Source organism: Ammodytes marinus, assembly GCF_949987685.1.
Source record: "Ammodytes marinus genome assembly, chromosome: 7".
NCBI classification, from domain to species: Eukaryota; Metazoa; Chordata; class Actinopteri; order Uranoscopiformes; family Ammodytidae; genus Ammodytes; species Ammodytes marinus.
This window is the reverse complement of record NC_137211.1, coordinates 11528666-11672844: the sequence shown is the minus strand read 5'-3', so window position 1 is coordinate 11672844 and position 144179 is coordinate 11528666. Positions and strand designations below refer to the sequence as shown.

General features: G+C 41.3%; 9 protein-coding genes across 11 annotated transcripts in view; 4 read left to right on the top strand and 5 right to left on the bottom strand.

The window, feature by feature from the left end:
• The window catches only part of galnt6 (UDP-N-acetyl-alpha-D-galactosamine:polypeptide N-acetylgalactosaminyltransferase 6 (GalNAc-T6)), an 8524-nt gene extending 3573 nt beyond the window's left edge, over positions 1–4951 (bottom strand). The window contains exons 1-4 of the mRNA XM_080031819.1: positions 4834–4951; positions 2984–3492; positions 2224–2396; positions 534–683 (exon numbers count right to left, since the gene is read on the bottom strand). Of these exons, the coding sequence (XP_079887945.1) occupies positions 534–683; positions 2224–2396; positions 2984–3465 (805 nt within the window). The 5' untranslated portion in view covers positions 3466–3492; positions 4834–4951. The remainder of the gene's footprint in view (positions 1–533; positions 684–2223; positions 2397–2983; positions 3493–4833) is intronic.
• Positions 4952–6264: 1313 nt separating this feature from the next.
• LOC307252644 (adenylate cyclase type 6-like) lies at positions 6265–42951 on the bottom strand. 2 transcript variants are annotated; one of them, XM_080030371.1, is made up of 24 exons: positions 42825–42951; positions 40319–40518; positions 39307–40201; positions 22848–22997; positions 22336–22457; positions 20620–20731; positions 20169–20296; positions 19792–19950; positions 19570–19711; positions 19265–19393; positions 14616–14644; positions 14210–14357; positions 14032–14129; positions 13797–13884; positions 13533–13649; positions 12231–12380; positions 11880–12055; positions 11642–11674; positions 11525–11554; positions 11276–11408; positions 10635–10898; positions 9953–10157; positions 9661–9785; positions 6265–8183 (listed from the first exon to the last, which is right to left on the bottom strand). In XM_080030371.1, exons 3-24 carry the CDS (start codon positions 40198–40200, stop codon positions 8055–8057), a joined length of 3561 nt encoding a protein of 1186 aa, XP_079886497.1. In that variant the 5' UTR covers position 40201; positions 40319–40518; positions 42825–42951; the 3' UTR covers positions 6265–8054. The 2 variants fall into 2 exon arrangements, with proteins under 2 accessions (XP_079886497.1, XP_079886498.1); XM_080030372.1 differs by lacking the exon at positions 13533–13649.
• A 14005-nt stretch (positions 42952–56956) lies between these two features.
• cacnb3b (calcium channel, voltage-dependent, beta 3b) lies at positions 56957–66204 on the top strand (the record flags this gene model as incomplete). Its single annotated transcript, XM_080030285.1, has 14 exons — positions 56957–57001; positions 59833–59952; positions 60132–60254; positions 60368–60489; positions 60741–60810; positions 61104–61115; positions 61404–61484; positions 64304–64362; positions 64573–64673; positions 64832–64983; positions 65327–65422; positions 65581–65751; positions 65839–65886; positions 65995–66204. 13 exons carry the CDS (start codon positions 56957–56959, stop codon positions 65866–65868), a joined length of 1182 nt encoding a protein of 393 aa, XP_079886411.1. The 3' UTR covers positions 65869–65886; positions 65995–66204.
• Positions 66205–73817: 7613 nt separating this feature from the next.
• Positions 73818–81378, top strand: rnd1b (Rho family GTPase 1b; the record flags this gene model as incomplete). The annotated part of the gene is given in 7 exon segments (XM_080030307.1): positions 73818–73893; positions 73896–73999; positions 74048–74182; positions 74687–74774; positions 80191–80300; positions 80502–80636; positions 81133–81378. Coding segments are annotated over 7 exon segments (894 nt in total).
• A 13515-nt stretch (positions 81379–94893) lies between these two features.
• Positions 94894–97990, bottom strand: LOC307252723 (putative E3 ubiquitin-protein ligase DTX3). Its single transcript, XM_080030478.1, has 3 exons — positions 97643–97990; positions 96652–96869; positions 94894–96479 (listed from the first exon to the last, which is right to left on the bottom strand). The coding sequence occupies exons 1-3, from the start codon at positions 97940–97942 to the stop codon at positions 96401–96403; spliced, it is 597 nt and encodes a 198-aa protein (XP_079886604.1). The 5' UTR covers positions 97943–97990; the 3' UTR covers positions 94894–96400.
• Positions 97991–98863: 873 nt separating this feature from the next.
• dtx3 (deltex E3 ubiquitin ligase 3) lies at positions 98864–104503 on the bottom strand. The gene is made up of 4 exons (XM_080030848.1): positions 103743–104503; positions 102462–103264; positions 101083–101300; positions 98864–100846 (listed from the first exon to the last, which is right to left on the bottom strand). The coding sequence occupies exons 1-4, from the start codon at positions 103753–103755 to the stop codon at positions 100771–100773; spliced, it is 1110 nt and encodes a 369-aa protein (XP_079886974.1). The 5' UTR covers positions 103756–104503; the 3' UTR covers positions 98864–100770.
• A 3794-nt stretch (positions 104504–108297) lies between these two features.
• Positions 108298–112022, top strand: ptges3a (prostaglandin E synthase 3a (cytosolic)). Its single transcript, XM_080031560.1, has 8 exons — positions 108298–108426; positions 109273–109386; positions 109575–109644; positions 109746–109844; positions 110313–110402; positions 110492–110548; positions 110685–110712; positions 111076–112022. Coding segments are annotated over exons 1-8 (480 nt in total). The 5' UTR covers positions 108298–108424; the 3' UTR covers positions 111096–112022.
• A 2703-nt stretch (positions 112023–114725) lies between these two features.
• On the top strand, positions 114726–116128 carry mipa (major intrinsic protein of lens fiber a; the record flags this gene model as incomplete). Its single annotated transcript, XM_080030664.1, has 4 exons — positions 114726–115265; positions 115463–115627; positions 115745–115825; positions 115946–116128. The coding sequence occupies exons 1-4, from the start codon at positions 114906–114908 to the stop codon at positions 116126–116128; spliced, it is 789 nt and encodes a 262-aa protein (XP_079886790.1). The 5' UTR covers positions 114726–114905.
• A 2717-nt stretch (positions 116129–118845) lies between these two features.
• stat6 (signal transducer and activator of transcription 6, interleukin-4 induced) lies at positions 118846–142113 on the bottom strand. Of its 2 annotated transcripts, none has more exons than XM_080031934.1 (20): positions 141813–142113; positions 130169–130314; positions 129823–129967; positions 129278–129358; positions 128837–128984; positions 126714–126823; positions 126283–126431; positions 125502–125618; positions 125171–125338; positions 124824–124911; positions 124622–124744; positions 124259–124351; positions 123261–123464; positions 123081–123175; positions 122834–122967; positions 121494–121643; positions 121338–121398; positions 121207–121254; positions 120339–120476; positions 118846–120223 (listed from the first exon to the last, which is right to left on the bottom strand). In XM_080031934.1, the coding sequence occupies exons 2-20, from the start codon at positions 130300–130302 to the stop codon at positions 120142–120144; spliced, it is 2268 nt and encodes a 755-aa protein (XP_079888060.1). In that variant the 5' UTR covers positions 130303–130314; positions 141813–142113; the 3' UTR covers positions 118846–120141. The 2 variants fall into 2 exon arrangements, with proteins under 2 accessions (XP_079888060.1, XP_079888059.1); XM_080031933.1 differs by having other exon boundaries at positions 128837–129020; positions 141813–142112.
• Positions 142114–144179: the final 2066 nt, after the last annotated feature.

The window sequence follows — 144179 nt, the reverse complement described above, 5'->3', positions numbered from 1 at the left end:
GTGGACAGAACGGTTGAAGCGGATATAACTTGATCTGATTATCTAAACTAACAGATAAAGAAAGGTTAAAAAGTAACTACGCAAAAAGCCTAATTGGACATAATCATCGACAGTTTCTGATGCTGATGGCAGGCGGCTGAAGACTGAGTGAACAACAATGTATTTAAAATAGATGTGGTTCTGCACAATTAACCATGTTCCAATCACATTTACAACTTGAACATTTTGTTTCCTCAAATAAATGTATTAGGTGCAAAGTTAATGGTTCTTGCCGCAAAATAGGAAATGTCTAATTAGAGGTACATTTTCTAACAAAACACTGATGTTTGTTTCAAGGATGCTGTGTTTAAGAGCTCTGTGCTGACAACACATAGTAACCGTTAGATGTCAAGTAATTGATACATATTATCACAAAAACAACTAATTCATCTGGAACCCGATAGTGGTATTTTCCCAATGAGCTACAGACAGCTACTTTACATTGTGTCTTGTGTATGGCTGTAGTCGTTGTGGTCGAGTGTGTGTTTTCTCACAGTGTGCATCTAGAAAGGTTAGCACTTCGCCTTGAGCGATACTGGCACCCAGCAGCCTGGCAGTGATGAGGCCCTTTCTCTCCAGCTGCCTTACTACACGGACAATCTTCAGCTCACTCACAAATTCCTCCAGTTGGCTCTTGAGGTGCTCTGAAATGATACAGACAACATTATAGTGATTTGACTGGTCTTGATTGAAAACAAAATATTTCCAGCTGAAAATGTTGTTGAAGGGCTTACTTTACTGCAGTTACTGTATGCATAATTGATGTTGGGTGTGGTAACAGACTCCACAGAGCACACTTTGAGCCACACCCATTGCTGTATTTGGTCGGTGTTGTGACAAACTTTTAAACAACCAGAGGTGGTCAGTGACACAATTATTTACAGCCTGTTATTTACATAACCAGCACGCCACGCCAAACGAAGTAAGACATTGAACACATTTACATCTGTGAGATAACTGCCAGCTGAAATAGCAATGAAGTGGAAACGTTGCTGGTAAAACTAGGTCACACCTCACTTCTAAGAGCATGTATGACCACAATGCACGCCTCACAACTGTTTCGGTCTTAGTGAACCGATCAACTGTATCTTAACATCAGGAGAGAAAACTGCTGCCCTCGTACAACAAAGGAAGTTTGGGTATACTGGGAAACATGTGAGAACAGTAGAACGCAACGGCACATTAGATAAGAACAGAGATAACTGACAGACTTCAAGTTAAGTTTGACAATAAATGTATTTATGTTCTTATTATCACTCAAAGATATTAGGAGGCAAATCATTTGTCTGTTTCAGAAGTGTCAAACTCAATTCATCATTTTTAATGACTCTTTCCCCTCGTTCCTTTGGTGACAACTAAAAATGATGCGTCACCTACATTATTAGATGGCAGCAGATTTGGTGCTAAATGAAAGATTGCATTACATAGTGAAAGTTTAAAAAAAATAAAAAATAATACACAACAAATATTTAACCATTGGGTATGGATTTTGTGTATTCATTTAGGTTGAAAAAAAGTATTATTTTACCTAGCCTTTGGACATTCCCATTGTAAAAATACACAGGGTCATTTATGATACTGTTCCGCTATTTGTAAAACCCCACCTGTCTTTTATTGTGTGTGCAAGCTGCTAGAAATCCCAAGCTTACATTTATTCTAGGTCACCTTATCACAGTTAAGGGCTTTCAGTGACTGGACCGCTGCCCTGAAAACTGTTAAGGTTATTTTTTTAAATCAATAAATCACTTATAAGTTAGGACATAAATGATTTTCTGAAACATTTCCCCTTGTTGTGCTCCACAGCTGTTCCCTGTCTTACAAATAACCCACCAGGGCTTCCAGGTGATTTTCTATCCTTTGCTCTGCTCACTGTCTATTTTTTTTGTTAAACACCCAGTTAACAACATTTTCAAAAAAAGAAGCAGAAGGAATGTTTCATTTACGTACATGTATTTACTGAAACATGATTTTATTGAATATTCCCAGCACTCATTGGCTTGTGGCAATGTGTTCCATATTTCCTGCCTGATTGAGAGCCTACTGTACATAACTGTGTTCTTAATGTAAAACAACCTAAAACACCTTTAGCGTCTCCCAGCTCTTAAACCATGGCTCTTTTACATTTTGCTGTCAGCATGTCTTGAAGTATGTTTTGTCATAAGTCTGTGGGTGTATTCTTCATACCTGCAACACTGGCGTCATCTACCAGGATGATCTCTTTGAGCATAACAGCAGGAGCCGTGTGCAAGACGCTGTAGACCGTCCTGAGGAGGGTGGACCAAGCCTCATTGTGGAAGACAATAATAACACTGGTGGTAGGCAGAGGCGGACAGCGACGAAACTTCCTCTCCACGCACCTGAGTGAGGTGTGTCCGTGTCAAAGCACAAAAGACAAAGAGGTGTGCATGAGTGAGAGGCATATAGGATGAAAGGAAAGTCACAGTCAGTCTATTGTGTTATGTAATAACTATAACGGACTATTGTTTGCAGATATTCAAAGTCCGCTCACTAACACTTTGGATAGCACAATATGCAATAAACAATTGGCTCATTCAAAAAGCTACATAAACAATTCACCCTAACCCTTTGCAAAAGGAAATAATTCCATGGCCTGCAAAGCCTGTAGCATGTTCAGCAACATCTACATGTTCAATATTTACTCTGGGTGGAGGTTTTTAATACAAAAGAAATAATAGCCCAGTCTGAATGATCAAGGATACTGACATGTGTATGCAATGATCCAAAATCAGTTTCATGTTTTTACATTCAGATAAGCCATTTGTCCAGGAACGCACAATACAATTTGGAAATAATTTACAGATCTGAGAATGAGCCTATGGAGACCAAGGGTATTATCAGGCTTGTTGTGTGCATTTCAGCACGCTTGTTGGTAAAATGCTATGAAACAAAACTATCTTGTTCCATTATGAGAACTTGTTCTTACTCGGGAGGCCTCGTGTCATCACCGAGACTGCGGCTGAGCGAGATGCGGTCGCTGGCAAACTGGTTGAAACAGTGGCGTGTCATACCCTCCTCCTTCTCCTTCTCCTCCTCTGCAGTCATGTGGTCCTTCTGAAACGCCTTCCCGTCAGCCCCAGAGCTATTGGGATCCTGATGTGGTCTCTCCAAGTGAGGTTTTAGTTCGGCCTTAGTGTAAAATCCATCTGGGCACTTGACGTCCTGGGTGGGTTGCGGCTGTATCGGCTGCTGATCTGGCGCTCCGATCTGAAAGCCGATGTTGTTGACAGCGTCTCGGACAATGACCATCACCTTGTCCCTCTTGTCCACCAGGTCCTTAAACCAGGGGTCATCATCAGGCGAAGAGCCAACGTTACTCTGGAGAAGCACTAAGACCACCAGGAAGAAGGTCCCGCCAAGAAGCGCCAGTTTCAGGGGGGACATACGCCTGCGTAGGAACAGCCGCATGTCTCAGGATGGGTGATGTTCTCAAAGCTGTTCAAAAAACAGAATAAGCTAAATTAAATCTCCAAAATCAACATGAGGGTTTTAGCTCAGCTCAGGATCATTCAAAATCCTCTCCTCATAGTCGATAAACATTCAGTGAGTTGTTCCTGTAGTAACACAATAAAAGGGAATACAACCAACCAAACCCTTAAACTTGTTTGTGCGTCTCTGCCAAGTGTCATAGCAGCAGGTATTCTAGCCAACCTGGCTCCTCCCCTCACCGTCTCTTTAGGAAACAATCCCACAGGGTGAGTGGAAGGGAACCGGGAGGTGGAGAGAGAGAGAGTGAACAAACACACCACACCTCTTAGTAAACACCTTAACCTGCCCTGGCCACAGTCCTCCAGGACCCCACGTGGCAGCAGGTGGGCTGCTGCTACAAGGCTGGCTCAACTGAAACCTCCCAACCCGGTTAATAAGTGACGCAAGGCGCCGTACTAAGACACCTGCTCTAAAGAGACACCTCACCAGTAACGATCAGCTGTCATCTGCAACAGGAAGCAGGGCTTGCTACGTGGAGCATGACAGGAACAAAACCTTACCAAGCTTGGGCACAATAATAAGAGGCTGTTTCCTGCTATGAGAAACAGGATATCATCGCTATGCGAGACATCTGTGTCTCCTCCTTAGGTGATCACTGTTCAGTTAAGAGACTCACACTCACTTGATCATAATTAATTTAGTCAACTCTCAGGCCAACCTACTTCATAATTGATTGATTTACAAGGACACTCTTTCTGCGTTCCAGAAATAGTGAAACAAACAGTCAACTTTTAAATTGTCTGTGATGATGGCGAGCCAGTTAGTCCTGTTTGTCCAGTTTTGTGTCACCACCAAAGTAATGACAAAGGAACAGGAAGAAAGTCCAAAAAACCTTAAATTAAGTAAATATTATGTGAGCTTATGAATATAGAGTGACTGCCAACACACCATTATGTCCCACCATGATCATGCCAAACTTGTACTACTTTCGAGTGTGCTGTTGTCAGAAACATAATTTTACAAATTCAACAGATAGGCGATATTTGCAATTGCTCGACAGCAGTCTAAAAAGTAGAAAAACTGCGGCCAATAAAAGATGTTAGACCAGTGACTGGCAGAAGTCATTCTGCTGAACGATGGACGCTGAAGCAAAATGAAAGAGGAAGCGTTTCTCTTATTCAAAGCTCTTTAGACACACTCAAGAAGTCGCTCTCTTCTCTTTCATGCGGCTCTAGAAAGCACACATTTGACAAATGAATGAAGCCTATCAGTCCATCTCACAAATGACACCAAGACGTTTCTGAAAGGTGATTAAAGGATTTCCTTCTACTCCGAAATGCCACTTACCCAAAAGTGAGGAGCCGTGGTCGCCTACACCTGTTCCAGTTGATTAGTTGCGTGTTTATAAGTGTGGACCTTAGCCAAATGAACACGTTGCGGTGTGTCCGCCTCCTTGGAGTTGACACACAGGAGTTTGAAGGGAACCAGGATACTGTAGTTCCGTGGCTCCCCGGTGTTTTCCTCTGAACCGGACAGGTGCCATTTGTTGAAATGATTAGCGCGAGCGAGTCCCCTGCTGGCCGCGCGCGTCCTTAACGCGAAGCACACCACTGTTTTAATTAAGCTATATTGTACTTTCACCCATTTCATTTTAATTACTGCCACTCTTCACCACTGTGTAAATGTTTCAATTGTTTTACTCTTCACCTGTTGTTGTGTATTTGATGTATTTGCATTGAACATTGTTTATGTATTGTTGTTTTTCCTTTGAATTTGTTTGAACTCGACGTCATTGTAAATGAGGGTCACCCCTCAATTGGTCTCTCGAGGATAAATAAAAGTTAAATGAAAAGGAAAATGAATTGAAATATCACTAGTAGGCCTACATGAAACTAAAACAATTAAAATATATTTTGGTAAAAAGTACATTATTTAATAAATGCATGCAGGTAGGCTACACAAGGTAAAACTATTTAGGAGATACAAAAAAAAAGTTTTAAAAATAAATAGTAGAAGCCTGCTTGTGCGTATTAAAGATATAGTCCAACACATTGCAACACGGTCCTATTATAGTAAAATGAGTGTTCTTTCATCAGGGATTAGCAGGAATTTATGTCGTTTAATTAATGTTCAGCATAGAGTACTGCGAACATTGCCATTACCTCAACGAGAATTAATTATTCAATGGCAAGCAATTAAATAGTCACTCGTGTATCACCTTTTTGAAACAGTAGACTGATGTATTCAGAAAAGGAGAAGGAGGGCTCTCTTAGGTTACTGTAGGGAGAAATCTTGATTGCAGGCTGCTGATTGACATGGGAGCTAAGTTAAACAGCCAAAATAGAGAGCACTTCTAAGCAGGCTAAAGCTGTGTTGTGAAAATAAAATGTTGATGACTTTGTTTTGTGTGGAAGAAAGAACAAATGTGGGACTAGGCCTACTCTTGATCTGTATTCCATCTTTGGGGACTGAATATTTTGATGTCTGTAATGTTCACTGAAATTTTCTAAAACAATAGCAATGTTCTAATTTTCCTATTTATAACACTCAACACAGTGTAATGCGAATAATAAGTCCCCTGTTCACTTTTGCAAAACTAATTTGAAAGAGTATCAACATTTTATACACCAATCACCCAAGTAAACACAATCAATGCAAAAAAACAGCCATTTATTAATTTGTTATCCAAGGGGGAATTAACCAAATCAATCATTGCACAATGTCTTAAACTCTGCCACATTTTAAAGGAAAATGCAACAGTGTTTCATTTCATTTTAAGGACAAAAGGAGATAAGTGTGTATCTTTTTTTAAGCCTATAAAGGCTACATTTTTAGGCTCATACACAAAGTGAGCATATCATCACAAGGTGTAAAGATCATGAAAATATAAAATCACCTTCACTGTTCCTCAGCAAACAGGTCCCAATCAATTGGGCCTTTAGTGCGATGTTCAAGCTCCTTCCTCAGTACCAAAGGCAACATAGAGAGTGGTTTTCTTCAGTAGTTTCATTGTGAACAAAAATATGCAATATTACATACATTCAATATGATTATTTAGACTAATTATTGGGGGGGGGGGGGGGATTCAAGCCTCCGTATGCCAAATACATCCAGCTAGGGTCAAATACTGTTGTGTAAAGTTGTGAATATTGTTCCATAGTATGTGGACCTTGGAACTGAGCAGACGGACAATTCCTGCTAAATTAATCCTGAAGCTGCAAGGAAACCAGTTTCTGTTTGAGCGTTGTGACACAATCCAATACGTTTTGGTGGCTTTTTGCTCATATAGGTTGGAATGAAATCAGTCAAAATCACAGGTGAAGTAGACATAATTATCTTCAAACGATAATTTTGACACAAGAAATCAGGAATGGGCACACAACTCTGAAGATTAATATAAAACATGCCTTGCAGCAACCAGTTTGGCAAGAAAGCATTGTCATATAGTATCATAAAAACCTCACAGTGAAAAGAGGCAGGTTGCCCCTTTATAGATAAAGATCAGCATTCGGCTACATGTGCTCACACCCCTACACACACACCCATACATACTGTACTACTCACACACACTTATATAAAACGTTTTCATAACAGTTAAACAATCTCTCTTCAGTACTGTGATACTTATGCAACTACTCTTCCTTCTTTTTTTCTACTTCTTGTTTTTGGCTTGAACCAAAAAATACATTGCAGGGAGCCAGTTAAAGTCATATGTCTAGGCTGTGGCTAATAACAGGCTAGACAAAACAAACAAAAAGCCCTGATAAGAAACACAAAAGTCTGAAGCAAGGTTATGGTATGTATGTATGTGTGTGTGTGTGTGTGTGTGTGTGTGTGTGTGTGTGTGTGTGTGTGTGTGTGTGTGTGTGTGTGTGTGTGTGTGTGTGTGTGTGTGTGTGTGTGTGTGTGTTCTCCTTCATAGATAAAATCACATACAAAAAGAGTGTTCATCTCTATCAACGACAGAGACGTTACCGTGGCCTTTGCTGACAAAAGATGAATAAATTACTTAAATTGCTATACTTTTGAACAGAATCAATAGTCTGAGCTTCATATCAAACATTTGTTCTTTGGTCATTGTCATCCTTCATGTTATCCTTGCATATTTTCTTGTAAGAAACATTCATTTGTTATATATATATATATATATATATATATATATAAAAATCACTTTTTTTTTATTTATTTTTATTTTTTACTACAACTTCATCCCAAAAATCAAAATCCGCACAAAAATAAATAACGACTCCAGATGAAATACTTGTACTATTGCTCATAAACACAAGCATAGCCACTTCCGTTCTAAGGCAACTGGACTTCTTGATCTCTCTAGCAGCTTGATGAAAAAAGCCTTCAGACATGAACAACGTCCTACATGTGTGTGCATCTGAGTACGTGACAACCCACAGACAGGCCACAGAGTTCGTCTCTGGCAGCCGTCTCCTGTCCCCAGTGTGTTGGCACCACTGGGCTCCGGTCGCTCATCGCCCGAGCTGACCACTCAGTCTCTTTGCAGTCTCTGTCCTGCCGTCGCAGTGGGAGTCACGCTGCGGTCAGCCTCCCTGGTGTTAACTGCCCAGGGGACCGCTGGTGAGGAAGTAAGTGGTCATCTCCCCCTTCCCCTTCACCTTGACAACACCTCGACAGTCCAGCTGGTATCCTTTGTTTACCAGCACGTGGTACAAGTCTGTGGTCACCTAAGAGAGGACATTGACATTTGACACCCAGGATGTGAAACACTAACTTAATCCTTCCCAACAGTAATGCTTTCACTCCCACTTTCATATTGAGAAAAATTGCCCCCAAGTGACTGCTATGAAGGCAGAACAGAATATGAGATATAGATAAGAACATTGTTTTTCAATTGATCCACAATATTTAAGTTTGAGTTATTTATAAATCATTTAGGGAATTCATTAGGTCCTGCTTGTCAAAGGTGGGGTTTTCTACTTTTTTCTATTTTATATCAATGCGAACCGAATATCTTTTTTGACTTTCTACTATCTCAGAAATGGAGATTTGCTGTTTCTTTGGGTTTCACATTATCCTTGATTGGATATATTTGGGTTTGGACTGTTGGTCCCCCTAAGAACTATTTTCTTTTTCATAATGTTTGGTTTTGCCTTACCTTTTGCACTATTTAGAATAAATGTATCGTATATATTACTCTTCACGTAATTCTTATTTTATCCTTTTGTACTTATTGCACCGTGGATGGGAGAGAAACGTCATTTTTGATTCCTATGTATGTCTGGCACTTATTGCAGAAATTGACAATAAAGTTGACTTGACTTGACTTGGTAAGAAAAAAAAAGACATCGGATTGGCTTTTCTCTGTTTTTATGTCATAGGCTAAAATTAATAAATTAATTTAATTCAAAAAACATTTATTTATAATGGAAATAATCATTTGTTGCAGCCACACTATTTATATATTATGTACTGTGTATAGTAGAGAGCATTTTGATTCGCAGTAATGCATACTGTGCAGCAGATGGCGGCATTGTTTTTATTAAACATTTTCTAGAAGCTAATTTCTGGATTTGATCTGTGGCAAACAAACCTCCTCTACACTCTCAGATAGGTTAGTGTTTTTCCCAAATTTCATGATAAGTTTTACCTTTAACCTTTAAGACTGTAGGAATATTGTCCTTCATCTTGTCCTTCACTGAGTAACATGCAATGGCTTTTCACTGTGATTTTCCTCTTGATGAATTCAAATGTAGCTTCCTGCCCTCCTCAAGAGGGCCATATAAGCACATATCTGTTTCAGGACAGAATGTCCGGTGCTGGCAATGATTTTTGGCCAGGGACTAGTCTTGGAGTTTGAGAAAAGACAACTGAATTGTGGACATTACATTTTTTTTTATATAATGCAGGAGCTAGCTAATAAAAGTGCAACTCACTGGCTGCTCTCCACTTCATCCCCTTCAAGATAAAAGCTGTTCTATCCTGAAGTTGTTAAGGTGCTTTTGCACTGTATTCATACAAAAAACTAGGGTGTGAATAAACATGACATATGTTGTTGTATGACTAAGGACACAGCATAACGATTCATTTCTAATAACTGGATTTGTATTCTGCGTTAAACAGAAACTAAAACTCGCAAAATTCTTTGGGAACACAGAGTCACAAACTGCTGAGGAATTGCTGATAAAGAGTTGTGCGCAGTACCTGGATGCAGTCTGGTACTCCTGTGCTGTCCATCCGGCTAGCAACATTGACTGTGTTCCCCCAGATATCATACTGTGGTTTCCTCGCTCCAATCACCCCGGCTACGACCGGTCCCATGTTCAACCCTGAGAGCAAATCACAGGGATGTGTTACATCAAACTAGTTTACACCCCACTCAATTAACAAAATATATATTATTTTTATATACTGTTATTAATATAAAGAAATGTCAATTTGAAAAGTTTTCTAGGAAAAGGATTCAATAGCAATCTCCACTGCCTTCCCGACTCACCTATCTTCATCTGGAAGTTGTTGAAGGAGTGCTCATTGATGTATTTCATCTGCTCCCTGAGCCTCATGGCATAGTCGGCCAGGGCTAGGATATGTGAGCGGCCCTCTCTGTCGTAGGTAGAGTCGTTTAGGCCAGAGGCTGCCATGTAGGTGGAGCCAATGGTCTTGATTTTCTCCAGCTGACGGAACCTGTCCTCACTGATGATCTAGAGACGGGTAGTCAACGGCGTACAAGAAGAGGAAATGATGAGACAAACAAGACCAGCACTTCAGCTATAGGTCAACAGCTTGCTAGGTAGTTCGTCAGCAGCGTAAAACAAACATCTTATTTGCCTCATTTTAACAGACCTTATCCAATACATGTCTTTCACACAAGTTTAATTTGCATTCATCGACTAATAATTATAATTTATAATTTATTTTATATGTATGCTTTTATATTTTAGAAGCATACTGTATCTGGATAGGCAACTGAATATGGTCTGTACCTGAGCAGTATGCATGCATTATGTATGGAGCAGTGTGTATGTGATTTTTTTTAAATCAGGTTTTTTTTTTATTGTCCACGTTATTTTTGCTTTATGTTGGTCAATGTTTTGCATTGTCCATGCAGCCATTTGCCCTTATCCAAGACACATTTCTCCCAGACAAATGAAGAAACCTCAAACCTTGAACCTTCTCACCTCATCAAAATCAGCGATGATCTCGTTGAGCAGCCTGAGACACTCGACTCCCTCGTTGTTAGCCTCCAGCTCCACGTAGAATTCAGAAAAGTTGCTGATGGAGGCAAACATGACAGCGACGCACTCGCACGACTGGTAGTACAGCTCGTCATTCCGACGCTCCCGTGCGAGGAAGTGGGCGGCAACGTCCTTGGGAAGGATGTTGTGGAGCAGGCGGCGGTTGTACGCCTGCAGGTCCTCCATATCCTCCTTCTCCCCAGTGGCCTGAGGAGGGACGGGGACAGGTGCAATTGCTTAGTCTCATTGTTATGTGAGTGGATGCCCGGTGTACTCAGTGGGGTTGCTATAGGCCTTTCAAATGAAAGACGTTTTGACATGTCATGGTAGAAAAAGCACACATTGACAAAATCTAAAATGAATGCTGGCCGAATTCCATTTGGCTGCGTCAGCTTCATGATCCTGTTATGGTGCAAGCTGGCTCACTGTCACACTGTCATCTGTTACTTGAACAAGACGCCATTGTTTTTTTAGAATTATCATTACTAACCTTGTGCTTTTTCTTGCTATGATAAGTCAAAATTCATGCTGAAATAGCCAGTTGAAATAATAGTAGCTTCACTTAAGAAACACATTTAAATTACCTGCAGCTTCCATAGAAAGTCAAGGCGAGCCGTGGACTCCATCTGCTGGCCGTGCAGGTAGAGAGCCAAAACAAACACGGTCAGGATTATAGGGGTCATGACCCTTAGGGATACCTTGGTCACTCTTGCTAGGCTGAGGAAGGACAGAGGAGTTGACAAGAGTCATGAATGAGTTCTATGCATGGGAGTAAAATGTATGCAGCTTGACGCATACTTAAAAACATACGACTAGTTGTAACAGCTACTCACCACTGTTCTGCAGTTCCATTGAAAGCAGGCCTGCAAAATAGACAGGAGAAAATGATGCCTACAAACCATGTGGTTCACTGAATTTAGGGAGTAAAAAAAACAAATAATAAAACTCACTGTTGTAGGGAATCATTAACCGGGGGTAAACGCCTGAGGAAAAAAAATCAAAAATATTAAAAACATAGGATTAGAGCACAACTGCACCATGAGAGGGTACACTCTAAAAAAAGGAGGTCTTGTCTGACCAAAACACAGTATTGTGACACGGGAGATGAACTGCTCATGTTGGAAATTGGGAAAGAGTGAGTGGATGTGTTTGAGATATGTGTTGGTGTGTTCCTCGTAGTGGACTCACAGGCTGTTGGCTTCGAACAGCAGGTCAGCGTTGCTAAACAGGACCACCTGAGGCCACTCCACCAGCAGGAGGAAAGTGAACTGGATGAGCAGCATCAGAGCCAGCTTGCCTATGCTGCTGATGTGGAGGAACACGGAGCAGGCCAGCAGGGTCAGCAATACGCTGTAGCTGAAATACTGCAGCAGAGAGGTGACAGCGGAGGGGGAGGGAGGTGAGGTGAATATTCAAAACATACTGTTCATGCACACAGATAAAAAGACAAACATGTACACTTGCAAATAGGTGCACGCCGGCACAGTTGTGCGAACACACAGACAATATTCACAAATGCTAAAATGTCGTGGGACTGACCTCTGGGAAATGGCAGGGCAAGACCTGGCTGGAACACAGAGTCAAACCGTCCTCAGCTGTCTTGGTCAGGTTGTGCAGCAAGCAGATAGACACTGATGTGTTTAGCTCGCTGGCCACACATTCGTCCAGTTTCTCTCTGCTGCAGGTAAACTGGCAAAAAAGAAGGACGCAATCACTGTCATTTAACACTTTCAGCCAATAAAGTTGAAACAGCAAGAGCCACACATAAATGTAATTCTGAAAACAGAAAGCAGCATTATAAAACATGCAAGTACTTTATTGTGTACCCCTCTAACGACTGTAACGCTGATACTGGGTTTACGAGGCCGATAGCAATATCAGTGTTTGAGAATAAAGACCAAGATATGTACTCAGTGGGACATTGTTTGTTGGAAAAAAGAGGTATCAGTGCACTCTGGTGAAAAAACTACGTAAATTATTGTGTTTTTACATTACAGCAACTATCTTATAAGTGTCGATACAATTTAATTTCAAAATGCAATAATAGTCAAACAGAGAGCCCAAATCATACACAGAATGATTAATGCTCAACAGTGCAGAAATGGAGAAAACAGCTGTCAAACTGAGCAAGCAAGCTACTGAACAAGTCTTTGTGAAATCTAAGTTGTCTCGCTTGATGTTGGAGAGAGGCACCTGTCATGCAATGGCCACAATCAAAACTAATATCTTAAAGATTTAAAGTGGCCAACAGGTACAGTAAATACAGTCCCATTTATTTCAGATAAAACCTTAAAACGCAAGATAGAGCGTTATCTTTTATTATGGACATTTTATGTACCATCATTTAAAACGCCTTGCGTGAGGATTCCGTATTGATAAACTCCCTGGATTTGCATCTTTCAGTGACCTATGACACAATTTCTTGGCCGTGATAATAGCATATAAAGTGGTACTGGCTTTAACCATGTTTTACTCCACACATACACAAACGCTATGCTACATATTGCTTGTTATCTTTTTATTATTTTTTTATGTGATGGTCGAAAATAGACTGATTTCTACAACAACTCCATTCGTCACAGTGAATGCTCAACCCCTTAATACAGTGCCCCCTTGGGAAAATTGGTCTTTTAAAAAAAAATGACGGTATGGTGCAGAATTCCTTTAAATCTCTTTAAATATCTTAAAATTTCAGCAGCAACATCTGAGATGATGGGTATGATAGATTAATGAAATGAAACTGAGGCAGAATCCCATTCCTTTACTGCTTTACTTTGAGGGCCAAACTTGAACTAACACTTTAAAACAAAAAAAGGCAAAATGAAGAGCGGTAGTCCCTACCATGTTAGCAAAGGAGGAAATGAAGAGGAGGAGGATGGTCAAGACGCCCACCAGTGTGCTGTTTGCACGAGACTGGACTATTTTCTTGGTTACAGTCTGCAAGGCAGCTGGGAAGAGCTTGAATACAGCCAGCAAGGAGAAGATCAGATAAAAGAGAGAGTTAATACCATTAGTTATGCTGGCTGAAGACAACAAGATAATGACTCTTATCTGAAGATATCTGCAAGAGAAATAACATGAGTGGTGAAGGCCTTCGCTTCTCACTTTGATGCAGGAGTAGATGGCGCAGATGAAGAGGATGTTGGCGAGGATGATGAAGATGCTGATGTAAAGACCGAGCATAAGTGTTGTGCTGCGGAAGAGAAGAAAACAGGCTCATTAGGATGTTTAACTCTCATCTACCCCTAATAAAGTAATAAAGACCACATTTCCTGTACGCAGTTCTATATGACTGGAAAACTGGGAGAGGCAACATATTGAAAAAGGAACTCTTTCTTACTTTGGGAAAATGATCATCTGAATGAAACAGATGCAACAGAAAACGAGCAGTGCGCAGGCCACATATCCCCCAAAACGATCGTCCACCTTTTTGGAGTACTGAAAAATAGAAAAATCAATGAGAAATAAGTAGTGATTTCAGTTCATACGACAGGGAATTATTCAATGAAAATACCAACCTTTTTCTCGGTCTCTGGGGTCTGAAAGGTGAGCGTGAACTTCTTGACGTAGTCCTTCCTCAGCTGGTCAATGCTGCGTGCATCGATGGCCCGTCCAAGAAACTCATCCACCTCGTCTTCAGGGTTCAGGGCCTCCTGAGCACAGCGGCTATGGGGCAGATGGAACAATAGGTCAGTGTGTGGTGTGTGTGTGTGTGGGTCTCTGTGTGACTGCGTATGAGCGAGTCGGCCTATGCTGTGACATGCAGGATGACTCAGAGCTAATGCGGTGTAAGTGCTGGGTCCGATCCGACTGTACAAAACAAACAGTGGGCTCTAAAGTTAGCCCGCTGCAGTTACAGTCTGTCAGTCAACTGCTAATAACAAAAGCTACCCTAACAACAGAAAGTGGGGCCATAATACTCACTGGTCTTTGCTGGATGCTTCATCGATGCCCTGAGAAAAACAAGAACAGAGAGTGAAAATGAGAAGAAAAAAAAATTTACACAGCGAAGGAGAAAGAGAAAAAAAGGGAGATATTCAGACTCAGACATCTGTACAGCTAATCCACAGAGAGCCAGACTGATGTTTTAATTAATGCTAGGAGGCTTCAAATTACACCCTTGTTACCCCTAGGGTTCAAACCCTCTGAGATGGAGAGGACAAAAGGAGGAGGAGAAGAGGGGTAGAATAATGTAGGAAAGGCAAATTAATGAGGCTTGTGGCATGAAGAGAAATAGGAGTGGTGAGGGAGAAAGAGAAAATATCTGTAGCTGCAGCCTCATAAGATTAGCTTCAGCGGTAAATGATGCACTGGGAATCCCCGGGAGACCTGTTGTAACTCCTGTTTGTTTGACAGGAACGGATCAATACTTCTTCTCACATTCCCATCGTCTCCTTTAGGCTTTACCATATATACAGTTCTGTGCACATCTGTTACCTTTGGCCACTCATGTTGATATACACAGAGCATCTTGTTCAGTTGAGGTAAAGTTATTTTAAAAAGAGACTTGGCTACAGCCATGCCAGTGGCGTTATGAGACAGCATTAAGGCACAGCTGATTACGATTTAATATGCTGATGTTAGGCTGTTGTAATGTTTAGCATGTTAACCATCTTGGTTTAGCGTGTTAGCATGCTAACGTTTGCATAGATATATCGATATACACTCACCGGCCACCAGGGGCGGTTCTACAGGGGGGCAAGGGGGGGCAGTGGCCCCCCCACTGAAGAGCCTTGCCCCCCCAGCTGCCCCCCTAACTTTTGCATTCTCAAAAATGTACTTGTAAGAACAAACCTCCACTATGTCAACAAGCCACACAAATAATTTAAACAAACAATAAATTGAACAAAAGTAAATAATTTTGAATCTAATCTTATGCCCTGCGCCCCTGCCCCTCAAATACTTAGCCACGGCCCTGCATCATATGCGCATATCGGCGATCACACAGTTTGTCACACACAGCGAGTCAGCGCGCTGCTGTGCCATGCAGCCCTGCGAAGAGTTACTGACCTGCTCCGAGCATCTGAAGGTGAAGTCAGTTTACCCTTGTGAATTTTAAACACACCAATTTAACTTAAAGTTATATTTGTAATTAATGTAATGCAATGCAAAAGTAGCTAATTCATCAATAAGAGCACAACCATTAATCGTTGGCCAAAAGGGAAATCACTCGCTTGTGACGTGTAGAAGCATATTGTCCTTTTATTAATTTGTAGGCCTGTTGTAGTACAGGCAAGAGCTTGATAAAAATATTTAAAAAAAAAACCTGGATGTTCGGATCCATACAATTTAACACTGGGTCGCCGTTTCGAGAGAGAGAGAGAAAGAGAGAGAGTTGCCGTTTCTGAGGCATTAAGTTACTACAGTGACACTGACAGTGCTAGCTAGGAGATCGATACTTTTTGTATGAACAGCCAAACATAGCCTACTAAAAACTCTCACATATCACAGCAAACGAGCTGCACAAATTAAACCAGGTTACATAATCATATGTTAAAGACATGAATAAATAAGTGAAGGAATAGACTCTATTCCTTCAATAGAGGGAAAAGAAGAAATAAATGTGAGGGATGAAGAGGAGGTTTTATATTCAGACAGAGGGACAGACGACAGAGGCAGGTAGTGATCAGCAGGCAACATGGGAGATAGAGAGAGAGAGAGACATAGGGTTAACATGGCTGAAAGGTAAGCAGAGGGTCTGACTGCAGTCCCAGCCTAAACTACTGTAGCCTATTGTTATTCTCCTTCCATATAAATTCCACTAGACTAGAGTGATATGTCATGTCACTCAAAATAACATGTTTCAATTATTGCCTGTTTTCTGTTGTTGCAATGTGTTGTATAGGGTAAGCTATGTAGGCTTAAGATATAGGCTACACATGTCTTATTTTATCAGAAATGATGATCAATATAATATATATGGGGATTCCCGCTACCGTCCTCCCATGCCCCCCTGCCAAGACCTCTTGCCCCCCCTTCGCCACCCCATGTAAAATGTTCTAGATCCTCCCCTGCCGGCCACTTTATTAGGTACAGCTGTTCAATTGCTTGTAAAAACAAATAGCTAATCAGCCAATCGCATGGCAGCAACTCAATGCATTTAGGCATGTAGGCGTGGTAAGACAAAGTGCTGAAGTTCAAACCACGCATCAGAATGGGGAAGAAAGGGGGTTTAAGTGACTTTGCACGAGGCATGGTTGATGGTGCATGGCAAGATGGATCCATGCTTTCATGTTGTTTACGTCAAATTCTGACCCTACCGTCTGAACTTCGCAACTGAAATCAAGACCTTGCAAGATTTTTCCAATCTTCTATTGTTCAATTTTGGTGAGCCTGTGCGAATTGTAGCCTCAGTTTCCTGTTCTTAGCTGACAGGAGTGGGACACGGTGGGGTCTTCTGCTGCTGTAGCCCATCTGCTTCAAGGTTGGTCATGTTTTGCGTTCAGAGATGGTATTCTGTATATCTGGTTTTAACGAGAGGTTATTTGAGTAACTGTTGCCTTTCTATCATCTCGAACCAGTATGCCCATCCTCCTCTGACATCAAAAAGGCATTTTCGTCCACACAAATTACTGGATATTTCTTCTTTTTCGGGCCATTCTCTGTAAACCCTAGAGATGGTTGTGAGCGAAAATCCCAGTGGATCAGCAGTTTCCGAAATAGTCAGACCAGCTCGTCTGGCACCATCAACATTGCCATGTTAGAAAGTCACTTAAAACCCATTTTCTTCCCCCATTCTGTTGCTCGGTCTTAACTTCAATAAGTTGTCCTGTCCAGGTCTACTTGCCTAAATGCATTGAGTTGGTGAGTCTGGTGTCGAATATAACGAATGTGACAACCAACCCGTGTGACATATATAACCCCTTTCTTCCCTAGTGGATAAGCAATGTCTCTCCCACTTTTGAAGAAGCACAAAGAAACGGGCAACATTGAGGATCGTAAAGGATCAAAACAGGTCAAGCTTATTTCCCTTCGAAAATCAGAAAAAGTCCAAGCTTAGAACTGGCAGAAAACAGTGGGGTCAAGGTACACCAATCTACTGTAGTGTCCGGACAAGTCTGGCCGGAAGTGGTCTTCATGGAAGAGTTACAGCCAAAAAAGCCATACCTTCGACATGGTAACAATGTCAAGCAACTCAATTATGAACGAAAACATAGGAAATAGGGCTCAGAAAAATGGAAGCAGGTGCTCTGGACTGAGAGTCAAAATTTTAAATATTTGGCTGAAGCAGAAGGCAGTACAATAATGAGTGTCTGCAGGCAAGCATGGTGGAGGTTCCTTGCAAGTTTCTGCAAATGGAGTTGAATATTTGGTCAGGATTAATGGTGTCCTGAATGCTGAGTTTCTGCCAGTTCTGAGCTGATGGCACTGCTGGATTTATCACACCTACCTAAAACGTTTACACAGTACTGTATATATACATACATATTTATATTAGGGCTGTCAAGCGATTAAAAAAAATAATCTAATTAATTACAGGCTCTGTGATTAATTAATCTAAATTAATCGCATACTATTATGACACTTTTATACCTGTTTATAAACAGCTGTATAGCCTGCTACAGTTTGTTTCTCTCTCTCTCTCTCTCCCTCTCTCTCCGTCTCTCGTAACTTCTGTCTTCACAACAGACAGCGCTGCACTGCCACAGATTAATTCACCATTGTCGTACTCATAGGCAAAAATATTGACACACACACACACACACACACACACACACACACACACACACACACACACACACACACACACACACACGGGGCGGGTGTCTGTTTACGCGGGAGGCGAGACAGCTAGCAAACAAAATTGAGACACACACGGAGGAAGATTGAGAGATACTGTTTTGAACCTACATTGTTGCACCTACTAAATCAATAATGCACAGACACTGCGGAGAATAAAGTAAGATGTCTTCCTACCTTCATGCTTATTTGCCCGAAGCATCCCATAAACAGTCCATAGAGCCCTCGGGCCGGCCCCTTTCCCCGGCTTCTCTCTTTACTTTTCTCCCTTTCACCCGTGCGGGCCGTGTATGCAAGCTACAGGTGCAGCTCGGTGCAGTTGCGCACCACTTTTGCACCGGGTCAAAGTGCGATTAATCTGTGTTAATTCTTTTAATCGCGTTAATTTTTCTGTGATTAATTAATCGAAATTAACGCGTTAATTTGACAGCCCTAATTTATATCATAAATAGAGCCATGCTACTAGAATGGCTATAAAAGGATCAGTCAACATTTTTCATAGATTCTTTGGAAAAAGGAGGTTTGTAGTAAGTTCATTGATAGGAAGTAGTAATGCATTTTCCCAGAAGGAGCTCTGACCCTTGGATGATTGAAAGTGAAATATCTTATAGTAACAGCTACTATGAGGACATGATCTCTACACATTTTTTCTACATATGTTTCTATTCTAAATTGGACTAACTGTAGCCAAATTATTTCCCCCCCAGGGATCAATAAAGTATTTAAGATTATTTTTTCCGTTACTGAGAAAGCACATTTGTAATTTGACTCAGACATTGACAAGAAGAACAGGTGCCATGTGCTTGGCTCGTTGCTCACTGCACGTAACTCACCATCTGCCTGAAGACCTTAGACTCCTTGGTCCTGGAGTAGGATCTGTCAGGCACCCAGCGTGGCATCAGTCCCTCAGCAGAATTTGCACGTGCTCGCTGCATCTTGGCCATCAGGGCTTTCTCCTCTTTCTGGAAGTGAAGAAACCCCACCAGGGTAAAGACAAATTAGGTCTCCTCTATGCAGCTAGGTGACTAACCATTATATTGCTTGTGTGAAATATGGCACTAGTGTGAAGTTCTGAGGAGGTCATGCAGGTAGTCGTGTGTGTGTGTGTGTGTGTGTGTGTGTGTGTGTGTTCACTGACCCTCTTCTGGCTGCAGCCCATCACCAAGAAGGTTTCAATGTTGTTCTCCTTCAAGTAGGCATTCCTCTCTTCTCCAGTTCCCGGCTCCACCTCGTAGTCTCCGTTCAGATACTGCAGTGTGGCATTGGTGATGTGGATACGCCTACGCACATGCACAGTGTCAGAATGGATGCTAAGCAAGCCTACGTCAGTACAGTAACTGGTTGAGTAGAATGGTCTTACCCAGCCTTCCCCCCAGCCTCCATTTGGTTGGCAAGCGTCACGTCGTTGGACCAGACATCAAACTGCCACTTGCGCAGTCCCAGCACCCCGCAGTGAACACGCCCACTGTGGATGCCCACCCGCATGTTCACATTTACGCCCGTCACCTCTCTCACAAGCCTGCAGTTGCACACACATTGTCAAAAACAAAACAATAAAAAAATTTGTCAACCTCAGCTTCACAGCGTTTCTTAATACCCTGTGTGGCCTAAACAAAGCAAGAGGTCGTAACTTAACCTTCACTAGGGTGTTACTGTATGACTGTAAGGGTGTGTGTGTCCTTGTTTCGAGTGTGTGGGTCTTTGTTTTTTCCGCACATCAGTGTGTGTTTCACTCACGAGATGGCCTCAATCATGTCTACTCCCATCTCCACACAGCAGTGGGCGTGGTCAGCCCGGGGCTCAGGCAGTCCTGACACACAGTAGTAACAGTCCCCTAGGATTTTAATACGCAGGCAGTGGTTCTCCTGTACAGCAAGGACACACACACACAGACACACACACACACACACACACACACACACACACGGTAAGTATGCAGCATTAAATTCAAGCTAATTCACAGCATGTTGATGAATAGAAAGTCTCAGTAAGTGTAACTGATATATGTTACTGTACATAATGTTATTATTATTATTTATTACACAAAGCTCAAGTAACACCCCCGACAAGAAGGCTGCATCCTGCTGGCTTTGTCATACTAACAGGCAACAGACTGTGAGGTTACGTAACGAAAAGTTGTTCATAGTTTTGCTGTGGAAATGTCGAGGGGCAGCTTGTCAGCGCTCACCGAGGCCAGCTTGTCGAAGCGCGCAAACAGCTCGTTGAGCGTCATGACCAGCTCCTGGGCCGTGCACTGGGACGCCAGGCTGGTGAAACCCTCGATGTCCGCAAACAGTATGCTGCAGGAGAGATGATGGAGGCGGCGGTGGAGGGAGATGGTGAAGGCAACAGAAACAGACGAGAGGAAAAGAAAGACAAAGGAGACAGAGAATGAGTTCAATCAATCAAGTATAGAGTTAGTTAGTGTTGGTCTAGCACCTCCTTCTTCACTGTCCACTGTCACTGTGGCTGGGTGTCTGAATGGCATTTAACAATAGTCAATGATTTGGGCAGTGCTAACATTGGAGAGGGGGGCCCCTTATCAAAGTCTGCTTAGGACCCCATGAAGGCTTGGGCCGGCTCTGAGGGGAAATGTGTCTGTTTAATTTGCAAGGAAAGTGTTGCCGTGAAGAAGGATTACAATTTACGAAGACACTATGAAACTAAACATCAGAGCAGCTACATGTCCTGATAAATGTGTTATTTTTGCAAAGTGGCCCGGCCCTTCGTAGATTTTTCTGTATGTGGCCCTCAGTGAAAAAAGTTTGGACACCCCTGATCTAGGCAAATGTAGGTCATCTCCCCCTGCCTGTCCCCCATTGTCTGCATGCCTCTCATTTCTAACTTTTGATATTATTGAAAGACTAGGATAAACAACACCACGGACATTGTGAGTTTCCTTTGAAGGCAACAGATGGCGCTGTTGGTCCCATGAGGTCATCTACTGGTGGGGAATTTGCCCCTTAATTACAGCAGTCCAGAGCCTGTCTGCAATGCTCTGCATCTCCCACCCTGACCAAGGGTGCAATGATGCAATAGATTATCTTAAAACGGTCCCTTCCCACAATTTGGAAACAAACACTAAAGTAGCCCTCGTGATATCTGGCTTGTTTTTCAGATATAGATGATCTAGATTACTGCTCTCAGTTGGAACAGTTTTAATTTCGAACTTCTACTGCAAATAATAGTCCTAAAGATTGATAGCTCTGTAGATTATCTAGAGTGAGTGGTATATTGGTAGAAATTGTGGGAGAAATACACAACTGTACGATTTTGAAATATAATTTTATCAAAACACCTAAAACAAACCATCAATTCAGACACTGACAAAACAAAATGACTTGTGCATCAAATTGGGAGAGAAACAGTGGCTTTTAATGTTGCCTTGCATTTGGATAACGGGTATTTCCTGTAGGTTTACACCCTGTTAGAGCAACTCTGTCTCAAAAGTTGACCACGTAGCACATCACCTGCACCTATGTGGGTCACCTCTGACAGGAGGTCTCTGCTCCAACCTCGTTTTATGTCCCCTGCCACCGTCGCCACCAGTGGGAGTTTCAATCACCTGTGAGTACTGAGTTATTCCCACTCACCAGCTGAAATCCAGTTGTGAGGGCCGAGACAGGGCCAACCACTTGCTATCATTTGACACAGAAAGCGCAGCAGTTTGCCTAAATCAATATTGTTATTGCAGCTGGTGCAGTCAGTGCCAATAAACAACAACATGCATAATAAATGCCGTCTGGGAAATAGCCGTTGGAGTGACTCGGTAACTGACACATCAGTCAGCCGGGTGAGGTCAACGCCACTGGTGCTAGCAAAGTAGACAAGCTATCCACCATCTTCCTGAGCCTGTGTTATTGCAGTTGTGTTGAACAGTGCATGTCTATATATCTGTGTTTACCTAACATTGTCGTGTTTTTGGATGTAGATCTTGTGAAACATCATATCTTCCTTCTTGGCATTGATATCTTCCTTCATCTCCATGGCAACGTGCCTTGGCAGCACCGACAGAAGTAGGCGCTCCTGATAGAGAGAGAATGAGAAATTAAAAGGAAAGAAAGACAGAGAGAGAGAGAGAGAGAGAGAGAGAGAGAGCCCATTCATTCGATGAGTTTCTACTATTAAGAATACTCAATGAGTCACCCTGCCTCGTTGGCATCTGCGTGGGAACTTATTAGTCAAATAGAGAGGAGTGGAGATATGCGTTATAATTCAGAACATATTGTGGCCCTTTAAAAACTCAGACAAAAAAAATTAGGCAGGATAATTGAGGCAGCCATTTGTTGCTCTTTTGCATTTCCGAGTGAGTTCAGTTTTCATGCCCCCTTTGCCTATATGCTTGAGCATGCATATTTGTGTGTGTGTGTGTGTGTGTGTGTGTGTGTGTGTGTGTGTGTGTGTGTGTGTGTGTACCTGCTGCTGGTTTTCCCTCTGCAGGTGCAGTCTGGCCTGGATATATCCTCTGGTCTCCTGGAAGGCTTGTCTCTGGGAGACCTCAGCAGGGTAATGGGTACAGATCCCAATCATGTTAGTGCACAGGAAGATCAGCACGTTGGCACTGATCTGAGAACATGCATACACACGCACACAAACATGACAGAGAGGGCGACAAGGGGGAAGAAAATCATTATGTAAGTCCAACCAAACATGCACATGTCACACCACAAGAATACAGTGAACTCTGCCTGACCTGGGAGAGGTTAAATAAATTAAATTGATAACATTATGTGTCATAGGATTTACCGCAAGCAGAAAAAAATCCTAAAACGTCTGAGGGGCCATTAGATATGATCTGGTTAGAGACAATGAGCATGGCCTCACGGAGAACATTATCCTCATGTCGCGCTCTGAACGGCAGATAGTAAGCCCAGAGGGCATGGCTGGGATCACGTGAAGACACTAGATTGAGATTGTTATTTAGATTGTCTTTGTACTGTTTAAGAAATCCTTTTGAAAGAGGAAAAAGGTAGATTTATCCAGCATGTAAAAATATGACTATTTTTAGTAGTCCAAAACAGATGACAGTGAGACAAGCCTGCAGAACATCTTTTTCTTGTCAAAAACTGAGCACTTTACAACAGCATAAAGCAGTACAACAGAGAAGTTTTCATGCAGCTGGTGGCGTGTTTGAAGAACATTACCAATGTAATTACTTTTTGTGTTTACCCAGTGCAGTGAGCTATGTTCGTTAAACAATGAGGCCGTAAGAATGTAGAGTCTCAAACTGTAAAAACAGCATTATCTGTGGCTTGAGTAAATGAAGTTTAGATACAGTGTACAGTTAGCTCTGTGGGGTCATCGACCTTAAAAGCATTCCACTGCTCCGCTCCAGACGCATTCTGTGTGTGCCTTTGTATTTTTTAGTTTTTTTATGCATATGGTAAGCCAGTGTGGAAGTCTGTTAGTGATTTTAATTCTCACTAGTCCACAGCCAAGACTGAACATCACAAATGGAGCATTGAGCTCTGGACTTCCCCTCTGCTCAGAAACACACAGGCATGCCTGCACACAGACACAGACACAGACACAGACACAGACACACACACACACACACACACACACACACACACACACACACACACACACACACACACACACACACACACACACACACACACACACACACACACACACACACACACACACACACACACACACACACACACACACACACACACACACACACACACACACACACACACACACACACACACACACACACACACACACAAACGCACAGACACATCCTCTACATGCTCAGAAACACACTCCAGCCTGGGAAAGTCACTTGACCCATGACCAGAGCACAGAGTGCTTCCTCTGAAGATGATATCATCAATAATGGGAAAAAGACATGCAAGCCATACACACATAAAGGCTAAATTTTAAAAAGTCTTAATGACAACATTATGACTGAACTGGAGGACACAACACATCTCAAGTACCAGTATGGTACCATGGCTGGTATGTTGCCAAACCAGTGTGTTGGTGTGCCTGTTTGCAATTTGTTTTTATGAGAGACGGCAGAAGAGAGATGGCAACTGGAGATAGACGACGAGTATCTGTGTACAGGCATACACTGCATATTTCCATTCATGTGTCTTAAACAGCTCATTAAGCATCCACACCATTGATCAAAACCCCCAACGAAAGAGGAGAAAAACACTGTCTCAGACTTGTAGAGTGATGGCAGGATTACTACCACAGTCCTGAGATGAGGTTTGCACTGTATACACAAGAACTCACCCTTTTGTTGTCACAACAGGAGAAGGACAATCTAACGAACTGTGCCTGAAACTGAACACCATTACCGCAGGACAGTGGCTGGCAAATTCCACTGTTTGCTGAAAGAGAGAGTCGGTGGTAGTAGCTTCCTATTCCATCTGAAAAACCAATGGCCTAACTAGCTTGGAAGCACAGCAGTAAGCAAATATGGCAGGGGTGGTGTGCAGGTCTAGGGGCAAACATGCCTTGGATGTATTGGGTAAATACCAATCCGCTGATGTAGCCAATGCAGGCAGAGAGCAAAAACGCTGTTCAGTAACTTAGAACAGAGCATCCAACATGGGGTCCTCATTGGTTGATGCCAACTGTTAGTCAAAGAATCAGATCAAAGCTGTCAAGAAGAGTGAGACACCTTATCACCAGGCTAAGATCAGGTTTGAAGACATACAACAATGATCCACCCTTGTTTTTTACATGACTGACTCAGCTTTTGGTATAACACTGAATTTGTGCCGCTATATGAGTGACGCTCAATTAGTGATAAGTGATTAGCCAATTGTGTTCCTAAATGATTGACAGGCCAGGACTTCCCAATAAGCCTTGCTTTGTAATTGTTTAGACCAACAATGGAGACCTGATACTAGCTACGGGCTCTGATATAACCTGATTGAATTAGTCCCATACAGATGGTTCCAAACACAATGAGCCCGATAACTCAGTTAAAATGGTCCGCCTGAGATACAGGGACACCTGCAGTTCCCAGCACCACACTTCTCAGCAATGCACTCAATTTGCATTCAACCAATTTGCATGTGAATAGATCGGTTTTGATCCAACTAGAGGCATTCCTATCAAATTGATTCTTGGGAGATTGGCATCTAATATAGAGTGTGTTTGAATGCAGCTTGGGAGGTCCCTCATCCAGGATTTGGTGTACTTTTGTTGGATAGGAAAACTCGGTACAGTGCAGTGATAGCATGGACACATGTATTTGCAAATTGAAACCTTGTAAAAGCACTAAATGTCTGTAGGTAATGGTTCAATCGGGCATCATTAGAGCTGAACAACAACTGACTGACTACATCTTGAATACTCATCTCAATACAACAGACTGGAAGCTCTGAGTAAGTGAACTCAAGTGTGGGGAAACATGATGAACAAAGCTCATGTTAAGTCCAAGTTATGCTTAGCCACCGCATAGTCTGGAGATAAGAGGCAGGAGCATTTGCAGAGGCTTTTGAATAAACTTTGTGTATCAGATGTGCATGTGAGTGCGTTTCACTCCTATAGGACTGGCAGCTCTTGGATGTCTGAAGCTTGTGTCTGTTGCTGCACTTATATCACCCAGGCCTGCAAATCTAGCAAAACCAACAGGTCATTCTGACAATCCTCTCTCATTGGTGCTTCTCTTTATTAGCACAGTGTCAGTCTCTTTATTATAACAACTAAATATCTTCAGATGCTGTCCCCTGATCATTCTAACGGCTGACTTTTGGCTCTTAAAGACGAACCACGCTTGACATTTACTTAAGCAGGGAACATCTTGGCGGTGAAGTTAAAAGGAGTCCAAACATTGGCTTATAAGGTGTGGTTCCCGACAAGGTGTTTTATAAAGTACAAGGCAGTCGGATTACATGTTGAAGAATGAGTGAAAGAAGGGGATGGAAAAGATTTTTGCTTGGCAAACACACAGCAATCCCATTCTGTCTTTATTAATATCCCGCTGGACAATTCCCTCACGCACAGGCACGCAGGCACGTCCGCTTGCACACATCAGATTCTCACGGCAAGGCCATTCATTCAGACAGAACTTATACAACAGCTGATATGTGCTATTAATTACTAATAGACAATCCTGTGACAAGTGGGCCTGCTGTACTTTTTGTAGCTGGACAAGCATTTATGTTGCCTTGGTTCAGGTAACTGTAGAAGCCTTGTGTGTGAGTAGAGCTGAGGTGGTTTCAGATTTGTGAATTTGTAACTAAAATGAACTGCAATGGCAATTCTGAGAGGAGTTAAACTAACAGCTGATAGCCACGGATACGACACACACTGTCACCCTTTGGATGAATGCATTGTCTGTGTTATCAGTGTTTGGATTTATCCAGGAGTATTTGAAAAGGCCTGCAATGAAAAATAAGCTCAGATATCCCATCCCAACCCGGAGCGCCACCAAAGCCGAAGTTTAAACTTTAAAAGGCTACATCCCATAAGTCAACTCACAGGCTCTAGGGAGACTGCCTGCTGTTGACATGGGGGCTTCTCTCCAGCAACATGACCTTTGATAGGCATCTGGAGCTTTTAAAATGTCTTACAGAGATGAACGTCAAAGCCCAGTCACACAAGGCTGATGTGGTAACAGAAAGGTAAAAATAGATAATACTATGAGACTTTGTAGCACTACTAGCATTGATCTCATCAGGGTAAATATAATGTGTTACAATACATAAGAAAGCAGACCATTCCTTATAAAGATAAATGTTGCAAAGGGGTGGGGGTGCCTCTCTCTGCCATCTTGGGTCAATGCCATCTGGAAGTGGAGCTCTGTTTTGGTCGTGGCTTCGGCCAAAACCGAAAATTGGTCTCAGGCGACCAGTGAGGCCACAAAGTAATCTCTGTGAAGCGCTGAAGCAAATTCAACAAAGCTAAAAAGAGCTGGACCCAAGCCGCACATCTGTCAGAAAAGCAGATCCAGAATTACTTGCACACAAATGATCTACAAATAAGCAAATCTCCCAGCAATCTGGGAATTACTGACTAAAATTAAGACTAACTGCAACCACCAGCTGACTGAAACTACCCACCCCGTTTTGCTAAATTGACAAAAACTCAAATCAAAAGTATCCCATGCTCATGTATCCTTCTACTTCAATATCTCAACCTTCAATTCAATCTGGCTTAATTTCAACAGTTCCAATAAGGACAATAAGCATCTGGCTGGCCCTGATTGTACTGCTTTTTCCTCTGAAACTGTATCTGTGTGTACCTTCAGGGCCTTAACAAGGCCACTCCCTAAAACTAAGCAGGAGGGTCACACAAGTCCCTATTTTGGCCGTCTTATTATTTTCTTGTGGCTCACTTCACTTGGCTGAATGATATGATAGGAAATGTATAATTTTGTACCTCTTCCCCCACACTTCCTGTCCCTTTGAACTAGAGAGGCACATATATAATTAGCTAAGGCTTGTATGCACTTTACTTGACCTACAAGCCATGTCTATCCTGTTGTTTTTACTTTAGTTGACTAATAAATCAATCCTTTGGTAGGGTGAAATGAGTGAAAAATACTTAAAACAGATCATCACAAGTTCCCAAAGTACCAAGGGAAGTCTTTAAAAAGCTTTGTTTTTCCCAAACAATAGTTAAAACCCCAATCTATTATTAGACTTATCAGCTAGATGTGCTTTTCTCATTTCCGTTTTTGTGGTTTCTGTACCCTTTCATATTATTATGATCTGTTTTGATTATAAATTACTGGTTTAGTATCTTCTGTGGCTTAGATATTCAGCCAAATATTTCTATGTATATAGACGGATGGATATTGTCATATAAAAACTATACAAGTAGAATATTAATTAAAAGGAGTGGAAGAAATAGTAGCATCAACAGGTTTTGTCTGTTCACCACAGTCCTCCCTATTTCCTCATTTGAAATTCAATGGGTATTATAGTATTATTTAATACGTCTTAAATACACAATTGCATTAGATGAGCATTATATACAAAAAGCAGTAGCGATGAGTACAGCAGTGTATGTTTGTCAGTGGTCTTGGCTTCTCAGTGGTCCGGGGTCAGTGTTTGGCTGCAGAGACAGAGGGAGGGAGGGAGGACGCAACTCTCTCCACCCAGCTGTGTCCTCACTAACCCCTTCACTTCCTGCCCACTCACACCCTCACAGGCACAGCTGCAATTACAGCACGGCGGCTGCGAGGGACACTAGATCTGGTTAATTAGCCTAACGAACCCACCAGCCACCCAAGCCCGTTCCCTACTCTCACTGATTTGAACTGTGTGAGGGAGTCCAGACCTTGGACCGTGTGTCTGTGAGCTAAACAGCCAGGAATCCCCCTTTCAGCTGTGATTGCCTCTGTCTCCTTTTAAGCACAACATGAAGGCCACCATTCCACAGGGAGGACCATGTAACATGGATATAAGGAGAGTACAGTGAAAATGGGAATACGTCTTCTGGCGACTAGTACAATGGTACTGCATTGGTTAAGCAAGAACACCTGTTTTTTTCCCCCTTCAACCAGAATGTCTTTAACTCCTCAGTAAAATAATTAATATAGGGAACATTGTACTACATTAAAGTAGATGATGTGTGTGGGCCAGATGCTGAAGCTCCAGTAAAAACACACAAGAGTTTAGTTTGACTGTCCAGTTATATAAGCCTCTGCTAACATTCACTCAACAGTTTTGATCCACTGTCCTTCCCTGTTCTGACTCTTCAACTATGCACAATATTGACTTTTACTACAAAGCATACAGATCAATACCGGTACAAGAACAACAGGTTATAGTTTAAACAGCCGCCTCCCAGGCCAACTTTGGGAAAACTCCACACTGTACATGTTTGTTGGACTCATAGATAGTAATTAATAGGTTGGACTACGATACAACAGCAGCGTTTCACCAGATTGAAAGTATGATTTTTTGAGTGTCAGCACATGGTTTGAAATCTGAAAAATTTAACTGCTAATGAATATTGCTTAATCTTTTGACCCTTTTATCTGTCTGATGTCCTGATCATCTCTGCTCAACCCTTTAAGGCTATACATACCAAACTCTCGGAAATATGATTCAGCTATGGCTCATCTTTACAACATGAATATGTGCTTGTGACCTCTTTCTGCCACAGAGAGCAGAGAGCTAATAAACTTAACAAACTTTTTGAGCTTTCTGTCAGGACCAGTTCTTTCAGATCCTGTGAAGGCGCAACACAGACAGAGCAACCTCCTCTGAAGTTTGACAGTGTGAAATTACATCATGGAACCAGGGTCTTGTTTTTGTATGTGACATCATTTACTGAAAATGTGAAAGAGACACACTGTTCGGCTCTATGCTTTAAAACTTAACCATAACACAGAGAAACTGCCAAGACTGAGTGGACAAAGTCACTAAGACGGTCCGCTCTTTTCATCTAACACGCTCCTCAGGTAAACGTCAAAGTGGCTGAGTGGGTTAAAGAGGGTCTATATGGTCTCTGGCAGAAAATATGTGCCGTTCAATTTGTTGTGCATTTTATTGGATGGAATGTGTTTGTACGCTGACAGTCAACATGTTTCTTAATTACAGTAACACCTCAAGTAATGCATTCTCGCGCCAGCCTGACATAGGTTGTGAGTGTTTTTAATTGTGTAATTTTAACCGGGGTAGTGGGATAACAAGGCAGTAGGCTAGTGAGATGGTGGCCTTCGACAGAGAGGCATTCAACTTCTAGCCACCAGTGCTGGGACAGGGTGCACTACGCTCAACGGGATCCAGAGTAAAACTGCCCCTAAAAGCCCAGAGGCATGCATACCACACAGATCAACATTTAACACCACTAATGGATTCATAATATACATCTCTTGGCTGTTTGCCATAGAGGTTCAGCCTTAAATCCCTGTATTTACTTTTGTGGAGAGCCAAGTTGTTAGTAAACCATGAGCTGTTATTAGAAGCCTGCACTGCCTCATCCCCGACTCACAGCTATTATTAGGCAGGCTATTATTTGCTTTATCACTACTTGTATTTCAAGAGCAATATTTTGCATTATCGCTAATCCTAATTGCTCCCACCCATGGTGGTGGAAGTTATCCGGGTTTGTATCATTGCCTCTTGTTGTAATACAATAAATGGATTCACAAGCACTCTCTCTCTCTCTCTCTCTGAGGGGGGACGGAGTTAGGAGTAAAGGATGGAGGGGGGAGATCTATTATTTGAGACAGTGCATTGTTTGGCACCCACAGTACCTGATGATGGGTTCCCACCATTTGATAGCAGCCAAGTGAGCTGCTCTAAACCACACAGACAGACACAGATCACACACTCCACTTCTCATGGCCTGTGTTTGTATGTGGGTGTACTAAATGTGTGCACACTGGACACCAGATTCTCTCGATGTAACTAGAGCTGGGTATCAAACTTAAATACTTATTGAGTGCTGAGCAAAAGTATTGAATGTGTCAAGTATTAAATGTTGGAAGTGAAAACATTGTTATAATTTTTCTGTTCATCGTTATTTAAGCTTAGACAGATTTTTTTTTTTTTGTATTTAGGCAAAATTCTTTTTTGTTGCTGATTCTTAAGAAATCAAACGTTTTAGTTATCAAAACCAAAACTTGGCCAAACAGATGCACAGCCCTACAAATAAGCCAGTATAATCAGATAAAAAAACTAAAAAGTATAAATGTATGTATGAACATTCAGTGATAATATTTTACAGTGTATATAGAACCAACAAGGTACATTTTCTTTTAGTTTCAGTATCTGTCAGAGGGTGAGGGTACATGTGAGTATTAGATACAGCTCTTGTCATGCTTCCCAGGCAAACATCATAAATAATTGCATAAAGGTTATGGTAGCATGTGTGGTTGCTTTCAGGCTTTTCTTGCATAACACCAATGTTCTGTCCTAAATGCTTTATGCATGCCTCCGCCATGCCTGTGACATTTCATTGATTGGTATCTTTTTCACCAGTGGTAAGCAGAGGGATCATTATGTTTCCACTAATCCTACATCTGTTGACCCCAAAACAATCTGCCAAACGAACAGGTTTTTCCTTTAGTGCCGGCTCAGCACACAATAACAAAAGCAAAGACATGATGCACCTTTTTTCGAGACTTCACTCTCTTCTTGACCCACCTGTCAATAGCACAACCTCAGAGGACTCCATTTGTAATTTGGTTATCCAAATATATCCCGCTGCACATACAAAAAAAGGGCAACTTCTGTTTAGTTCCTGGTTAATCCATGTATGACATCTTGCACACCGGCTGGTTACAAATTCTCAGCACCAAACAATGGCACTCTAAGTCACGTAATCCCCCTTAAGACATACAAGCGTATGGACAATCAGCTGTTCATACTTAAGTAAGGGAAATATATATATCAAAGCAAAACTGCTCAGCGCGGCTCCTAATGCCAGTCGTGTCAAAGTAAGTCGTCGCCTTGTCTACCAACAAGAGAAAGTGACATAACAACAACATGAGGAACAGGTGGTCTCTCCCACGGAAGCACTCTGAGTGGCACTGTGTGTGTGCACGTGTGCGTGCGTATACACTGGCTCCTATGTTTCGGATACCCAGCTACATACTGAGCGCTCAGAAATCCTAACTCAGGTGACAGGATATTCCATTAGGTCATTGCACTCTTACAAAATGCTAAATACAAGACTGAGCCGCTGGCTTTGTGTGCTGCATTTAAGTGCTGGATCAAAGATTTGACTATAGTGTTCATTATTGCCAAATAGCAAAAAAGTCATCAAACCAATCACAACAACAAGATGTTTACGTCACCAAAAGAATAAAAAGAGGAATTTGCTTCTTCTAAGCAAAAGACTGCTGGTAATCAGGCAACTGTCAAAACTTGGAGGTCAAACAGCTTTGCAGCAGACTATTTAAAACAAGTGCATTTAAAGGGATGAAGAGCACAAAAGCCCAGTAAGCAGAAGTGAGAACGAGGAAATAATGAATTGACCCTCGCATGGCCAAGTTACAGCACCGGAGGGACTCCAGCCTAAGAAAACATTCATAGAGTTTCCAACAACTTGACTCACTTGGCAGTCAGGTTTTGTCATCCACTTCACAGTGATTCAATGGGAAAAAGTAATTTTGCGTTTTGGGAGTGAAAACAGGGAAGCCGTTTTCACAAAGAAACCATTATCCAAGAGATAATAGAAGAGCTGCCATGTTGGTCCAGTTTAAAAATTGGAGGCAAAGACCAAAGACTAGGAAAAAGGTTCTTCTTGTTGAAGGTGTTCTGTGAAGCACACCTGTCAACAATTTCCTGCCAAACCTAGTTGAAATTGGCAGCTTCATTAGACTGATGTTACTTCTACCACTTAAAGTCCAGAGTGCACCACAAGAGTTCAATAACTTTCTGCTAGGTCTGAGTATTCAGTCTGAAGACATGAAGGTCGAGACACCACCCAAAAGAATGAACGAGGTCCCTCTCTGAGGCCTGTTCCTATAGCGTAAGATATAGTTCAAATGAACGTCAGCTGTGTCACTTTATATTGCTGGAAACAGTGTTACTCATGGTGATTGTTCGCCCGTTGTGAAAAAAAAAAGCCACTCATCTGACGGGGGGAGGGGGGGGATGAAGTTATGACTATAACTTGAAGATAAATATGGAGGAGCATGGAGAGAGGAGAAAGGGGGAAGAGACTGGCAGCTCTTTTACAGCCCAGTACTTCAGCCCCAGCATTATTTCACTCTCTGTCTTGTTACTGTAACTCCACCCACCCCCCTCACCCCCCCACGCCCACTTCACTGTGGAAGTCCCTCACAAAGACCCCCTTTGTCCCCGCCTTTATCGGTCTCCCATCGTCTCAGCTCTGATCCTGCATTGACGTCTCCACAGGGAAATACAAATAAGGGGACAAACAAGGACGGGACACAGAGAGGGGCCGGCGGATGATGAGGTCCCAGAAGAAGAGACCAGCTTTCCCAGATCAGGGAGTCTGGTCCATGTGACGCCATGGAGCCACTTCACATGTACGATACTGACGGTGTGACAGGCTGAATGGAGTCCTTCTGTTTTCATACAACTACTTGGAAATATCTGTTGAGACTGAGGGCTGACTACATGAAACACTTTGCTGCGGAGGACAAATAAATAGTCCTGAAATCCCTACTAATTTAAAAAAAGTTTTACATACAGATAAACGCGATTGGGTTGCTTACAGTATTAAAACAAATCCAAGTAAACCTTCTGTCCATATCTATCAAAAGCCAATGAGCCTGTCATAGTGTCAGTGTGCGTGTTTGTGTAACGATTGCTCTGAAAACTGGAACACACTATGTTGAGGGGTTCCAAGCCCTCAGGCAGGGCAGCAGTTCATCATCAGAAAACCAATGCATCCAGCCACGGCTAAAGTACATGGAGGCAACAGACCAGTGTGAACGTAGTCACCCTGTCTAGTCTTGGGAATGGGCACTTAACACTCAAGCTCACTGGACCAGTAGAGTTATGTCAATATTGCCTCATTCGGAGTGGATCCACGTTCATCTAGTTGCTTAATAGCAAGGGTTGGTAGACAAACGATTGTCCTACAGAGTCCAAAAACATGTGTTTTTGGAGTTGTTTGTGCCAGAATTCTTTTTGTCACGCCAAATACTTTCTTAAGGTAGAAATGAATACGTTTGTATTGTGATTCTTTCATTGTTGTAAGAGGGAGAAGATCTCCTGAAACAGCATGTAGGCCACCAAGGGACACCAACACTTCCCAAAGAAAACTGAACAAATGAAAACCAGCTTTTATTTGCAGGTTCACCCAGGCACTTGTTAAATTGCAGGAACATTGTGGAATACATGTGTTACATACCATATAATAAAACAGATATGGTAAGTGTGCACATAACTTGTGTACTGAGGTGTCTCAGGGGGCTATGTAGGGTGACAGTGAGTGAACCAGCATGCACAAAACCACGTACAAGTACCCTTGTTTTAATAGTACGATCTAATACAGAGTTCATCTTATTATGACAAACACATTAAACATTAAGATCCAACAGCACATACAAAAACAAAAAGCCGACAAAAGTAATAAAGATATATTTCCCAATGGTTGAAAGGCCCTTAAAAATGTCAGATTCCGTTTATATTTTTTCCAAAGCTGCCAATACGAAGAAGTTATGATTCTGTTTTCTATTGAAAATGATTGCGCAATCCCGAGTATCCCACCCCACCCCGTTTCATTTTACTACAATAGCCGCCTTGTTTTAGGGAATTGCGGCCTGAATGGCACCATGCTACATTATCGTGATATTTCTCCACATTGCAGATAAACGGGCTCATTCAACCCAGATGACCTTCCACAAACCCCAACAGAGTTGCCAATAGCTGCCCTACAGCACAAAACATGGGCTCATTAAAAATCTCATTTGAAAAGCTGCCGAGATCTAGCAGCACCATCTACTTTTAGTACGGCACCTTTGACATGGCAAAGTGGTTGAGGAGTCTGTACAACGTTTGGCCTATATTGATGGGAAGAGAAAGTAGGGCGTTTCCACTTGTGAATACAGTAAAAACATTGTGCTCAATTGAATGGTGATAATAGTGGGCCATCGCTACCGGGAGTCTGAGAAATGTGTCCTGTTTTCGTGTGAATATAAATGTTCCCTTTGATTCTCAGAGATGGTTGTTGTTTAGCTTGAATCAAAAAGGCCCATCAAGAATATCATTTTGCCAAGAAAAACAGTATTAAATTCACCGATTGAAAGTGTGAATATAATGGCTATCACTACAACTATTAAATGATAAATTCACATTTTTTAGAGTCTACCCTAAAACAATTCTCACATGCCCAATTGTACAGTAAAGAAATTAATAATTGGCCACTTTCATTGTTCCTCCTGTACATGCTAGCTAATGTAAGTTCAGTGTGACAGGGAAAATAAATCCACAGTCCTCATTTTATTCAAAAATGCATTGTAAAAGGTCAGGAAAAACTGATGAGGCTTCAGCAGCTTCAGCAGAGTGGCTCAATTATTTGTCTACCCACAGATATTGTGTCAAATCATTCATACTGAGGTGTCCGTCTGTATATCTCTGGCTGTACGATACCACAGCGTGCACTGTTGTTAATCAATGAGAAGGAAAGCTGCAATATAGGATTTTTTCTGCATCAATGTGATGATTTAACTTGATTTAATATTCCTATATTATTTCATCTGTAAAAAAAAATTCAGCTGAACTTCTCAGAACATCTACAATATCTTCTTTGGGGCAGCAACTTACTATCATTTTCATCAGCGATTAGTGTTCTGTTAAAGGTGCTGCAAGCCGAATGGTTCTTTTAGCTAACTTCCTGTCAGTTACTGCAGTTAGCAGTCCCCTCGCTCGTCCCTACGTCACCACATAAATGCACTGCGGTCTTCAAGCAGCAAGTTATCTAGCATCATCTCAGATCCATAAGTGTGATAAAACATGATAAAAACCATCAAAACAGGGAAGGATTTTTACCTGCTCCGCCATTGTAGGCGCATACACATTCACCCATCTGTTGCTCTGGCGTGCACCGGCAGTGAGACCATGGAGTGTATACTATATCAGTGAGACGAGTATCTATAAAAGTAGCGTTCTCTCTTCTGATTGGATACAAATTTCGGGATACTCCAATACGTTTATTTGCCGATTACATGCAAAGCAGCTGACTGAGAGATCGGGTTTATGAAACGCGCACATTACGTATGTGATCACTGTATGAATAAAGAGTGATTTTACACTTATATTAACCTAAATAAACCGCTTACTTCACTTTTAATGTAGTGCGAAGAAAATCTGAAATTTACAGACATTTACAAATTATCCAAAACTACTTCCCAGAGTCCAAGGAGACCTCTAAGATTTAAGTTAGAAAATATTTGAAACAGAAATCGAGAAATGGTCATATTTTTACCCACATAGCTGCAGAAATGTGACTTTGTGACTTTAAAGGGATAGTTTGGAATTTTGGACATGGGGCCTGATTCCCAAGTTAGCCTAAGTGTTCTTTATCATTTTCAACACATTTCATTCAGTCCTTCTAGTTGCAGAGTTTGCTCGTGCTAGGCTAGCGCACAGGATTGGGGTCTAATTAGCCTGCTACTAAAACAGTCTTACCCATTCCACAGTACACCCGAGGCTTATCAATTATAACGCTAGACTATCGATGTAAATGTTTGTGTTGATAGAATAATGTTAGAAATAAAACCAACCGTGCTTTCATGCGATACGAGGACCTCGTATCGCATGAATCATCGCATTTTGAGGGACTACTTTCTCAGCAGCAGCGGAATTTTACTTTGCTCCGGCTAGTTGTGTAACCGAATCACTACAGCAGAAAGTAAACAGAGCAGCGTGGGACAGAAGCGGAAACAAAGGACTAGGCAACACAGTGGTTCAGTGTGCATTTAGGAATTGTAAAAATAAACCCTATCGATGTGCAGCACAAAGTTTCCACCAATTTCCAGTGGCTTGTTGTTGCTGGTTTGGACATAAAAACACCGGTGGAAACTGTTCGCAAACGGAGTATTTGTAACGATAATTTCAGACCGGATGACTTCGAGAAACCCCTGCAATCTAAAGACCAATAAATCACTGAAAACGAAAGCGGTGCCATCCGTCTTTTCAGATGCACAAACAGCCAGTGATGAACAGGTAATAACTTTTGGTAGGCTACACTAGCTAATAAAGCTGGCCCCTTTCATAATGTTAGCCTACTGACAGATTGATGACAACGTTAGTGGAGATTAGTGTCGGATACAACAAATTCCTCATAATCGTCTTCAAAAGCAGACGCATCGCTAAGTCCTTTAAACGTGGCCATATCTTGTTAATTGAATAGGCTAATAAAATTCCTTCGTGCACTGTACTCTGCGTCTGTAGCAATGACAGCGGCAGAGATAAACAAACTATTATAGAGCCTGTAACCTAGCTAATATCAGTCCGCCGCTACCGAAGCCTACTACCAGGAATATAACGCTGCTGCTGTGACACAGCAAGCCCCTCAAAATGCAATATGCAAGGTTGGTTTTATTTCTAACATTATTCTATTAACACAGACATTTACATCTATAGTCTGGCGTTATGATTGATTGGCCTCGGGGGTACTGTGGAGTTGGTAAAACTGTTTTAGTAGCAGGCTAATTAGACCCCAATCCTGTGCGCTAGCCTAGCACGAGCAAACTCTGCAACTAGAAGGACTGAATGAAATGTGTTGAAAACTGTCTCCAATGATAAAGAACACTTAGGCTAACTTGGGAATCAGGCCCTATGTCCAAAATTCCAAACTATCCCTTTAATAACAATAAATCAATAACAATAATGTCTTTGAGTCACCTCCAAAATAGCGCTATATAAATAATATCAATTATCATTATTATTATAAATCGAAAGATGAAATATATAAAATAGTTTTTGATTCATTCCCTGTCGATTAATGGGTTAATCTTAATCCAGTTTTACTCACTTTTAGATCTTGATATCACAATTGTGACAGTGTAGTGATCTTACATAATTCACCTATGGAACTGAAGTTCCGGGGGGAACTGTTATACTGGGGGAATTTCCTGTTTTGTGTTGTTGGCGTGTGGAGACTAGCAGGAGTTGACATGTCTGCTCTGTTGTTGTTACTCGACAAGTGTATTAAAGTCATTAAAGCAGTTAGCTCCGTCTTTTGACACTCCGCCTCCGACTCCCGTCTTTACTCGCCACATTGGTGACCCTGACGTCAGTCCCGCTGAAGTTTCCGAGACTGATTTGAATATCGATCGCAACAGCATGACGCATTGACCTTCTCCTCGTTCGCACGTGTCTGCGATGAGGGGACATACGACGGCCTTTCTAGCTCGCTCTCTGAGGGTGACAAGTACCAGCGGCTGCTCAGAGAGTTCTCTACCCTGCTGCAACCAACCTTCTCGTCCACGTCGACGAAACACGGTGTGGAGCACCATATTGAGACGAAAGGGCCCCCCGTCCATGCCAGGGCCCGACGGCTCGCTCCGGAGAGGCTGGCGGTTGCTAAGGCTGAATTCGCCAACATGGAGCGCCTGGGCTTCATTCGCCGTTCCGACAGTCCGTGGTCCTCGCCACTCCACATGGTTCCGAAGCAGGATGGCGGCTGGCGCCCATGTGGAGACTACCGCCGCCTAGACAACGCTCCCGTTACCAGCGCTCCCGTAACCGACGCTCCCGTTACCAGCGCTCCCGTAACCGACGCTCCCGTTGCCAGCGCTCCTGTAACCAACGCTCCTGTTACCAGCGCTCCTGTAACCAACGCTCCTGTTACCAGCGCTCCTGTAACCAACGCTCCTGTTACCAGCGCTCCTGTAACCAACGCTCCTGTTACCAGCGCTCCTGTAACCGACGCTCCTGTTACCAGCGCTCCTGTAACCAACGCTCCTGTTACCAGCGCTCCTGTGGCCGGCGCTCCTGTGGCCAGCGGTGCAGCAGTCGCTGCGACCGCGAGTGTTGGTCCTGCCGCACCCACGGCGCCCCTCCCCTCTTCGGCCCCTGCCACTCCCCTCTTCGGCCCCTGCCACTCCCCTCTTCGGCCCCTGCTACTCGTTCTAGTCGCGGCCGGGCCATCGTGCCTTTCCGGCGCGGGGACTTTGACTATGGGTGAATTCTGGGGGGGCTTGTGTAGTGATCTTACATAATTCACCTATGGAACTGAAGTTCCGGGGGGAACTGTTATACTGGGGGAATTTCCTGTTTTGTGTTGTTGGCGTGTGGAGACTAGCAGGAGTTGACATGTCTGCTCTGTTGTTGTTACTCGACAAGTGTATTAAAGTCATTAAAGCAGTTAGCTCCGTCTTTTGACACTCCGCCTCCGACTCCCGTCTTTACTCGCCACAACAGAATAATATTCATGTCGCCGACACCTAAACCAAACAAACGTATTTAAAAAAAAAAAAATCTGACTCAATTTATTGTTCTGTAGTAGTCCTGCTCTCACTTACCTGTTTGAAAACGAATTTGTAATCTTGGTTGAGCTGCCAGGCAGTCACTAAGTGTATGATGGACATCACAGTTCCACTGACCACAGCAGCTCTCATTCGGACCGGCAGCAGTGTGTAGATGATGTAGATGAAGAAGACGGTGGACCAGATGCCCTCAGAGGCACTTGGGGGTTTCACCATCACCACCCCGAAAATCTGCACTACCAGCAGCACGACGATCACCAGGTAGCTCACAATCCACATATAGTCCTGATGGAAGCCGTTGCGGTTGCACAGCACCATCATACAGAGGAAGACGACCATAGCCACAGAGAGCACTGAGGCGTAGGCCTTGTCCGGGGTGGTGTGGATACACTGAAAGACCAGCAAGACCCCACACACTACCACCAGCACCCCCATCAGCATAGTCAGAGAGCTCTGGTTGAGCCTGAAGAAGTAGCGCTGGTAGAGACGCTCCAGCTTGGCGGACTGGAATTTCTTGGATTGGAATACCCACATGGTGCGCATCCAGCAGTCCGCCGCAGTCATTGTCCTGCAGCTGCCCTCTTCTGATTCCCCTAATTCCTCCTCTTTCCTGCCTTTCAGCTCCCCGTCTTCAAAGCCCAGGTCCACAGCCTTTGGACCCAGATCCCCGCCGCCACCAATCCTCTTCCCATAGTGATCCTCCTGCCAGCCACAGCGCAAGCCAAAGTTACCCCCGCTGGTGCCTGCTCCGCAGTGGTAGTGCTGGGGGGACTCATCAGGGAGCTCCAGGTCCTCAGAGTCCCTCAGGCAGCTCATGTAGTGTGGGTTGCACAGTGACGAACTGTCCTTCCTCTTTTTGCCGTTGCGCTCTCCCCATGCCGTCTTTCTCTCATCCACTCTGCCTACGAAGAGGCCTCGGCCCCACGACATCCTGAATTAAAACACAGGCACGTTAACGGAACATACAGGAGCAAAAACGCAACATTACACAATGCTGGATGTAATGTCATGTGTTTGAAAGACAGTTTAGAACGGAGGATCCTCTCACCTGTGTGGGCTGTATTGTGTGTAGCAACACTGTGCTCTTTGGCCAGGGCCACTAGTTTATCCCAGCAAGCACACACCATGAGCTCAGGCTAGCCAGAGGCATCAGAGGTGTGTCTCCATTTGAACTGTCCTTCTTTTGTAGAAACAGTCAGTGTGTCAGCCTTGTACACCACCCAGTGCCTCTACAGACCACCTGTTTTCCTGCAAAAACAAACAAACAAACAAACAATTCACATGGTGTTGTTGAGCAAACACTGCCTGAGGAATTATCACCTAAGGATCAGGATAATTATGGACACATAAACATAAATGAAAACATTTGTTGCCTCGCATCTGTTGATGGGGTGACTGTGTTTATTTACGTGTTTACGTGGGCGTGTTTTGTGTACTATTCTCTGGAAGAAAGTTTGACAGTCAATAGCGGTAATGAGGAAATTATATCCAGTAAGTGGCTTGCCCGCTCCACTCTAAATCATCACCTTCCCCCACCAGCCTGGGACAGCATATCCATGGGAATGATTTGCAGTTTTGTTTTCAAAACACCGGACTGTGACAAGCACTTTCTCGTCCAATTGTTACCTCATGCAGCAGGTGCCACTGGTCAACATCGCCATCAAACAGAAAGTTAAACACTGTCCTATTTCAACAAATATCTCTGCTGAATGCAGGAATTTTGAACATATACCACAGGGGGCTTTTAGAAGAGACTAACAACTGTGTTTGATGGACAGCTCTCTGCTACGCTCCATCAGTGCAATCTGCCCCTACATCTTGAGTGGGCAGGGGTGGCTGTGCTCCATTTGACAACAAAAGCCTACTGAGTGGGCACCATCAGAGATCAAGAGCTCTCCAGTCCAGATTAAATTGTCCATGCTTCCCCCATTAGCTTTGATGACTCACTGTAGCTGGCTTCTGGCAGCACATGTCAAGGACACTGCTAACCTCTAAACTTAATAAGCAAATCTCTGCCAGGCTGACAGAGAGCTGAGACAAACAGTGGAAAGAGTGCATGTGAGCTGCTGCACATATGTCCATGTTTACAACCAACAGCAGTTTGAAAATGAGTTTCTCTCCCCAAAGTGTGCGTTTTGCATTTTTGTTCAATTAAAATAAAGATACCACCTTTAGAAATGGTTTCATGCTTGCAAACCCCTTTCCTCGGGGGCTATGATGAATCAAACTCCCTATGATAATAATCTAGTAAAACCAATCCCGACCGTTACAAACTAGACCAAAGTCAGCATGACATTTCATGCTGAGGGCATCAATTTTAGCATATGACCTACTATGGGAATGAATGCAAATATGTAGCCTAGTATTTCACCTCCTGCTCTGAGCTACCAGGCTTAATTCCTGCATGAATAACCTTAGTCCTAGACTCACTTTTGATACATTAACGACAGGTCAGGCAGCGGCATGCGGCTATTATGCAATGCAAAATCTGTACTTGCATGCATCTGCCATTGAATATAAATATAATCTGTGCCATCTGTACCACGGGCTGCTTATTGAGTCAGCCGACCTGCGTTGCTTTACAAATTAAGACCGTGGTGATGCTTTCACTTACATTTCAGTAGAGACACTGATAACGCCTTCATTTTCTTTCACATGACACTGACCAGCAGACCTCCTGTCAGACCATTGCTAAAAATATACAACATATTTAGCAATTACACGTGTAGGCCGAGGCTGTTTGGATGCAGGCGATCGGCCGAAGCGCGTTACATAACAGGACGCTCCAAGTAGACTACAGGCGAAGTCGACAGCTCTCCATGTTTCACATGAAGCCTTTCCAAACCACAACACACACATGGAGACAGACACTGTAGCAATACGACTGGATAGACTAAAGTCAGCATGGAGTATGTGTGCTGCCGAGGGAAAATAAAGTGCAGCTCGAGTCTACACACATCGACGCCTTTGCCAACTTATCAGGAGCAAAACATTCCGTCAGACAACTTCAGCCTTGGCAGTGGATCTCAGCTGATATCGAATGGATGTGCGGTCCAGCTCGCAGGACTAGTGTGCGAAGGGGGGTCTAGATAAGGCTACACACTGGGCCTGTCTCCCTCAATAGAAACGTGTACGTCATTATGTTTAGACTCCAAACAGGTCACTGGACGAGAGGGGAAAGGGGGGAAATGCTGTGGGCCAATGTGCCAACTGTAAAAAGAAAAAAAGCCGATGTGCCTCAGAATCGTGGCTTCACGTGAAATATATATATTTTTTTAAATCAATAATTGCCTGTGCCTGCTTTTGGACCCATGCTTTAATAGGCTATGTAGCTGAAGGTCCTGCAGAACAGTTAGGCTCCTCTACGCCGCCGTCGCAACCATCACAGCAAAACACTATAGTAGGACTACAAGTCAGCTGTCGCGTGTTTTTCCGACTGCCGTATCCTCTTAGTGCATTTCAGTTTAACCGGCCTGCAACGCATTAACATTTTTCAGAGCAGTTGCCCAACACTGCCGCGGGAAATCTTAATAGGGGCAGTGTAGCCTACTTACCGTTGGACATCCTTGTTACAGGAGGAAAGTGTAACGCCGCAGTGGAGATCCTGTTTTTAGCCCCGCGTTCAGCCTTCACGTGGTCGCCGTCACACGCTGTCGGATGCGCGTCTGTCCGTTCAGAGGGACGCAGGGGACAACTGCGAAATTGGCCGGACAACCTCTGGCTCTTCCCAGCCAGAGCTACAGTACATTCCCCCGTCTCTCTCTCTCTCTCTCTCTCTCGACACACACACACACACACACACACACACACACACACACACACACACACACACACACACACACACACACACACACACACACACACACACACACACACACCCTCGCGCAAGCTGCATTCCCATCCGTGAACATAGGAGTCCCCCTAGAGGTGGCACCAGTCCAGTGTGTGTCTCCGCACGCCTGTCCCCTACTCTGCTGCAATGTTACCCCCTCCTCCCGACGTTCACATCAGCCCACGCGATGTCATCCGATATATATTATAAACAAATCACAAAACAACACACACAGATAAGAAACACAGGCTTTTCTATTTTTATCCGCCAGGAAACACTAGCCTATGGAAGTCAAGCAGTGTGAAACATCATAAGTAAGACGGCGTCATAGCACCACCTAGTGTGTGTTTGTAATCACTGCAAAGGCTTCCCAAAGTTGTACTGAAACTATGCTCTACATTGTTTTTATTAAGTGTTTCTGTTCATTTGAAAATTAATAGTAAATCAACGGGAAAAACAGTGCCGGGTTTAAAGGCAGCAAAACAAGCCAGTGAGCAGCCTATTACACCATTAACTTTAATCTGTAAACCAGTAGGCTCACTGTTGTTGACACAGAAGGATCTGTTGACTCTATACACCCTTTAAAACAACCACACACCCTGGATAATCCAACTGGGAACATTAAACATTAAAGCACACTCAGTTGTTACACTATACGCTGCATAACAATCAGCTTTATAATATAATATAGAGTTAGCCTAGAACGTTCTTTGCCATAGTATTTGCAGCAGTCTACAGTATGGTCATATAGGCTACTACACTTTATACTACTATAACAACCTAATTATGATATTCCCTTAGTGGGAAATTCAACGGTCACTACGTACTAGAGCCAAATAAATACACATGGAATTTACACTAAAAGCAATACAAATAAAAATAATGCACTTGAGGAATTGAATTGGGCTACAATGTGTGAACAGAAGTGTTAGCTGCTGAAAATACAGTTGTTGCACTTGAAGTACTTACAGTATTGTATATGCCCTGAGAAGGATTAGTACTGTGAGTTATTGAGATAAAGCAAATTTAAATATGCGTGAATAAATAATGTGAATATTATTTTGCCAACCTTGTTTGTCCAGCAGGAGGCGCCATTGGTCATCAACCATCTCACCCAATCGGTAGCAGAAAGCACAATTACTATAACTTCGATAGAGAGAGGTTTGTGTGTGTGTGTGTGTGTGTGTGTGTGTGTGTGTGTGTGTGTGTGTGTGTGTGTGTGTGTGTGTGTGTGTGTGTGTGTGTGTGTGTGTGTGTGTGTGTGTGTGTGTGTGTGTGTGTGTGTGTGTGTGTGTGTGTGTGTGTGTGTGTGTCGTGTCTGCACTTTCTCACCATATATCTTATATGAGCATAACGTGCTGATTGATTTGCAACACTACAATACGTTTATTTTTTCTTCGTCCTCATGGGCTGTGTGGTCTCTGTGTCCCGTATTCAGGCAGTTTAATTCAGTGAATGTAGCCCTTTACTCTAAAATGTCTCATGTCAAATTATGTGTGTTGCTTCACTTGGATGCTCCAGCTTCACTGATGTACTGTATGTTGAAACTACTGATGTATGTTAAAAATATATTTTCACATTTGTCAGCTGAAGTGGGAAAGTTTATCCGTAACACCTGTGTGCTAGAGCATTATTTTGTTATGACAGATGTCAACTGTGTTTGTGCTTCTCCTAGATGAAGCTGTTTATCACCAGCTTCAGTCTGATTTATCTGTACCTACTGTGGCCCTGTGTGTGTGTGTGTGTGTGTGTGTGTGTGTGTGTGTGTGTGTGTGTGTGTGTGTGTGTGTGTGTGTGTGTGTGTGTGTGTGTGTGTGTGTGTGTGTCAGTGTTAATTTCGTAGACTAAGACTATGACGAAAAATATTCGTCTACGAACCTTTTTCACGGACGTAAACTAAATAAAAACTAAATAAAAAGGCAGATGAGATGACGAAGACTGAGACTAATTTAACTGACACTATAGTCTACGAATAGGAACTAGACGAAACTGTTAGGGCGGGACGAATGGAGAAGAGATCCAATCAGAACTACTCTTTCTGTGGGACAAGTTGGGAAGAAATCCAATCAGTGCAAAGCAGCGAATGCAACCCTGTTTCGGTGAAAATCGACGGGAGACCGCGCAGGTGTGAGCGGGTGGAGTGAGCCGTTGTGCTGAAAAACTCTGCGGTATGATGGACAAAAATGATAGTCAGGGATATCCTGCCCGTTAACGATGTCTAGGGGAACGGCTAAGTTCCGCGATCTGTTTGTAGTAGGCTCTGTCTCGAGTTTGAATACACAGAGCCATGTGAAACTGCCGCCTCCATCCGTTAGTTTCTGTTTTTAAGTTACAATCAACTCCGATGCATGGACAGCGTTCAATTAAAACCTCTAATTGTATTATCTAAAAGGCTTTGATGCAAAAGAAGTCCGAACACACAACGGCAGCAGTGTTGCTTAAAGGAAGGCGCAGTTGCTCAAATGTATCAGCACCTCAACTGCGTGCTGCTGCTGCTGCCCAGGGGCGGCCTTAACAATCTCGGGGCCCCTTTCAAGACCTAGTGTGGGGCCCCCCACTTTTTTAAAATATTTTCTTAATTTTCTTTTTTTTAATAAATAATGCTTGTGCATGCTCCCCGCAAAAAGAAAAACGATTGTGCAATCCAGTTGGTTCATAGACAGATCATGAGATAATGGACCCCCGGGCAAAGGCTCTTAAAGCCCCCCTCCCCCCTATCCAGTCAGGTACACTGATTTTATGTGAGATTATTACTAATGAAATAGAATACATGTTTTGTATTACAACCATTAAATCTGTGTATGTATTGCATATTCAAAACTTAATACCATTCAATGAAGAAAAAAACACTTAGTCGACGAAGTCCGCTGCAGATTTAGTCAAACTAAAATCTGCTTATATTTAGTAGACTAAGACTAGACTAAGACTAAAAGATTTTAGATGACTAGAATAGGACAAAGACTAAATGGTGTGATATTCAAAAGACTAAGACTAAATCAGAATTTGCTGCCAAAATTAACACTGGTGTGTGTGTGTGTGTGTGTGTGTGTGTGTGTGTGTCCCTCGTCTATTTGACATTGACATTATGAGCTACCTGACTGGAGCGGTATACCTGTATCTATATATCTATAGATTTGGCTATGCAAATGGAAGTAAATGGAAGGCGTTTACAGGATGAGAGGGGGCCAAAGTGCTGGATCATTGAAAACTGAGACGACCCACATCCAATCTCATCCCTGCCTGGATATCTACAGCCAGCAAAACACAAGACATCTCCTTCCTTTAAAACACAGCCTCCCAACCAGACAAACCTTTTGAAAGTTCACAAGTGCAGCAAAAGGAAATATTTGACCCTCTTAGATTCTCATGATTATGTAATAATATACTATGTATGTAGCAATGTGGAACACATACTTCATTTTCTTCTGGATGTGTAATTAATGACATTTTAACAGGAGATAAAATAAAAGATATAGAATGTCATTAATTTATTGCTCAGCAAATAAATCCTGCTGAACATTGAGCTCGAGGGTCCACATTCTCGCTCGAGGACATATTGAGCCTCATTCTGAGGAAGAAAAAACCCTACAGTTAAATCCAACGATAAGTAGACGTGTTTTCGCTAATGCCAAATCACAGATGATCTTCACATATTGAAATGCACAAAAATAGAAATCCGGAGAGAAAAAAGAAAAAGAAAAAAAGGTGCAGAATTTCTCGGGGACTGGGGCTGTGTGAAAAGTGCAGGTCTTGCATAATTTATAAAGAAAGCTGTAATCTATCCATCTGTGTGTCCATTCGTATGGCTTTGTGTAGGCCTACAGTCATTGATCATGCCTTGAACCTACTAACTGGGGATTTACAGCGCAAGTCCAAATGAGACTGAGCAGTAGCCGAGCCGTTTTTTTTTTTTTTTTTTTTTTTACTCTGGTGTTGAGAAAATGTTTGGACGAGGCACGGTGCTCTGCCTGTAGCTAATTGACGTTTTTTTTTTTACTGTAACAACGGTGGCTTCTCTTTCCCCCTCCCCTACCTAAGTTTGGTGCTAAGGTGACCGAGATCCCGGTTAGCTGCGGATGTCCCTAACCAATTCAAGCGTCTTCCTGATCAACGAGGTGGGTCATGTTCAGTTTTCCTCCTCTTTGGGATTCCTTCGGCGAGATATAGACCGATCCTCTATCGTAGTGAAGCTGCCTGCGTCGTGTGAGCCGCTTTATTGCGGTACCGTCCTTCAGGTATCATCAACAAGCAGCCAAGGTAGACACAGGTCCATGTTGGGATGCCGATGATTAAATTAGACAGTCTGACCTCACTGGGAAATCTTTCACTTCGGAGAATTGGAGTCTCGGCGTGTGCAATGGCTCTGTCATTCTGCCAGCAGAAATGTAGGGAAAATGAGCTCGGACCAGGGGGTATGGGGACATTTTTTAAAAATATGTTCATGATTAACGTCTGGACCAAAATAAATATATAAAAATTGGTCAGCTGAAGCAACAGATGAAACAATCTCCCAGCACCATGGGTCGTCTTCTCACTCTCGCCCCTTATCAGTTATTATTAGTCTTAATTAAATTTGCTCAAGGACAGGCGACTGTAATTGCATTTAGACTATAATACTCATCCTGCACACGCAGTCAAGAGTGTCTTTTAAACATATTTGATCGAGAAAAACATTCTCATTCCATTATTTCTGATAGCCTACAAACGAGACGAATCAATCCCTTGTCATCACAAGTCTCCTATTAGGCAACTTAAAGTCGCCTACACGTAAGAAGAAATTATACTTATATTCTGCTCGTCTGCTTATGAGGTTTATGGCCTTTTTATAGTCTTACTGCAACATACTTCTTTAGTTGGCTTCACACTGATAAGCAGGAAAACATTATATTGACAAAGAAAGAGTTTTAATGCCACTGTCAGATAAGGTGAGTGGATATGATATCGGAATAAACTAAATATTAGTAGGGACATTTTAGAGTGGGAGTTCCCTCTGTAAAAATGTGTGCACTGCCAATTGATGATGTAACAGTTGTAATTATATTGCAATATGCCTGCACATGGTCTAATCATATTCATCTACAATACATCAATCAGTATCTTAACCCTGATAGCTTTACAAATGTTAAGCTGGTGAATAGAGTACGCACATTTCTATACCACGACCTAGGAAAATGTAATAAAATAAAAAAGAGCCACATCTTTTTTTAGTATTCAGGTTGTTTCGTCTTTGTTGCTACAATGGCTGATGTTTTGGCAGTCTTTAGCTCATACATCCTGACTTATTTTGTAACCCAAATGTTTCAATGACACTCTTTCCTGGAAAATTGATTTATGGAAGATAAACAGAACACACATTTCTGGTATGTGATAGACAGACAGACAGACAGACAGACAGACAGACAGACAGACAGTGATAGATAGATAGATAGATAGATAGATAGATAGATAGATAGATAGATAGATAGATAGATAGATAGATAGATAGATAGATAGATAGATAGATATACATTTATTATTGAAATAATCATTGATCCATGACACCTGGAGTCCATCTGCATCGCTTTGAGCTTGTTTCTCACCCAGAGAGTCTGGACTGTGTTCAAGGTGTTTGGAAAAGTCAAAACATATGAGGTTGACTTTCATGCCAGTCAGTTACACCTGGGAAAAGGTCCTCTTTGATAGATCTAAGATGATAAGAGCAGGGTCACGGGGCAGTTGTTATTTGTTATTGAATTAATCCAATTTAAGCTTTTGCAGGGTTCAACATAACTTTTTTTTCCTACTGGCCCGCCGGGCCAGTGGATCCGTGTTTTACTTGCCCCTTGTATATTTTCACTGGCCCTGCACACACTTTTTTTTCTTCATAATTTAGTGTCAATAATTTTAATACCTGTATTAGAAAAATAACCATATCTAAAGGGAATATCTATACTGTAACAGTATAGATGTTCCCTTTAGATTTGGTTATTTTTCTTTTAGTTAATTATATGAAATGTTGATATTGCTCATAGGCCTACACATAATATAAAATCAGGCAAACATATTGAATTTGAAGCCTACAACTTAAAGTATGTTGAAAGAGTGGGCCAGTATTTTAAAGTCCAGTAGTTTGATGATTGTTTTTATTCTTGAATTTGGGCAGTTTAATGAATAGGCTGCAGAAGTCATGTTCCAACATTAAAAAAAAATAAGAGATGAAGGTCTGATCATTCTTTGTGGTGTGGTAGGCTGTTTTTATTACTTTCTCTATATGCATTAGGGATGTGAATGTGTCGACCGAATGACCGGTTTTCCACTTGCGCTCAAGTTGACTTTAAAAATAGAATAGAAATCCGAAAATCAGTGGGTTATGCCGTTTTTTTAAATGGGAGATTTCACCGTGTACGAGTTCACGTCTGGTCGTGAGCGCGCTGCTGTGAGTGTCACTTATCCATGAAGTGTCAGCTTCACATAAGAGTCCGGCGTGGGACTATTTTTTCAAACTATTGATAAAAAACAATGCAGTGCAAAATATGCAGCATAAGTTTAACGCTCGTCTAAGACTATGATTTTACTGGCCCCGGGCCATCGGGCTATACGTTATGTCGAACCCTGTTTTGGCATACGAACAATAACTCAGAGATTGGAATTCGGAGCATCATGTAGCTATTTAATTTGTCTTACTGGCAATAGTGTGGAGAATGATTGTTTGTTGTTGATACAGTGCGATTTAACAGTGTTGAGTGTTGAACACTGACAGGTGCAAATCTTTGCATTTTACGTCAACACCATCATCATTTCACTCTTCTTTTAATACAGCTTAAAGTGGCCACAAGGAACTGTCAGTTTGTGTTCATTCTAGCGGCCCCTTTGGACAAAAGCGGTAGTGTTTTTACGACGCCAGCTGCTCCTGAGTGAGTGTACCCCGACAAAGGCATTAAGTTAAACTATATGAAAAAAAAAGTTCTTTGCAGTGAGGGTCTGGTCTGCTGTTATATGTTATTTATGATCATCAGAGGACAAATATGTAACAGTTCCTCATACTAAATGTTTTTTATTGCAGACTTATGTCTTTTATTTTGAGGAAATCAGTAAGGTACACTGTGTGTGTGTGTGTGTGTGTGTGTGTGTGTGTGTGTGTGTGTGTGTGTGTGTGTGTGTGTGTGTGTGTGTGTGTGTGTGTGTGCGTGTGTGTGTGTGCGTGCGTGCGTGCGTGTGAGCTGATTAGTGACACTCTCCCCTGCACTTCACTGGCATCCCAAGAGTCTGTTTACCTCCTCCATCCTCTCGGTGTGCGCACTTCAAACAGGATCAGGCCTGTGTTGGAACAGAAGCTGTATACCTGCACGTCTGAACCCATCAACTACTGTACAAACCTCATGAAAGGATTTGGCAGAAACCAGGTGTCATCTCCCTCCACTCAAAAATCAAAACGCAGCATCCCTGGTGCCTTAAAATAGCCCCTCATCCATAATGCACCAGCCGCAGCTCAGCCCACAGAGGCGCTTCATACGGGACAGACTCACAGACATTTGCACTCAATGCTTGGGTGCAGTTCCTAAAGCTTCTCTCTCTCTCTCTCTCCTTCTTCTGCCTGTCTCCAACTCAGCGCAATGCACCGTGGAGTTTAACTTTCAAACCTTCATTCATTCATGTTTTATTCACATCTTCTGCTCATGCAGAATCCGAAATGGATGCCACCTCCATCTCTCCTTTTTCCCCTCCCTTGTCTGCCTCACTGTTCCTGCAACTGGAAAGAATCATGAATCTCAAGTTTGCTGGAGATTTTTTTTTATCACCCATGGTAATTTTGTTATGATGTCAGATGAGATTAATCTGTCTTTCGATGCACTGTATGTATCTTTGTCGAGACAAATGAACGCATGACGCAGATGCACCCTTCTTCTCTTGACATGCTTGGTTGGTTTGTATAGATTGAAAACAAAAACCTCCCACATCCACGTCTTCACTTGTGTGAGTAGCTGAGCATGTGTCAGAGTACAGCCAGCCATGACATTTACAGTACACACTCAGTGAACACAGGGCTGCACTGGGGACTCCTCCACATGTCGAACAGTGACAACTCACATGGCTCCCATATCCCCTTACCACCACAACACTTTCTCCTGTCTCTAAACTTTTGGCTTTTGACATGTTGAAATCCACAGTGGCTGAAAAAACTATGTGATGGGACTGTAGAAATGGCCGATTTTCACCCTTGGGATTTGTGTTCGTGTGTGTTACAAAACATGGTTGTCGATACCCCCGTCCACTTACTTGTGTGTGTATACATGTTCTGCGACTTGATATGTTTGTTCCAATAGAGGGAACTCAAACACTTTTTTGGGATGAATGGAAGGCCAATTGGGATCCAGGCCTTCTACCACTATCAGCGCATGACCTCACAAATGCTCCTGTGGCTGAATGGGAGCCAATCAGGACAGCCAGGTTGCAAAATCTTGCAGAAAACCTTTTGAAATGCTGGAGGCAGCGTATTGATGGTTTTGGAATTAGAATTTGCAGCAGAGATTTGATGCAAGATAATTACGACTATCAACAATCACACATGGGTGTATTATTCAGGTGTCCACATACTTTTGTCTTTTTAGTGTACGTGAGGTTCACAAGAAGAGACTAGAATGATGATGATACTTCATGACTCATTTAAAAAAAAAATTAAACCTTTTGTCCGATTTTAGATTAAGATGACAGTGGCAAGAGATTTCATGAACCTGAACATTGCTGTAAGATACATTCCCATCCAACATAACAGCACATCTGTGGTGACAGAGGCTGCGATACAGAGTCCCATTGGACGGGCGAGGTAGAGAAGAAGGGATGATAGGAGAGCGGCGGGGAAGGTGGGAAGGATGATATGCAGAGCAGAGAGAGCCTTGGTGACGTAGCTGAGGCTTGTGTACTGAGAGTGGTGGAGAATAAGAGAGGAGGGGTGTGTAGAGAAAGAGAGAGGCATAGGCTGCCTACTAGCACGCCACAGTACACTTCAGTGTTACCCAAGAGAGAGAGCACACCATGACTGACTAGCAGAGAGAACGTGCAAAGTGACGGGGAGTGTGCTCTCCCACCTCTAACTGAGTAAGTACGCCGCTATCTCTTTTGTATCGAATCTCTGCTGCGAATTGCATTGATAGCCTCAATAACCCGGGGAACAGATCAGTACGTGCTTCTTGAATATCAGCTGATTTGGTGGTGATAAAAGATGTACGTTTACTTTGTGGAAGCTGGAAAAACCTTTCAACTCTGCACCTGTCACTTTGAGTGAAAGTTTGAGGAATTGAGTTGATGTATGCGGCGGTCAATGTTGGGCACGGCTGGATTTTCACCTGCTTTTGAGCGTTTTTGAGCAAAATTTGATGTGTGTCCAAACTCCTCACCCTCAGTGCTGACATTTTCTGTGGGAATTCAGTATGAGTTGCACTAAAGCAGAAAATGGCATTTAGTGCAGTTGTGTGACAGAGGAGCAGTGGTGGGAAGCTGTGGGCATACTTGCAGGCGTTCATGCTTTCACTGTTGGTGGGGGGAAGGAGTGCATTTGGGACTGCTAGGCTTCCTGTGTGGGGTCAATTAAATACTGCATGAGACAGAGCTCTAAAAGCCTGTCCAGTGAGTAGCGAAGTGCTTTGTGTGTGTGTGTGTGTGTGTGTGTGTGTGTGTGTGTGTGTGTGTGTGTGTGTGTGTGTGTGTGTGTGTGTGTGTGTGTGTGTGTGTGTGTGTGTGTGTGTCTGTGTGTGTGTGTGTGTGTGTGTGTGTGTTAGCGCACATCAGTGTGTAATGGCTTGATTAAATTTGATGAACCAGCAGTGTTAAGAGGGCCTAAGATTCCAGTTTAGCTTCTAGTTGAGTTCCTGTTCATAAAGTCTGCCATTGTTTTATGATTCCTTTTTTACTCATTACAGATGAAAACAAATTCAGAATGTAAGGAAATCTGCTCTCTTATCTTTCCATATGACATCTGTGTGTTTTGCTGGTCTTATCTAAGACACCCCGTCCCCTTTATTCTTCTATTTAAAACATCTCCAATTGAATCATGGCTGTAACATGCACAGCTTGTACGCACAAATATGTGGTCGTCAGAAAATGTTTAAGTCTCAAACTTGAAAGAAAACACCCTATTTCTTCCTAAAGCTGGAATGTGTGAATATGTAGGGCACCATTACATATTGATAAGCCTGACATTCCCTCTGTTAGCTCAGCCCACCAGTTAAGACGCACCAATTAGGCCTGACTCAAACCTAGAGCCTGAATCAGGTCAGCCTCCAACAAACACATCTGACTTAATGAAGGATGCAGCAGCACTGTGCCATTCTGTGCTGCACCATAGGTACACATTCTATGTGGGTTAGCTCCAGCCTCTCTGCACTTTGAAGCAGTTTGGTGAAGTCAGGTTGAGGGATCCCAGGGGGAGATGAAAGCCTAAGTATGCACAGCATAGCCGGCGAGGCCGAGTCGACAGCGCAGATGAAAGATAGAGATTCTTGGCCAAGCTCGCTGCTTCCTGCCCCTTGTCCTCGTGTACACTGTACACCAGCTTCACTGTCGACCCACCCCGTGATGATTCACGTCACTACATTGTCCTTGCTGCATCTCTAGCATTTCTCTTTGCAGTTGGAGGCAAGATGTTCCCCTATTGTTAAACCGCCATGCAGACTTCTGTTACTGTGAGGGCTTGGTGAGTCTTTGGTGAGAAAGCAGTTGTGTAGCGCATTTTTAAATGACTTGGAAGTGCTTATTTATAGTCTGCCAAGGGCTCATTACAGGCAGGGAGAAAGTATCCTGGGGCAACATTAGAGCAGGAGGAGGGTGGAGCTGCTCGGGACAGGATGGAGTATCAATATGGATAGCTCTCCTATTGATCCACTCTGCCCTGCTCTGGTTGCACTGTCAGAAGAGCTTCTCTCTCTGGCTCTTGATGATCCACCTCTGGCTGTAATGCTGCCTCAGCTTCCCACTGTACACAGATTGCAAGGTGCCTCCTCACAAGTCAAAAGGTTGCAAACATAGGCTGGTGATGGTAAAGCTCATGTGCTTGAATCTCCGGATTTGAAGGGGAAAAATCGGGAACTCTGTCCCCTCAAAGTGCCAATTTCGCAAGCCACAGAGTTCTAAGTTGGTGCAGAGCTTCTTGGTTGCTTACGTCACAAGAGTGCAGTTGCACTTGTCGGCTCTGCGGTGCTCAGCAAAAAAAAATAATAATGTGTCTGTAGCAGTGCCAGCAAGTATCAAAAAGTGTGAGGTGTTAAAGGTTGGCATTGCATGTCATAATCGTAGTTGTGATTGATTAAACTGTATCAGATATTTACTGGTTTAAAACATATTTGCCAATTTCATACTGTATTTAATTGAATCATTTCATTTCTGTCAGCATTAGTTAAGAATAACCAAGCCTTGATGAGAATAATCATGTGTTGAAAAATTATATCAGGTTCAAACTGTACCTGCGTAATATCGTCCACATCAACATTGAACCTTCAGATCTTCCTGGTTGTGTAATAGCTTCTGTCTTGTTTATGAAGGCCTGTATGAACTTTGCTAAAAAAAGAATCAGGAAATGAAATACTCCTGCATCACATTACCAGGAGGATTGAACAACACTACAAGTAATATTATCGTGTCGGAAAGAAGGAGAGAGGAAAGATGAAAAGCTGTAGACTGAACAGAGACGAGCCTCTGTGGCTGTCGGTTCTTGTTGTCCATGTAGGCACTTAGTTCTCCTTCAGAGCTGGCATCAGTGAATATAGCTGAGCCAGTCTCAAATCTGCTTTGCTCTATCTTGAGGGAATTCATCAAAACTCACTGAACTTTGACAATCCTCCCTTCGCCATCCTTTCCCCTCTGCCATCCCCCAGTTGGTGATGGGAGGAGTGGAAGAAGAGGAGAGGAAAGGAGAGCTATATTTAGACTGAGTGAACGGCAAAAAATTACGAAAAAATAAAATATTCTGCCGTTAGTCTCTGGTAGTATTGTTCAGATCTACTGACTGTCTTCCTGCCTCCCCTCTTTTCTTTTTGGTCCCTCGATTTTCATCACAATCTTTCACCTTTTCCCTTTTGTCTTTATTATCTTCTCTCACTCTCTGTCTCTCTGTCTCTGTCTCTCTTTCTCTCCCTCTCTTTCTCTCTCTCTCTCTCTCACTCTCTCTCTCTCTCTCTCTCTCTCTCTCTCTCTCTCTCTCTCTCTCTCTCTCTCTTCGTTTTAGTGTATAAAGAAGGTAACAATGGCAAAGCAGACGAATAAAATCATAAACATTTACATTTTTCTTAGTGTACTGTTTACTGTAAGGTCTCTCCATCTTGAACTCAATCTAATAGGTAATTCAGGTTAGTTTTCTCTTTGCTCCCCTCGTTATGTTTCTAGCTTTTTTGTATTTCTTGTGTTTTCACTCCCTCTCCATCGTTTGCATTCAGCTCCCGCTGTTACTCAATGGCCGCTTCATGCACAACATTAACGTTGAAAATAGTCACCCTATCTTCCCTCATCCAGAGGCATCGATCTGCTCCAACTACAATAATGTGTGTGTGTGTGTGTGTGTGTGTGTGTGTGTGTGTGTGTGTGTGTGTGTGTGTGTGTGTGTGTGTGTGTGTGTGTGTGTGTGTGTGTGTGTGTGTGTGTGTTTGAGAGCTTTCCCGCTTGCTTCCCTACAATTTAGAGAAAGCCATGTAGAAATATAGCCCTAAGACAGTTTTTGCCAAAAGCCCTGGTGGAGTGCACTTCACTCTTAAGCAACTGAAGTTGAATGGGGTTGAGGGAGCGCATGCTGCCAGAATAATGGTTGTAAAGTAGGGTCCTTGCAGCCTGGGGCGACCTGGAGAGCGGGCATGCAGCCCTGGCTTGCAATAAAAACAATGAGGCTGTATCCTACAATAGAGATCTCTCCACTGGCTTATTAAGACGTCTGATGGACTCTCTATGGCTGCTTGCTGACTCACTGCTGCATTTCTGTTCTGTAGGCTCATGCATCACCTCCCTGTCAAGAGGATGGTGCAGGGCAGACAGGCACGTGGGCACGTACGGCCCTGCCCTCCTCTATTGCTCTCCCCCTCCTTTCATTTCTCCATTCACATCCTCTCCCCGTTCCGTTCCGTTCCCATGCCTTCCACTAACTTTACGCCCTTTGTGTTAGTTTGTGCCATTATCACTGTTGAAGCAGTCACCTGTTAACTAAATAAGGGTACTAATTGGCAGAGGGTGGACAATTATGAACTCGGTAGCCTCTCAGGATTTGCTTGCATGGTTATTGTTATGATCATTCAGCATGGCTTATATAACTCCTCAGTCTTTGTTGTGTATTATTTATAGAAGTACATATCTGTGCCTGGTGAAAAATGATACTTTACTGCAGTGGGACAGTAAACGCCCCGACCAATCTTGGTTGAGCTTATGTCAGTTTTTGCAGGATATAGTAAAGTGGGGAATTCAAATGAGTGGAATGTTATGTAAAAACTCGGAAGGGGTTTTGGATGATGGAGAGGAGAGGAGAGGAGAGGAGAGGAGAGGAGAGGAGAGGAGAGGAGAGGAGAGGAGAGGAGAGGAGAGGAGAGGAGAGGAGAGGAGAGGAGACAGAGGCGGTCCATGAAATATGAGTAAAGCTCTTTTTCTTACATGAGGGGCTGGCTGGAAGCTGACGCAAACCCACTGTGCTGTACCAGTTTGCCGTGGACACACCAGTGCTGCAGTCAGGGCATCAATTTTGAATAGGAAATGGCTGTTGAGGCAGCGCAGCAACGTCAGCCGTGAAGCACTTAGTCTGAGCGCGCCACCCTCTCTCTCCCTCCTGTAACCGCGGGCTGAGGGGAGGAGGGCTCTGCCACCACTTCTGTGCAATGGGGGAGAGAAGAGAAGGCTGGCAGCAGAATCATGTCTGCCTCCGACTCGAGCGCGACAGGACTCATCTGTAACAAGGTACGCTGTTGACGCTCCCCACCTAGTTTAATCACTCTGCATGCAAACTCTCATTCTCTCCATCCGTGAGTCCCCTGTCTGTCTGCTCTGAGACATCTTCTTCGTTCTGTTGTTCTTCTTCTTCTCCCTCCGCTCTCACTCTTGTCTAAGCAGAAGTCTATTCTGGTTCACTCACTTTGCCAGCATCCCCCCCACACTTCTCTTGTCATTCCCTCGTTCTCCTCATCTTCTCTGGATGTACAGTACATCTATCTACCTCAACTATCTATTGGAGACCTTGCAGCTCTAAATTTAACTTGTGCTTCCCTGGGAGGCCTGTTGAACATGATGGAATTTGCTTTTGTAATTTGTTAGTTTTATCTTCTGTTTTTTTTTTTCGATCATACATCTGAATATTGCAGTAGCTCCAATACTTGTGCTTCTGTTCTTTGGCTGTGCAACATCCACTTAGGGTCAATTGTGAAACATTAAAGAGAGATCCTATATAATGCCCTTCAAATGAAAGTAGAAGACCACATCCACAGTCAAGTGAGAGTTATACTGTATATTTCTAGGTTTTATTTCCCCCTTACTATCTGTCCATAGTACTAAAAATGTGTCAGAGAACCAATGAATGCTTTTTTCAAATCTACTTTATAATTGGCTGTTATATGTGAGTATCAAGCACTAATCTTAATGTTGATCTTATAAATCAATCAATCATATTCAATGTCAGAAGTTGCGCAGCAGAAAGCAATATACAACAAATGGTGACAAAAATATCTGCATGTACATATCAAGTGATTATGTGAATTTTACTTTATTGTAATCATCCTACAATGCAGTACAATATTTGTATCCTGTCCATATTTTTGTCAGCATTTACTTTGAGATTATTATTGTTTAAAAAAAATGACATTGTATTATCTCCACTGCATTTGCCCCAAAAGTTTTTTTTTACATCCCTGAAGCTTTTTGGGAATCATGCAGAATTAGCTAAGGCTCTATGATGCCATAGGAAAGGACCTGGACAGTAACAAAGTGAGAGTCCTGCAATTTGCCATTAAGGGGATGCGTCTTTAGTTTTATATTGAATGTCATTTTTTCACACATGATATCACATTTTGCAAGAGTCCTTCTTTATCAAATCTTAATGGAATAGCAAAAATATAAAAGTGCCGTCAGTTGTGGACAATGTATAGATATTTTGTGGGACTCATCTATATCTCAGAATAATAATCCTCCTCATCCTTCTGCAGAACTCGATGTGCTTTAATTACGTTTTTGTTTCTGCTGCGGTTAGGCTCTTCAGACTGTGGCAGGCTTTGATATTCAAATGATATCCACAAACTCTGTATTTAGTTTTTATTTACTTTAATTTTGTTGGGGAGGGGGTGGAAATGATGTGGAGGATGGAAGAACTGAGGGAGAAGAAAAAGGTGTGAGGAAAATGGTAAAAGCAGGAAGACGTTTTTATTGAGCTATATTTGGCTTCTGTTGTTGCCCCGGTATGTGAGGAGTCCTCCAGCCCTGCACCCATCTGGGACTGCAGGCACCTAGGAAACCAGGGAAGAGCTGGATTACAAAATAGTTCCAGTAATTTTGTACAAAAGTATGACTAGTGAGCGGAAGGTAGTTTGATTTTGTCCTCATTGTTGCTCTCAAATCCCAGGTTTTTGCAACAAACTAAACGTTTTAATTGGTTTAATACTAGATATTCTCCGATCCAATCAGTGGCGTATCCGGGAAGTGGGCAACCCCTGAAATTTCATTGGCTAACACAGGTGCGCCCCCATCATAGGATTGGCTATTTGCTCTGTCAAAAGCTGGACCTTAGTCCAAATATGATGTCTAGGTTGTGTTGCAAGAGGCAGCTGGTAACTTTTGTGGAATTTCACTGTAATACATTTTCTTTAAAATATTTATTCTGTATATTTGGAGTTTTGCACGATTACGACTATTTTGTTCACATGGTCATATTTTTTGTAATTTTGTTGATTTAAAAAAAAACTTCAGAAGGTACAGTTTTGTTTACCCTAATAATAACGCATGAAAGCTTTATATTATATTTATGGTGGTATGGTACCACCCTGTTGTGATGTGATCGGAAGATACTTACTACTTATCTTTTAAATGTTGGACACCAAATGACAGAATTTTTTAACTGGATTTGAAAGTGTGTTAAATTTCAAATAAAGGCATATTTTCTTTTTTAATTATGATGCTGATATATAAACATGGATAAATTCAGAACACAAACATCAAACCATCAAACTCGACAAAAAACTAAAATTGATTTGTCTTGTGTCAAAGCCTCTACACCACATCCTTTTTTTGGCACAGACAAATCTGCAGTCTAGGAAACAGAACAAATGGTAGGTTTTGAAGCATTAACCTGTCACTACTCTTGTCAGAGTTGTGTCTTAGTGTTTTTCCCTGGTTGAAGACTCTGGGCTTTTGCCAACATCTGGTGTGCCTGGCTGAGTGGATAAATAGACAGGCAATGCACTCGGTTGTTGGTGTTGTTGCAGCACTCACGCACATGTTGTTCCCCTGAGACGTCTGCTTTGGAAAGCTGCAGCAACTCACCCGTCCTTGCAGGCTGGATCACATGGGCAGGGCAGGTTCAGAGACGGGTTGAACAAGGTGGAGACACAGAGGGAGATTTAGGTGATCGCTTTGGAGCTGCTTTGGACATATTTGATTTAAGTCCACAGTAAATATATCATCACTAATGTTGAATAAGTAGCAACAGCTGCTACGAGGTCTTTCCGTTTTGTATTGGATTTATTTCTTCTCTGCCTGGGCTCTTAACAGTCATTTCTCCCCTCTCCTCTTCTCCTTACTTTCAGGGTTCAGCCGATTCCTACACTAGTCGACCCTCGGATTCCGACCTGTCCCTGGAGGAGGACCAGGAGGCGTCTCGGCGTGAAGCCGAGCGCCAGGCTCAACTGCAGCTAGAGAGAGCCAAGGTGAGAGCTCCAGGTGTGAAAAGGTTCATGCTTGAGGACAAAATGTAAACAGGGGCCGTATGTCAACAAAATCTGGTAGCAGATTTGAAATTGTCTCAGATTAAAAATATATCCTCAGAATGATATACAGTATGTCATATATTTCATAAATATTTATCACTTTCTTTGTCTTTCAACAGGCCAAACCGGTAGCATTCGCAGTGAAAACCAATGTGAGTTACTGTGGGGCCCTTGATGAAGATTGTCCAGTCCAAGGCGCCGCCATTAACTTTGAAACCAAAGACTTTCTGCACATAAAAGAGGTGAGAGGCCTTCAGCAGTAGGATTAGCATCTTATTTGCAAATAAAGATTTGATCCATATCTATTTGCAGCAGAACTTCTGCGTCATTAAAGATGCATTTCACTGTTTTGCAGAAATACAACAATGATTGGTGGATCGGTCGACTGGTGAAGGAGGGGGCAGACATCACTTTCATCCCGAGCCCAGTTAAACTGGAGGCCATGAGGAAAAAACAAGAGCTGAAAGCAGCAGCAAGGTCAGAGGTCACACAGTGTTGATAGAACCCTCTCTCTGTTATCACTCCTCTCTACATATCTCTCTATCTCTCCCTTTGGTCTCTCTCCCTTGTCCTAATTCCACCGGCTTCCCGTTGAGCACAGTCTTTGACAACATCTTTTTAGAACTAGTTCTTGCTCATGTGTTTCTCTGTTTTGGAAGTCCTTCTTTCTAAATTGCCCCTTGAGGGGATTCAAGCATAATGAACATTTGCATTATGTTGCTCCACAGGAAAGGAGGGAACGCTTCATCCGCAGGTAAGTGGGACTGGAGGAGTCTGTCTGCTTCTGCCTCTACAGGAATTGCATGCTCTAACTAAATTTGCATACAAGGCTATTCCTGGGCGAAAATGTTGCCTTCTGGAACCAAATGTGTTTGGAAAATTATTTTGGGATAGTTTGCCTTTAACATTAAATGAAGCATTCATGGCCATGAGAGATAACCACTGAATGGCCATAGGGTAAATATACTTGACATGGTATACTAGTTTTCTTTGTAAATACACTCTTACAGAGCCTTAAAACTCAAAATGTTCTACCAAATTTCTTTCTTTCTTGCTTAATGCTCGTTCTGTTTATTCTGAAAGCCAAACAGAAGCAGAAACAGGTATGTTTGCCACTGTCTCCCTTCCTCTTTGTATTATTTTGCATCTCATAGATACATTATAAATGACATTGCCACATATACACATAATGCATATCAGTGCATTTTTATGGCTCTACATAACATTGCTAAATATATATATATATATATATATATATATATATATATATATGTGTATATGTGTGTATATATATATATATATATGTATATATATATATATATAAAAATATAAATATACGTATGTATATATATTCAACCCTCAAACCCTGCCTGTGCTTGTGGTCTGTGCAGACTGAAATTGTTCCTCCATATGATGTGGTCCCTTCTATGCGGCCAGTGGTGCTGGTGGGCCCATCACTGAAAGGCTATGAGGTGAGACAACTACCAGTACTGCTTTTTAGTTAGTAGAGCTTGGTTCTGATTATTCAAGTCTTGAAATAATAATAGCTTTGTTAGGAAATGATTCAACATCATTGAACATTGGTAAAGTATTTCAGCCCATTCACTTCAGCTTCTCATCAGATCAGAGTATTGTAGCATAACGCTGTCAGTCACAGTGTCTCCTTTGCTGCTACTACCGGGGGACGCCCAAGTTAGATATTTCAAAATCCTTATAGCTGCTGTAAAATAAATGTTTTCTCACTCAACTAAAGTTAAATTACTTTTTAACCATTCTGGCATTTTAGCATGGCCCTAGGGATGGCAATGCCAGTCTCTTGGGCAGTCCTTCACTTTGGTGTTCCTCATAACTTGTCTTATTTCTCAACAACTTTTGTATAGTTTACTATGAACTTTTCATGCCTCCCTCAGGATTAAATGTAATCATTTTGTTGATCCTCATCCTTTCTTAGCACCGTCATCAGGTTCGATCTAAATTTGTCCAGTACTTGTGACCAAATATGTTAAAACCTGCTGACATTCAGCCTCAACTCACACTTTGTGTTTAGTTCTAATTATTGAACCTTAGCAATCTAATATTCTAAATTAAAATAGTGAACATTGTAAACTCATTACAGCTTAACATATGTAGATGTTAGCATTTAGCTAAGTACAGCCTTACTAAGACAAATAAGCACACCACTTTATGGTATGGTCAATTCAATAATCAGTGGTAAAAATTCCAGCCAAAGAAACAGTATTCAAATCTATGAGTTTGAGCTTAGTGTTGTATTTTATTCTCTGTACTGGCATTGTGTGTTCCAGTTTAAGCTGGACTGTATTTTCTGACCCAATGTGGACTGCCATTGTCTCATCTAAAGGGACACACTCTTGCCTCCATTAGCACATTAACACTGATACTAAACACCGCAGTCACGTCCTGATAAAATTATAGCACACACAAGATGAATCTTTGCTCCATTTTGATCCAGAACTGCTTGTATGCTCATTTATACTGTATGGAATATCCTCTGATACTTAACCATTATTAGCACATATGGGATGATATGTATGAAAACACATTGCAGTGTAACTGGATCCATTTTAGAATGTCTCGATTTCGAATGACTCTGCGGATGAACATGCTGAAATGTGTAATTGAACAGAATGTCTCCATATTAACATTTTCTCTCTGCCTCGCTCTGTCTTCTGTGACTGCGCGGGCTGCGTGCCAAGCCGTTTGTTTTGTGTGTATGTGAAATATTTATGCATCGCTCTGGTGATGTGCTTAGGGGATGCGCCAGTGGTGAACACCAGCCTGCCTCCGTCTCTCTTTCCCCCTCTCGTTCCCTTTTCTCTCTGCCTTTGTCTCTCTCCTACATATTAAATTCAGCTGCTCACCATTGTTCTCAGACATTTCGCTCCCCTTCCCCTCTCTTGCCTTTTCTCCATGTCCCTGTCACATCACGGAAGAGCAAACGCTGATGTGCGCTTCATCCCCTATTGTGAGGGGCCATCCATTTTAAAGGACTGTTTGAAAATAGAATGCTTCGCTGCACCCTCACAGTGGACATGCATACATAAGCAAGCAAACACACACTGTCCATGTCCTCCTTTAAGATCCCCCACGACACATGTTTGAAGAAATATTAATAACCATGGCTGGAATAAGAATATGTGTCAGATGTGTGAGAATGATCAGATTAATAATGTTTTTAAAATAGATCTGCTCCTCCCAAGTCCAGAGTCTAAGTTCAACTACTGGAAAAGGGATGTCTCATATATCTTTGAAAAGTGTGTTTACTGGAGGTTTAAGATCTCCTCGTCACACTTATTTAAAACACACTGGACCATGACGTCACCACTTTAAACTTAAATATAGAGTAGGGTGACAGACCACAAAGGAAACATTTCCCCTTTCAGTGCTAATAATAGGGGGATGCAAGGTGAACTATGTAACTTTGGGTGTGTCAGAGAAGTGAACATTATGTAAGGTATATTATCATACCTGAATAAACAACCTTTCCTTGGATCCCTTGAACACTTTTTAAGTCAGAAAGCTACCTTAAAAGTTAATGTTTCAATGGAGTTGTATGCAGCAGGGCCCACTGTTTTGTTTCCAAACATAGTCTAGTCTTACTTTGTGTCCAGATGCCTCAAAGTAATTTAGTTTTTACTTTTGATAATAGAATTATTCACTAAGAATTATGCTAGGAATTACATGTAGTGAAAAAAATGTTTTGTAAAGTAACTGCAGACTGCAAATGTAAACAAATCCCCCTCCCCTGAAACTGCTTATTGCACCTACATACTCAAACCTGTAATGCGTAACTTCTGTTGCCCCCATGGGGAATTCTGATTAATTACAAAAACACTGTCGGTTCATCTAAACATGATGTAAGCCTTCGGTGATCGCGCATAGATTTGATACTTTCTGCTGTATGTCCAGGTTTCTCTTTAGCAGTAGAATCAACAACTGAAACATTTCTTGGATGCTTCTTTGGATCGTTGTGAGCTCCTGCGTGAGTGTCAGGGGTCAACACCAGTTGAGAAATACAGAGAGAGTCTTGTGGAGCTGATTGGCTTAATCAACTTTGTTTCAACTCGTTTGGTGATGGCTTGAATATAACGGACATTCATTTATATGAAAAAGTTAAGCACTATAGCTTTAAGTGTTTCCTTAATCAAAAGTGAGTGAAAAATACAGTATTAGTAATAATGTAGAGCTACGTGTGTGTGCGTAGCTGTATACCTCCTTTTACTAGTCCCTCCTAACTTCTCTCCACTCTCCTTTCCTCCTATCTCTCGTCTAGGTTACAGACATGATGCAGAAAGCCTTGTTTGACTTCCTGAAGCACAGATTTGATGGCAGGTGGGTACGGCCGCCTCTCCATTGAAGCTCAGTGTACAGTAAGGCTGTGAGCCACAAAGCTGTTTGTGGGATTCTGCCCCTAACGTTTCATGGTCGATAGGACGCATGAACATGACAATTTATTTTTAGCTGCAAGAGAGTACAAGTTGAGCTCATCCCTTTGAAATGGAACAGTTGTGGATGTGATGTGACGAGACGCTTCTACTGTAGGATCTCTATTACACGGGTGACTGCTGATCTGTCGTTGGCGAAGCGCTCGGTGCTGAACAAGAAGGCCATAATGGAGAGATCCAACACACGCTCCAGTTTGGGTGAGTGACGGGAGAGTTGTCTTGATCCTTTTTGGTTAAATAAAGATTGTATATCTGCTAATAATAGACAGCTTTTTTTTCTTTTCATCAATTGAGTGATGTTGCTCTGTTAAACGTGCCCCGTGCAACTTCCTTTTCTTTCTTTGGTTTGTCGACAGCGGAGGTCCAGAGTGAGATAGAGAGAATCTTTGAGTTAGCCAAGTCTCTTCAGCTGGTCATCCTGGACGCAGACACCATCAATCACCCAGCACAGCTCCTCAAAACTTCTCTGGCTCCCATCGTCGTCTACGTCAAAGTCTCCTCGCCTAAAGTAAGGCACAGCCCACATAAAACTCATAAAAGGCTAGTGCTTTTGTCTAAATGTTAATTTGTTGTTATTAATATTAGAGCGAAACTGTTGAATAATCTGTAAGTGTTTCAGTTTTGGCTGTTTTTTTTCTAATCGGTGTAACCAGAATGTCTTTGGGTTTTGTCAGACAAAACGAGACATTTGAAGATGTTGCCTTGGACTCTCAGAGCTATTTTCTTTGACCATTTTATAGATTTGATGATTGATGAGGGAAATGAAATGGTAAACCATGCTTTCTGTAGCCTGCATTATACTTTTCTTTTTTTGACTGCTTGACCCTCTTTGTCTCCGGCTCATCTCACAGGTTCTCCAGCGGCTGATCAAATCTCGAGGGAAGTCACAAAGCAAACACCTCAACGTCCAGATGATGGCAGGGGACAAACTTGCTCAGTGTCCACCTGTACGCCCACTCACCCCTTAAACTTATTTATTACAATATGTTTTATGGTGCTCAGAAAAGGCTTTTGAAAAGACTTCATACAGTGATCTTTGATGGACACTGCAATATTTAACCTTCGTTTCTTTCTATCTATATTCTTCCTGTCTTTGACTCATTAGGAGATGTTTGACGTCATCCTGGATGAGAATCAGCTGGAGGATGCATGTGAACACCTGGCAGAGTACCTGGACATTTACTGGCGTGCCACACATCTCCCCTGTTCTGCCACTGGTAACCCCTTACTGGACCAAAGCGTGGTCACCCCACCCTCAGCTAACTCCAGCCAACAGGTGGGACTCACATATGACTGAAGCTTTATTTATTACTAATTTAGCAGCATTATTGATTGCACATTTTCTCTTGTTTACATTTACTAGTTTTCTGAGACTCAAGAATTGATTGAATGATTCCTACCACAGACATAGGTGAGTAAAAAACACAATTTTTTCTCATTTGTTTTAGTCTTTGTTTCCTTTGCTACCGTTTGCTTGTACTGATTCTCTTTTGAAAATGTTTCCCCTGCTCCCACACAGGAGCAGCCTGTGCTGTCGGCTGGGGTCAGACTAGGAGGTCATAAAGCACAGGGACCAGGGTGCCACCAGGGGGCAGCAGCAGCCCTCATCTCTCCAAAGCCAGCCGCCACCTTCTCTGGCCACACCTGGGACCAAGAACCACAGAACAAGAGCAGAGTCCCTCCAGAGAGAAAGAGCAGGAGGCTGACGAGCTGGAGGAAGAGGAGGAACCAAAACAAGGAGAGGAGCATGAGGATGAGGAAGATTGGACCGGAGGAGCCTCCACCTCACTGCTGCCCCCTCGGCAACAGCTCCCTGCTCCCACCGCCACGCGACAACTCAGGGCCGCTTTCTACAGCTGCACTCCAACAAAAACCAGTACAGCAGTGCAGTCACTGCACACCACACTCCCTGCCTCTCAGCCCGACATTGTTCCCAACTACCTGCTTTCACACTGGAAGTCTATGAACCCCCACCTTGCTGAGCCAGCCCATGTGTGACACCCTGAAGTGGCTGTCCCAGACACAGATAGGCTAATTCAGCTCTTCTTGTATAAAAATTACCCACCTATGAAGTCAGAGTATGTTTGCATACATACTGTAGCATGGCAACGCTGTCAGCATAACACAAAATGCAAACATGCATAGCTTTCCATCGTAGGGTTCCCCGGGTTTCCTCTCTGATAAACCCGGCTTCCCCTTTGGGTCCAAAGAGCGCAGAGAGTGACAGAAAACCAGTTCTTTATGTCTTCCATCCCTACAGCTCTCTATGAGCTGTCATTCCAGTTTGACCAAATGTTTCCTCAAAGGCACAATTATTCCTTTCTCACTTGCTTTATCTCCCTTTGTTCTTTATCCCGTAGCCTTTTTTAAACTATCCTTTCCATTGATTTATTTTATAAAAAACTGTCAATGCTACTATATATGATTCATATCTTAGCCCTCTTTATAGACCATGTGTTTATAGATCACATACATCTATCTGTACACAAAAGTGATGCAAAACCCATGCATGACAAGCACAAGCTTGCACATCAACAGTTTATATGCATCTTTTGTCATAGCTGTGAATGTATAAATGGTGGTTCGTTGGTTTAGGAAGGCTTATTTACAATAAATGTTGTTTGTTTGCAGACGGTTGGTGGCAAATCAACCAACATCACTTGATCCACCCAGAATTTGTAGCATTTGTAGCACTAGACATCAGTGGATTCATAGATATCTATATGTGTAGTCTGCTCCAAAAAAAGGACAGATGCATTACTCCAGTCACAAGGCTTTCAGTTTTGACCCACCTGGTATTTATTAGCTGTCCTTTGTCGGCATTAAGCTGTTCCGGATAATGGGAAGTGAAACTGAAAGCCTGAGACCAGAATAATTTCTCTGCTCCTTTTACTCCTATAGCCAGATGTTAAACATTACGTTCTATAGGCTAAAAATTTAAAAATTGGTCAGAGATTTAACAAACAAGAACATGGAATCATCTTCTGGTTTTCAATAAACACACACACAAAGAGATAAGATATATTAATTAATAACACAATTAAATGTCACCTCAGCATATGTACTTAACGTCTCTTTGATAATAGCACAAAAACTATAAAACATAAATCACCACAAACTATAGCGTCAGGAACATACATACATACAACAACATTTTTGTTGTACCATATCACTGATATCATTTCAATTTCCCACTTCATTGCGAGAGTGTAATGTTAACTAAACTATATTGAGGAGTCTTCATCACCCCTGATGGTATAAGAATCTCTGTGCATGTCAACAAATTGTGAAGGGGTTACTTCCTAATAAGCCCAGTAAATGATTTCATTATCTTTGGCATAAGAACAGCAAACATTTGCATGTGTACTGCAGGCATATGGAGGGCGACCTCTGGTGGCATATTTATGTTACTCCTTTATCCATCACTGACTATTTATCTGCCCATTGTAAACAAACGGCAAGACATACGCTAATTATGAGCACACAAAAATGAAGAATATATACAACTTCCAGTCATAAGACTATAAATGTCTTTGATGCAAATACCAAAAGCTTTATCCAAACATTTCGCATAACCACCAATTGTCTGTTTTGTGTTTTTTATTATTTAATCATCCATTTCTTTCGCCACCATGTCTATGTCTTAAAGATACAGTAAATGGATCTCATTAAGCTCTGCGATTCTCACATAAACACATATGCTTTTAATAATATAAAACATTAGAATTCAGCTTCCATACCACATGTGTAAATAATCTAATGAATGTGCATGTCAAATTGTATTCCTGTTTCATCAGAAGGGCTTTTTGGGACCATCCTTATGAGCTATTCACTCTTTACTCAGAGTAAACCAACATGGCATACATAACCATTAATACATTATCAAGGCTTAATTGTACATACTGTACATTCAATATGCAGATATTATAATTATTGTAAAAATTGCACAAAAAAACAAACAAATGCTGACAGAAAGTAGAAGGGTTTTAGTCACAGCACACAAGTCTATGTCTTAAACGCCTCCGAAAGCATGTGTTTCTATGTATTTTCCTCTCTTTTATAAGAATGATGCATCGCATTTATTTAGGGCCACGTAAAGTTTGCTTCCACTGACACATTCATTTTTGAAGGACCAGATTTGAGATACAAAACTTCTACTCAATGAAACACAGAGCAGTTGTTTCTTTTCGATAAAAAATAAATCAATAAAATCAGCTCCTTCAATGTCCTTAATTTTTATTGCTGAAATTTTCTATAAAAAATTCAAATTCTTTATTTTTTTCTTTTTCTTTTGGACGTCCAAAAGCACAATTTTTTACAATTATCATTCCCTATTGCGTTTCACTTGCCTACATTCTGTATGCAATATAAAGTCGAGCATTGACGAGACACTAGCTGAGACTATCAAGATATTTCCTCAGTTATGATGGGATATAATTGCACTATTATCATTTATATGTCTGCTTTACGATGCAATAAATGCACTGAACGTTATGCTGTACCCACCTCCAATACTGAACAAGTTGTCTGGTCTAAAGAAGATGTCAACATTTCACATGGTTTCTGACAAGTCCACAAGATATATGCTATCCAACAGTGTCTGATGATGATGTGTACAGGGTGCAGCTTTTGTCAATAGCACATTTGAAAATGAGGGGGTGAATAAAACACAACATATTTAAGTAAAAATTTGTGTCTGTTGTGTTTTGATTTTTCCCCAGCGACTAATAAAACCACCAATAGTGGGCAGAAGAGGCGCATCTGTATCTTCAGTGTTGTAGGACTCAGTGGATTGAGTAATACATTGTAAAGCAGAATTATAGAGTGATTGGAGCCTCTTTCAAATTCAAAGTGTCAGTTCATCCTTATTATATCAACATATTTTCTGTTTACCTCTACTAAGATGCAGCTAGTTTTGGTTTATTGTCCAAGTTTTGAGATACCTGTCTATGAGATTAATTCCACCCCAGACTTTGCTGGATCTTACAAAAAACACTTCTTATAAATCGAGCATAATGAAATAATTTAGCTGCTGATGCCGCAAACACAATTCCTTTGACCAACATTATTTTGGTTGAATCAAAAATTGCTCATATCTCTCGAAACCTGGACGAATGAGACTAAGACTATTGGCATGGCTGGATATTACTGAATACAAAAATGTATTTAAGTAATTTTGGTGTCCTGATTTTCCACGCTATCTGGCCAAAGACAGATGCTACTGCATACAATGGTTTCAAATGAAAATGAAAATAGTTTAGAGGGGCACGCTCCTGTTTTAACATGACAGTGCCCTTTTTATGTATTTCCACACATACAATATCTTCCAAACGATTAAAAAATTAACAGTAATACCTTGATGTACAGGTTAGTATGCATACTATCCCAGGATGGTGTCAAGCCCATATTAACATTAGATATCAAACCATATCCGTAAACAGAATGCATATAAAGACAAAACAATAAGCAAGGGTAACATTTCTCAATAAGGTACGCAAAATTGTAGTAACTACTAATAAAGCTCTGCATTATCTACTTCATAGTTTTTTGTTGTTGTTGTAACTACTACATAGTTATGCATTACCTAATACATACGTTTTTTTAATTATTTCTTCAGTAACTACTGCTTAGTCTTTTTCTACGTTTTATTTGTTTTAGTAAATACTACATAGTTATGCATTACCTACTACTTAGGTTTAAAAAAATGCATAACTGTAGTAGCTAAAAAAACAACTAAAATAAACCTATGCAGTAGGTAATGTTGTAGTAGTTACTAATAAAACATTTTAAAAATTACTATGACAAAGTTATTAAAAAATAACTTAAAAAATATGTAGTAGTTACTAAAATAATTAAATTAAAAAAGCTTTATGTAGTAGGTAATGCATAACTATGTAGTAGTTACTAAAAATCTATTTAGTAGGTAATCCATAACTAAAAGTTACTGGTACTACAATTTTGTGTACCTTATTGTTAAGTGTTACCCATCTATCCAAACCCCCTTCCCCCCCCCCACCCTCCCGCATATAAAGACACACACATACAGTATTTTCTCCGCCGTAGTTCCCCTTCCCTTCTCAGCAATGCCACATGTTGTATTCGTCATAGTGCCTCATAAATATATTTCCATACTTCATTAATTGTTTTGTTTTACAGTTATCTTCAGACAATGTGTTTTCTATGGTCAAATAATATTTCATCGGTTATTTCCAATTCTTTAATGTAGGGGCTTCTCTGTTTTTTCCCCCTGACCTCAATCTCATCAAGCACCTTTGGGATGAACGTGAGCTCTGAATGTAAGCCAGCCTTATCGCTCAACATCTGTGTCCGACCTCACTTGTTCTCTCTTGTGGCTGCATGGGAGAAAATCCCTGTGGCTAGGTTGCAAACCCGACTGGAGGCTGCAAAACCATGGGTTTGGAATGAGATGTTTAACAGATATAATTATTATTGGAGTGTGCACATAATTGTGAAAAAGACAGCAACGCAAAGCTGGGATGTTGTGCTGGCTCTGTATCCCGGAAACAAGACATCCCTACATTCAAACTGAAGATGATAAGGAAAGGTCAGAGATATGTCATAACCGTGGCCTCTCATAGTAGATCTGGGAAACACAGAATCTTTTTTTAATGAGCTACAATAAATCAATCTATTCAAATCATATCATAACTGCACCCATATGCCACTCATTCAGCTTGTGCTGTAGTTCCTCAAGAGAGCCATGTTATAACCACTTCCATCTGAACATGATCATCAGTCACCATCTACTTGTGCTTCCACATTTCATTGATTGTTGGCCTATAATCGCATTTGGTTGAACTATCACGTCTTCACAAGAATGTGCAAATTGCTGTTTCATGTGTAAGGCATATCACAGGTGAAAGTCATGCTAGAGATCCTGGGTCACAACACCCTGTGCTGATGAGTTTGTGGCAGTAAAATTAGGAAGGCTCCCAGTTTGTCTGAGAGAATGATAGTGACTCAGCTTTTGTCTATTTTCCTGAGGCTATGTGTATAGACTGGTGTCACCTTGTTGATGATAATTACCCAGCAATGTCACTAAATATACTGAGGTGTGATGGTTCCAGGCATGAGTGCCTTACCCTGCCAGTAAGTCAGCCTCCCCCGCTTCCTCCCCAGCCTCGTCCTTCTCATCCCCCTGGTATCGTCCATATTGGAAGGTGTCACATTATGCCTGATGATTATAAACCACCACCTGTCTCTTTCAGGCCCATCAGGGGAGCGCTGTGTTGGTCATAGAGACATGCATGTGTACGTTACACTTGGTTTCTGTAGGGTTAGAGAGAGTTCATTTTCTGCAACTTTTCTTCTAAACTGTTTCTGTCCTCCTATATGCACCACTGTATTAAAGTTACGTTAACAACCAATCAGGGGCGTAGCACAAAAATCTGGACCTCTGTGTGGGCCCCATCCCTCTTCAATACAGCCATTGTCACATTTGTGCAAGTAATCCGCAATGAAGTGTTCATATGTGGAACAGCTGAAAGCTCAGCATATTTCAGTCGTCTTTTCTGAAAATACTTTGTTTATTGTGTAAGTTTTAAACTGTAATATCATTAGTCTTGTAATGCGTTTTTATTTTTTTGTATTCATTATACTGTTCCTCGGGCATCAGACAAAGTTGAAAATCCATCAAACTCCCTACACCGAAAAAGGATCAATGAATTAGGCCACCATATTATAAAATACAAGTTAATATGACTTCACCGGAATCTTGATTTAATTGCTGTATTAAACTGTCTTTTTTTCTCCTTTAGGAACCTGAATTTGGAGTTTGGAGAAAGAAATCCATCCATTTTTACTGCAGGATAGATCGAAATCTATTTATTTATTTTGAAAGCTTTAGATTTATTTCCATAAAATTATATAAAAAATTGTTTTGCACCACTAATTATAGAATATAATCAAATATGCTTTATTATCATTGCACAGGAGATACAATGAAATTTGCTTAAAGGCAATATTTACTACATTGGCTTGAAAGATTGGTTTTAAATCGCAACATATCCTCCTCTAATAGGAAATACTAATATTAGTAAAGAGAGAAAGTCCACTTGGTCAAATGTTGTTATGGAAATTAAATGCTAATTTTGTATCCCCATGGCATGCAGACACAACCCCCAAAATCAGAACTGTTTATGATGACAACAAGACATATTGGGCTGTAAAACACAGGCCGATCCCAGCATGGGGGGGAGGGGGGGATTAATAAAACAGGGCTATTTGTGACAATGGCAAATTGCTTTGACCCAGTGGGGCAAAAACCACAAGGGTAAATAAATTAGCAAGTTTGCTGCCAGACGCATGGGAATGAAATGAATTGTCTTTTATCTTTTAATTCTCCATTTCCCAACAATGAGAGGCTGTTTCCATACGGTAATAACATTTGGGGTGTGAAAGTCTCCAGGGGGTTTGACCGGCACAAGTGAGAGGAAAGACCTCTGACTCGACCCTGTGGGCAGCCGATAGCTGGTCACCTATCAGGGGGGCCTCACACCATCCCACCGCATGTATTCATGGTGTCATTATACTGAGCACCACACTGACACAGGTCAGACTGCCCTTTGATCAGCAAGCATTATCTCAAACAATCTTTGAATCTCATCCGTCTGATTTAGAGGGCTACAAGATAACTGAAACCAGTGAGTTGTTTTAAAATTGAGAAGGAATCAACCCCGATCATTGTTTAACACTCAGTCACATGGAAAACGAGGTTCAGTGACTAATTTACCTCACTCCAGAGCCAATGAAATGACCTTCCACATACTTCTACGCTGTGGAATCTGAATCGAGGAGTTTCCGATCATTTGTGGAAGAACTACGCAGAGTCATTTTCAAGACAGAGGACACTGAGTTGTTTGGATCAAAACAAGACATGATTCTGTAGTGCAAGATTACAGTTAACTGGTTCACTGTGCATTTGTCTATCAGTGCCATTGTCATCAACCAGCAGTCTGCCATTGATCCAGCCAGTTAAGTCAATCTAATCAATCAATTAGCATGCAAGCTAGGTGACAAGACCCACAGGGGACAAAACAGAAGTCTGTAGTGACTGACTGCACACTACTGGATTTCATAAGCCATGTTAAAATAGTTTTACATTAAATGATAGAAGCAGCTGAAATGAATGCTCATAACCCTAATACTGGATTTGCTTAGTTTAGTAGAAATAAATTAACACATAATTAATAAACTCCCCTAACAATGTAAGAGTTATTCAGTATTCTGAATAGAAGCCCTGATAAAACGTAGCTGTTCTATCATCCTTGACACAACAACTTGTTTTTGCTCTCTGAGAACATCACTGGGTGAAGTGGAGGCATGCTAGAAAGCCTGTGGAATGGTGAGCTCCGATTGGCTGCTGCTCGCCTGTATAAAGAGCCGCAGTGGCAAATTCAATCAGATCAACAGCGAGCATCCTGCGAGAGCCACGCTTTGGGACGCACGATCACACTGACACTGGAACGATTTTTTGGGGGGAGAGAGGTCTGTTCTGGTCTGCTGTTTGTTTTTGACATTCTCTGCAAATAATCTAAGACCAACAACACTAGACCAGCATTGACATCATGAAGGAAAGGAGAAATACACAGCCGCTGGTGGTGAGATGTAAACTGGTTCTTGTCGGAGACGTTCAATGCGGAAAAACAGCGATGTTGCAAGTCCTGGCGAAGGATTGTTATCCAGAGGTAATGTGGCTCATTTTTGTCAGACAAAAGAAAAAAAATAACTACAAATGTTTCCAGACTAAACTGTAATTGTACATTTAGAGTGTTAAGTTATCTTGAAAATGATTGAATGTGGCAGGGGGAAAAAATCGTTGCGTCTGTTGCAGACAGTTTTAATGCGCAGTTTCAGAAAAATGTCGTCCTCGGTTTATTTGTGCATTTGCCGTAACACTTGTAGTTGCATTTTCTTTCTGTACCAACATCAATTAAAATGTACCCCCTACGCATTTAGTATTGCTTTATATTATTGTCTTGTATTGTATTCCCTGCAGCCGCAGTGACTCGTGTGATTTATTCAAATTGGGAGAAACGTTATATTTTACGCGTACTTTTCGGTTTTACCCCTTATTAGAGCGTGTTTTGTTTTGCACTAATAACTGAGCTAAATTCCATTACCTGTAGCTGACTGACTGACTGCCTGACACCTCCTCACTAATGGCACCTTGTTGCTAATTGCTCCCCCAGACCTACGTGCCCACGGTATTTGAAAACTACACAGCCTGTCTGGAGCTGGAAGAGCAGCGAGTGGAGCTCAGTCTGTGGGACACTTCAGGTAACTGATCACCTTTATTCTCTGTCTGCCTTGTCTGGCCAATCACGGCCTTACACACGGCCTGCAGCACTGAAGGAGATAGGGATATTGGGCAATGCCATGTGAATGTAATGAGCGTTTCTCAGCCCAAAAGGAGAGCAGCGCCTTAGAGTTTATTCCTTTAGATATTCCTCTTTTGGGAACAATGGATGTTATTGACAGGACTCTGGCAATCTTGGAATGAAGGAGACAACGTGGAAGTGGTGTTCAATCACATAAAAGCTTGTTCGTTTTGTTGATGCAATGATAGACAAAATGTGCACTTGTTGAGTTGCAGAACCAAAGCCATCTTTCAAAAATCTAAATTATATTTCCTCTTATATCACATATGTTTGCAAGTGGCTGGAGGAAGGACTGACCGATCAAAATGTTGCTCTTAAAACCTGGCAGGAAGACGGTGATTGTCTCGCTTCACTTGTTGTTATTGCTGACTCTGTGCATCATATGTTCATTTACACTGAGCGTGAAAAAGAGGGTCAATGTGTCAGCGTTGATCTCCACGGGGGCTTTGCTGTTTAGTGTGTTGACCTGGATACTGTGCACACAGCTTTGCAGCACCTGTTGGATTCCCTTCATGCTCACTGCACAATGGTTCCCCATCTCCGGCCCGCATCCCTCTACATCCACACTCTGGACGTGCTGGATGTATTTGCGGCCCCACTAGGTCACAGCGACTGAGCAAGTTGGCTCGCATGTGTGGGTGTGTGTGTGTCTGTGTCTGTGTCTGTGTCTGTGTCTGTGTCTGTGTCTGTGTGTGTTTGTGTGTGTGTGTGTGTTCAACAAATCCTTTATGTAACAGACCTACTTTTATGAGATGATGCAGTATTTATTGTACCGCATTATCCAAAAGCGAAAACTGGCAAAAAGTGAGTGTAATTCCCTCCCCCAGACCAAATCCTGAGTTCTAATCCCAGACTATGGACCTTTGGTCTGGCCAGCAGGAGTGGGCCTGGTGTGGGGGGAATGATGAGCACATGGAGAAGCTTCCTGTTGAGCTGCAAGTTTTTTTTCTAGAGCAGACAGACAGGAGGCAGCTCAAAAAACTCTGGTGACCTGCATTTGCTTCCATATGTTGCTCCAGGTCACCCACTCAAAACAGCATGATGCAGGGGATTAAGACTGAATGGGATCTCTAGGCCACCCCTTCAGACTAACCCACCGAGTTTTGAGATTCTTTCTTTCTTTCTTTCTTTCTTTCTTTCTTTCTTTCTTTCTTTCTTTCTTTCTTTCTTTCTTTCTTTCTTTCTTTCTTTCTTTCTTTCTTTACATTCTTCCCTGTCTTGACCCCTTTCTTTGTGGCTTCCTCGTTATTCACGAACAAATCAAAATATTGCAACAGTTAGTTTTCTGCTAATTTCCAATACAGGGAAGAACGAACATACCCAGTAACAAACGCATACAATGCAATACAGTAAAAAGTATACAGTACATGTGCCTTACAAACGTGTCACAGAAAATTATTCATGTTGATGCGAATATTGTTGTTTGCAACAGGCTTTGGGTTTGAAGGTGCCTTGTTCCACTGAAAGGAGAACCTGTATCACCCCGTCCTCCCCATAATTTACTATGGATGGGTGTAGACATGTCTAATCTCAGGCTCCTCATGATTGACAATATGCATAGGGATTAATTGTTGATCACACAGTACGGTGTCTTTGTCATTGGCTCTCTTTGCGTGGAGTGTTGCCTCTGCGGCCCCACCACAGTGAGAGGGCCTCCTCATTATCCCGACTCCTCTTCATTGATTGGACTGACCTCATCACCGGCTCCACATGGCAGGCAGCTCCTTCTCCCAGCCCGGCCATAGATTTACAGACCAAAATCAATCCACCAGTTTTAATCAGCCTGGTCAGATCGGACGTGTGTGTGTGTGTGGGGGGGGGCACCATCCAGTGGTTGTAACTCATGTATAGTGAATAATGAACCTCGTTATGGTGTTGGTGGGTAATTTATTTCTGCTTGAATGGTCTTGCTGATAAAGCCTTTGAGTTTTTAGAGAGGGTATTGTGTGTGTATAATCATTTCTTGTATGATTAATGAAAGAGTGATTTGTAATGAACCATATCCATTTAAGACGGTGCAACACTCTTTATAATTGTAAAAGGGAGACATTGTTGATTGAAAATAATCATGTTAATGCACATATATCAGTCATTTCTAAAGGCCCAGCTTCAAGTCATTAGATTTTAGATTTGTTATACTACACAATGTTTGGTATTTTCGATTGTTAATGTCTTAAGCAATCATTTACATGGTAGTCAATTGACTCAGCACATATGCCCATTGCCCAATACCAGTATTCAATTAGAAAAAAAGGATAAAGCATGAAGATGCATCATTTTAAAGTGCTACTCTAGATGAATTTCATCCAACAGGCTGAGTGAACCGATTGGTTTTAGAATAAGCCTTTTAACTTGACAAAGCTAGGCTAACCCTGATTTATATGTCTTTATAAACGATTTCTAGCAGAATGCACTTTCAATCCAAGTCACATCAAGGCTTTAGGTTAAAAACAAAATCAAACAACCTGTTGTAGGACTCCACTTCAAAATCCACAGCGTGATCAGCTTTGACAGTGTCACGTTTCAAAGTAAAAGCTTGTTAGAAGCTCAGACGTGGTGATGATCAGGAACAAAGAAGCAGCCTCTCTCTCCTTGCAGGGGGCCTGGTGGTGATTCTGACCGGCCCTGGCATGTGAAACCAGTGAACAACTGTCTGACGCAATTTTTAGTGTCTATTCTTTTTGGCCAGTAGTTAATAGCGGCGGCAGCTTCTCCCATGGCCGGCTCAGTGTGGGTGGAGGGGCATGGCTAAACTCTCATCCCCAAATATGTGAGTCATCCCATCGCCCGATCATTAATCCGTCTGACCCTTGCATTCTCACTGTAGGAGAGGAGCTTGCTAATGATGAAGATTGCCCTTAGCACACACACATGCACCAACAAAAAAAAACACACACACACACACACACACACACTCTCTCAGCCGTGCCCGCAGCAGACCAGCAGATACTCCCCTCCCTCCCCCACATGGACACAAGGCCCCATCGTCTACGCCTGTGAGGGCTAGTACTCTGGCCCCATTTCCACCTCCACACTTTGCTCTGGGCACCTCACCATTGATACAATCACAGGCATTTGGTCATGCTCCCTCCTTTCAAACAGCATCATGTGGAGCTTCAAATACTAATATTTATACATTCATTTAATTTTTAAGTTATTCCATTTCAGGATTGGATGAATACGCCTTCTGAATACTCATACATTGTTTGTCCCAAAAAATCAAAGAAAATCGATTTCTATTAAAAAAAAAAATCCAAACATTCTAGACGTACCCTCCATCTCCATTCCCCTTTGGCAGGGTAACTCATTTGTCAGCTTTAATTGAAAAGGCTCTTGGATCCCCTGTGCAGCTACCTATTGATTGCTGCATTTAAAATCAGGGGCCATTTTATGCAGAATCACACCCAGTTTCCCGGCTTTGTGATAACCCCTTGTCGGAGATTGAGATGATTATTAGGCAGCCCATGTCTCTCAATATCCTATGAGATACCCAAGAGTCATTACACACACACACACACACACACACACACACACACACACACACACACACACACACACACACACACAGACTGATCATGCCAGAGTGGTGCTAATTCCTCTGATTTGAATGTGTGTCAATTTTCACAGTCAGTAAACAATAAGTTGTCTCACAGATAAGCATGGCTTTTCTACTCCAGCACAAGCCATACATAATGTTAGGGCGACGATTTAATCTGCATTTTTAAAATGCCGGCGTCTGTCCTTGAAAAAACAAATGTGCAGTAAATGATCACCTTCAGTCAGAATGTGTCTATCCAAAGGGATTAAAACAGAGGTATTATATGACAAGCACATCCTATTGTTCCATTGCAGCCACGTTTACTTTCTTCAGGACATTTGAGCCCGGAGGAATTTCATCACAGCTTGTCATTATTCCACTCGCAGTGCCCAGCAGCTGGCAAATTCAGTTTTACCCTTTGATAATGTGGAAAATCATTAAGTATTCTTGAAACTAATCATGCACACATACATGTTGTGTGTGTGTGATTTCTCATGTGCTTTCCTCTGTTGCATTGTTTTCCATGCTGTAAATCAATTGGATGGTTGTGTAATATCTAACTGATTACACACACTGCTTTTGTTATCTGTAGCTATAAGAAGAACACTGGATCCCTTCTGGGATTCACACAGAGCCTATAAAGTAAACATGTTAATCCCTTTGAGCTGCTCCTCTTCTGTTTCATCTGATTGTAGATGGGGTCCACCTCTGGCTGCTGCCAAATTTAAATTCTGTGTGTTATTAGGTGTGCTGGTGGTATGTGTGTGTCTTTGTGTGTGATGTATGTCTGTGGTCCCTAACTCTGTTGCAGAGCAGAGGAATGTCCCCAACAGTAAGTGGGTGGGTAGTTTGCGGTGTAAAATGATTGATTGGCAGTTAAGGCGAGCCTTTATGGAGAGGTGGGAGGAATGCCTGATGTAGATGGTGGATTCCAAGGCTGTTGCTGTGGTAACAGAGGGACTGGCGGTATTGCGCACAGAGCATAGGATTTTTTTTGGGGGGTGGGTGGTTTACTTAAGGATTCTGAGCATGAGTGGGAGTGTCTGCCTGCCCCGAGCCCCACCGTTCCACTTAAGTAATCTACTGCAAGAGAAGATCAATGAGGATTTGGCGCTCGATTGTCATCTTCTCTCCCTCTCAAATGCCAGAAGAGGATATAGGGGCAGGGGAAAGAGCAGTTTCAGGGACAACAAAGTGAGGCTCAGCAGGAGAAGTGATGCCAATTGAACATAATCCCTAACACTTATTCTCTCTCTCTCTTTATCTCTCTCTCTCTCTCTCTGCCTCTGTCACTCTGCTGCTTCATCGTCCCCTTTGCTTCAACTAACGCCCTGCTGTCACAGCAATCGATTCCTGAAACAATATCTACTTTAAATGAATGAATCATTGGCCCAAATCATGATGTCTTGAACATTTTACAAAGCAAATTTAGCAGAAACCTGTTTACTTTTTATTAGAAAATGCCTTATGATTGAGGTCTCTAGTAGGTCTGACCATATCTAAAGGCCCTTTGCTGTCAAACATTCAGCAACAAAAACACTTTCAGAACTTCATAGTATGGAAACTACATGTGTGTTACCATTTCACCATTGTGGGCCTTTTTTTTTAAAATGGCGGCTGTGCAATATTCCTCCAAAACAATTGTCTGGCAAATCGATCGAGCAATATTCCTGTGATCAAACGGCATTGTTGGAACTACTTGAAGTTAACATGCGTTTTACAAAACTTGTCTTTTTTCCATATTAATAACTCTCTGTTTTCTGCCCCCCCCTACCAGGGTCTCCGTACTACGATAATGTGAGGCCCCTTTGCTACAGTGACTCAGATGCAGTTTTGCTGTGTTTTGACATCAGCCGGCCTGACACTGTGGACAGCAGTCTGAAGAAGGTAATGGCTTTAATTCTTCACTTAACAGACATAATCCACCTTTTTAAACCCAATGTTCACATATTTAATAGTCACTTCAATTCCTCCATATAGAGTGTGTTTTAGTATGGTACGAATCGCAATACATATTTGCAGGTCGTGCACACTTTAGAGAAATGTATGCGCTGAACTGATCTCTTTTCCATCCTTTTGTGTCAACAGTGGAAAACTGAGATCCTAGACTTCTGTCCGAGCACACGCATCCTGCTGATTGGTTGTAAGACCGACCTGCGCACAGATGTCTGCACGCTGATGGAGCTGTCAAATCAGAAACAGACTCCCATCGCCTATGAGCAGGTGAGACAAAGTCAGGTCAAGGCTGATTCATTTTCAGAAGTTACTTTTGTTTCTTTATCTTATATTACGGCTGAATTGTCTGGAAAAGTTAAATGTTGTTTGTTTATTAATTTCATAATATATGTTTTGGTTTTGAACACATAACCTTCAATGTCATTACACTACCATCACTGGAGCTGTTAATTCCAGCTAGCTTGGCCAAGTCTTTCAGAAATCATTTTTGGAATCTGACTCATTAATTGTTTGCAAACGAATTACAATCACAGCTGGAAAATTACAAAGAAATATAATCTTCACTTTTGATCTTTTTCATTCTGACAAAGGGGTGAAGTATATAAAGAGTCAGCTATTGTCACCCAGAGGGGTCAATGATAGCATGGTACCTCATTTTTAATTTCCAGCTCTGCACCACATGTCGATCCTAGTGTATACAAGCTCATAAGCATTTATTAAAGGGAAGTTATAAACAGCTCCATCATTGTTCCATTTTTTGCAGGGATCTGCTATGGCCAAGCAGCTGGGTGCAGAGGCTTACCTGGAGTGCTCGGCATTCACCTCAGAGAAAAGCATCCACAGCGTGTTCCGCACAGCAGCCATGGCCTGCATCAACAAGCTGCAGCCTCTCCCCAAGACCAGCCCCACCCGCCGCCTCTCCAAAAGACTTCTCCACCTGCCCAGCAAGTCGGATTTGCTCTCCAACACCTTCAAGAAGGAGAAGACCAAGAGTTGCTCGGTGATGTGAGTGGAGAACTCTTGGGTTACAGTCATCACATGCGACCCCAAGCCCCCTGCCTATTTGGTCTTGGGGAAGGGGGGGTGGGCACGATGGTTTTATCAGGGCTTCCTGCTGAATCCTTCCCTCACCCCCCCAGAAACCAAACACCCCTCAGAAGAGGTGGACACCGCGCTGTCCACTTGCTCCTGAACCTTTTAGCGCACATCTGTCATTTTCCACTACTGTTTATCTTGCTTTAGAAACAAACAGTATCAGTCAAGGTTTGATCATTCCAGCTCATCATTTCTTCACCTGTAAACAGTATGCAACTACAATGGTGTTACGTCTGTCTGATTTTACTATCTCTAGGCACATGTTGATTATGTCCAAAATTGGAAATGTGCAACGTGTGACGGTAAATCTTGTGATGTAGATGCCTCTCAGACAACTCAATGGATATTTTTCTAGTACAAAAATATATCTAGCATGAACCTGTCGGGAATTAGCAAAATCCTGTACATCCCTCTTAGTAAGGTGTGTGTGGGGTGTGAAATTGTCGCTGGTGTACCCATTTAAGCCTGTGGAAACACAGAGGTGTAGAGGGAGTAGTGGGACAGGCCACGGTAAGAGCTATTACATAGAGAGCTGTTCTCATCGTCTCAGTGGTGATGAGAGCAGGGATAAGAGCTGTGATTGCACACCGCTGTACAGGCAGCAGTCTAGACTATTTCAACCTTCATGGTTTGTTGATGCATGGTTGTGTAGTTCTGTATGGTGCTGCTACACAGGCTTTAAGTGGACTTAGTGGAGGGGGCTGAAGAGGCTCCGTTAGTACAACACAACAGCAGAAATGAGGATGAACAAATATTTAAAAAAAATTGGTGGAAGTTGGGCTTCCAGTGTCTCTGCTGTCACGTCTTGAGTCTATTTTACAATACTATTTTGGTGGTGGCACAGACACATTTTAACAGATGAGAAAATATGCTTCTGTTGTGACCAGGAGCATCAACACAACAGTTCAATGCCGAGCTGTCCAGTGCTATTTATGAAGCTGAGGCTGGTTATTGATGCCAGTGAAGTTGTTAAGAGGCGTATTTGAAAGCATAGGATAACGCCTACCTAAGTCAGCCTGACTGCCTATCGAGAAAATCTGGTTTGCAGTATCAAATATTCTTTGGAAAAGATTTGTAGCATTACATTGTTGAGAGTTTTGCAGCAATTGTCTAATGGTATGCAGTTTTGAAAAATGCCTTTCATATCATGTTCCCAGAGGTCATTGAGATATTTTGACTACTGTAATATGCCTGTGGATTTCTCTTATTTGCAACAATCCAATGTAGCACTCCTAACCTGATTACTCTTCCAAGATGACTCCAATGTTTTGTGTCGTGAACTTAATCTATTGACCTCCAATAAGCAGCAGTAAGCAACCTTACTGTAGGTTACAATGACTGCGGAGCAAATTGGAACCCTTTCCTGAGCTTAAATCTCTGGCTTCATGGTTATGTGTTTGTGTGCAGCATTGATCTCTGTGCTTCTAACCATACAGCAATAAGGATTTAATTGCTTGTGATGCAAATTAACTTGTGTGGCAATAACGATGCAGCTTTGTGATAAGTGTCACCCTATAGCGCTCCATGGACATCCATAGACTGAAACCATCTCTGCTGTACAAAGAGGCTGCTGCTCCATGTTATAGCCACTGGCATATTGAATAATAAACAATGATGTCTTGCTAATAGATAAATGTATGTGACATAAGAGGGAACAATGGTCTTTGAGTTGAAGATGCTACACTTTGTTTTCAATTTTGCATTATCATATTAAAACGTAGGATCTTAACAAATGGCTTGATTGAGTCAACAGTGCAGTGTATGCTTGCGAAATTAGAAATATTTTTAAGACCTTAAAAAAGGCTAACAATCATCTTGTAAAAAGGGCTAGTGTGTGAAAAAAGGACACAATGTGGGACTAAGGAGAATAAGTAATCAAAATGCACAGGCTGGCCCTGTCCAAAGAAAGCTATTTTTCCATTTTTTTTTCTTCTTTTTATGTTGATGTATATGTATGTATTATTTGTGTTTGTCTTTGGTATTTAAAAGCATGATGTGTGTTCCGGTGTTGTTTTGGAAATATCTCCCTGGAATGGTAAGCGGAGGAACTTTAAGTGGTGATTTGCACAAAGGCTTCCAGTTCATAGTCACACACCAAATTCTTCAGCATTGCCTAGCAACTATTCAGCGTAGGAAACAGAGACTGGCTCTTTGGTTGGTTGTGAGGGCGGAGAGGGTTGGATGACAAGCAGACATCCCCACATCCATTATTACAGCGACAGTTATGCAAATATTGCCAGGCTTGTTAAAAAAAAAAAAAAAAAAAACATTTCTTGATATTTTTCTTTGGGTTAGCGAGCTGATGCCAAGCCTTCTGAGGATGGGATAGATGGGCGGCTCATGGACCACATCAGTTAATATGCAGCCTTTGTGTTGTTGTCAGTGTGGTACAATGGTGCAGTCAAACTCCTAAGCATGTCCTATTGAAGCTGTATGATTGTACATACCGTCTCTTGTTTTATAATCATTGTAAGACATCTTCAAAGATGTCACTTGAAAATATTGTTGTTGATGTGAATATTTATTTGGTAGCTATTTTTGCCTCTTTTTGGACTGACATGTACATTTGTTTAAAAATCTATTTTGGAATTTTAATTTTTTATCCTCTTCCTTCTTTTTGTTTTTTTGTTTAGTTTTTTGCTGTGTTAAATAAAGCTTGCCGTGTCTGGCACCGTTACATTGTTGTCTGCCTATCATTAAAACCTCAAATCATTAATAGGTCATCACTGAAAATTCAACTAAAACATGTACCTACTAATCCTTACAAAACAGCTGGTGGGGAAATACATTTGTATTTAAATGTAAATGTATTTGCCTATAGTGTCTCAACTGTCCTCCAGTTCTCTTATCTTCAAGCTTTTAACATATTATGATAAATTAATTTGATTGATACTTTCAACAGCGCACGGGTAACATGAGCTTTATATATACATTTTTTTTAAATAGTGCTAGAATGTAAAAGTGAAGTCGGTTTATTTTAAAGACACCTGCAATTCTTTTGCTGATCATTTCTATAACAGGCTCTGTGTCATTGCATGAATGCAGAGCATGTCTCATTAAGGACAGCTCAAATTTACAGTAAATAACGATGGATGAGGGATTACTGTTTTCCATTACTACAAACCAGTACTTAGATCATGGTGGCTGATGATCTTGGAGCTGTTAGACTGAGAAAAGAAAAAACTGTCAGATGTGTCATTGATAAATGATGTACAGCACGATGAGTATTACAAGGATGAAGGACAGGAAAGTGTTGATATCCACCACTTACAAAGTAAAATACATACTTTGGAACAATGAAACAAAAAATTAAGTAAGTGTTATATAATTTTTAAGGTTAATGAAAAGCACACTGTAAGTAATGAATATATCCCAATATAGATAGAAGGATGGATAGAAGGATGGATAGATAGATAGATAGATAGCACTTGGCACACATTCATCTCGTTGGAGCTTCTGCTGTCTCTTCTGAAGACGCACAAGGCTGCTTCTCTCATCTGTCTTCAAACACACCACATCTGCTCGCTGCCAGCCGCAGAAGTGTCTAAACCTGGCGCGATGCCACATAACAAGGCAGAGGTGCCAACAGGCTAACCAGCCCATGTGACCTCACCTTGCCTCTTGTGCTACAGACACTAACTAGTGCTAATAATTGCTAAAGGCAGTGAGTAAGGTCTGCCAGGTAGACTCACATTGAGGAACAGTGGTGTCATTGGCCTTTATGAAGTACACTGCAATGGAATTGGCTACAGTTTGTTGTGTACAGCAATAACACACGTTAAAATACAGTTTATCTTAGAAGTTCCTATGGCAATCTTGTAAACACCTGCTTATTTACAAATCCAGCAGCTATAGAGCAACATAACATTTCATTTGGAAGTTTCAGGTTTGTGTTCAACTAATGTGTTTAAGTCTGTTACTCTCCTTGCTGTTCACCAATTCCTGAGGGAAATATCTGACTCTTTAGATGCTAAATGCTCCAGCTTGGAGTGAACTGTGTCTGTCTCCTATTTGGTGCAGCAGTTGGTGTATAGTGAGTTAAGTTTCTAGAGCTTTTTTGTTCATAACAGAGTCCTGCATTGGAGTGTGGTATGCCCTGTGCTGCTTTTAGCCCCCCGAAAAACCTGTGCTGCTAACCATGAGATGTCAGTGGGGTGGATTCTGAAGCACCTGCGGTAGAGGGCTGACATTGTACACATGCAGGCACACACACTGGGTGTGAGGACATGTAAATGGGCCACATACGCTGCTAGTCGTACTAAATTAGGCCAACATCTGGACACTCAATTGCCTACTCAGCTGTGCCCTGTACCCCGAGGGCTCAGTTAAGGAGAAGTGGCATCGTGGCACAGTCCAGTAAGCTTTCAGGATCAACCCTGCCATTTTGTTGAGACGTTGCCATACACAGCCGCCTTAGAAAAGTTCTTTGTCTCCAACACAAACAGCGGGTCACTCCAACCATGACTCCAACCAAGGATTATTGTGTTTCAATGGACAAAAGCTGGAGAGAGAGAGAGAGAGAGAGAGAGAGGTGCATTTTAGCCATACAAATCCAATTTAACGAGCTGTACAACACAGTGGTTTAATTCTGAATCACACACACGTTTAACTAATCAGAAAACCATTCCAAGTCACGCAATTAAATTCATGAGAGTGCTAACAGCATTATATTCATGGTGACATTTAAATCAATTAATTAAACATCTAGACTGATGATGGAATACAGGCATTGTCCATTTCAGTGTGGTTAGAGTATTTGTATTATAGTTCAAAGGTATGTTGCACCAAAAAAGTAAATAAAAGAAAAACACATTGAGCTTAGTACAATGATTCTGTGTTCAGGCTGGACTGGAGTGTTTTGGACAGTGATGTACAAAGGCTGATCGGAGGGGAGTCATGCATCACCCAGTGGACAGCCCTCAGTGCTGTTGTGTAATATGAATATCATGTTCCTGCTCCTAAAGATAATTTTTGCAAGGGCAAGACAACACACGCACAACAGTTTACTGCAGAAGTAACCTGTCCTCATACGTCTCTGTTTGTGCACAGGCACATTCAAACCTATCATACTCTCATATGGGAGGGTAAATTAATTGCAACAGCCAAAACTGTACGTTTCCATCTACATGCATCCGTGCAGATATATGTGTTAATCTTTGATTACTGATGAGGTGTCAAGTCCTGCAGTGTGTGCTCTCCCCTCTCTCTGTGTCCCTCTCGCTCTCTCTCACAGACACCAGATTCTCTGCCTCTGCCGCAGTGCAGGGCAGGGCCAGAATATCCAAACCCATCAGTTCCCAATTCAGCCTGTTTTACTGTTTTACTCTCAAACAAAGAGGCATCATTACATGATACGACGTGATCAAAACAAGCTCCTGGAAAAAGCTGGCAATAAAACAACTGTTTATTCAGGTTCCTAATCTCAGCAAATATATCAGACTGAAGTATATTGGGATGAGTGTATGGATTGATGAGAAAGTCAAAATATTGACTTTACTGTATCATCATTATTTGACGTGTTGATGACTAATACAATTTTCACCCTGCAAACACATCTGCATCATCATTTTACACACACAACACCAGACACTGTACAACTGAACAGATCTTCCATCTTTATATGCATGAGGACTATGTTGCGCTACGTGTCAACCCCTTCCACCACCCCCGCTTCTCAATGTGACCCTTGACCCTAAACTCTGCATGTGGCTAAACCTAGGGCTCCCCTAGAGCTCCCTCTTGACCTTGTGTCCCCCTGGCAGCACCACCAATGAGCTCAGTCAAATATGAGCAATTGTTTAATGTTCCCTGTGGCCACAGAGGAGAAGCAAGTCATTCCACTGAAACTGGCTGTTGTTTTTTAAAAGATTCACAAAATCGCTGTTGTTGTTTCTGGGACACATCCTTACGCATTAACTTGGGTGGGCCGTAAAAGTATCTGTGGCATAACTCTCGCAAATTGAACAGATGCCGGCTGGGTGAGTAATAATCGGTTTATTCTAATCCTTACATGCAGTTTGCGTGTGCTAACATTGCCTCTGGTTTATTTTTACTTTCTCCTATTTGCCAGAAGAGCAAATTCTTTGTATGTTTCCTCCTTGTTTACATGCATGGCAGTCATTTGTTTTAACCTGCAAAAATGTCATTATCAATAAATATTAAAAAAATTGTCCCTGTAGATTTATGACTGCGGTTGTGTTTTGGGGAATCTATTGTGCACATGTTCTACACATATGATGTTCCCCAAGCACAAACCCTACATCCATGGTGCACCAAGCACAAACCCTACATCCATAACATAAACACAGTAGGAAAAACACACACAATGTGCAGGAGCTCTGTGCCTTTCTTGTGGGTCACTGGGCAACCGCACACTAAGGCCAAGGCGTGCTCTGCTTTGCACAATATGGCACTGTCCGAGCACTATAGAGGGTGAGGAAGAGCACAGGACGGCACCCATAACACACAAACACACACAGACAAACTCACACACACAGTGGATTTGGCTACGGTCCACATCCTGCATGTGCCAATACAAGCCAAAATAATATGAAGACAGACATCCAGTACAGCGCCCCTAAGAGCCGTGCGCTGAACCAGTGGAGAAATAAGCAGTGTCCGATGCTTTGTCCTTCATGCTGATTAAAATGCTAGATTAGGTCGGCTGCAGCAGACTGAGTGCACACAGCAGTGATAATTACTCCATAATAACCCCTAAATACACATTGTGTCTCTGCTGTGTTTCACCGCCATCATCTTTACTCAGGGTCATGTGCATAATGCACTGCTTCAATTGCACACATCCAGGTACTGAATCCAAATCTGGCTTGTTGATGGATGTACCTGCACTATAACTCCTGGGGGGAAACATCAGCAGCCATTAAAAGGACCAGTGCATTCCACCAAACAGAGTGCGACTCCATCAGGGATCAGCGTGCATGCATGTGTGCATCTGCTATGGGAGAAGTAGTGTGTGTGTGTGTGGGGGGGGGGGGGGGGGTAATGGGAGACTGACAAAGGAGAGGCAGAGGCTACTGAAGACAGCACTCCTCTTTAGGGAACCATGGCTACAGGCGGGAGCATGTGCCTTTAGTGGTTTGAGGGAGTGTGAGGTGTGTGTGTTTGTGAGAGGCTTAGTCCGGGTTGCACGTGGGACAAGAGAGCCCTCCCACAATGAGCAATAACTCTGCTGCTTTAGCAATGGGGGAGGGGGGACCTAAAGAAATAAGGAGATGGGTAGTGAGCAAAGGCCGAGGGGGAGGGTGTGCAGAGGGGAGACGGCTAGTTTCAATAGCTCAATGTCTTTTAAGTCTAATCTTCATCTTCACCTTAATATGAAGTGGACTTTGAAGAAAGAAACACTATGCTTGCCCTGCTGCAACAGATACAGACACTGGAGTGTTAAAAGGATGGGTCTGAGAGAAACACACTGAGCCTAGCAATGACATTGATCCGTAGTGACAAGGGAGCTGTAAAAGCACAGAGAATATACACACACACTACAGGGATGTTCTTGCATGTACATACTCAAAGGGGGAACTGAAGCATGGAGCCAATGCAGATTACATAAGCACCGCATTGAGAAGAGGTCTTCGCTGGTTGGCAGCATCCACAGAAAACAAAAATGAAAGGATCCAAGTTCCAGCCAAGATGGGGGAACATACAGACAACCTTTGAGAGAGAGATAATTATGTGGTCACTCTTTCTTACGCAGACAGCGAGTTTGTAATTATTTAACTAGCATTTGGTGTGGTGATCTGCAACAATTTCATGGCAGGGATATGTTGTCATGACAACAACAGGTAGTAGATCTGTGATAAAACAGCATGTTTCTTTACTTTTTTAATAAACGGAAGCACGAGGCCGATGTACACTGTGCAGATGCCTGCTTAAAGAAAATGTATCGGTCCTGTTTTATCATTCAGCTGCAGTAGGCATCTTCTTGTCTTATTATAACAGAGGTGTCAGGCACCTGGTGTATCAGCTTCAGTCACTGACACACAGCAGTATTTTTGGCAGCACATGCAGTACACACACTGAAGCTGCACTGTGATACATGTGAGACGGTTGATGAACTCAGAAAACCTGAGTTTAGAAGCTGGAGTTTAGAGGGACATGACATTTATAATTATTTGTGGAACTCTTAAGCCTACGTATTTTAAGATTATGCTAATGACAAATTAAAGAATGCGTTGATAAAACTTTGCCTTTCTTGACCTTCTTCTTCTGCAGTTTCACAGGAAAGAGAGCACAGCCTCACTAGCAGCGTACTTACAAAGTAGCGGTGCATGGTTCCATATTCTAAGGCGCAAAGCAAATAGTTTCATTTGTTGCTCTGTATTTTAACTCATGGCTCCAGCTACTGCAACAACAGTTTGACATTAAATCAGGCTTGGGACAGAGTGAGAAATTTCTCTAGGTCATATCTCAGTTCAGCATCCATGTTGCTACAGACAACACATTGGCTTGCATAGATGTGCTGTTTGTGAAAAATGAAACATTAAAAAAAAGAAAATGAATGACAGTGCAGGTCAGTGATGCTGTTTGATGATGTTCCTATCTGGCAGGAGAGAACATCTCTACTTGCGTTGCACGTACCTACCTTTCCTTTACTCTCGCTCTCTTCCTCATAACAGAACCATGCAAGCCCTGATAGCTGTCCTAAATAAAGCCAGTTTCTCTGTCTGGCAGTGCAGAGTACAAATAGGTAGTGCAAAGCAAGTAATTTGTGATAAAAGATAAGTTTTTAAATCAGTGCATGGTTTGGATACTGGAATGCACACATGTCTGTTACTATGCAACACATCAGCTCCAAAGATATTTCCCACGGAGGATGATCTGTGTGTGTCCTCCTTCCTAAAGCTGTTTCTTTTTCCTCTTCCCTTTGACTCAGATTTTCCTGTTTTGTTTTTTCATTCACAGCTGCTTGGGGGGTTGGGGGGAGGGCGTCTTTGATAAGTAAATACGCATTTTTTTCCCAGTTTCTATCCTATCTGCCTTGATACTGACTGTAGAAGGCTCAGAGGCACCTTTCTGACAGGAATCAGTGTGCCACACTGGCTATATCTAAATGCTTCATCTCTTCCTCTCCTCCATCTCCCTATACTGTGAAAGCTTTTGATGTTCAAAAGAGCTATTGTGTGGAGATAAAAATATTCACAGTTGTACACTGAGTTTAACTAATGTGTTACAACATATCACTCTACATTATACTCTCATTTCACAATTATCTTGTGATATACATTTATTCTTTATTTTTAATCTTGCAAATCATGAAACTAAGCAGGCAAACTGGGAAATAAAGCCCAAGATCACCCGGGCAACTATGTTTGCTGTTGATGTAGTCAGGTACCATATGTAGGCATATGCCAAGAATTGAACAAAATGTTGCTTATGACATTTTACTCTTCAAAGATAAACTATAACCTGCATTCAAGATGATTTTGGGTTTGAGAGAGATAGCCTTTGCCTATGTGAGAACACCAGTTGTGCTACAAATATGAAAATACATCTTAGAAATCATGTATCATATAAAAGGACAGACTGTAGCAGGAATGGTTACTCACACAAGTTTCTCCCCTCTCGATCTAATTATCTGACATGATTAAGCTTTCTGTTTACTCCCATGTACAAACTGCTGATCGAGCTGTTTGTTGTTGTAAGGTGCAGCTGTTCCATTCGCTCATTGGAGGAACTCCTGCTTGGCCCACTGGGACATCTGTGACGTCTCCCCATCAACAACGCACAGGTGAGGCAATGTGACCACTTCAGTACTCACATAAATGGAGGGGAGAGAAGTAAAAAGGCTCAGGGCAAAAGTAACATCATTAAAGGTGTGCTCAGCTGCAGCAGAGAATGCTTTTTTTAGCATATATTTTGGCATAGCAATACAATATCTACTCTTTTTTTGAAAACTTGTGAAGAAATCCACAATATCACACTCTAACAGATTATATTGAAACCTGTGGAGGCATGACTTGCCCAGTGTCATCATGACCAATGTTCTGCCATTCTCACTCAGCTTTTGAAGAGAAACATTTTACACTAAGGTTTAACAAAAAGGACAGACCTTGGTTGAGATTTTCATTTGTAAAATGACAGAAAGGTCATGCTAGTTGCCATGACAGCCATGGCTAATTGCTTTTACATGAGGCAATATGAGAGTGGATGGCCAAGGCTGATGATGCAGACAGGAAGGACAACAAAGGAGTTTAGTATTCCTCCATGCGCCCAGAAAATATTTCATATTCCCCCTTTTTATTTGCAGGGGTCTTTCTCCAGCTTTTGCTGAACCATATGTTTAATGTCGCTGTACAGCCAGTTATTGCATTTACACATGAATGACATGTTTCTTTATGTCTCTCACATAGTACACAAAAGCTGCTTTTTAATATCGAGGAGAGGCTCGGCTGTCGCTAATGAAGAACAGCTTGAGCTGAGGATTCAATCTGTGATGCTGAAAATCCAACCAAAGACCCCAATAGTCGCCAGTTCTGCTTTTGTGTCCTGTCGCCGAAGGAAGTCAGTAAATCTGTCAGCATTACTAAGAAAAGCAGAGGGTCTGTTCTGCTAAATCAGGCAGACAATAAGCCATGTAGCCCTGGCTATGAATCAGAGAACAGAATGTGAGAAACTGCCTCGGCAAACACAAACACACATGCTTGAGTATTCACTAGTGCATTTCCGCACATACTGTATGCACAAGCGCCATCAGGGGCACACAGTAAAAAAGCCACAGAAGCATGAGCAGCACACACACACACCCACCTTCACTCTACTGTTCTTAAGCAAACAGCCTTAGGCACAGTGAATGAGCATGTCAGCGGTGTGGGCTGACATTCTGTCACACAAAGAGTGTGTACGGAGACAGATGCCTTCTCAGCCTCCTCCTGTCCATTTACCAACGCCACCTGAAATATCATGGTTCCTATTTGGATGTAGAGATTTTTAATTTAGGAATGCCAGAGATTCTTATCACTTATGCATTAAAAAGGGAAATGTTTTTCCAAAGAAGATAAATATTAAAAAACATCCCTTCAAAGGTAAGCAAGAGTAGGCTACGTCTGGTGGAGTTGATCATCAAAACAGGAAGGGGAAACTCGAGTAAAGTGCCCTGCACCAAGACAGACAGGTGTGTCTGTGATTGTGTGGCAATAGCACCAGAGGATGAGAAGATGAAAAGGCAGGCAGGCAGTGCCAGGGCTCTTCCCACAGCCAGAGACACTCTAATTAGGGAGCACAGTGGGGAGAGGGGGCGAGAACAACAGCTCTTCATTGTCACATAATGATTTTCTTATCATCTCTAGTACAGGAGCCACTGCGCATCTCTCGTCTGATGGGTATGCACGCCTATGTGCTTCTTGTGTGTTTCCCTTTTGAGCGGCGTGGAGTCACACCCATTTATAAGCCTTGGTGCAATTTTCAGAGCCCAAAAGGAGAATCTTCAAGTCATCCTGCCACAACAGTGTAGACGGATATTTGATGGAAATTAATTAAAGCAGCTACATATCCATCCTTCTTAATCCATACACTGGGAGCCTATTTTCATCCTGTCATCAATCTATTTTATAGGGATGGCCATTTACGTACATTGATGCATATTCAATCCGCCCACAATATTTCTCTGCATAATCAGTCATACATATTTATATCTCTAGCAACAGTTCCGTAAATCTCTTCCGTCCGGACAATGACAGAGAAGGGAAATATCTGCAGGGTGGGGGGGCAAGAGTCATTTGATTTTAATATATAGTCTAGATCCAAGTCAGAGCACAAAGAACATACTCACAATACATGCCATTTTGATTTATTTAATTAAGAATATAATTTGCATTTTAACAGTAATACCTAAAGGCATACAGTCAGTTGGGAGGATGTCTTCTTATGGTAACACACTGTTCCGCCTCTCACATGGAATACTTTATATTTAAATGTAGGTTACACTCACTGAACTGAAAGTGAATTTTCTGAAAGTAATAGACGAGCAGCTCTCTATATGTTGCTATATTCAGTGCCCCATTTTTCTCTTTATATTTTTTCCCCTAACCTGCTCCTCTACTTAGAAAACCTATTTTAAACCTATTTATGTTACTGTAAGTCACTCCTTGTAGCAATAAGTCACAGCGAAATATGCAAATGTGTCCCAATGTTAAAGGTGATGCTGTATATGCTTTCTATTTACACAATACAGCAGAATGGGAAATAACTGGCGGAGAGAAGCCCATAAACAACAAGGCAGTTAATAGAAAACTGATAAAGGAAAGAGAGAGGGAAAGAGAAAGAGAAGAGATGATGTAGAGAAATGGATGGAGGGGACAGAAGAATTATAGGAGAAGAGGACGCAAAAGGGGTGGAGGTGGTGGTGTGTGGGGAAGTGGCATGTTTGACCAGATGGGTCCCGGTCTGCTTTGTGAGGGCAGCAGATGCCCAGAGATCCTAGGCCACAGAAATGCCCCAAGCCGCCAAACAGCAGAGCACTTACCTAGAGGACGAGGTCAGTAACTCATCACATCACATGTGCCCTCTTTCTGATCTAGAAATATAGGGTAAAGGTATTTACTAATCCAATAACTCTATAGCCTACAGTGACCATTGAGAATATCAGCTAAATATTAATCATATTGAGTTGTATTGGTATGGTCCGTTAATACTGAAGAGAGCCGCCTGGAAATAGATCAATGACGACACAATGCTGGTGGGCTTGCAATATTTTCTGTTTTTTTTGTGCTATTGATGGCATGGACACTTTTTTTTTTTATATATATATATTTTTTGGCATTTTTATGCTTTATTGATAGTGTAGAGACAAAGGTGAAATGGGGCAGAGAGGGGAGTGACATGCAGAGAACGACCGCGGGCTGGAATCGAACCCGGGTCTGCTGCTTGCCGAGGCCCATGATTTGGGACACCTTACCAACTGAGCTAAAGGCGCCCCCATGGCATGGACACTTTTAACATTCAACATTCAACTCAACAAGCCTTTAATTCTTCTGTCTTTAAACTCTTTCAATTGAACTTGTGGCTGTCTGCCCATGCAGCTACAACAACTCCTCGTTATAGGTATATGCACTGCCATTAGAAATCCAGAGATGATCAGACGGATGTGGTTAAACACGAGGTGATAGTAGTTCACTCCTTTTGTACATTCAGTGTGAGCTGCTAACACTGCCCTGCACGCCATAGAAACACATGACTCATCAACTACAGCAGATGCTTTGCTCCTCTAACTGACTTTGGGCAATGAGGTTTGGGAGGTGCTGTGGGACTGTGGGTTTTCGATGATGATGATGATGATGATGATGATGATGAAAAACAGCTGCATACCAAGAAGCTATACAGTCTTCTTTGAGGAGAGCATTACCCTCTAGTGGACCATATGGGTAAAAAGGCAGGACTAAAGAATATCAAAGATGTCTTGGACAAAAATAACTTGATTGATACATGACTAGACTCTTTAAGTCTTATCACTCCAGACACTCAATTGTTTTGACAAAGTGCATTGACTGATATCATACAAAAGGCACATACTTATTTACTATAGTATTATACCTGCTATAACAAAAGACTGGTGATATTCTTTATTTTGGATTATGTCAACCTATGTCACATCTAAAAATAAAAAGTATAGCAAATACTTTCCAACGACCCTGGGCTCATTCCTTTGTACTGATGATAATGATAAATTTGACGCAAATATGTATTTCGACTTCCAAAAATGGCTTTATGGTTAGCACAAATTGCTGGGACACAAAGTTTTTAGCAAATCTCTCAAACAGGAGTAAACTGTTAATTTGTTGGGTACTATTTTCCGCTGGGTCTTTGATGCATCTGTGAATATCAACATCAGAAGGACTGTGTATGTCGAATCAATTTAAATCGAACAGTGTCCATGTGCATTGTAACAAAGGAACATGTCAACCATTGATGTGTTTTTGTTTATTATTTTTTGGACAACATGGTTGTCTACAGCCGAGAGGATTGAACTACAGTTAATCTTTTACCAGGCTAAGGCTACAAATCGAGAATTGTTGGCAGGATTGGCTAATTGTTGTTTGTTTTTTTGATAGATTTGTCGACAATAGGAGAAATACAGAATACCACCACATCTATCCTTTAAACATGATACACTACCAAGACTGCGTCACATGCATTAGTGTCTCATTTACGTATGGATTGGTTACCAATACATTTTTACCCATACATTTTGCCTACATGGACCTCACTGGTTGAATATGTGGAAATATCCTGAATGTATCGTACTGAACGTGCACAATTTCAAAGCAGTCGCTCAACATTATGCAGTCTTTTTTTTAACAGCATGAGCTTGAAATATATAAAAAAAACAATGATAAGTTGGTGCAACTATTTCAGTGACATTCAGGAATCTACTACAGCCAAAGTGAAACGATTCAAAATTTCAGAATTGTGGACAGTTTTTATCACAGCAACATTAGGCTACATCACCACTATTTACATACAGTATTTGGATTACAGCTTCCATTACCTATTAGGTAGATAGTTTGTCCAGCATTTATTCAGCTCTGCTCACCTTAGTCACCCAGATTAGTTTGCCTGACCAAGGGAACACAATAAGATAAGAAAAAAAAAGATATGGCATATTTTTATATTATTGATATCTGATTATCAGTCATAGTACTAACCTACTATAGTGTCATCTCTATTTTGTTGGATCAAATAATGTACAGACTAAAGTAGTTTCTTTGCATAGTCTTTGAGGAAAACATCTTTGGGAAAAGCCAATAACCTAAATATCTCAGTATAAGAATGGAATGTGTCTACTTAATACAAAATAAACCAATACAAGTGTCAGTTGATGGAGATCCCTGCTTCAGAACTGCATAAAGTGCACACACAAGAATAAGAATACACAGTATTAAATCTATTCTAAAAGGTGTCTTCTAAATGTCTCCCACCCGTCAGTCATCCCCTGTCACTCCTTTAAGACGAAGCTCCTCTTGAACCCTGGACAAATATACTGGGTCTGGATATCCAAAACTAAAATGGAGAGAGGCATGAGACAAAAAAGCAGAAAATGTGATGAATAGGCTACATCGACCAAATACTAGAAAAACTTCTATTCCAGTTCTAATTAGCAAATGTTCACACAAATATGATGCTACACTAAGTTATGCTATGATTAACTCTACAGATATAATATAATAAATACCATTGTGGGCCACCTTCCACGTTGGTCTTGTGGTGAATGTCATTCCAAGTGATGACGTTGTTTAGGCCAGTGGTGACTGATCGTCCAATGGTGAAGGTGAGCCTCCTGTCAAAGGCTTTCCTTAGCAGCTTCAGGACCTTCTCACCCTCCTGGCAATCTGGTAGGAAGGCAGTGCGGGACGTGCTGCTGTACCTCACCCCAGGGTTTGGGTGCTCGGGCTACGATATGGTAAACAACAGGATATAGCCCATATTACATTCACCAGACAACAATTTTAGCCAATTTATGACATTGTGATATCCTTGATATGATAGGCATATTTGTGTTATAGATTAAGAGAGGTAGTGCTAATTTTTATATCTCCCTATAAGGACCTAAATAACAAGTTTTTGCGTCGTTTCTACAGTCACAATTGGTAAGAAAAAGGTAGCCTATACTTGGTATTGGTAGCTTACGCCGCATCCGAAAACATGAAACTAGAATATGCATTTCGACATCCCACATTAGGCCTAATTATCGGTGTAAATAATAAAACAGAACATCCATCAACCAATTTATCACCAAATAACTTAAAGACTATTTTATGCTGTCAGTAGTATTTTCCAATAAAACGAGACGAATTGGGGGTAGCCTTGAAATAATAATATCCTTCTCATCCATCCCTAGACTGTTTCCATGGCAACGGGAGGATGTGCCAATGCCACCGCCCTCTTATCCCTCCATAAACCTTCTATAAATCTCAATATTTTACAGTGGATGTTGCTTCAGAAAGACTGGACCAAATGAAGTAATCAGTCGTTGGGTGACGGAATACTTTCGTGGTAATTTTTGTTAGGCTACCTAGTCCAGATGCTTTAACGTGTCCATGCCATCCAGGGCAAGCAAACAGCGCCCTCTGGTGGACAAAAGTAGGCTAATATCAACACCAAGCAGGAAACACAGTAGGCGAACACAAGCGGTGTTTGCCTCCTCGAAACACTGTGAGCCTCACCCCTTGTATCCCCGCTGGGAAACTATACTCTATGACAATACATCCGCAGTGCTCATAGCCGGGCAGTTTCAGCCAGCTGCGGGTCACTACCATCGTGCCCTCCGGCTGAGTCCCCGTGTACTCCCCGAAATAGGTGTTGCATATCGGACAAGCAGGCTTCAACTTGAAAACCGAGTCTATACACGCAGTACAAAAAGAGTGCAAGCACGTTAACGTTTTCTTCTTTTCAATTGTGTCCAAGCAAATTGCACAGTCCTCCGTACAGTCTACATTAGAAAGATTGTTTGGTGTGTTTTCCATTGTTTTCCTGGTAGCCTGATGTGACGACAAGTAGGTCCTACAGTGCCTCTCCTTGTATGGTTGGTTTGTGTCCGGAAACATATGACGTCAAAATAAGGAAGGTAACAGTACCATGTGCACGGAAGTGGCACAGATAATGTCCTCTTATTGGTGGCTGACCATAAAATGTAGCCTATCATTGATGTATTTCATGAACCAAATACAAATCAAAGGGCTGCCCCCAATATACAACATTTACGATGCAATTATGAGGTGGCCTAGGCCTACTAATTCTTTACCTCTTCAGCATTTTAATGTTATGATATTTTATAGGCTACTTCTTCTCCACTAGCCTATAAAGAGAGAGATGTAGCCACAACTTAACAGGTAGCCTATTTTAATTAGTCTTCCAAACTAACTGTGATGTAGGCTGTACTCTTTTTTCTTCTATCAGCCAATGTCTTACAAGGCTACACATGATATTTCTTTAAAAGGATAACATGAACAGGTCCCAGTGGTGGCATATTGGTGCCTCTGCTGTCATTCAGCATTTATAAATAGTGTTTTCTCTTTGTGTTTATAATTCCTAATATCAATGACTATACTTCAAAAATATAATCAAACATATCACATGCCATTACTCATTCATAAAGTTAGTTATTGTACCAAATAAGTATACAGAAATAAGTTTTTTTTTCAAGCTCTGCTCATGCATATTGTTGTTTCTAACAGTTGTGAGTGTTGCCTATTACTTGACACAAAGTGCATTGAAAGGGTTCAGTAACCAGGTGATGAAGGGATCTTTGATACAACAAGGAGATCCTCTGGATCTGAGGCGAATCACTCCAAATCAAGACTTTTCTAAACTGACACAGATTTGATATGCAGTTGCTTGTGATGAACCTGGTTTATTTGGGACCTACATCAAATATCCAACACAAGCCCAAACATAACTTTTATTCAAGTATTAAAATGTAAAGCACATTATTCTGAATATCAACAAAGTACGAATCAACACAATTAGAAAAGCAAAACTCGCAACTTTTCCATACCAATCCGTTTGTAATGTGTGTAATTTCTCCAACTATCCATTCTCCTGGCTCCTCCTCAGTCATGTAATGCATAGAAATGTTTGCACAGTAGCTTTGGTAAACTACAATCCTGTGTCCAAAAAATATTTCAGTTGGTCCCTTTAACTAAAATACAAAGGGGATGGAAACAGAATAAAACATTTGTGGGTCATAGTCACTCAGTCAGGGTATTTGATGTTTGGATTCAACCTGTCAAATCAATGTCAAATGTACCACTGGCCAAGCAGGTTACTGCACTCAGACATACAGCTTTATCCGTTCAGAGTTGTTTTTTTCAGCATTTGGACTATGAGAATATTTATGAGGGAGAACCTAATCGAATAGACATTAGTATACATATTTCCATGAACTGTCTGTGTTGTATTTTTACTTAAAGTTGGCTAGTATAGCGACAAACATAATGCCGTTTACCTATCAAATAACGCAATATGTCCAAACTTCTAATCATTAGTAACAAAAGTGAATGTAAGAAAAGGCACAACAAAATGAGATCAATACCCTACCCTAAATCATATCAATTGTTGATATGGTGGACTGACAGCGTCATTCCGCCGTGTTAATTTTTCTCCCACTGTGTCCTTAATTATCTATTATATTTAGATAACAATTTACAACAGTTCCCTCATTTAAAATGAGAACATTAGCAGGAAAATCTCCCAGTTTGACAGGGACAAAGGCATAGATATTTAAAGAGCTTTTTGTGCCTTTGATTTGGTTTAAGTGGTCAATATGCCCTTCATATTTGACATCGTCATAAATCTGATAATTACATGAGCTCATTATTAACAAGTGAGGTAATGGGCTCAACTCCTGGGAGACATCTTGAAATAACAGGAGAGACATATGGCAAACAATCCAGGGGAAAGTCCTGTAATGGGTGTTAAAAAAGGTGCTTCAATGAGTCAGTGTAACCCTCTTCCTAATTACTTTTTTTTTTTTCTATAAATGGGGAGGGGAGGGGGATTAAGATCACACGCAAATGAAGAGTTTCAAGCAATTGACATCAACTTGTAGCCACCAAGTTAATAAAACTGATGGCTGCACAAACCTGCTTGCCTTGAGCACTCTTCCATAGAGGACGCAAAAAACATGACTTTTGGACTTCTCTGAAAAACAAAATCCCTTTCAAAAGTGCCTGTGAGTGCTTAAGATTGCAAAAAATTTCAGAAAATTAGATCTCTTTTTAGAAGCAGTGCTATTCTGCCACATAACCCAAGTGCTATCCATATAACATGTCATTAGTAACAATCAAAATAGAGACCTACTCCACTAACATCTCTAGGGAGACGAAAACAAATAGGGTGTGCTTGTAAGAAATAAAGTGATCCCCAGAGTAGAAATACACACTTATGTAAAGTAAACTGTCTTTATAACATTAAACTTAAATATCCTAAATTAAATATATGTACCATAAAATCCAACACACCACAATGGTCTTAAATAAGCGCATCAGATATCTGTCCTATCGCAGACAGTGACAGGTAGGTTTTGTGTAATACGAAAATGAACTGCACTCAAAGTATTTGGGTTCTGCACATAGCACTGGGTTAAGATGAACTCTGGAGGAAAAATGGACAAACAGAGGAACAACTACTGCTCTGCTGTAGCATTAGGTGCCTGTCTAATGATAGCCTTGTCTTTAGCCATCCTTCAAGGGACTGGCAGTCTCATAGAGCAACCTGGAGCTGAGCCATGTCCACTGCATGGGCACTCGTAGTGTCCTACAAAGCCTTGGAAGAGTCTGTCATTTTCACGCTGTCAGTCCGCTGTGATGCCTTTCTCTCTTAGCTCCTCTGTCACTCGCACCAGGTAAGTAGGGTCTGGGTAGCCAAAACTGTCGGGACAAAAAAGAAAAAGCCATCACTGCATCTTTATGACTTCACGCAACAATAGTGCCATCTATCCGCAAAAATTGATAGCATTTCCTTGTTATGAACCTGAATTACATCTGTCAGTCTTTCACAAGCCCCTTTCTCAGCAACCACGCCTCTTTGGGAGGTAGCTGAAGCTATTCCCGAATCAAATTAAAATTTGCCATTGGCCTCGGCTAAAAGGCTATTTAGTACGTACCAGCGTGGCCCGCCCCATATTGAGGTTTTGTGGTGAATGTCATTCCAGGTGATGACATTTTGCATGCCCGTAGTCATGGAGGTACCGATGGTAAAGATAAGGCGCTGTTCGAAGGCCCGGCGCAGCAGACCCAGCACACGGTTCCCCTCAGGGCTGTCAGGGAGGTAGGCCACACGGTCTGTTCCTGGGTACCGAACACCTGGGTTGGGGTGCTCTGGCTGTTGGCCACAAAGGAGTGAAACAGGATCAGTTTAGAGGGGCATTCATGGCTTTAAATTTAAAACAATTATCTGCCAATGGGGTCCGAGACCTTCTTCTACGACAGTGAATGTTTGAACATATATTATGTATATTTTCAAACTTGCCTTGACTCAGCTGTTTTGTCTATTTTCAATACAAATCTCTACATTGTGTTGTATGTTTTTTAGGTACTCATTTAGTGTCTTTTTTATGAAGCAATTCAGACAAATCCAAAAAAAAAAATCCTTCTGCAGACAATAAATGAAACCCTGAATATTGAGCATTGAGGTAAAGAACAGACACGGGCTGCTTCTGACACCTGCCTACAGTTGTCAATTTCCTCCAAAACGGAAACTCCGCTCAGTCCGCTGTTCAAGGTAAGCTTATAGTAGATGCCAGGGAAAGTATTAGTCTGTAAAACAGCCCTTACATGTATTTTTGGAGAGGAGCTTTGTAAAGTCACAGAGCAAAATGCTGATCTCATCAGGGGTTATCTCGGCCTGGACCACACATTAATATCAGAGTGCTTGCATTACAAACAGGAGTTTAACAGCCGGTGGCATTTACCAGGCAGAGGCTAAAGACCCATAGAATGGAAGATGCAAGATTAGAAGGGATGTTTTTAAACCTCAATTAGCAAGAGAAAGCTACAGAGCAGTTTTTCTATGAGTGTGTTCTATAAGTTCATCTTTACCCCTTCACATTTGGGAGAAAGTCACAAAATAATTCAGGAATTATAATAATCAAAAGGGGGGATGGATTTTGAGTTTGTCAACCCATGATTGAAAATGCAGGCCGGATAATAAAAAAAAATACTGATATAAAAAGAACTTATCAGCTTTAGAAAAACTATATTTTGTTTTGTGTAAACCAACTAATGAGGTCAGTCAGACAGAACTCATGGTTTGACGTAGTAGAGCCTTCATACGTTATTAGATTTTATACCAAATTTAGACTTGTGCCAAAATGTAATATTAAAATCTCCTATGCAATTATAACATTTGACAATGTTCTAGGATCTGTATTATTCATCCAAAACAACTGCAGGTTTGGTTACACCCATAGATGACTTTCAATATTGCAAGTGAAGTTACAGTATTCTAGCATCAGTGAGTGGCCCATGACCCTGGTCTACTCACTGCCTGTAGGCCAGGATGGAAGCTGTAGATGATGCAGATACACCCACAGCCTTCATGGCCAGGAAGCTCCAGATCAGGATCTCGCTCTACGATCATCGTGCCATTGGCAGGCTGGTTCCCAATCAACTGTCCGTACACTAGCCGACACACAGGGCACGCTTTCTTCACCTTAAAGGCTTGTTCCAGGCAGGAACGGCAGAAAGAATGGCCACACCTCTCCAGGGTAGTCTTCTCCACTATGTCTCCCATGCAGATTGAACAGGTTCTGTTGTCCTCTGCCTCACTATGGGAAGCCAAGCTGGAGCCCATGTCCTTCCTATGGGCTGCCTCGTGGAGCATGGTGTAGGCCTCCTCCTCGGCGGGCTTCCTGAATCTCTGCTGCTGTCTCTGGGAGCGGCGAGGCTGGGGAGGCGGAGGCTGAAGCAAGCTGCCCTCTCCGTTTGGCTCCAGGACTCCCACACAGGGCAGCAAAGCCCTCTTCCTCTTGGGTCCCCCCTCCTGTTTGCTCATTTCTTTACGGGCACAGCGGCATAAGTCAATAAAGGCTTTCCGTGTCTCGCTGGAGATGGGTCCATCCATCAGCCCAGCTCCGGCGCTCCTGAAGCCTTCCACAGGCTGCAGCCTGACGGCACAGCAACCGCCCCTCTCTCCTCGCCTTACGATACCAGCGCTCATGCCCTGCTTGTGCTGAAAGTCAATAAGCCAGGGCCGCCCAGCTGCAGCCAGGTAATCCCACACCGCCTGGGAAACCAGTACCTCGTCATTGCCCTGGCCAGCACGCACACTCATCTCATCAGAGGACACTGCACAACACAAAGAGGCACAGAAAAGTCATCAGCACAAGGGTGTGTGTGTGTGTGTGACCAATTAGGCTACAAACAAACACAACTGGCTCATGTTGACACATTCATTTAAATCAAGTGGTAGGCCTATAAATTGAGACCTAAAGCTATAAGCACTAGCCTAAATTGCTATTTTCAAATGCATTATGGAGAATGATGCTATCTTTTGCACAGATTTTTTTTTCTTCTTTTGTTTGCACTTTATGTCTGCCTGGCAAAGTAAATATTAACCAACATCTACATGGGGAGTTATTCGCAGTGGTTGGAGCACGTAAAAAAAAACATACAGCAGGCAGTAACGGGGCATTGCTGAAGACGTATCAGCTGTTCACACTGTAAACAAAGGACTTTAACCCTCCGTCAAGCGCGGAAAACATGAAAGCTAAATTGACAGCCACATGCAAGCACAAGAGGGCATTCCGTTATATTGAAATATTACCTTGTGAGCCCATAAATTCCTTCAATTGTGAATAAAGCGTCCTGTTGAATAGAAAGAGAGAGGGAGAGGGGCTGAAGAAGATGGACTGGGACACACGTTATCACAGCTCGGTGGCGATATTTTGACTGAGCCATTCTCCGCAGCGGCAGGGAAGGGAGATTCGCAACATTAGCTTAGCCTTTGATAGATTTCGCGTCCATGACATTTAGCAAAGTAGTTCTCCCTCCGATTACTTCGGTACCTCACCCTTCGCCGTAGCTTGTAGCTTCCCCTGTCAGGGAGGTTTTCAGGCTGGATTAAAGAGCCCAGCACCCCATCTCAGGAGGGGCCCTTTATGGCTGACGTGATGCTGCAGTTTATCCGCGGATAATTAGTCTTTTGTAGTCAAGAAATGATACCCAAAACGTATTCCCAGCTCCTGTCTCTTTATATTATCGACAGCCCTTCCCAGGCCTTGGGACATGCCATCCAGAACCCTCCTTTTCGTCCCCCGCTGTGGTCTCTCGCCCGTGTTGCCTTCCTCGTACGTCCTTGGGCTAGGCGTAACGCTGAGTAAATAGCATTGGTAGATTACTCTTATCTGGTCCCCACCACGCTAGCTGTGCGACAGCTTTCTCCAGGCAGCCGCAGACGCTTACTCTTTCTTGTCATTTGGAGTCCGCGTCGCCACTTTCGAGCAGCATCCTCCCTGTTGACTGTGCCTGAGCAAACCATGGAGCAAACATGCTAACTATTAATGACGGGACTGCCTGGGACCCAAGAGAAAATGTGACCAGGAAGTTCGTCACTGAGCTGACATGATTGGCTGACAGATGATGGTGGTGGTGGTGTGTGTGTGTGTGTGTGTGTGTGTGTGTGTGTGTGTGTGTGTGTGTGTGTGTGTGTGTGTGTGTGTGTGTGTGTGTGTGTGTGTGTGTGTGTGTGTGTGTGTGTGTGTGTGTGTGTTTGTGTGTGTGTGCGCGCATATTTGTGTCGTGACTCGTGATGAACATTTGTAATGGTAACGCAACGCCCCATAACACATAGGCCAAAGTGTCCGGTCCAAACCCACTCCCCATTGAGGGGATAGCTCAGTCATGATTCAAATGCAACGGTCTTTCAGGGTGCCCTGACAGAAATTATTAAACTGTTGATACTTTTGCAAGAACTCCATCCATCCATCCATCCATCCATCCATCCATCCATCCATCCATCCATCCATCCATCCATCCATCCATCCATCCATCCATCCATCCATCCATCTATCTATCTATCTATCTATCTATCTATCTATCTATCTATCTATCTATCTATCTATCTACACTCAACAAAAATATAAACGCAACACTTTTGTTTTTGCTCCCATTTTTCATGAGATGGACTTAAAGATCTAAAATTCATTCCAGATACACAATATTACCATTTCTCTCAAACATTGTTCACAAATCTGTCTAAATGTGTGATAGTGAGCACTTCTGCTTTGCTGAGATAATCCATCCCACCTCACAGGTGTGCCACATCAAGATGCTGATCTGACATCATGATTAGTGCACAGGTGTACCTTAGACTGTCCACAATAAAAGGCCACCCTGAAATGTGCAGTTTTGTCTCACAGCAAAATGCCACAGATGCCACAAGCATTTGCAATTGGCATGCTGACAGCAGGAATGTCAACCAGATCTGTTGCTCGTGCATTGAATGTTCATTTGTCCACCATAAGCCGTCTCCAAAAGCGTTTCAGAGAATATGGCAGTACATCCAACCGGCCTCACAACCGCAGACCACGTGTAACCACACCAGCTCAGGACCTCCACATCCAGCAGGTTCACCTCCAAGATCGTCTGAGACCAGCCACTGAGACAGCTGCTGAAACAATTGGTTTGCATAACCAAACAATTTCTGCACAAACTGTCAGAAACCGTCTCAGGGAAGCTCAACTGCATGCTCGTCGTCCTCATCGGGGTCTTGACCTGACTCCAGCTCGTCGCCGTAACAGACTTGAGTGGGCAAATGCTCACATTCGATGGCGTCTGGCACGTTGGAGAGGTGTTCTCTTCACGGATGAATCCCGGTTTACATTGTTCAGGGTAGATGGCAGACAGCGTGTGTGACGTCGTGTGGGTGAGCGCTTTGCTGATGTCAATGTTGTGGATCGAGTGGCCCATGGTGGTGGTGGGGTTATGGTATGGGCAGGCATCTGTTATGGACGAAGAACACAGGTGCATTTTATTGATGGCATTTTGAATGCACAGAGATACCGTGATGAGATCCTGAGGCCCATTGTTGTGCCATACATCCATGAACATCACCTCACGTTTCAGCAAGATAATGCACGGCCCCATGTTGCAAGGATCTGTACACAATTCTTGGAAGCTGAAAATGTCCCATGCTGTGTCTGAAATCGCGCACTTACGTAAGTGCACTTACATTGAGTGCACTTTATTATCCCAACAGTACACTTACTTATAGACGTAGTGCTCTCATTTCTACAGTGCACTGTCCAAACTGCCGTCGCGCACCTACCGGAAATTACTTTGCATTTTGACGGTTCTTCTTCAGTGGTATTTTTTTCTGCTTGTGTTACCGATAGCCAAAACAGACACGTTAGTTGCGGAAAAACAAAACAAATGTGTAATTTAACTTTTGTAGAGCGCGTCCGTCTCCACGGTTGCTTCAAGCTCCTCTATTTTGATTTGAATGTCCCGTCCTCTCCGCTAGGTAGGCAAGATGGCGGCCATTGAGTGTGGAAAGTGTCCATCGCTCCACACTCAAGTTTTAGACCGTTTTGAGTGCACGACCGAGGAACTTACAGTGCACTGCATTTTGGCACACTCTCCGGTTTTGCGCAAAGTGCACTCAAAAAAGTAAGTGTAAGTACAGAAGTGCGCAATTTCAGACACAGCTCCAGTTCTTGCATGGCCAGCATACTCACCGGACATGTCACCCATTGAGCATGTTTGGGATGTGCTTGACCGGCGTATACGACAGCGTGCACCACTTCCCACTAATATCCAGCAACTTCGCACAGCCATTGAAGAGGAGTGGACCAACATTCCACAGGCCACAATTGACAATCTGATAAACTCTATGCGAAGAAGATGTGTTGCACTGCATGAGGTAAATGGTGGTCACACCAGATACTGACTGGTTCTGAGTCCCCAGACCCCCAATAAAGCAAAAAAATGCACATTTCAGAGTGGCCTTTTATTGTGGACAGTCTAAGGCACACCTGTGCACTAATCATGATGTCAGATCAGCATCTTGATGTGGCACACCTGTGAGGTGGGATGGATTATCTCAGCAAAGCAGAAGTGCTCACTATCACACATTTAGACAGATTTGTGAACAATGTTTGAGAGAAATGGTAATATTGTGTATCTGGAATGAATTTTAGATCTTTAAGTCCATCTCATGAAAAATGGGAGCAAAAACAAAAGTGTTGCGTTTATATTTTTGTTGAGTGTATATCCCTCGAATTGCTGTTGGTTTTCACTGGGAGGCTCAGTCCATGTGATGTGACTTCCGCTGTGTAGAGGATGTAGGTCAGAAGAACCTCCATAAAGCTGCTGGTTTGCACACTGAAACTTACTACAGGATGTAGTAGGACATCATGTATTGGGACAAGCTAAAACTTTACACAGAAGATCTTATATTTGAAAATTGTCTTTTTTAATGTAATGAATCATTACTCCTGTGCAGCTACTTTATTTCAACCTGATGTGGATTCTTTATTTTATAGCCCCTTAATAATGTATCAGTGAGTATTTCATATAATGTGTCGAAGGATTCGATGCAGTTAATTAAAAGTATTTTTATTGTGTGACTATTTGTTTGTTGAAATCTAGCTGTCATTGTTGTGAAGATTTTTTAATAAACAACTTATTTGATCCATTTATGTCTGTGTCAAGTAAATCATGTTTACTGATTATTAAATGCATAAGTAGTTAAAAAGTAGCTGCATTTTAAACATGTTAAACATATTATCAAAGGTTTTTAATATTATAGTTTAATACCCTTGATGTAATTCTGCATTTAAATGTCCAGTGTAGTTTTGGTTTAGTGTTTTATGTCCACACAATGAATTTAAGTTATTTATTCTGAAGTTCTAAACTTCATCTTTTGTCTGAACTGGGATTTGAACCTGGAAACTTTGAGTGATTTGGCCGTAAATCAGCAGGGGGTAGTGCTGTAATTTAATTAGCTGTCAGGCTGTGCCAACTATCCATGTCTTGCCAAGATGTGAACAACTAATTTTGTGTTTATAAAATCGCCAGAATGCAAGAAACAGTGTCTTTGAAGCTCACATTTCCCCCCTCTTTGGTGTGAGCCCCACCTGTTTTTTACACCTAGAAACGCCACTGTGAATGTATAAAGATCGTCAACACGTAGGAAGAATAACATCATTTAGATGTTGACAGATGTGCCCGAAGTGACTGCTTTACAACCTTGTTGATTACCAACATTTAGGAAACATGTAGCCTACTTTTAATACAGCCTTGGGTGAACGTCCATGGGTGAAATCGGTGAAATCAGAGCGGAGCATGTACTTCCGCCTGCAATGAATGCATGCGCGCTCCCGCGGACAGGGGATACAATTCTTATCGGGGATAACTACATTGGCGCGACACCTGTCACTGCAGCTAGAGAGCACTATAATCTATATCGTGATCTGACGAGGAAGTGTAATTGATATAACAGTGAATATGTAAGTGTTGGGGTTTATTACGTAATCATGTATGGTCGTAGTTAATAAGTGTGGTATTCTGCGGATCAACCAGCTAAATTTAGCTAACCAAGCTAAGCACACGAGTCAGCGGTGCAGTCATAGTTGCACGGCTGCCGTGACTAAAAGAGACAGCACGTCGCCTAATCCCGCTGACACGGTGATATAATTTGGCACCACGACGTCACATAAACCGAGGAAAAAAATGTTATGCATGTTTTGTTTCCGCGCCTTGCATGAGTTCAGGTAGCTAGCGGGCTAATGTCAACCAACAAGATAAGGGTATCGTTGTTACCGTTGGCACTGCAATGCATTGTATCATGCTTAGCCTAAGATTTAATTTGCTCTGTCATCGAAATACGTAACACAAGATGCCCTCATCCCATCATATTTTCTCCTCGTTTGGCTCACATGTTATAACGATATAACTCACTATTAATGACTTCATCTCAATGTGAAAACCTATACAATGTTAGGAAGTTCTTACAGTCAAGTTTTTCTTGCCGAACATGTAACGCTTAATAGTTGATCTGAAGTGACATAAGTACAGCATGTGTCAACGTAGTTTAAAGGTGGACTAAATGTCCTGCACTCTTTATGCATGTCAGGTGGGCCACCAGAACAGAACCGCCCCTAATTGTGGAAATGATATGCCCAGCTATATTAACAAGCGCACCAGGACACTCTGTTCCACTTCCTGAATAATTACAATGTCAAACAATAAATAAAGCATTTACTCTGTCAGAACCAACTGCCGAATAATTAAGCATAGCGGGTGTTAGATTGTCTTGATGTAACTAATTCCCTCTTTCTACTCTTTGTCATTAGGCACCCTGCAGCAGCTAAATGGTACGACAGACGGGACTCTGTTTTTCTAGATTTCTGTGTGGAAGATAGCAAAGATGTGCAAGTAACTTATGACAAGTGCAAAATCACTTTTTGGTAAGTTGTATTAATACCACATTCAATGATAATAATTCAGATAATTTTCTTAGCCATAGAACTATCTGAACAATGCCCCATTTCAAATTCTTCAGTAGATGCTTTTTGGAAACAGAGCCCTGATTTGTGGTAAAGTGTATGAACAGATTAATGAAAACTAAAAAAAAGTTTTTCTTTTCACCTTAAAGCTGTGTTGCTGGAACAGACAATATCAAACACCAGAATTCAGTGGAGCTTTTTGGCAATATTGATCCTAAGGTACGTTTGTCAACCATAGACACAGTTGGACTTCTAACGTTTGTTTTTATTCCTTGAGAGATAAAAAAAAACTTTGATCAAACTCTTTCTTTTCCATATAGGGATCCAAACACCGGCGCACTGACAGGTCTGTGTTGTGTTGTTTACGAAAAGCAGAGGCTGGGAAAGCATGGCCGCGACTTACCAAAGACAAGACGAAGGTAACTTTCACTCTTGTGAAAAAAATGTATATCAATTCATTTGGCAGATCAGGTACAGACATGTTGCAAACAAGATACTACCAGTTTAATTGCCATTTAATTAAAATCACACTTTGGCAAGCTGCTTATATATATACTGTACACATACAGCTCTGGAAAGTTTAAGCGACAATTTCACATTTCTTTAGATTGGCATCTCTACATTGATTAATGGAACTGCTCACTATTAATTTTGTGTTGTCAGAAGAGTCAATTTTACTCAAGCACATACCTATAATATATCTTGGTTTTTTAACTGCCTACCTTTTGTGAGTATGATTTAAAAGCATGACAATTCTGTATTCTAAGACTATGTAGTGTGCCACACACCTAAACAGCTTAAGAAATATCAACAATGAAAACATAAAGAAGAACTCATAACATATTGATTCTTGCCCTACTTAAACACTTGAATCTATCTTCTCTTAGAACAACTGGCTGAGTGTTGATTTCAATAATTGGAGAGACTGGGAAGATGAGTCAGATGAGGACCTGTCAAGTTTTGACAAATTCTCAGAGGTAAGCATTTTGAACATGCAAAGTGCTTAAATGCAAGTCGGTAAACTGTAGTGCTGACATGTTGAGTGTCTCCTGTGCATTTTCTCCAGATGATGAACACTATGGGAGGGGACGATCTACCTGATTTAGATGGTGCAGAGAATGAGGTATGTTTATTTAAAACATTACATAAAATAATTTGTAAATTAGCTTAATATTCTTTATGTAGTGTTGTTATAGATTTAAATATACCCGGTAAACCAGTATATGAATAATTATAAATGTTTTTGCTTTGTTTTGCAGCATGGTCCTGAAGACAGCGATGATGAAAGTAAGTCCTATTCTCAAATAGTTGTGTTGTCATTTGTAATCCGCAGTGCTACCATAATGCTAGATATTACGAAGTGCGCACTGACATGCTTTATTGTAAAATAAAAATAAAGTTAAATAAGCAAAAAAAGACATTCTGTAATGTGTTCCTAATGGTATTCAGTTAGAAAGGTTGTTAACCTTTGGCCATAAAACCACTACTGGTATCGCACTCTATCAAAAACTTGCTTCACATAACTTTGTAGTAATACATTTTTTTATTTTCTTCTTATGAACTAACTTTAAATCCTTGACTTTGTTGGGGCATTAGTTTTTATGTCATTATCATCAATATTCTAATGCTTATTTATTTTGTCTCTTCCAGAAATGCCCGACCTTGAGTAGATGAATATGGATGCCACCTCAGTAGTAAACAAAAAAAGCGAAAAATAAGTCGGTTGAAGAGAAAGACTAGACATAAGTTGGCAGCCATGTTGGTGATGAAACCTCAACTCTCTGCGCAGTTTCCAAAACGAAACCTCTCCAGGGAGTGACTGTTGGATACAGACATGCACAGAGATCCAAAGCGACGTACAGTGCAGTGCTTTGCTGTTCTGTTCTGCATGGGCAATTCTGTTCAAATGAAAATGTTATTGTTCATTGACTTGAATAACTGTAATGGGATGTTCTGATGTCTTACACCCCTCTGTTTTTTGTTTAACTTTGCGATGTCAGGTTATGTATTGGACATATTAATTTAAAATCAAGAAAAAAAAGAAAAATGCCTATTTTCCAAAAGAGTTGATTTTTTAATGACAGATTACTCCTTTAATGTTTGTATTGTAAATTGCACTTATTTTGTTTGTTAATTTAAAAAGCAGGAGTTCCGCCCGGAATGGGGTTTCCCATGTACGTATGCCAACATCTGCATATATTTAACAATTTAACTTTTATTTGTTTTTAAAATTTCTGCATTTAAAATAAACAGATATGCTTGTGCAATTATCAGCTTGTGTTGAGATTATGGAAATAGAGTGGTACAATATTTGCATATAGTCATACCTTTGCAAAGATAAGATTGTTTCTCTATGCCAGTGCTGAAATACATTGCACATTGTAGCAGTTACAAACATATATTTTCTTCCAGAGGTGAGGGTAGAAATCCTTTTTAGTACCAACAATACAGGTAATAAATGTTTGTCAATGGGATACATTAGAACGATGCTTTGGAGGCGTGTGTGTCTGATACAACACATGTAGAACACATTTGCATTTGTTTATGATGTCAGAGGTTGGTTATACATTTATAATAAACTATTCCACAATGTTGAATACAAGGCCTTAATATTAAAGCATTACTTTTTTAATTTTCAATAAAAGTAAAGAGATACAATACACAGAGAAAGGGATATTTTTATTATTAATTACTGTTGTGTTAATGTAGTCTCAGCATTGATGGGTGTAGTACTAGCTCTTATAGTTAAGTAAAAATAGCAAAATCGTACTATAGAAATTATGTTACATGTAAAAGTCTTGCATTCAAAATGTAACTTTGTCTAAATGTACTTAAAGTTCATTTTCATCCGTTGGGTCTAAGTATCAGTATTTAAAAGATAGGTTATAAATTACAAGGTCTCTTATACTAAATATTCTGATTTTGTCTTATCTCTTACATTGGACTTTAAGTAAAGCATCTTTTGTTTTGTATTGCTATGAAGATGTGAAATGTCACTTTCTGACCACTGTGTAGTGCTGATGTTTCCGAGCGCTCTACTCTCACTTCTCTTTTACATTACGAGGGGCATTTCTGGGGCTTCCCATCTCCTATGTAGGCTACTTTTCTACTGAGTGCAAAAAAGGAAATGGAAGCCGGAAATTAATTTATGCAGATTTAAAGTCTAAATTATTTATGATCTTGCTGTGAGTGATTTTTTAAGATGTGGAACTGCAATACACAGTTCCCTCGCAATCAAAGAAGAAGTTAGTCATTGAGCTGGAATATTACAACTAATTATCAGTAGGCTAAGTAAAGGCAATGGATTTTTGTTCATGGGCTCAAGAGAAGAACAAAGACAATTCTAGACATGTCTAAATATCCCACCAAAAAGATTTTTTCACCAACATTCATCCTTTTCTGTGTAAGTCCTTTATCTCATGTGTCCTGCAATACATGTTTTCACCACGGCGTGGTGAGTAACGGGCCACAGCCTTTAACCAAGAGTGAGACGTGTATGGGCTGCATGTTATTATGTATGTGTCAGCAGTCTGGACTCAGGGAACAGGAAAAATACAATGCAAGCACCTTTTTCAACCCTCTGCCCGTTAAAACTAAACTGTGGGCTTAAATCCACAAAAGGTGGCTTACCACTGATAGAGGGAGTCATGAGAAGGACACACTACTCATCACAATAGAGGTGCACCAACTGACAAACTAATAAACTATCTGAATTAAAAAACTATCTGAACTCTATTTTTGGAGAAAAAAAACAATACATTTCCCCACAGAAGCAATCCTGTGGTGGTGTTAATTTATTTTTATTTTTTTTTGAATGTGAGAACATCCATAGGTATACATCAGGTTGCCGTGAGATTGATAGGATAAATCACATTACATTTTTTTAGAAAACACACACAACTTCCAAAGTGGACCTCATCCTTTGGGACACCAAAAAATGTCTGCTGATTATATTTGTATATATTCTTCTCTTCCCGTTCCAGGACCTGCTCTGGAGTGTGAATGCAGGGGTATAAAATATCTATATAAAGCCTACTCTGACCTATGGAAAAGGGGACTCACAAACTCATCAGTGACGGCAAGACAAACAGATCATAGAAAGCAGCAGAAACTGTTACTCCCAGCGTTTTGTTTCCATGCATGAAAGGAGAAAAGCAGTGAGCTCAGCAGAAACCTTTCAGAGGGCTGTGGGCCGTCCCTCTGGCTGCGCTGGTCAGCATGATGCTCCAGTGCAGAAGCTCAATGCCTGGCCTGCTCTCCTCTCTTCCTCTCCAACAGTGGATTTTTCACCGCTTTATCCGGCCTGAGCCTCCAAACCCGCTCAGCATGCACATACACACAATGTAAAATTGTGCCTAATCACTTCTGGTGCCACAAACCTAATTTGTATCAATCCAGAGCACGAGAAGAGAGAAATGTAGAAATTGCTCGTGCTTTGGTGTTCACAGAGTGAATGTGAAACTGTTTGCCGTGCGTTACGGAGGACACAATGAAATCAAAATCATGGTAAATGTGCCAGACACTGCATTAATCCCTGTAAAAAAATATCTAAATGAATGGAAACCAAGCAAAAATCCCACCCCATCCAACTTCTACAGGTTCTACCCACCACATGCCCACTGCTTTTCTATTTTCAGATGTGAAGGTCAGTTGTGAACTGAACATTGTGAACCATTTAGTTTGTATTTATGATTCAATCAGGCTTTAAGTGGTACTTCAGATATTAAATCTCCCCCTCCTCCAGTAATACAAGACAGTGGACATATGAGAAGCTCCAAAGCATTTCACCTTTTATTTACTTCTCTGCTTGTCCTCAATTCAACCTCAAGTCATAGTTTCAAAAGAACCTCTGACTAACATGACTAGCTTTCCCACATTAATACCTTTGATTGATTAGCAAGGCCTTTTCAGAACCCATCAGTCCAGATTCACAGTAATTTGCACAATGAGGAGACGGATTCAGGTCAAGGCAGGAGAAGGGTTAAATGATTTTGTTTTGATTTGTAGTATTGTGTGGTGGCCCCTCCCCTGGGCTCAGCCAGGGCTGCACTGGCCCTGGGGTGTTATAAAAAGGCCTCTGAGCTCCCCCTGCTCTGGTAAAGAGGCTGAATGTCTGCAGGACATGCTTAACGTTTGTCTATTAATGTTATTCGACTAACATCCAGAGCGGTTCGCATATAGATGCACAGAGACTGGTGTGTTGCTCCACTCAGGAGCTCTGTATGACAGATATCAGAATTCAGAAGACAGATCAGCAGATTGTTCACAGTTGCATGTTGAGCAGTTTACGTGTTGTTTAGCTTTAGAGAGACAGTTTCTGTTTGGGGACAGTTTTTTTGTAATCTGCTCTGTGTTACTTTTGGTATTCAACACAGTCATTATTGTGGAGAAACAGCTTCTCCATTTTGGTAATTAGTTAGTTTTCTGTTGACTTTTCATCCCTCCATTGCCTTAAGGTTGCTTTTTGACCTTTTGCCACCATGTGGGAGTTCAGGTCAATGTCTTTCTGGCGGGCGGTCTTCGCAGAGTTCTATGGCACCATGTTCTTTGTATTCTTTGGGCTGGGGGCAGCCCTCCGCTGGACCACTGGGCCCCATAATGTACTCCATGTTGCCTTTTGCTTTGGGCTGGCGGCTGCCACCCTCATCCAGTCCATCGGCCACATCAGTGGAGGACACATCAACCCAGCTGTTACCTTTGCCTACCTGATCGGCTCACAGATGTCCCTGTTCCGTGCTTTCTTCTACATCATAGCCCAGTGTCTTGGAGCGCTGGCGGGTGCTGCCGTGCTCTATGGGGTCACGCCCGGAAACATGAGAGGAAACCTGGCACTCAACACGGTAAGATTACCTACCAGTCACCTAAGTCTGTCATTAAATGACAAAATGACAATGACTATGTATGTTTTGCTTTTTTAAATGTCTGCATCTGCATTACATATCCACCAATTGAACTGTATCCAACAACTTTTAAAACTATGATAATTTATTTTAATCATTGATAACATCCCTATTTTTTGCACACTCTTGTCTTTCAGCTGCAGCCAGGCATCAGCCTGGGAATGGCCACCACCATGGAGGTCTTCCTCACCCTGCAGCTGGTTGTCTGCATCTTTGCTGTGACTGACGAGAGGCGCAATGGACGCCTGGGCTCTGCTGCCCTGGCCATCGGCTTCTCTGTGCTTATGGGGCACCTTCTCGGGGTAAGAACTAACCAGCGGGATATATGCATTTTTCAAACGGGATCCGACCATTGTATCACATCATATATTGACATTTATTGTCTTGACCCTGGCCTTCTCTCTCTGTCTTTGACTTAGATGTACTACACTGGAGCAGGAATGAACCCAGCAAGGTCCTTCGCCCCTGCTGTCCTGGTCAGGAATTTTGTCAACCACTGGGTACGATGATCATAGATATCTGTACATATTCTTACTATACAATCTCAGCCAAACCATCTCAATGTGACATCTTCAAACATCCTAACACTATCTGCTCTTTGTCTTTTCTGTCAATGACAGGTGTACTGGGTGGGACCCATGATTGGTGGTGCAATGGGTGCTCTGGTGTATGACTTCATCCTGTTCCCCCGCGCTCGCGGCCTCTCCGAGAGGCTCGCCACACTGAAGGGCATCCGGCCAGAGGCTGAGGGCCAGCAGGAGACCAGGGGAGAGCCCATTGAGCTCAAGACACAGGCCCTATAAACCTGAAGAAGAAGATTGGCTTTCTGACCCCCATCCCTTAACCCTCACCCCTCAATCTGCACCCTCAGTACCCGGTCCATCCTCAGCCCACTCAGCATTCCTGCACACATACCTCCTCCCCGCCTGCACACATGCTAACACAGATCAAAAACACCTTTGTTATCCTTGTTCTGCATCCAGAACTGGACCTACAGTGAAATGGCACCCACAGCCCAGACCATCTCGTCTGATTTCACCTTTACCCATCCATCCTCCTCTTCCCCCCCTCCTCCTCCCCCTTGGACTGCAGGACAAAGATGGAGGGTTAGAAGAAGACTTGCCACTGAAGGAAGCACCCTGTGCCCTGTGGTGTTGGGAGTCAGTCACTCCTGACTGACCAGGTGGCTATAACTGCTCAGGACAGGGGCCTATCTCTCTCTCTTTCCCTTTCTCTTTCTTTCTGTTTTACTCCCTATTGTGTAGTCTGCTAGGAGTGAAGCTACAGTAGAGCAGTGGACTTCTGCATGCTTTTCCATTTTGGATCCAGTGTGATCTTGCCCTTTGTTTTGTTTTGTTTAAACAACTTTGGGTAATTACATGTACGTATTGTATTTTACCAATATTTATTTGGCTCGATTTTTCTTTTTTTTCAGTTGTACGTGTTTGTGTTTGAGACCGAGTGAGCGGGCATGCAAGTCTCAGTGCATGTGTATGCGTGTGCTTGTTTTAATTGACCATTTAAAATGTTCAACTTTAATTGACATAATTCTTTTTTCTGTATCGTGATTTTTTTTATCATACTGTACAAGCATATTTAAGGAAAATATGCAGCCTTTTCCACGCCCTTACAGATACTGCAAAAGTTCAACTGATTAAGTGTTCAGAGTGGTCACCTTTTTATACCAATTGAAAGTAATTTATGCCTCAGAGTCGAGTCTTAAAGCTAAATTAATTCAGATAAGAGTTTGTGTCTTATCTCAAGCACACATACATCCATATTGATATCAAAATATATTCAAAACACAGTACTATTTGCTCTGTTCTGTCTTTGACAGTTAAGTTAAATTACAATTGAAATTGTATCATTACCAACAAATCTGTTATCTATTGCTTTACAAGTGGAAAGTCTGCAGGTTTGTAAAACACTTAGATAACTTATACAGTATTTGTGTTTCGTTAAATTCTAAATGACTTTCTGACGTGAGCTATGCTTTTAGAGCAGCGCTTATCACAGATTCATGTACAGGTGTGTGATAGTTGGTTTGCTTTTACTTTTGAGTGTCTGCCATGGAAAAACAAAGAAAGCAAACCTGACAAGCTGTCATGAGGAACCAGCGTTTTTTCTAGTTGAATTGTGTTGTTTGACACGACTGAAGGGTCTTTGTTACATCAACTCAAGGTTAGAAATGAAAGAGTGCATGAGGTGTAGTGGCTTGTTGCTGGTGTTGGCAAACACCTGGTGCCTTCTCTTTTCTACACTGAGCTGGGTGACTCTTTGGGAGTAAGACAGTTTTATTAGACAAGGCCCTCTCTGATATTTGGGAGAAGAGAGAAGGTCACTGTGAGGCGACTGAAATCTTTAGTGTGTTTGTACCGGGTGATAAATGTACACCTTTATTTTCAGACGATCTAAACAGGAGAGAGTTATCTTCAGAGTTGAAGCTCTACATTGGCCTGGAGTCCCCTGTCTCTTCCATCCCTCCTTCATTCACCCTACCTCCTCCCTTTGTTTACGAGGCAGCCATCTTGTTCTGCTCTAAAGAGGGGACATCTAAAGCTGCTGGGGTGGAAGGAAGGGGACGGGCCACTGAGATAAGTTAGCATTTTTGACAAATTTCACAAGAGCAGTTATTGAACCAGACATGTAAGCTGATTCTCTTTCTGCTTCCTTTACATAACCTTTTTTTTCAGTGTGATTTCCCTGGCAGTGGTTGAGTAGAATTTACATTTTAGTGATGTTGCAATTAGAATTTGTGTTCTAATGGAAAAGCTTTGTGATGTACAGTGTAAAGTTTTCTTTTTTCTTTTTTTAAACATTTCATGATTGTTGAAACTGGATGGATAGGAAATATATTATGCTAGTAATGCAATGTCTCCTCTTTGGCTGATGGATGATGAAAGTGATGCCCATTATGTTATACACCAATATGCTTTCATTCAGTGGACAGCCTTTTTTTGGGTACCAGGCATACCTTCCCAAACACAATGCCACTGATTTATTATTTTTATATGTCAAAAAAAATCTGAAAATTCCTATGTTTCCAATCCTTTTTTGTCTGTTTTATTTTAGAGTGACTGTATATGTGATTCAAATATATGAATACAGTCAGTTCCTGACAGGACAGAAGCAAATCCAAGATATATCTATTAACAATCATGTGTGACGTATTCTACTTCTAAACTACTAAAGTCAGTGGCCATTTACATAAACATTTGCCAATCTGATGAGGTGGTTTCTGTAAATCCACAGGGGCCTTGAAAGATGAGATTCATGTTCAGCAACTGCTTATGGGACATTACTCTATGTGCAGTGTTTCAAAATTCACCACAAACAGCCAAGGTTCAGTCAAGGTTAACGTAAGGGAGACAACTACTTTCTTTTTTAAAAAATCACAAAATTATATTTGATATTTTGAGAAGAGGTTTCGTGGTTTTGAGTTGGCATGGATTGTAGTTATGGTCTCAGATTGATTTTTCCAGCTCCAATATACAAGATATAAAAGGTTATCAGCATGGCACAAAGTAAATCACACCTTTATATTATTTCATGCACAGCATAGAGAGTGATGGCAAGTAGTGCACATTTTCTCATAACCAAAAGTTAGTTCATGCAGAAGATTGGTTTTAATAATATTTAGATGTGACAAAAGCTGCTAATTGCTATCATATAATTTGATTTAGGGCTCCCACAATGCAAATACTTCCTCTCCGGTCTTTACCCTGTTTCATATTAAGTGCAATGATAATAACTTCTTTACTTTTTTAATCTATACTATATTTTCAACAGCTTTTAAATCTTTTAAACCCACACGACTCTAACAATGAAAAACTTAAAATTGCAAATCAACATGTAATGCAAGACTCCAAACACACATTAATTTAGTTATGTGAAATAACATCTAATTAGTAAATATACTGTATATATCATTAACTCCATGGACTGACAACAGATAATGATTGCATCATGACAGAAATAAAGAGCTTTAGCTTCTGTATTAGGACATCTAAATATAACAAATTCAGAGCTGTGTCACCAGAAACATTTACGCTCATTAAGTGGGACTTGATACACTTATAAAAAGAGTTTAAGAGATTAACCAACAAAAGTCTTACAAATATCTACATTTAACAGAAAATACACACAGTCATTTAGTTGAAACTATGAGCATTTCCCATCCCCATTTTCACCACCGCTACTGCTGAATTGTAAGTGTCAATCAATTTGGTATAGTTCACAGTAAACAATGATGGAAAAGCTTAATGTTCCTCTTGATGTTCCTAATCCTCAATATACCACAGACTTACAAACATTTTATGAAATATTCAACATGCATACTGTGATACTGACTGTATATACTGTAACATACAATAGATGTGCCTTAGCCAGGCTTTATAATCCCAGGGAAGGTTTATATACAAAAGGGAAATACTATGCAAATAGGCACAAATTATTACATTGCTGAGGGGAGATTTTTCCAAAATGGAAAGAGAGTAGTATAAACAGACACAATTATTATCAACAAATGTATCACCAGGTGAGAAATAGAAAATTACAGCGATAACAGCACTTTTCACTCTGGTTTGTTCTCAATTGTACTTTATCCTTTAAACAATTTCCCTTGCTTTCACCTAACACCAGCTAAAAAATTAAATTCAGTCCCAGAGATATTAAATGTGTTTGTTCAAAATTGAAGTTGTATGATGAAAGTGGGGAAAGAAAAATCAGCACAAACAGTGGCACATTTTCACATGCAGGTCAGGTGGATGAGTTTGGCTCTGGCGTCTCTTATGCCTGCTTTTAAGGGGGAATCATCCTATTCACCCAAATTCTGGAGAAAAGAGTCCAAATTCTCCAGGTCCATACTGTTAGGTAGGTCCATATTGTTATCGGTGGGCCTAACAGACATACACAAACATACAAGGGCCTCTCAACACTGTGTAAACGTATTTTGGGAAAAAGCAAAAAAGATGCCTTTAGATTTCAAGTATAGAAATTGAGATAAAGACTTACATGTGTTCACTGAACACAGGAGAGTTTGGATTGAACTCAGCGCCAGGAGTAGGTGTAGTTTCCATTATGTCTTGAGGGAGGGGCTCTTGCAGGCTGAATGGCTGCGGAAACTGATGCCCAACGACAGGAACAGGAGTGCTACCAACAGAAAACTCCTATTCATTAATAACTAGAGCAAGACAAGAGCTTCCTTTAGTCACTGAAAGGACTCAAAATGTGTGTATTTTGATACAGGAAATTACAACTGTAATTCACTCACAATCTTTCTTAATGTCAAGAAATCCCTATGAAGTAGTGTTCAAGGGTCTGATTAATCACATTAAATATGTGTTATGTTGAAATTTACCAGTGTAGGCATTGTTTTAGGTGTCAGTAAATGAGGGTACTCAAGTGCATTTGACTTGCTCTTTAACAGTTATTCAGTTGCTTGTAAAATGAAAGGTAAGTACACAATATGACGCATGGCCAAAGTCCAAGCTAATAAAGTGAAGAGGAAGAAACAAGAGGATACAAACAACTATTGCTGCATAACCTTTGACAATTACAGAAAATAAAAACAATGAAATATTTCAATGTTTGCATGTCCATTATTACATCTTACTGCTGTGCAGAATTTTTTTGGGGGGGGGATTCAAAGAATTTCAAGATAAGAAGTATTTCATGATGAATCAATTGTGAACATGTGAATAAAATGGGACCAAGAGATATAGAGTGGGTGCAGTTAAAAATGACAAATTGGATTGTGATATTTTCTTTTAATAGAGGTAGATGATTGGTCCTAAGTTGGTACAGTAAAAGACAGCACTGAATATAAATGACAGGAAGATAGTTGGTGGTGCAGAAATCAAGTAAAAGATCTGACACTTACATGGGGAAGGATTGTTCCTCGAGAGGTGCCGATGGTGTGGCAGCTTCCCTGCACACACAAACATGATGTGTTATCAATGTTTCCCTTAAGTGCATACAATTACATGGTTCATTTGTAAAATAGTTACTTACGCGCCGACTTTAGTATGGAGAGCAAAAGGGAGATAACCTCCGTTGTGTGTCGGCTGAACCTCTGTTTCAAACGATAGCAGAAAAAAAATGAATGTTGTCTGTTAGCTGTCTACTCTCATATGAACTTAAGATCATCAAGCTGACTCAGAACATTACCTGAGTAGAATTTTTTGAAAACGTCACATTTAGGAAAATCCGGATACAGGTATGCTATGTGGTCAATGTCCCAAATGCGGTCACCAAGGCTACGGATCTCAAGATCTCTCTTGGTGAACGGCTGGATGTTCTGGATCTTCTGTCCCCCATCTAGAATAAAAACATGCTTGATGTGAATACGTGTCAATACATGTATGTGTGTGTGTGTGTGTGTGTGTGTGTGTGTGTGTGTGTGCGTGTGCGTACATGCGCGAGTGTGTGCGTGTGTTAATGTGCATGTGTGTGTGTGTGTGTGTGTGTGTGTGTGCGTAGTGCGTGTGTGTATGTGTGTGTGTGTGTGTGTGTGTGTGTGTGTGTGTGTGAAAGAGGTACAGTGGCGATCACAGTGGGAATCTGTTTTCAGAACTTCTTTTGCGTTCCTTCCTTCGCATTAATTTTTGTGTTGCCTGTGTTAACATTCTCCCTGATGGATACGAAAAGCTAGAGTGTTGGTCCTGTGAAGTTGTACAGCCAGTTTGAGGAAACACTGCAGATATTTCAACACATTCTACTATAAAAACACAAAGCTCAATATCCTGCTGCCGGCTGGGAGCACAGCTGTAGCTGCTCTGCATAGCTTGGCATGTAGAAGATATGTCTGTGAATCTGGTTCTTGCTTGGACTAAAGCTGCATTTTTGTTTGAAACAATTGTCATGGATATGGACACTCTATATTGCTCCTGTTAAAGTTAGCTAAGAAAGCTTTGTTAAGCCCTCGAGGCTTCTATCAGATACGACAAATCTGTTATCAATACACCACAGGAGCTCAGCAATACAGTTGCTGCAATACAACGCCCATCCAGCACAACCATGTCAAATACAACCTCCGTGTGTAGTTAGTGTTAGTTTAGTTTATAATGGTTGTCCATTATAAACTAATGTGTCACAGCCAGAATAACAGCTTCATCAACAGCCAAATCTATGTTATCCCATGGCTGCAGTCATAATCTCTAGGCTGCAGTCTGTCTCCCTTGGCAGGACTTGGTACGGGAGTTAGGTTAACTAGCTACACAAGTTAACTATCTGGTTGTAACAATGCTGACATGCGGCTGAAGAGGGCGAGTGGGCACACCCTCAGCCGTGCGTACAACCAACAGCAGACTACAACAAAATACATAATTCTAGTAAAACAATACAGCTCAGCCTTTCTCTGTGGATCAGAGGGTGAGGTGTGAGGTAAATAAAACTTGCAGGGGAACTCAAAAGAATTCCAGGCCAAAAATCCCACTGTGATCTTTCAGGGGCTCCATAGATGTCAGGACAACAATAACGTATACATATTTTTTTATCAGGAAACTTACTCTCAGCGGGAGACACATATGCAATTGTGATGCCTCCAATCTCAGAGTCACTAAAGCGAAGCAAGAACGTCCCGTTGGGCCTGTCTTTCAAAATCAGGTGAAGATGTTGCTTCCCAATGAAACCGAATATCAGCCTAGTGGAGCAACACATTGCAAACACTTGTCATTATACATCATACAAGTTTAGGTAATCACCTGCAGCAGGTTGCTAATATTTACTGATGAAATAGCAGGGAAGCCTCCTCACCCTTCACTCCAGTAGGTCTTCAGGTGCTTTTTGGTCAGCTCCATCACCCCCTCAAACCACTGCCAGAAAGTGAACGGTCGACCCGGCAGCACCTCCTGTTAGATTGAAAGGCAGTGTGAGAATTGAGTGTATGTCAGTGAGTGAATGTCTGTGTGCAAGAGGACATACTCTTGTCTGTACCTTATTGAACTGGCCCCAGGACACCATCATGTTGCTGAAGTCGTCATTAAAGTCAGGCTTGTCAAATATCTTTTGGGCCAAGAAGTGCTGGTTGTAGTTGTCCAGGTTGTGATTAGTCTGGACCTCAGAGGTGAACTTACTGTTGAGAGTGCTGTACATCATCCTCCAGGGCACACGCTCCGGGACCACGAATGGCACCCTGTCCTGATGACAACAAAGAGGTTGACATGGTGAGAACACTAACATGCATTTAATATTGATGCCAGGGGTGGAGTGAAATAAACTAAAACAAAGAAGACTTGTTTGAGTAAGAAGGCCTTTCAGAAAATTAATCCATTTCTCACAGACCACATCAGAATATTTCCAGTCAACACTTGGCTTAGGTTTAAATGACAAAGCCAAGAGAGCAACAAACAGGAAACCAGTCTATGGCTCACTTCCAACTCATTATAGTAAATTAAAAATGTTGTCATCATGAGTGCTCAATAGGTTTTGTACTCTACTGGATCTCTGGTTTCCAATAGAGAAGATATGAAATCATGGCGTAAACTGTGTATATTTATATTTTTGTTCAATAATAGTAGGTGGCTCCACTGCATTAATAATTGTCTATGATATAAGTAAGTTAATACAACAATTGTCTGCTGCGTAGTTTAAGTAGCATAGCCATGCATATCAGGGGGATTTTGGGGTTTACATTTTTGTTTTATAAGATACTAACGCCTACTGCTGCTGTTGTTTATGTTGCAATTCAGAGGCCCTCACCCCCACCCAAACATCCACCAGTGGGTTGTGTTCCCCTATGGTGAAGCTATGAAGCCTAGGCACAAACATTAAGGCTGCATCCACAACCCACATCCACATCATAATCTATTACACAATGAGTTGGCTGACTAAAATAGAGTAAAAGCTCAAGACAGTACAGACAGACAATAAAAGAGATGAAAAAGTGAAGGACAACAATACAACAAGGACAAAAAGATTAATTTGACACTTACTGGCTCAGAAAAAGCACAGTCCCATATGATGGTGGCCAGAGCGTTGTTGTCTTGACTACCGTGAACAATGACGACCACCGGAAGTGAGATCATCTATAATAAATCACATAATTTCAAGTTTGTTGTTAGCCCTGGTTGTACTAAAGATATGTTTTTAAAGTATTTAATAAAAAATAAGCGCAGTGTATCACTACTGTAGCCTCCAAAACAAAACTTCATGTGGTGACGAATGACATGACAAAACGTTAAAATTCAACAATGTGTCAAGCGATGTAATACAAGATAGAAAACATACACGTTTCATTAAGCAACAGGATGTTATGAGCATTTAAATAACAGGTGAAACTATGGATTAGGCCAGACCTGTATCCTGTAGGGAGTGTCACAGCCTGTAATGGTAATCTCTGTCGAGAAAACAAAGGCAAATTTCTCCTCCGTCACAGACTCTGATCCCTTTCTGTCTGCTCTCTTGATCTTCTTGATGGACTGTTAAAGCACAGTTCAAATTTGTCAACAAGACCAAAAACAATGTGATCTAGGCTTAGAAATCTAGAATGACACAAACCATATTCCTGAAGGTGGCACATGTGCTTTTGCTGGCAGTGTTGTGTTCCAGGATGGCTGTGTTGTTGATCAGTTCAGCGACATTGTCACTGCAGGTAGCAAAACAGAGTTTCAATGTCAAATTTTCCTTTATATAAGTAGTTTATAATAACTACCTTCAAGTGCTTGCGCTTTTTTGTTTTTTACGTATTTAACACTTAGCAACAACCAACATGGTCATGTGCTATGTACAGTCTCAAAACTTCGGAAATACAAGTCCAACTTATATGTCAAAAGCGTATGAAACAAATAATACAAAGTCTTAGCCAGTCAAACAGTTCTACATGTTGTGCTGTATCTATGACTCACCCGGGCACGTTGCACAAGTTCCTGGCCTGTATTTCATTAATGATTTGCGCCTTCAGCACCACAGGCTTCCCGGGAGCTACTTTCTCCCCCAGAAGATATCGTACAGTGGTGGAGAACTTAGACTGTGTCTTAATAACCTGAGGGGGCTGCTTGTCCACTACAAGAGAGCTGAAGGAGATATCGGTTACATGAGAGCTAAATCATTTGTCTTTCTCATTGTGAGTTAAGGAGTGGGAAAAGTTTTAATTTAATACATTAATTTGCCTTCATAGTTTTCCATTTTAAAAATAAACATAAACAGATAAAAAGGAAAACAATTTCACTGTGCTACCTTTGAATCAGAACCTGCACTAGTTTCCCAAGCCTTTCCTGGAGCTCTGGGATCGGTTCTCCAATCAGCATCAATTCCTGTCTCAGCTTCCCGTTTACCCCAAGCAGCTGCTCACACCTGAAATAGAAAGCATATAAAACACAATAAGGGAGCAAAGAAGAAGGTCAAACACAAATAATTAGGCAGGTAATACATAAATGTTTAATTAGATCATTCTTCATTTCATATATGAAATATGACATGAATTTTATTTTACAGCTAAAACAAAGAATTTTCAGTTGCATAAACAATCTAAATTCCTGCCTCATGGCCATGACTTCTACAGGATGCTATCAAAAACAATCAGGTAAACATGGCTGATAATATATTCAGAGAGGAGATATAACAGGCCCCAGTTGGTCACAGTCAAGCTGTCATAGTCAAAAGATTTGGGTGATTTGATATCAATTTATAATTTAAATAGTCATCAAACAAAATTGCCAAGCATCTGCTGTTTTCTCCATTCTATATCACTGTTAATGGAATCCCTTTAGATTTTGGATCGTTGGTCAGACAGAATAAGCTAACAATGACTGCTTATGTGCTTAAACAGATATGTATACAATATTCAACAACTTAGATCAGCATGTTACCATGTTGTTAATTATCACTACAACAAAATACAGCTGAGGCTGATGAAGTGTCATACGTTTTGCAGATATTTGGTCATAAACCAAAGTACTGGACAAAAAACAATGTAACACAGTCCGGAAGGGAACAAGAGGAGTGGAGTGCACCTCACCAGGTCTGCAGGGGGTTGAGGTTGTCGTCAAAGGGATGTCCGATTGCGGCCTTGTGCTGCTCCCACCTCCAGGCCTTCAGTCTGCTGATCAGTCGGGTTTGACACTGGTCCAGACAGTCCACACACTCCTTCAGCAACTGGAAACGCTTCTACAATAACCAACATACAAACACATTACACTGACACACGTTGGTCAACAGATATATGCATGTGCATGTGGGTGTCCATAAATTGATTTATTTTTAGTCTGTAAAATGCATCAAACCCACCAAGTCTAGCCTTACAACAGCTCTCAGTGACAACAAGTAAACACATGTTATTTTCAGTGTGCTTATGATGGAATAATCTTGAATTTCATCAGAATATAATATAGAAATTTGCTAACTTCCTGTTAAGGCCTTCCTGGCCCTTGCAGCATAAGCCAAACTCACCGTGGCCATTGCTTTCACATTGTACCCTAGCTGCTGGATGTGGCTCTGGAGTTTCTGGAGTTTCTGGATTTCCGAATTTGAGGGGTCAAGTCCGTTCTGTTGGATTGGCCCTGTGCGAAGCAAAAATAACATCATGGTCAAGTTAAATCTGAAAAAAAAAAAAAATTATGAAGAATACATACAGTATATACTAACTTAAAAGGAAATCACTTTTGACAGGATGGATATTATGTTACAACTAGAACATCCCGCAGAGATTTTGAAAGTACGGGCAGCCCTGCGCAGGCCGCCAATCAAAATCATGGCTGACCCCTATGGTCCGAGAGGCTATATTGTAGAGCACCATGAGCTGTACAAGTGTAAGAAATTTCAAGTCAATCAGAGTCAGGGGGCATTTGTGGCGCCCCCTATGGGTTAATCTCGATAAGCTTCGAGGGACATGCTACCACATGACTTCTGCACATACCCAGCAAGTTTGATGATGATAGGACCTATGGTTAAGGAGTTATGGCCAATTTGTTGATAGGCCCCACCCCTGCGTAAACTTTTTGGTCAATGGCGGCCATGTTTTTCAAGTTGTCCTACTAATGTTTTACGGGTATGTTTATTGTAGTCCCCCGGGGCTTCACGAGAAATTTGGTGTTGATACAGTCAAATTTCAGAAAGTTGTGGATAACACCCTGTTTTTCAGTTTATGCTAATTAGCGGAAAATATTCATAGGCGGACTTATATGGTCCCAGAGGCTTTTTTGTAGAGCACCCTAACATACACCTGTGTGAGAAATTTCAAGTGAATCGGACTTACGGTGTGCGGGGCGTGGCCTCTCAAACTTTCTTCAGTCGGGGCTTAATAACAGCGCCCCCTAGCGGAAATTCCAAAAACTGTAAAATAGCACACCCCGCGGGGTGGGGACGCACGTTGTGTGAAATTTTTGCATGTCTGCGTGTAACGGTGTGGGAGGAGTAGCAGCTAGAAAATGTGGCGGAAGAATAAGAAGTAAGAAGAAGAAGTAAGAAAAAGTATGGTGGAGAGTAATAATTACTTAATTAATTAATTAATAATTAGGAAACACAGTGACAGTAACATTTCCTAGAAGAAGGGAAAATAAAATAACTGCCCTTTCAGTAAACCCAAACAGACAGAGCAACATGTAAACCTGTCAGATTCACGGGCTAATCCAAACAAGGCCAGATGTTTAAAATACTTTTTAGCAGGGGATTTCCAACTGAGCATTAACATCAATAAACAAAGAACTTGCTTCTGAGTTTTGCAAGAGTTGGACAAGAACGAAAAATGCATAACAAAAAAGGCTACGGTAGTAGTTGTAGCAATCGTAGCTACTTTGTACACCACTGATGTTTCAGCTTTGTTCTTCCATCTAAAAAATGATATGATAGCTTGAACATTTATTTTAACAACACTATCCTGATACTCTAAACAGCTGACTTTTAAAGCTGGATGTCACTTATTTTCCTGAAACTTAACCCACATCAATCAGCAGTCATTATTCATAGAACCAAATACGGCTTCAACTGATGATAGAGAGCAACTGAAAAATTAAGAAATTACTAACTGATTATATGATACGCGATACACAGAGCCTCGATCCCGCGCCGTGGTGTCAAAAGGCACAATCGCGTTTTTGTTTTTTGTTTTGTTTTTTAGGCTTATGTTTTGGATCAAATGTTTGGTGAAGGAAGCTGTAGCTGTTGAGTGTTTATTTGTTTTCTAACTTGATTGTTGGTTTACAGCAGAGTTCCATATTTTTTATTTTTCAACAGTATTATTTTGTTATAGAGAATAGGGAAATGTTATATCTTTGGTTATTTATTTATTCATGTTGCTTATATTGTTCTTTGTGTTCAAATCTGTTCCGGTTATTTGTAATTAAATGTTACATTAAGTTAAATGTTATTATAAATGTTTATTTAAATAAAATGCTTTTAAAATTTCAACAATCGTTGTGTGTATCGAATCGTGGGTCAAAAATCGTGATACAAATCGAATCCTGAGTTTTTGTATCGTTACGGCCCTAAACTAACGACACTTTAGTGTTCTATCTCCCTTGTGCTATTGTATTTGTGAGTGTGTGTTCGGTTGTGTGTGTATGTGTGTGTCTCACCTTGTAACCCCTCAAAGTTTTGCCTCTCCCAGTTCAGCTCTTCTTGCAGCTGGTGCATATTTTGTCGGATGTCCTGAACGCCCAGCACCTTCAGAACCAGGTGGTCTACATCCTGCATGTTGGGGAACGAGGACTCCCCACTTTGGTACTGTTGGAACCCAGAAGGACTGGCCATCTGAGTAGGCTACAGATGGGCAACAGCACTTAATACTACAATGCTCACAGCATTGGTGCTGGGGTCAGATCTGCTTTACACATTACGTGACTTCTACACTATTAAAATAAAATGTACTTTGCATTAAAATGTGGAAATGGTCTAGAAAACTACTCAAGTGTACATACTGTATGTCCCCCTGGGAAGTCAGACCAGAGCAGTAATACTATGTTGCAAATTAAATAGAAAGAAGGTAAACTAAACACCTAAAGTAAAATTGGTCTTACCGTGGCAAGCAGAGCCCTCTCCTTCCTGAGGATCTCTTTAACCATCACTCCAAACTGTAAAGGCTGCTGCTGAAACATGGCCTATAAAACAAGCATGTGTCTCGTAAAATGTTCCATAACACCACTTTAGAGTTACTAGTGTGCAGTGATTCATTCAGTTGAGGCCATTGATCAAAGGCTATTTCACATTTCATTTAAATTGGAGCAAGTTGGCCCAAACATAAATAGAGACTTGTGCAGTAATCATATAACAAATACCTTACACCACGAGAAAAACAATGTTTTCCTGCATATGAAGGATATACTGAATGAAAACACCTTCTTCCTGTTTTTGGTTTTTATAAGTGGTATCAGGAGGGTGGCTACTGTGACCACTGGCATTGCATTCAAGCATGATGGCTTAAAGAAACTACGTATATTCAACTGCATGCAACCCTCAGTTACAAACAGCAGGGAGAGTTACACCATCTTACTGAACCCTTTTAGGGATCAAGGGAGGAACCAAAATCTTATCTTGGAGCTAGTGAGTGACTGAGGACCCCTACCATGTTCTTGCTGATCTTCATTAGCTTCATCCTATCCACTACGTTGGCGTTGTGATGGGCAATCGATTGTAGCATGCTGATGGTCTGTTCCAAAAGGGCCTGAGCTTGGCTGGTGTGCTCCACCTTTTCCGGCGCAAAGTCATCCCTGTGACCACACACAAAAGCAGAAATACACATAAACATACACATGCATAAACAGTATGCACATGTAAACATATACCCATGCATATTGATCCTCACATACAAGGCCAGATATTGACAAGCACACCCAGTTATACAATAAGCAAACATGCCTGTGTAACTGTTTTTGTGTATGTGTATGTATATGTACGTGTTTGTGTCATACCATCTCTGGCTCTCAATCCATGCAGCTAAAAAATGTCTGACTTCAATGGGGAAGGTGGTTGGGGGGTAGAGGTTGTTGACAGTGTCATGAGGCAGGCACTGGATCATCTGGGACATTTGTCTCCACTGGGCCATGATCAAGCAGGGCTATACAAAACAGAGTAGAAGGACATTATGTATGACTTTTTTAATTTGAATACTAATTAATTTACAGTGGAGCCCAATAGAACATCTTGTGATCGAATACCACACTGGCATTAAAGAAAATAACAGGCGCAATTCTTATATTTCTATTTTTATAAAAATATCCCATGAAAAGACCAAAACCAGGGGGGTGCTCGTGGTGAAGTGGTTTAAACAGAGGCTCAGGCCTTGCAGCAGACCAGTGTTCAAATCCGACCCGTGGTAAGCTCTCTGCATGTCCTCCCCTTTTTGCCCCATTTAAACTCTGTCTCTCCAAACTGTCTAATTAAGTGAAAAATGCCAACAAAAAAAGAAAGAGTGTAGTTCCCAAAAATACCAAATATGCCTAGATGAATTTTGAAGAAATGTGTATAATGATGGACAAGCTAGAATAAGCAGAGTATTTCCATCAGAGGAAGTGATGGTAGTGTGATGCCCACTAATGTGTGCTCACATTTGTGTATATTAAGTTTTATATTCTGCACCATTTTATATTATTAAGACACTTTATTTTCTACTAAAATGATCTTATTTTGTATGAGCAATATCTTTTATAGTTTTACATTTTTACAATGCAATTGCACTATCCCGCCAGTAGGAGGCACAGTAATATTGTGGTTTGCCTGAATCCCCGTGAGCTCCTCATAACTAATGAGGATTTGAAAAGACAAGCCACGTTTCCCGTGTCAACATTCTTTTCCTGTATTTCAGGTGGGTTAAGTGTTTAAAATGTGAAACAACTTGATGTTAGTGATCTGAGAATGTGTACTGTTATGTTTTAACCTTCCTCTCGTGTTAGGGTCGCCAGCGACCCGTTTTGGATTTCAAATGCATAAAAGAACCCAGAGCCGGCCCAAGCCTTCAGGGGGCCCTAAGCGAAATATGATTAGGGGGGCCCCCCTCCAATGTTAGCGCTGCTGAAACTATAGATCTTTGTTAAATATCATTCACATACCCAGTGTTTTCCGCTAGTGCCTCCACTGTGCGGCTGTGCGACAGTGTTAGACAGCCGAGATTGAGACCCTCCTAGGGGGGGCCGGGGGTATGCCCCCCCGGGAGATTTTTTTAACCTTTTTAAAGTGAAATGCATGAATCTGGTGCACTTTGAGAGGAAAATTAAGAGGCTAAATCTGAGAAATTTTCTGTGAACAAATAATTTGGAGACACTGGGTCAGATGAATTAGAGGCTATTGAAGAAGGACACATGGATTTTCCATAAAAATATTAACATAAAATAAAATATTATGGAGGGTCTTCTGGGATGGGCTTGGAGCTCTTTTTCTTTCACTGGACATATTTCTCTGTAATATAATGAATGCATTTAAATGCAGTGTGAGGAACTAAGCAGAAGAACTCTGTTGTCCAGCTACTGTATCTTTTTTCCACAGACAAGGCTGAAATGTCTGTCTGTTTTTAAATAAACTCAATACACACTGTGCATGGATGTGAACGTGACATGATCAGATAATTTCGGATTTCCTCCCAGATGAACTGATTACATTTTTAGGCTATTAATTATCTAGACCAAAACATTGTATTCCTTTTTTTGTATGATAACTGACATTTGCATAAAATGATGTTAATATCAAACACACAAACTAAAAAAAAAAAAAAAAAAAAAAAATTTTTTTGGAGGGGGCCCCCCAGGGCAGTCGGGGGCCCTAAGCGGCCGCTTAGTTCGCTTATGCCTCGGGCCGGCTCTGAAAGAACCACTTACATTTTGTTTATTGCATCAAGATTTCTTGACTTTGTCAGGAACCTCTATTTCAACAAAATTAAAAAAATTAAAAATGTTTCACTTAATTACAAAATGCTCTGGTGGAAATTATAACACTGGTGGTGTTAGGGTCGTTTTCGACCCAGTTATAAAATAAGATTTAAAAAACAATAACTAGAGCCAAAACTGAAATCATAAGTGCACTGTCAGCCAACACAATGCAAGTCAGCTCCTCTCCCAATCATGTGAGCTCTGGGGAGGTTCTCATTTTGACTTGTTTTGCCCTTATACCTGCATAACAGCGAAACAAACAGACGGGCATATCCAGACATGTGAGGTCAATTCAGTATAGAGTTGGTGACTTGCAGAGTGCACATCTCCTATTTGCAGTATTCAAAAATGAGGAGATATACAGTGAGCCAAGTTCAGGATCATGTTTTTGGTGAAAATGGCCACCTGATTATATAGATAAGAGGTGTCAGGTCTGCCGAAGCACTAAGGACATAAAGATAAAAATATTGTGCTTTACATGCAAGAAATATCTCTGAAAAGAACACTGAAAGTGTTGCTTTTTGTCACACATCTGTACACACACACACATACACATGCACACAGAGACTTTTACTCTGTTTTTTTTACTAGTTTTGGAACTAGTAATTGATTTCGATTTGTTTGATTTGTTGATTGGTTGTTGTTTATTTGACCTTACAAATCTATATTTTGTGTTGTGACTTGTTCTGGTTTTCATTGTGTGTTTGTATTAGGGGTGTGCACGTGTACACGTGTACACGTGTAACCGTTTAGTAAATCATAACCGTTTAGGAAAAATCAATAAACGAAAACCGTTTTTTTTTTTTTTTTTTTTTAATTTCAAAGTTTTTAAATATGTTCTGGAGACACGCGTTTATTGATTTTACATCACTAATAAACTACTTGGGGAGGATAAAAGCTAGTCTGCCGAGAATCTGTCTGTCCCTCGGCGAGTGTGTGTGTGTGAGTGAGTGTGTGTATCGGCGCACACACACACACGGGGAGTCGCCGTGCTGGGGCTCAACTGACAGCCACGGAAGAGTGATGAAAGATAACCTAAAGATTAAAGTTACTCGGTTGACGTGAACTACGCTCGTAAGTAGCCCGAACTTTATAACACCTGTTCAACATGCATTTAACGTGGACATGTAGAAAGCGATAGGCTATATTAATCAGGAAATGAATGAAGCGCGATTATGACGGCGAATGTGTGTGTGTGTGTGTGTGTGTACCATGGACCTATTATAAGAGATGTGTAAACGAGCGTAGTTCATGTCAATTGTGTGTTTACAGGCGAACGAACGTATGTGTGTGTGTGTGTGTGTGTGTGTGTGTGTGTGCGCGCGCGCCTACAAGACGGCGGGGGCACGAGGACAATGACGTCACGGTTAACCGTGTACACGAAAAAAAAATTGTCGTGTAGCCTACACGGTTAGACATTTTTGTAAACGTTCACACCCCTAGTTTGTATAATGCTGAAATAAAAGTTATTTTGCTGTTTTCTGAAATAAATATTTATGGGTCATAATTGACCAGTAACACCGTAGATGTTAAAAAGGTCAATAATATTATTATGAAAAAATAAAAAAACAAATTTAGTTAAGAATTGTGTTCTCATACCCCTCAGTAATAATCAGGTAACACAACAACCAAATATTTATTTATATGATTCTCTTGAGGTTCATTTTACCATTTTTTTTATTGAAATTGAGGCGCATACTGACAAAAAAAAGGCCCAGTCTCCTACACCAAAAATATTAAAAACAATATTTTCGTGGATAAGGGATCCTAACAAGGTAACCAAGAGATGAGAAACAAACTGGATGATAAATAATTGTTTTTAGTGTTTTTTACAGCTTATTTCAGACACGGGTCGAAACCGACCCGCTAACACCATGGATGGTAGCAGAAAGTTAACACAGGAGGAAGGTTAAGCAAAGTATGAGTGTGAAAATGAATGTATTTGGAGCTAGTAAGGTCCGACGCTCACCGAGAGTTTTTGTAGTGTCGGCGCCGTTTGAAGTCTCTGTTAAGCTAGTAGCTTTAAGCTAGTACAGACCACGCTCGTCTCTACCTTTTTGGTTTATTGTAATTACACCACACGTGGCTCACTTCTTAGCGTTTTGTAGAGTGTTAAAAAGGTTTATTGATTGTTGTAAAGTACTTTAAAGACACTGTTAAAAACGGGTTAAGAAAAGTTATTAATAAGATAATGTGTATGTTAAAAATGTTTGATATAGAATGTAGTTTACAAGGTACTGTTAAAGACGAGTCCAGTAAAACTTAAGGGGTTTTAAGAGCATTAAAACGATGCACTATTTACAAACTGTTTATTGTATCAGAGAATAGAGAGATGAAAGAACAACACTGAGAAAAGGTGTGTGTTTGGAAGTAAGAATATTTTTGTGTATTTTTGTTTGTTTTGAAGAACATTTAAATATGTCTAAATTAGACAATATATGCAGTAATGTGATACTGAGTAAAATAAATGGACAATGTGAAAATACAGTAACCTTCAGTAAAGAAACATGTTGAATGAATACATATAATGTGGTAGATTTGAATGGTATTCACCAGAGTTGCTGAGCGTGTATATTTAAAGGTTGGGTCACTGGTAAAGAGACTATGTAAGGGTTTGTTATTGGAACTTGTTGTGATGAGACTACATGTCTATTTGCGAGTTAATAAACACCTGACACCCCACTCACACCGAGATATAAGACACTGGTTGGGGCTATCGAGAGTGCCATTGCGGCCTCAGCCTGCTGCTACTATGCTACTATGAAATCCTCTGTAATGTCCTGATGGAAAGCTCCTGAAATAAACCTCTCTGAAACACAATGATGAAGTCCAGCCTGTTCGAGTCTTTGTCAAGTCATGGGGAAGAATTCGGCTACTACAATAACTAATGAGGATTTGAAAAGACAAGCCACGTTTCCCGTGTCAACATTCTTTTCCTGTATTTCAGGTTATCTATAATCTGTTCACGGGCGTCCCCACCTGGGACCCGTTACAGTAGCAGTGAAAGAACGTGGAATCTTGCACAACGTATGATGTTGTGCAATAGGATAATTTTTCCAACCTTAAAGCTATACTTCTGGGTGAAATTAAAGGAAAGTAAAGGTTAAGGAGGTACAAAAACAAACAACCATTTCTCAGGAGAAAAATAGCGCAGTGCCCACATCAAACATGTCACCCACATGTCTGAACAGTTTTATAAGCACAGCGGAGGTCTACAACACAGAGTAAGCCTACGTCTATTTCACAGTATTTGTTGAAAATAAGGGAACTAAAATCGATTTGAGTTCAAAACTATTGCATGTAGGTCAAACAACCGCAATGAAAAACTTCTACACCAAAGCTGTGGAGAGGCAGAGATACATGTCTTAAATCTGTTGTGGTAACGAGCAAGTATATCCTGTGAGCTATTATTTCAGCTTCCCATATGTGGAGAGAACCACACACTGTAAAAAAATAAAACTCAAACAGTCCAATAACATCTCCATGTTTTTAAGCTTCACTTCACCCTCTGTTTTGTGGTCATGTGAATGTCAAAGCATACATCCCTCTACTTCTGAATGTGTGAAATAGTCCCACAGTCACTTTCACTGACGGTGAATATCCTTTTGACCTCAATTATATCTAACGCTTGGATTTCTCTCTGCAGTCTGACTCTCTGTCATTATGTCAGTTGAAAGTGGTTACCTGTTTCATTCTTGATACACAACATGATACAGATAAAGCACTGGGATTTTGAATGGTGAGAAGCAAGATCATTTCATAAACAAAAACATCCCCATAGTAAGTCATGATAGTGTGCAACTCATAATAGCTGTTGTGTCACCTTGAAGGAATGGGCAAATGTTTAGTACTTTCTAGAAAGAATGAATCAATTTTCCAACTAAATTCTGCGCATCCAGTTTTACGACTGTTACTATAACACACATTCTGTTATGATCCTGCCTGGGCCTCAAGCCCTTTGTTGTGTTATTCTCCCCTTTCCCTTGTCTGAGGGGTGTACTACGAAGCGAGATTAAGGGCTGAGAGAAGTCTGTTGAGTCTAAAGCCTTAGTTTTCAGTATCACAAAAGGTGGCTCTCTTTCTACCTGGCTAGATCACCGTGGTAACAGGCTGCACGGCTAACCTGCCCAGACCAGTTTTTGTTCCAGAGTTTGAGCTTAAATTAGGCTCTTAGAGCGCTGCCCTTTAAGGAAACTACACATTTTGAAATCCCGCGGACCTGACTATTGTCTGAGCGATATATTCTCACTGAGGAAACTCGTTGAATAAGTAAACTTATTGATCAGTAAGTTAATGAACGAAACGAAGCCGTGACATAAGGTTTACAGCAGAGTGAACTGTAACATCGCGCTGGGGCTTTTTGCCACATGCATACAGTTATTGATGCAGAAAATGTTAAATAGCCTAGACCTACTGTATGCAGCGCTACTCTATGCTCTCACCTCAAATGGTTTTACCTGGCAATCTACTCACACTGGCTCTTATTAAAGCGTTCTATAAAATCACAGTTTGCAACATTATTTCACTGTGGGCTTCTTTCTTTTCATCAGTAGCGATTACAGTTGGGACGTGACAGGTGACAGCTGTCACAGTTCGGACATCGCTGCAGACTCGCAGGTTAAGCTTCTCACATGTCCGAAAAATCCAGACTACAGGTTTTTTTTAATGTAGGCCTATTGGTATTTGTAAGATTCAAATAAAAGGCTAAACTTACCTTTTTTGAAAGGTAAACTAACCTTTTTTGAAAGGTAAACTTACCTTTGTAAAAGGTAAACTAACCTTTTTAAAAGGTAAACTAACCTTTTTAAAAGGGTAACTACTCTTTTTTTGTGTACCTTATTGTAAAGTGTTACCGGTGTGTTATGTTGAACCAGATCAAAAAAAGAGAGCCGGGCTCTGTTGAGTTTGTTTCGTAGTATATACCCCTCAGAAACCAAAAGTAGATGCTAAACAATTTTTATACTAACGATATAAATCATTCTGGCGTTTCATCCAGGCTTTAGTGTCGAATGAGGCCAACTTGTAAACACTGAAAATAAACAACTAATTCATCCTGACATCTCCATTGCTCCAGAATATTTCAGGTTTTTGTGCATTTACATTTAACATTTAATTTACAAAAGGTACTCTTGATTCATCATAGAAGGGACAATATAAAAGAAAATGAGATTAATTCTCCACTTCTTCTAAAACACAAAGTTTGCACAGTCTATGTTCAAATGTTTAAATCTGACGATTAAATCTGCAGACTCCAAGGGCCAGAGGAAGGATTCCTGTCCTTAATTGGGCAACCTCTGAGAAAGAAAGACCTCTGTTTTTGGTAAATTTGCTTTAACATAGAATTCTGTAGCATGATGATTATGCTGAATTGGAATATATGTCCGTAATTTCGGTTTTAACAATATGTCATTTAACCATTTTTCTTCAAATCCAAATAGTATTTTTTTTCTAATTTTTTTATGCTGCATGATAAATTATTTCTATAGATCTACTGTAAATTAGCTTCTTCAAAGACAGCACGAATCTCTGCGGCCCGTGGAGAGTTCTGAAATTTACTCCAAAGCAAAACTTTCTTACTGATCCTGTCACCTGACATTAATAAAATGATTCCACAGTCTAATCATATCGCATTTTCTCCTTATTGATCCAGGAATCCAACCCATGTCACCCTGAGCAGCCAAACAAGGGACACATTTATGAAATCCCAGAAAACAGCGTATATCTGTTTTTTACTACATCTGAGATACTTCTTTCTTTAAATCCCCATATCACAGCAGCATAATTCAAAATGGGAGAAACACATACATCTTACTATTGGGAATAATTTGAATATCCGAGATATTTTAAACTTGTCAACAACAGACCCCAACGCTCTGCTAGCTGAACCAGCCAGGAGTTTTATTCCATCCAACACCTTGGATTTGTTGTATAAACGATAAGGTCAATCAAATCTCTGTAAAGCCTGGGATACTTTCTATCCTGCCAGAATCATCCATGGTGGGAATCATTCAGCCCTGCCAGTTTCCCCATTCTCTGCCTCACAACTCCACAAAGAGCACGTACTGCAAAATACTCAGGGGACGACGTTGTTCCTGTATTCCCCATTCCCCATACAAGTTTTGACCCTGATTTTGTTCCCAAAAGATTATATGGGACATCTTGCATTTTGTTGAGCAGTTTAGGGGATTTAATTTAGGGAATTTAGATAAAAGCATATGTCAATATGTCAAGACTTTAGAGCCAGTGGCTCGCTGTTGGAGTCTCTGTACTTTCCCATATAACTGCTATGCAGTGTTTAGCCAGTACAGTAGGTAGCATAACATAAAATAAATGTTGTTTAAACTTGACTGACTAAAATCTGGTGGAAGAACTCCAAAGGTAAAAATGCGGGCGCATACAGGCAACAATACAAATCACATCTGAAATTACCTTTTCGCAAAGACATTAAATATTAGGGCAACTAAAGAGGCAGTGAAACAATATTCCTTCTTCAAGACCACATTTAATACATACATCTGAATTATTGTTATCAAAGCAATGTAACACAGAGGGAGTTATGTAGGTATGCATGATCCATTTAAATTGTAATAGTTTGTATGATATCTGGTGTTGATAGTCTGGGTTTGTGCTGGTAAGCTTCCATTCGTCCTCAGATATCTCCACATCCAAGTCTTTAGACCAAGCCAACCTACTTTTATCTGATGTTACATTCATTTACAATGACCTTGTATAAAAAGGAGACCTGGCCTTTTCAAGACTTCACAAAGGTGGTCTTTAGGGGGACTGTTTGATTACTGTTAAAATATAACTCCTAATGTGTAGGTATCTGAAGAAATGTTTTGAAGGGATATTATAAATTGTTTGTAAATCATCAAAGCTATAAAGTAGATCATTTTCATTTGGATAGATAACTTCGCTATCTCGGCCAACAATTTAAAGCCAGGTTCACTTTTGCCTGGAGAAAATCTGTGGCTTCCCCATAGCGGTGTGAAGCCTGATATATCTGATTCTGTTTTTAAGTAATATTGAATTTCATCCCAGACTCTTATTGTATTATTGTCAAATGGGCTTATGAATGTCTTTAAGCAGGTTTTCCAATGTATCAGAATATACAGTAGATAGAGCTTTAATGGGAGTGGAGATGTAGTGGCGTTTTCCAGAGCCGGCCCAAGCCTTCAGGGGGCCCTAAGCGAAATATGATTAGGGGGCCCCTCTCCAATGTTAGTGCTGCTGAAACTATAGATCTTTGTTAAATATCATTCACACACCCAGTGTAGTCCGCTAGTGCCTCCTCTGTGCGGCTGTGCGAAAATATTTGACAGACGAGATTCAGACCCTCCTAGGGGGGTCCGGGGGTATGCCCGCCCCGGAGATTTTTTTAACCTTTTTAAAGTGAAATGCATGAATCTGGTGCACTTTGAGAGGAAAATTAAGAGGCTAAATCTGAGAAATTGTGTGAACAAATAATTTGGAGACACTGGGTCAGATGAATTAGAAGCTATTGAAGAAGGACACATGGATTTTCCATAAAAATATTAATATAGTAAGGCGTCCCCCTCCCAGCAGCAGACCCGGGTTCTATTCCCACCCGCGGTCGTTCTCTGCATGTCACTCCCCTCTCTGCCCCATTTCACCTCTGTCTCTCTGCACTATCAATAAAGCATAAAAATGCACAAAAAATATCTTTAAAAAAAATATATATATATATTAATATAAAATAAAATATTATGGAGGGTCCTCTGGGTTGGGCTTGGAGCTCTTTTTCTTTTACGGGACATATTTCTCTGTAATATAGTGAATGCATTTAAATGCAGTGTGAGGAACTAAGCAGAAGAACTCTGTTGTCCAGCTACTGTATCTTTTTTTCCACAGACAAGGCTGAAATAGGCTATAGACTATACACAGTGCATGGGCAACTGAGGGCAGCCCCATTTCCAATTGTTTTTAAATAAACTCAATACACACTGTGCATGGATGTGAACGTGACATGATCAGATAATTTCGGATTTCCTCCCAGATGAACTGATTACATTTTTAGGCTATTAATTATCTAGACCAAAACATTTTATTCCTTTTTTTGTATGATAACTCACATTTGCACAATATGATGTTAATATCAAACACACAAACTAAAAAAAATATATATATTTTTTTTTTGGAGGGGGCCCCCCAGGCAGTCGGGGGCCCTAAGCGGCCGCTTAGTTCGCTTATGCCTCGGGCCGGCTCTGGCGTTTTCTATTGTAATCCAGGGAATTGTGGAATTGTCTGAGAACCAGAAACATTGCTGCACTAATCTGGGACGCCCAATAATACCAGATAAAGTTTGGAACTTGGAGTCCTCCTCTTTCGAATGTCAAGTTACATAGGGTGAGTCTAAACCTTGGGCGATTTATTATTCCAAATAAAGTTTGTTATAATTTCTTTCATTTTAGGGATTAGTTTAGATGGGGGCTGCAGAGGGATAGGTAAGAAATATATAAAAATGTTCATCTTAATAATGTTGACACGGCCAATCATAGAAATGGGAAGATCTGACCATCTTTTAAGGGACTCTGATACAGATTTTAAAAATGGATTTTAGTTCGTCAGGACTATGTCATTGATAACTGGAGTTATTTTTTTATTTCCAGATAGGTAAAGCCATGAGGAGAATTATGAAATGTATTCACTATTGGTGGATTGTCTCTTTCAGTCTTTCTAAGAAACATATTAGATTTTGTGCAGATTAATCAACATGGTTGTTTCCTTGTATTTGGTGTTAATATTTCTGTCAGGTGATATTTTTGATTTTTATGAATATATATTTCTTGAACCCAACCTGTGCAGGCTCAACATACAAACCAATCTAACAATTCCATCTGATTTGATTTGTATGAGAAATTTCACTTTAATCAAGTGTGGGCGGTGTAATACAGTAGCAGTCAGGACAGATAATTGATCCTGACTCTCTTGGGAAACAAACTGAGGCTCATTATTATGAGTAGCCTAATGATGTTGCAATAGGTACCGGAAGCCTTTTTTATCATATGAATCCTTTTCATTGCATATTCAGTTATTCTTATTCTCAGCAGTGTTTACATTGCTGTAGTCATAGATCTTGTTTAGGTTTTGTTATTTCAACAGAGCTTCTCATGGGTCATGATTCTTCTCAATTTGTTGTTGGTAATAACTATAAATCAGGCATATGACATCATCCATTACGTGTGATTTTGGGAGCTAAAGCTAATGACAAAATGATCAATGTGAGGGGGAAATGCCACATAAACGCTGAACATGATTTTTAGTAACGTGCAGTAGACAAGGAAACAAATGCTTTCTAGGGAAAAGAGCTTGCAGGGGAAGTAGCCTAGTTGATAAATATTCATGCTGCTCTGATCATTACTACATAATATCCTTCTACATTTACCTTAAATACAAGAACATTATTAGAAGTGGTAAGCACATTTGAAGTATTTTAAGCTGGCAAAGTATACAAACATGATATAACTGTACACTGATAAAAGTCTGTATTTCAGGCCGACTTCCTGCGACACCACTTTTTTTTGTGTTCTTTTTTGTGTACAACCAAAACATGACAGAGACGCCAACGACCTCATCAATTTTATAAGTCACTTTTCTCGCGACTCATCAGCTGCAGGCCCCGTATTTAATAGAGAAATGTCCTTTCAGTACAACAGATTACAAGAACACTTACTTTCGGTTGAATGTCGGTTTCAAAGCATTTCAATGTTCCGTTGCCTCTTCCTCCTCCTCTGTCTCATAAGTAGGCTTCTCCGCCAGTCAGAATATCCTAATGAACGTCTCCTGCCCCCATCACTCAGGTTAAAGCTGTCGTTGTCCCTTATAAAGATGGATAATTTCCCTAGATTTAACCGAGGATCGATCAGTTTGGCGCGCCGAGCAGTTCTCGTATAACTTTTAACAACGTAGAAAGTAGGTTATGCTCAGTCACTTCCCTGTTACGCACAATGTGGCACTATCGAAGGAGCGCGCTTTATTTCCTGCCCTCGCGTTCGTGTTCGCACATGACCGAGAAATAATCAGTCCATATCAACATCAGGCCTGCTGTTTTAGCAACATCACCAGGTTCAGTGACTGTGCATGTATGGTGTCTTTCTTTCAGAATATGCGACAATGTTTTGGTCCAAATGTGTACAACGCTGAAGCATGTGCCTTTTGGCATCCACACAAAAACAACACATATAATTATGGTTGGCATTTATCTCCCCACCTCTCTTTATACAGAAACTACAACTGTAGTCCAGTGGCATAAGTGAAATTCCACTGAACGAGACGTAGTAGGCGGAGTAACGATGAGTCATTTCACCAGATGCTGTAACTTCCAGTAAGCGTCAGAGACACTTGATAATGATACCATATCTGCAGATGACAGTGCCCTCAAGTCGGACATCTTCCCAACGGCACCTACTGTCGGACAATCATCAGGTCTACACTGTTTCATTTCCCTGACCTCAAAATGGTGACGATAATAGTCGGTGTTTCTTTGAGACTCTAGTGCTTGTAGTTTATTCTGGCTACATTTTGTCAAAATGTGGGTGTTATTAGCCTACCTATTTCTACCCTGCTGGCCTGGCTTCTACTGATTCTTGAAACTCAATTCAAAACTATATATTTTGGTCTAAATGTCATATCATGTCTCTAAGTGCACACGTGTCATATTAAAAAAAATAATAATATAGAAAAGAAATAAACATAACTTGTCAGTGTTTTCTGAGTGCTACCACCAGGGGTCGTTAATGTGTTTAATATGTTTTAGTTCAGCAGTTTGAAGTTGTAATATTTTCATTATATTATATTTCATTTTAATATTTGTAGATATTTTATGGCTGTGCAAACTGTTTTATAATTGCGTAAATATTTGAAAAACATATCTGTCATATTGCACTTGGCACCTCTTTGGGAGTGGAATGAATTATTCGCACATAACTATGGCTTTACTAAATCAACATATTTAGAACAATATTGCCCTTAAAAGTGATTGTTTCCGTATGGGTCGGGATCTAATCGAAGTGGATTCATTGCACAATCAGGTCACTCATCTGGTTTTACTTCTTTTTTTTTCTTCTCAGACTGGCCACACGAGAGAGGTATAGACTTGCATAAAACCTTTCCCGTCTTCGAGCCATTCAACGGTCTGTTTGAAATTAGGTGCAATGCCATAATAGCAATATCTCACCCGCACACTACCCAAACTAAATTAAATACATCTAACTTTGTAGAGGGATTTAATGTTGACCTTTCAATTGTTTCTATCAATTTGAGTTTCTGCTGCCACTGACGTTCCTGTTTCAACTGCTCTTAAACAGCAATCTGGTTATCATCCTACAAAACGATTTATTTTTTATTTATTCAGTGATCACATTTTAGACATGTGAGGGGGGGCAAGACATTTTACCAGGACATTCCACCTGTCAAACCCAATTTCCTTAAAGTTTTGATTAGCCTGTCCATCACAAAAACAAAGCAGCTGCAAATATTTCATCATTTCCTTTCCTTTCCTCTCAGAAAACTATTCAGCCAATTATCCTCCATTTGATTTAGATATCGGATTATAGTTTAATTATCCGTCTTGTAGCTGAAGTTTGTTTTGTTCACCCTGATGGATACCCAGTTACCAATAAGATTAGACTCTTTAGTGTTCAGGGCATTATTTGTGATGACAGCTTTGCCATCCAGTAAAGACCCAATATCTAATGTTCAACGACATTGATCCCTCTCTCTAAAAGCGGTCTGCAGTGCTGTAGTGCTCTCTCTGTCGTAATATTTCATCCCCGCCTCTGTCAAGACTTTAAAAAGAATATTATGTGGAACCTTTCAATTCAAGAATTGTTTCTTTAGCTGTTGAATCGTTGCTGGTATAGCTTGAAACACATCCTGTAGCTCAGTGTTTTACCACTCTATTTCCACTCTGTGCAGGTCTGTCATCATTTTTGGGGTCCTCTTAGGTAAAGGGCCCTTACTGCAGCCTTGCAACATCTGGAACCAATACAGCTGTGCTGCTATCTGTGGTACCAGGGGGCTCGTAGGTTGTAGGCTTGGT

What these genes read in the sequence shown, in the direction of transcription:
- LOC307252644 (XM_080030371.1), bottom strand. Translation starts at nt 40,200, where the DNA reads ATGTCGTGGGGCCGAGGCCTCTTCGTAGGCAGAGTGGATGAGAGAAAG. An exon ending in CAAAAACACGACAATGTTAG is followed by an intron (nt 20,732 to 22,335) that starts GTAAACACAGAT and finishes TCTCTCCTGCAG; the next exon opens with CATACTGTTTGCGGACATCG. An exon ending in TGGGCTGCAGCCAGAAGAGG is followed by an intron (nt 19,394 to 19,569) that starts GTCAGTGAACAC and finishes CTTCACTTCCAG; the next exon opens with AAAGAGGAGAAAGCCCTGAT.
- LOC307252723 (XM_080030478.1), bottom strand. Translation starts at nt 97,942, where the DNA reads ATGGAAAACACACCAAACAATCTTTCTAATGTAGACTGTACGGAGGAC. An exon ending in TCCCAGCGGGGATACAAGGG is followed by an intron (nt 96,870 to 97,642) that starts GTGAGGCTCACA and finishes ACCATATCGTAG; the next exon opens with CCCGAGCACCCAAACCCTGG. An exon ending in GTGGAAGGTGGCCCACAATG is followed by an intron (nt 96,480 to 96,651) that starts GTATTTATTATA and finishes TCTCCATTTTAG; the next exon opens with TTTTGGATATCCAGACCCAG.
- ptges3a (XM_080031560.1), top strand. An exon ending in TTACCAAAGACAAGACGAAG is followed by an intron (nt 109,845 to 110,312) that starts GTAACTTTCACT and finishes ATCTTCTCTTAG; the next exon opens with AACAACTGGCTGAGTGTTGA. An exon ending in GTTTTGACAAATTCTCAGAG is followed by an intron (nt 110,403 to 110,491) that starts GTAAGCATTTTG and finishes CATTTTCTCCAG; the next exon opens with ATGATGAACACTATGGGAGG.
- dtx3 (XM_080030848.1), bottom strand. An exon ending in TCCATCCTGGCCTACAGGCA is followed by an intron (nt 101,301 to 102,461) that starts GTGAGTAGACCA and finishes TGTGGCCAACAG; the next exon opens with CCAGAGCACCCCAACCCAGG. An exon ending in ATATGGGGCGGGCCACGCTG is followed by an intron (nt 100,847 to 101,082) that starts GTACGTACTAAA and finishes TTGTCCCGACAG; the next exon opens with TTTTGGCTACCCAGACCCTA.
- stat6 (XM_080031933.1), bottom strand. Translation starts at nt 130,302, where the DNA reads ATGGCCCAGTGGAGACAAATGTCCCAGATGATCCAGTGCCTGCCTCAT. An exon ending in AACTTGTGCAACGTGCCCGG is followed by an intron (nt 124,912 to 125,170) that starts GTGAGTCATAGA and finishes TGCTACCTGCAG; the next exon opens with TGACAATGTCGCTGAACTGA. An exon ending in TTTCAAAAAATTCTACTCAG is followed by an intron (nt 121,399 to 121,493) that starts GTAATGTTCTGA and finishes CGTTTGAAACAG; the next exon opens with AGGTTCAGCCGACACACAAC.